Source organism: Desmodus rotundus, chromosome 4, assembly GCF_022682495.2.
Source record: "Desmodus rotundus isolate HL8 chromosome 4, HLdesRot8A.1, whole genome shotgun sequence".
Classification (NCBI taxonomy): domain Eukaryota; kingdom Metazoa; phylum Chordata; class Mammalia; order Chiroptera; family Phyllostomidae; genus Desmodus; species Desmodus rotundus.
The window spans coordinates 7,319,196-7,460,568 of NC_071390.1; the positions used below are offsets into that span (position 1 = coordinate 7,319,196).

General features: G+C 46.9%; 1 protein-coding gene and 1 long non-coding RNA gene across 5 annotated transcripts; one reads left to right on the forward strand and one right to left on the reverse strand.

Moving 5' to 3' along the window:
- Nucleotides 1–33,594: 33,594 nt before the first annotated feature.
- LOC139440839 (uncharacterized) lies at nt 33,595–35,559 on the forward strand. The gene is made up of 2 exons (XR_011651092.1): nt 33,595–34,296; nt 35,125–35,559. It is a non-coding gene; the product is annotated as an uncharacterized lncRNA (long non-coding RNA).
- Nucleotides 35,560–60,446: 24,887 nt separating this feature from the next.
- On the reverse strand, nt 60,447–115,006 carry WDR11 (WD repeat domain 11). 4 transcript variants are annotated; one of them, XM_053922532.2, is made up of 30 exons: nt 114,863–115,006; nt 113,764–113,875; nt 109,631–109,784; nt 108,323–108,496; nt 106,697–106,883; nt 104,349–104,514; nt 103,814–103,928; nt 102,782–102,977; nt 102,479–102,582; nt 99,357–99,533; nt 97,520–97,604; nt 91,545–91,651; nt 89,551–89,626; nt 84,205–84,313; nt 82,174–82,298; nt 81,109–81,256; nt 77,094–77,200; nt 76,638–76,752; nt 76,128–76,299; nt 69,591–69,699; nt 68,628–68,690; nt 67,403–67,468; nt 66,572–66,749; nt 65,270–65,365; nt 64,530–64,695; nt 63,949–64,046; nt 63,357–63,502; nt 62,565–62,645; nt 61,219–61,378; nt 60,447–60,794 (listed from the first exon to the last, which is right to left on the reverse strand). In XM_053922532.2, exons 1-29 carry the CDS (start codon nt 114,946–114,948, stop codon nt 61,222–61,224), a joined length of 3,675 nt encoding a protein of 1,224 aa, XP_053778507.1. In that variant the 5' UTR covers nt 114,949–115,006; the 3' UTR covers nt 60,447–60,794; nt 61,219–61,221. The 4 variants fall into 4 exon arrangements, with proteins under 4 accessions (XP_053778507.1, XP_071077243.1, XP_053778509.1 ...); XM_071221142.1 differs by having other exon boundaries at nt 60,447–61,378; XM_053922534.1 differs by having other exon boundaries at nt 60,447–61,378; nt 102,479–102,579; nt 114,863–114,998.
- Nucleotides 115,007–141,373: the final 26,367 nt, after the last annotated feature.

Sequence of the window (141,373 nt, forward strand, 5' to 3'; positions counted from 1 at the left end):
TACTTTCTAGGCAATGCACTAAGCACTTCAACTGTGTATGTCTTTTAATTTTCACAGAAGTCCTACTTCCCATTACAGATAAAAAAATCAAGCAACGAGAAGTTAAGTAACTTGACCAAGTGCACAGCTTGCACGTGGAGTCTAGCCGTTGATGTAGACATTCTGACTCCAGGGCTCAGACCGTTACGCCACCCCGAAGTCGCTGTCTAGTGGCTCAGGGCCTTGAGTTAGTGCCAGTGAGAGATCAGATGGCCCGGTGGGGAGTGTGGACCAGAGAAAGGGCAGATGTGTGGGGGCCAGAGCCAGAGCAGAGACAAGGAAGCCGGAGAATGGACCTGGCTTGGGGGAAAACAAACACCAAACCCTTTCTCTGCCATGAAACCCCGGGGAAACTGAGAATGTCTGGGGACTTCTATCAGGTGTGAGATGGATGTTGAGACAATTTTATTACACCTTAAAATAAATGATTACTTCAGCTGTCTGGGTTACTCAGATTTATCCAAGAGGCTTAAATACAGCTTATAATTATTAAAATGCCAATGCTCCCTAAATGAATCTGTAAAAATAAACCCAAGCACACCCAAACTTTAAAATTTTTTTTAAATTTAGTGATTATTAGAGAGAGACAGAGAGATTGATTTGTTGTTCCACTTATTTATGCATTCATCGGTTGAGTCTTATCTGTGCCCTGACCAGGGATCAAACCCACAACCTTGGCATATCAGGACTACGCTCTAACCAACTGAGCTACCTGACCAGGGCAAGCACCCCCAAATTCTAATGGGATTTTTAAATTTATTTAATAGAACAAATTTATGCAGATTGACAACAAAGCTAAAAAAGAGTTATGAAAGAGTAACCTGTAAGATAGTAACACATATTATGAAGCTACATGAGTTAACACAGTACATATTTCAAATCAGAAAACTAGCCAGTAACTAATGTTTGTACAAATGGATAAACATTTTTTTTAAAATCTAGATCTCTATACATCTAACATCAAATAAAATTTCAAATGAACCAAAAAATTTAAATATGGAAACAATAACAGAAAAACACTCAAAACATGGACTAATCATCTCGGTGCGGCAAGGCAGTTCTAAGTTGGACGTGGCCTCCAGCTCACCACCAGCCACCGAAAAGGGGAAAGACGGCCACCTGAACATCGGCGCCTCGGCGTTGGAGAAGATAGCGAATTCAGTTCCTGCAGCTATTTCCGGTCCACACAGAATTCCACGACATGTAGAAAAAATATATACTTCAATAAGAAGTCGTAGCTGGATTAAATAATACGAAAGAGGGACATTGGTAGACAAGAAATTCTGAAAAAAAAAAACACTTAAAAAGCCAAGTGGATGAAGTCAACCCAAGGAAGAAGACAGGCGGCAGAATCCTGGGCCCAGCGTGCAGGCCCGTGTCCCAGTAGCTTCTGGCCCCAGAGGAGAGGGAGCAACATTCCTGTAAAGGTGGTGGATCCAACTCCAGCCTCTTCTCATTCTTCCTTCCAAACCCTCCGAAATTATTGTCAAGACATTTTGCTGTTGTTGTTGTTTCTTAACACATAAACCCATGAGGACAAACAGACTATTAAAAAAAAAAACTGTAACAAAATTTGGGATGCTGGAAAGCAGATGGACTCGTGGCCACGGGCTGGAGAAAGCTGGCTTTGCTGCAAGGGGTGGGGGCGCCAGGAAACAGCCTGCGTCCCTGGCAAGACTCCTCCTACAAGGCCCGGCTGGGTGGCACTGGGTGTCTCTGGACTAGGAACGAAGGTAGTGCCAAATAAATTAACCAGTAACAACGGGAACTGAAGAAGGTGGTTCCCTGTCTGCCACCACTGTCACTGCCACCCAGACAGAAATGCAGAGCCCCAGCCCGAGCGATGGAGCGTAGGGACAGATGAGGACAGGGGGCGGGTGAACCTTCACTTTACTGCGGGATTGTGGTCAGTCCCCAGAACTGAGGCAGAAGGACTAGAACGTCCTCTAGGCGGGAGATGGAGGACCCTTCTTAGGGCATGTGATGGCCCCAGAGGAAAGAACCGGTTATCCTGCAGGAAGCCCATGGTTTTCACAGCTTACCCTTTGGCTTAGAGTTTCCAATCCACTGACTTGTTTTATTCCCAGGATAGAGGTTCTCAAGGCTGCCTCCCCCACTTGCCCCTCTACCACCCCTGCCTGCACCCAGCACAGCTCCCAGGCGCCATCAACACCCTGCTCTGGAGGCACAGCCACGTGCCTGGTGAGGCTGGCCTTCGGGCCCCGGGAGCCACCTCCTCACTGGCCAGGGGCCTCCCTGCTTCCTCCATGCTGTAGCACTCACACCTGCCTAGCCCCTCCTGGCAGGTGGGGTGCTCCCCCTTCTCCCTGGGGGGCATCTGGGACACCTCCCACTTTGCTGCTGAGCATCTCTGCAAACCGCACCCAGCTGAGGAGCTGCCAAGCCCTCCAGGAGAGGCTGCAGCAGGTGGCACCTGGGGAGCATGTGGTGTGGGGGCTGGGCACACGTGCCAGAGTCCATAGCCCAGCACCGCCCTTCCAAGTCCTGAGACCTCGGGCGAGCCACTCAGCCCCTCAGAGCCATAAGAATCACTGTAAATTGATTAAAAGTCAGTTGCCCCTTCTTGGCCAAGAGAAGGGAGGGAGGGGAATTAGGTACTGCTATTTTTATAACAAGCTTTCCAGTTTTGTTTAAGTCGTCATGCTACTGTAGATAACATTGCAATGGAAAAAATGAAATGAGAAAGGACAGAGAATTTCCAAACTGAGACGCAAAGCTGCAGGCCATGTGGGCCGACCAACAGAGGGGCCCGTGCGCCTGAGATAGGCCCCGGTTCCCAGGAGGGGCACCCAGACATGGGGCCCAGGGGATCACACACACGAAGCTTCATGTGCCACCAAGGGACCCGCAGCACTTGAAGAAAGCCCACGCCGTGTAAGCAGGACCACAAACACAACAGAAGAAGGTAAAACCGAGTAAATCAAGTTAATAGACGAAATGAGGCTTTTTGAAAATGTCTAATCTTCAGAGGCTTAAGAGAGGATTTCACATCGCATCGCTAAAGCAAGAGCACGCTGGTATAATGTAACAAGCAGGGATCTTGGAAGCTCAGCTACGGTACTCAGAATTAAAAGGTCCCACTGATGGGTGCACCCCAAGATTGAACCAGGGAGCCAGAGGATCAGACCAAAGGATTTCTTGGTTCCAGAACACAGTTCAAAAGGGCACACAGGAGGAAGGCTTGAGAAAGGAACCTTAGGGGACAGATTCTAAGGTCCCACCCTCTTTCTAATAAGAGTTCCACCAAGGAGAAGACAACGGAGAAAAATAATCAAAGATAAGATTTTAAATTTCCCAGAGCTTGAGAAACACATGAGTCTTCAGCTTGAAAGGACCCATGGACTCATATTTATCCTTTGACTTAAGTTGTAAGACTTAAAAGAAAGACCTTTAGACCCATCTAAGGAGCTGGCTCTCACTCACACTGTGTTTCCATACACATAAGATATGAATCCTGACATCTTTAACAAGTCCCCCTGCACGTGTTCCATCACCCGGCCATCCTATCACCCCTTGTCTCCACTCCTGAGTTCCGGTGTCAGATCTCTGAATCGCTACGATCTGCCCCTGCCACTTGGTCTTTCCAGTTACTGCTGCAAAGTGAAACAGTTTCACTCACTGGGACTTTAGTCTGTGTGAGTTTGAGGGGAGCTCTGTCACCCACAGCATGCTCCATCGAGCGGTGTGCCTTTGCGCTGGAATGTTCTGCTGGCGTCTTATAATAACCACCCCCGTGCATCCTTTCCACCAGATGGTGATGCGCCTCACAGGAAATTATCGCTGCCCGTCTTGGAGTTGATCTTGGCCCACGTCAGGCAAGGGCCGAGTGCGCACACACGGAGCTGGGGGTAGCAGCGTGGAGCGGCTGCATCCGTCCCCCCATCTCCAAACTCAGACCACATAGTCGACGTCTCATATGGAGGTCGGTCACATCTCGCAGGACGGATTGATCTCCTGACTAAATACAAGTCATAGAAATGGGTTGTTTGGCCCATGTGGTGTTTATTTTTAAAGATTTTAATTAGTTGTTGGAATAGCAGGCACCAGGGCCTGCGAGGCAACAGTTGTGACCGTCCCCATTACAGGGCAGGTGCTCACCCAACCCCCCCGTGCGCCAGCTTAAGTGGGGGCAGAGCACCTCCCCCTGTCATCTTTGTCAAGCGCAGTAGAGCATCCCTTCACACTTACCCACCCAAGATCTTTCTTAAGCACCTGTTGTACTTCAAGCACAGGGCTAGTCAAAGGGGAGGAAAGGTAGATAAGGCCACAGGATATTAGGGTAGGGTGGACCTTAGAGAAACACTTCACCTTCATCAATGGCCAGAGAGAGAAAGGAAAGCTCCCAAGCAATGTCAAGAGCCTTGCCCAAGGTCACACACCAGAACCAAAACCCAGGGCCCTTGACGCCCTCAAACGTTGGTGCATGTGGTGCATTTCACTGCACTTGTCCCAATCTTGTCTTCGGAAAGTGCAGCAGAATAAAAGGTAACCTGATATCAAGAAGGAAACAATTGAGTTAGTAAAGAGGTAGGGGGCAATTTTTTAATAAACAGTACTTTGTATGACCCCAGTTCCTTGTAAAATGTCTTGTGGAGATTATTGTCCTGCTGAAAAGGATATTCCGTGTACATAGCGACGTGCTTATTTACTTTCTCACACTCACCGACTTTAAGGGAAGGGGAACTTCACAACATTACGGAATTCAATCCGCGAGATCTGCTTAGGGCTCCTCTCACACCTGGAAACGGGGCGCTCCTTATGGTCGGAGGGTCCCCGGCGGGAGGTGCTGTCGCTCAGAATCCTGAGGAGAACTCCTGGTCATCACCTCCCTGTAAGTCCCCACCTAGTGTTGGTGAGGGGTGGGGGGCTTCCGGGCCCCCGTATTCACGGACCAAAGCCATTCTGCCCTGAATTGTTCGTGCGCCTCTCAGTCCAAATGGGACCCAGCAGCACCTTGGAAGGAACTGGACGTGTGTGTTGGGGTAGGCACACTTCCGCTTCTAACTGCACAACAGGAACAAAATACAAGAGGCTCCTGAGTTCAGATTCTAAGGGAGGAGCAGATGGGACAAATTGCGTGGATTTATTGATCCATCTGTCTCTATCACCCATGCGTCCACCTATCCAAAGAAGCTGGGTCTCTCAGGGGCTTCTCTCCTTAGTCTGCCCTGTTGCCACCTCTGTCCCTGCTCTGGTCTGAGCTGCACACGCAGCTACGTGCCTCTTCCACACTGTCGTCCCCAAAGCTTCCCAGTCTTTGATTAGAAGGTGTTGGTTTTGCTTTCCGAGAAACCCGAGGCCTCTGCTAATGGTCAAGTCCAGATAACCAAGGTCTCTCATGAAGGACCCATGAAGAAAGGCTTTTGGAGGTGGGAGCCAGCTGACAGATCTAGGAGGCCACGCTTCGGGGGGCTGTGGCTGAGCCCCATCTACTAACTGGGTGTCTCTGTTTCACAGGATCAAGTGTCAGTGTTAGTTTTCCTTGTTCACTTAATCTTAACCTTTTCTTCCAGCCAGGTCACTCTGCTCCTGTCCTTCAGGGACACCGGGTGGACCCTCACCTCCATCCACAGGCCCCACCAGAGTGCTCACGGTTTCCTCACCACACCGAGCACACTCATTCCCTCAGGCCCTGTGTGTGCACGCTGTTCCCTCAGTCTGGAACATCCTTCCCCGTCCTCTTTGCTTGGAGTGGCTTTCCCTGACCCTCATTACCCCCGGGAAGACTTGGCCCCCCTTGCTTTGTGCTTCCAGACCAGTAGCTTCCTAGACCACTTACAACACTGCATCTGGTCAGCATCCACCTGTCTTTGACCACGGCCCCTTCCAGAATAGGTGCTTCTTAAAGGCAGGGACCATTCCAGCAATGCTTTGGTATCTCCAATGATACCACGTATAAAGTCTCACTTCAATGTGTGTAAGAGTGTGATTGCCACAAAATAACAGTGTGGTCTGGGAACTCACCCCCAGGGGTTTGCTTTTTCAGTTGGGTTGTTTTCTGAAAACCTGTCTGATTTCTAGGGGTCTGTCTTTAACAAATTCAGGACATATTTCTTACTCCAATCATTGTAAATTTCCCACAATTTCACTGATTTCCCATCATCAGAGCAAAGGGAGGGACTCACAATTTTAGTATCTAGCACCTCCCTCTCTTTGGATTTTTAGAGTAATAACTTCCTCTACTTTACTTAACCTGAATTACAGTAGATTAGGCACGTGCAAAGGGAAGCATGCATGCGTCTCTCACTTATCCTGAGAAAGAACGGCCCCAATAACTCTGTTGTTGACACGGGGGTCAGATTTCCTTTGCCATGTGGACTACTGGACACTTGTAAAATAACAGAACTGAAAATTGCTCCACGGGGCCAGTTGGCTCAGGCACCCCGGTGCAATGCAGCAGGTCGGATAATCTGTCTGCACTTTGCACAAAATCAGACAGTAACGAGAATAGAATTGAGAGGACAGCAAACCTCAGACTCCAAGGTATTAAGATGAAGAGGGAATATTCATATTTTCCATGCCCACCACCTTTTCTCTGCCCACCCAAGGCAATCCCGTACATTCCATCCCAGTGCGGGGCTGGTGCGGAGAAAGGCTTAGAAGCCCGGTGCAGAGAGACACACCCAGACATCTGGTTGGGTGGACACAGGAGACTGGGGGGAGACACGCCAGCAGAAGAAATTGTTGCTGTAGGCTCTGAGTTTCGATCCCCTTGACAGTTTTAAGAAGCCCAGCTATGGTTTGGAATTCCCTTTTAATTACTTTTTTGGCCGCAAGACTGTGGTTCTTTGACCGCAGTGCTGCCCACGTGGGTCCCAGGACTCAGGCCACAGAAGCGGCGCGCTCCCGGCTGGGTTGGCGACAGTGCGTATCTGCCATGCCTCCGGTGGGCTGTGCGGACATCTTCTTACAGGAAGGTAATTACTGAGAGAGTGAGAAGGAAAGTAGGAAATGACACGCAATCTATAAAATAGTTTCTGAGAAGAAATAGATCCCCGCTTGGCACAAATAAAAGGATCTTTTCTCTTGCCAGAGGAAAGTGAAGGCTGGTTTTCAGGACTGCGAAAACCTCAAAGTTTTGCCTGGAGGAATTTCCTGCTACAAGAGAATTTTGAAAATCTTGACTTTGATCTGCCTTGTTTGATCCATGGGAAGTAATATCAGCACTATTTCGGGTGAGCAGAGAACCCCATCGACCTGCCATCTCTGTGAATGGTCACCGCCGCTGAAACGGAGGCACATTCAAAATGAGACAGAAGCCTTCCACCAGAGGCATCCCGTGCATCGTAAACAGACCATGGATGGGCACAGGGTCATTGCCAATCACCAGGTGACCCAGTGGGTCTTCAGAAGTCCCTGCTGACAACTGTGCAGGCCAGGGGTTTATGCCATGCTTGGCGTTGGGGGCAGGTTCTAGGCCACCTCCACTCCCTCCACCTCCCCTGCAACTGCTGATGGTAAACCCTGTTTTGTATCTTGAGGATGTTATTTGAATCAAGGTTTCTGTGGCTAAAACACAGTGTTTGAAAACCACGAGTAGCCCATCCATCTGCCGCCGTGGATGGCTGGTTTCAAACAACATGCGAGTCAGTTACTTGGAATTCAGAGTGCTTTTTTTCTCCCCCAGAAATAATAACATGAGAGACTGTAGGCAGGGCCCTAAACATGTCCACGGCAGCCTGGTTGTTGCCCGCTGTGTCCGGGGCAAAGCAGGGCAGATGGTGGATTCCCCCTGCAGATGGATGTTCTCGGAGCAGGAGGCACACTGTAGCTCTGATACAGGACGGAAAATGTGAGTGACAATGGTATCGCTTACTGAACACGCTGTCACGCTGGGCTGTCCTCTGGGTGGCGTGCACATGTCTGCGAGGGTTACTAATCAGAGTGGACCCTACCAAGCTCTGTGGGTCGGGCACTTCTCACAGGTTTTCTCATTTTGTCTTCTTAATAACCTGTTTTACAGACAAAGCTAAGAGAAGGTGGTTAGTTTGTTTTCATTTGTTCGTGTTTCGATCATGTTTTCTGTCACCTGGTAGGGTGGCTCCCTCCCAGCAGTGGGCCCCACCCGGGTCCACACCCGCCCATGCGCACTCTGGGCCATGATGCAGTGGGGTGGGGGGCGGGCAGGCCGGGTGGGCAGCCGATCAGCAGGACGGGGAGAACAAGCAGGTTTGCCTCCTGAGCCTCCCTGTGCCAGCTGTGGCAGCCAGGCAAGTTATGTGACATCTCTGGGCCCCACTGTCCCCACCCACTTACCGGGGTACAAGGAGGGGGCCTCTCATGAGGTTTCAGTGAGGATCAAGGGGGACGCATTAAATGGCTCAGCACAGTGAGGGGTGTGGGTGTGTTTGTGGCTCAGATCTGTCCCTGCTGCCCCAAGTCACTGAACTAAGAAATAAAAGCCTCGCCTCAGACACTGTGGACTCCTGACCCACATAAGACTGAGGGCAACTTCTAACGGTTTCTGTAGACCGAGTTATGTCATCTAGCATCACAGTGGGAAAAGCCTGTGGCAGCCAGGATAACAATGGTGGTGGGGAGAAAGCAGATTCAGCTCCACAATCGTACAACTGAGCCTGGACATGCTGAATCCTCTTGGTCCTTTCTAGAAGGTTCTAGAAACCCCTAAAAGAAGTGAGCTGGGCCTTGCTGCAAACACTGTAGAAGAATGGCCACCTAGCCCCTCTGGACTGAAGTCTGGAACTATGTGGCGAATGTGGAGGCCCAGGCACGCGGCCCTGCAGACTTCTGGGCCGGAGTCCCTCAGGGCAGGGACAAAGGGTGGCCATGCAAAGCTGTTGTCCAGGGTGCATCAGGTTTGGGCATGTACAGCAGCCCTTCCCCAAAGGCCTCATGGAATGTGCTTCTCCTGAAGGTGTTAGTTATGCTTCTTGTTTTTTCTTTTTAAATGTTTTGAGTGGGGGAAAGGGAAAGCTTACTTTAAAATGAAAACTTGTTTTGTGACTCCATGAAAGGAAAGATTGGAAAGGGACCGAGAACTGCCTGGCAGGGAAGTCGCTCCTTGAGTAAGATAACAAATGGGTGGAACTCCCCAAACACTGCAGGCTACGGCAGAGAAAAGTGGGGCTAAAGTCAGCCCAGCTCTCCAAAAAAGATACGCATGCACGGCACTGCATTATCAATTACTATCGGGGATTGCAGCCTACAATTTACAAACAATGAAATACTCAAATCGTCTTAATTGTAAATGCCATGCACCTTTAACTTCAGGGCGACTTTCTATTTCTTGCAAAATCCACTGTTTTCATACTTTGCAACTCAATAGTGTCAGAATATCAGACTCCAAATAAATGCTTGAATACAATTCAAATCAGCAGTGTGCCTCACCTCCCGGATCAAAGAGTGTACTTCCAGCAAACACGTGTGGGCGGGTATGTTTCTAAGATAAAAGAGGAACAAGGGAAATGGTTGTTGGAACTTCACTCATTTATCAATGATGTGAGCGACTTCTTTGCTAAATCAGATAATAGTTTTGTAATACTGTAAGAATATTGCCTTGACCCTTTGGTACTAGCCACAATGTAACTACTCATACAACACATTTTTTATGTTCAACTGTATTATTAACACTTCTCCATCACTTCCTTAAATCAGGACAAAAATACCCCAAAGCAATAACTCACACCAATTCCTCCTAGCAAATGCTCCTACCATGGCCACTGCCAGCCACCAGGGTGGTGTCACGGAGCACCAGTCTAGACGGAGATGCTAAGGGGTGTTTCCACCACAAAGATACGGCATGTAAATGTCCTCAAGAGCATGAATGCAAATGACATATGAATAGCTGGGAAGGAAGAGTTTTTAGTATTCATTACCTTGGACTATACTATGTTAAATTGTATCGATAACTTAATTTTCAATATGACTCTCTTTAGCCAACTCACAAAAATCTTTGAAAGCCTAGAACCAACTAGCAGGCTGGTACACGGAGGTTTTAACACACACTGTTGAACGCAGTGAGGGGAAGGCAGGCAGGAGGCCCGAACGAGAGGCAGGAGCTGGGCCACTGCTCCCGGAGGCAAAGCCGAGGTTGAGGTGGGAACAGGCGCAGAGAGGTAAGCTCCAGCGGTGAGCAATGGCTTGTGGAGAAGCCACTGTGACCAGGAACAGGAAAACCAGAGACAACAAGCCTCTCCTCACCCTGGGCTGTTTATGGCAGGAAGGGGTAGCATCCTTCCCATCCCAGCTCCTGGCTCCCTCTTCTCACCTCTGTGGTCTCAGCTTAAAGGCCACCACCCCAGGGAGGTTCGCCGTGAGGCCCTTTCCACATCGCTCATCCCAGCTGCAGTGACAGCTTTAGCCTCTAGATTCCCAGGGGACTACAAGCCCGCCAAGGGCAGGACTGTCTGGCTTCCTGCTTTGTCCTCGGGGGCCTAGCCTGGAGCTTGGCACTTAGGAGGAACTCACCAGTTATTGGAGACACCAAATCAAATGGCTAATTCCCCAGCATTGCCTTTGGGGGCCTTATCTCCACTCTGGCTTCCTGTTTGGATTCAGGTTGCAGATAAAAGGTACAGGTGTATCCCACGGTCTTTATCAACTGGGCAAACTTTGAGGGGTCACCTTTCAGATGAAAGAAACCATGGGAGGAGAGTTTCAGCATGAGGTCACCAGGGGAACCTCTGGGCTGGGTCCCCTGGTCTCAAAGAACTTTTGTTCATTCATTGATTCGTTCTTTTACTCATTCATGCTTCACTCACTGGACAGGTATGCCCTCGCAAATTCCACGCACCTGTAACTCCATCGTGACCTCGTACTTGTGCCCAGCGCTGCACAAAGGCCCTATACCTGCTCGGTCACTGGCAGAGCCAGAGTTGCAAAGAAGTCTTGCAGAATCAGCCAGACACGGCTTCCGATGCAGGGCCTTTCCCAGCAGCCTGTGAAGCCTTGGTGTGTTTCTTAACCTCCCGGAGCCTCAGTTTCCCTCCTAGTGAAAAGGGCTACTGAGGTTTATCTTTTGGACCTCTCGTGAGGTCCAAAAATGATGAAATATCTCAAGCCACCAGCGCCTAGTGGGAGCTCCGTGGGTGTCAGTTCCCGGCACCCCTGCCCGCCTCTACCACACCTCATGATGGTTTCTTCCGCCCCCTTTTCCAAAGCCTGTCCTCTCCTCCTGTGTGAAAGTGTTTGGAAAGTTTTCCTCGGTGTCATTCAGAGCTCCCCGAGTGCAGTGCCCAGACCACCAGCGCCCGTCACCTGGGGAGCCTGTTAAGATTCAAATTCCTGGGTTCTGATGTAGTTTTATAGAATCGGAGCCTCTGCAGGCTCCGCAGACAGCCTCGCAAACACACTCCGGAGGCGAGAACACCTGCACTCGACCCTCCCCATCTCTGCGAAGCCCCTTGGCAGCAGCAGCTGGTGCCAAAGATCGAGACTCAGCTTGTGGGGCAACCAGAATTGAAAGAGGGTCCAGAAACGCCTGTGTGCTTAGCGAGGAGCCCAGAGAGGAGGGAGCGGAGACGTGAAGTTGGCGTGACTGGGTGGGGGCGCGATAGGGCTGAAGGAGATGCCAGGTAGCAGTGTCCTGAGGGTGGCAATCCGCCCTGGCGGGGGAGGCGGCAGCTCGCCCCAGGAGTGGCATGGGAGGGCCAGGACCGGCACCAGCAAAACGCTCCGGGTTGGTCCGGCCTCCACGGGTTCTGTCTGCTGATTAGCTCGCACACCCTGAGGACATTAGTGACACTAACAGCTGCTACCACGGATGGAGAACGGGCCGGGGGCAGCCCCACTGCTCGGAAACGCGCTGGGCAAACTTGCATTCAAACCCTGGCTCTGGCCCTGCTTGGGGGTGGAGCCAAGAAAGTGGTATGCCTTGGTTTGCTCACCTGCACAGTGGGGGCAATGGAGTCCACCCCTCAGGGCTGCACTGAGGAGTCGACGTGATAGACGTGTTAACACCTGGTATGCACACAAGCGTGGAGTAGGTGCTCCACATGGTCCCTCGCTCCCCACCCAACATCCTGGAGCAGCGGCCCAGGCCGAGGCCGATCCCTGCCCAGCAGAAGTCCCCAGTCCGGGTCAACTCAGGCAGCCCTGGCAGCCGCACTCTCCTGAAGCCACCCACAGCGATGCTTTTTTTGTCTGCCTGTTAGACAGGGACTGACACAGAAGGTTTGCATTTTCCAGGGGATGGGAGGGAGAGCGGGAAGGGGCCGGGTGCTGGGGGCCTGCGACCTAGAGCTGGGGGCCAGCAGGCAAGCCTAATGTGTGCTCACTTGCAGAGGGAGAGGTGACAGAGGCCAGACAGGGGCAAGGGGGACTTGTTTAAGACCCAGCCTCCTGGCCTTTCGCGTGGACCAAGGCAAGGCTTTAGTCACTTAGAGCCATAAAAACAGCTGGGGGGGTGGGGTGTCCAGGACAGGGAGGCCTGGGGAGCGTGGGCTCTCCTCTCAGTGGATTCAGTGACTCCGTGGGCAACGCATGCCCCTGGCTGTTCCCCGTGTCCGTCCTCACTCCCCCTTTGGCTCCTTTCCCTGGACGTCACTCTTGGGACCTCGGGGCAGGGCTGGGCCGTTGTGTCGTCAGCAGCAGCAGGAAGTGGCCTGGGGAGTGGGGGGCACAGACATCCCCACCCTGACCGGCTCTCTGGGAGGTGCTGGGAGGAACTCAGAATGAACGACGTCAGCTTTATAAGGATCTGCTGCTGTGTCGTTATGGTAGCAGGATGACAGGCACCGTCAGCAGCAAACACAGCCACTGCGGGGAAATTAACTGCACCCCCCCCCCCAACAAAAGAGCAAGAAGGCATTTGGCAAGCGTTCCTCGCCTCTCACGCTTCTGCTTTGGGATTTCAGACAGGCCTGGGCGAAGCCCCACAGTTCAGAAGCCAGTTGCAACCCCAGAGGCTCAGGGTGAAGCTCAGCGGTGCAGATCTGCGCCTCTGGTTCTTTTCAGAACTGCAGTAGCTTAAGGCACATGCTGTTCCTTAGCCCGACTGCTCCCTCGAGTGCCAGTGCAGCCCCCTCCCCGCCCTCCGGGGCATGGCACAGCCTACCCCAGGAATGGGAGCCAGCAGCCCCCTCCCCACCCGATGACCCCTCACCCCTCCCACACACAGCAATACACAAGCTTCCATTTGGGGATCTGTGGTCTAGAAGATTCTCAGGTCCTGTCTCATTGTTTGGCCCTGCCCTGCTCTCTGAGAACGTCCTTGTTCAGAGGCACCGTGAACCTAGGCGCTGGTCTCGGTGCCTCCAGACCCTCCCTGCTCTGCTGCCCGGTTCATGTCCACAGAGCCTGCCTCCATCCATGCATCTGCCTGTCTGCTGATGTCGCGTTTGTTCCACCCGAAGACACGGACCCATCTTTGCCACTTGGTGTCCTGCGCTCTCCAGTGGTTTATTTGGGTCACACAGAGAGCGAGTACAGCAGGCCCTGCCTTCACGCAGCTTCCGTTCTAGAGAACGGATGAGCAAACAAAAGCATCAGGGCAGGTGGTGGCTAGTGCCTTGGAAGAAACACGCCGTGCTCAGTGATAGAGGAAACTGGCCACCGGGAAGGCTTTCCTGAGGAGGTGGCATTTCAGCAGTGACCCAGAGTATGAGGCGGCAAACATCCTGTCATCCTTAAAGCTTCCCAGCCTCTTATACCTCATCTCCACCTCCTCCGTCACCCACCCTTTATTCCACTCAAAACTGTGTGTGCTGTGGAACCAAACTGGCAAGGCTCTGGATGCGGGGCCCCTGAATCCCTGGCCCATTCCCATACCCCCAAGATCCTGGATCCAGAAGGGGTGGGGTAGGTGCCCCAAGGAGTTCAGCCTAAAACCCCACGTGGCCCCGACAACTGGGGTTTCCTCTCGTCCCCTCATGCTGAAGCTACCTTGCTCTCCCCTGGCTCTTCCAGTGAAGTTCACATGGCCAAGTTCCCACCCACCCCCAGAAATCCCGGGAGAGAGGAAAAGAGCAGCCCCCTCATGGGTTAGCAGCTCTGACCACACCTGTGACGACGCGGCCTCGCTCCCAGCACCAGACCCCAGGGTGGCCTCACCCTCTCAGCCTGGTCCTGGGCTGGGGTCAGGGGCTCCCACAGCCCCCGGAGCTCTGAGCCCATGGCCGACACTGTCCTCCGGCTCCCATCCTGTCCCAACATCGGAGCATTTGTACCCTTGTCTCCCTGCCCAGATGACAAACACAGCCCACCTTTGCCCCATCTCCCCCATGACACCAAATGCAGAAGGAACACCTTAGGTCCTTAGAAACGGTTGAGTTGAGTTGCTGCTCAAGCCCACAGGACTTCCAATATGAACAGGGCCCTGGCCAGCTGTTCCTAAGCTTTCCACAGGCCAGTTCCCCCAACCTTGTTGTCCAGGTAACACAGCTCCTGCCCTCCTCCAGCACACCTCTGCTCTGTCCTGCTGCTGACCGACAGGGATCCCCCCCACCCAAAGGAGACTCCAGCCAGGCCCATTCTCCATGCCAAGTGTGCAACCCTCCTCTCTGGGGCCGGCCCTGGAGTGGGCACTCCCTTCCCCTCCTGCCCCCTACACTGGCACCCCTCCTTCCTCCCGCAGCCTGGCTTGCATTCTCCTCCGCCTTGTTTCACTTCTCCCACCTTCCAGGGCCCCAGGCCACGCCGCAAGGATAGCTGTGCCTCCCGATTCGGGAGGGGGGCCACCTTGAGCACTCTGCTCCTGGCGCTGGAGTGGCAACTTAGGTCTAACCACGTGGTCCTTCTAAGAAAGGATTTACTTCTCTCTGACACAAGCCACACACGGGGCTGAGGGCAAACCATACAGTTCTCACAATCACAGCCCAGGGGGTGGGAAGCAAGTAATATTATTTTCCCAATTTTACACGTGGGAAATAGAGGCTCTGAGGGACTGAGTGACTTGCCTGAGGTCTCAGGACTTGGAAGGGCAATGCTGGGATGTGGCCCTGGGCACATGTGCCCAACCCCCACGCCACACCGCCTCCCAGGTGCCACCTGCTGCAGCTTCTCCTGGAGGGCTTGGCAGCTCCTCCGCTGGGCAGGGTTTGCAGAGATGCTCACCAGCAAAGTGGGAGGCGTCCCAGAATGCCCCATGGAGCAGGGCTGCCCCCACCTGTCAGGAGTGGGGGACACAGGTGTGAAGGCTGCAGCGTGGAGGAGGTAGGGAGGCTCCTGGCCAGTGAGGAGGTGGCTCCTGGGGCCCACAGGCCAGCCTCACTGGGCCCAGTGGCTGTGCTTCCAGAGCAGGGTACTGATGGGGTCAGTGTGGAGCAGGCAGCCATGAGACAGAGCCCTGTCCTGGGAGAGCTCCCAGAGCCTTGGGGCTGGGAGGCCACTTCACAGAAGATCCAGGCCTTCCTGGGCACCGGTGTGAGGCGGCACAGCTGAGCAGGACATGCCCAGCACCTGGCCCTCAAATGGGAGCTTTGCTCACTGTGTCCTGGGACCTACAGAATGCCAGCCAGCACCTTGGCAGGACGCTGCCGCTGTCGAAGCTCTAGAATTCCACCAAGAATAGTATTCGCTACCGTTTGTTTAGCACTCTCTGGGTGCCAGGCACTTGCTAAATGCTTTGCATGTATCCGCCATTTCACAGTCTCCTGAGAACCCCTGCCCCCCTGCCCCCCTGGCGGTGCATTTACAGTTAAAGAAGCGCAGCTGGTTGGGGGTGCAAAGTCTCAAGGGCTGAGCTGCAGGGCAGCCATGTGGGTTTTCACAGAAAGGCCCGGGGTGGGAGGGGATCCACAGGGTGGAAGGGACCTACAGACCTTCTCTGTCTACACACGCACGCGCACACACACAGAAGGGCAAATTGCTCTGCGGAGCAGTGGGTGGTAAGCGTGATTTGGGTTGGGCGGGAAGGTAAGGAGATCTAGGGAAGACTGATCTCCTCAGTGGAGAAGACCATCACCTCCATGCGTCCTATCCCCTCCACCCATGACGTCCTCAACTCCCTCTGCTTGGCCAACGTCCCATTCTGCTCAGAACTCTCCTCCTTCAGGAAGCCTCCCCTGATTGCCTCTCCCCCAAACTGGGTTGGGTGCAGCTCTCTCACAGGACCTGTGACCCAGCCACCTTGGCCCTTACACATGAGCTGTGTAAGGCTCTGCCTCCCCACCCCCCGGCTTGTGAGGAGTGCTGTCCCTGAGTCCTACCCAGCTCAGAGCCCTGTTGCCCAGCCTGGGGGAGGTCTGTTGAGTTGCCTGGAGGGAAGGGGTAAGCAGAGCTAGGGAGGAGGAAGAAGGCCAGGCTGGTGGGTGGCAACAGTGCCTGGTTGCTTGGAGCAGAGGGTCCCTTCAGGAGCAAGGGGGTAGGTGGCCCTGGAGAGGACCTCACAGCCATGGAGGCTGTGGTTGCAGGAACTTTGGGGAAGGCGTCACAGCTTCAATCACATTTCTCCTAATTAAGTCTGGGCCCACGTGTCCCAGGCAGCTCTTTTCTGCAGAGCACGGTGCGTGTTTACTTTGCCACCTCGGGCTGAGCTGACTGCAGGGGCCAGGAATGCAGCCCTGGCAGGCTCGGGGTGCAAGGTGAGGGCCCTTTGTGGGGAGTCGGTGGCCACACAGTCCAAGCGGGTGATCAGGGCTGAGCTCTTGGCTCTGACTCCCATTTATCGCTCCTGAGGCTTTGAGCAATAAAACACTCTCTGATTTGGCTTGCTTGGAGGACAGACAGAAGTTCTGGTCGCCTTCTAAGCAAACAGCCTCCTTAGATATAAAATCTTCAAGCACTGGTAAATTCTGGAGCTGACGCTGAGTCCTCCAGGCCCGGGGAAGTGGCTACCATGCAGGATGGAGGCAGGGCCTCCTCTCTGCAGGGGGAAGTTCCCGGGTACAGGGAGATAGGTCCCTTGTGGCTGTCCCTAGAGCTTGCCAAACATTCTGCATTCCACGCATCTGAAGGCTAATCGCTGGGGGGCAAGAGGTCGGGCGGGGGTTATAGCCAGCTGCCAATCTGGGACACGGAAATGTGGGCAGGGACAGAGAGGTCTGGAAGGAGCTAGAGAGATGGATGTGAAGGAGAGGACTTGGGCTGGAGCCTGGAGAAGAGGGGACCATTCGGCTAACTCTGCACCTGACAGCTTTCTAGTCCTGTACAAATCTACAAGCACCTTTGAGTCTCCAGTAGCCAGTTTTACCAAGAATCTTTAAATCCACCTGCTGACATTTATTAAGCACTTGGACCTTAACACAACCCCAGGAGGTAGGGAAAATGCCAAGAGTTTCCCTACAGCTCAGCTAAAGGCAATCAAAAATGAATCAGAAAAAAACAATAATGAAGGAAGTTGTAGTTCTCACGCATCTCGGCTCCTGGAACTCCTACAGGTGAACTGTCCTGTTAACTCTTCACCGTTGGGCTGAAGTTACAATTTCCAGTTACCGTTACAATCTGCACCTGGGACAGATGATGAAAGTGTGGCTTAGACAAGAGGCAACCTACTTGAGGCTGAGTGGCCAGGAAACAGGAGTCTAATTCTCTAGCCTATGCCTTTCTCCTGTTTCCAATGGAAGGATGCGTCCAGCATCATGTCCCAAGGTGACGGATCCCACCCTGAGCCATGGACTTGAGGAATTACCTCTACCTTCCGCACACCAAGGCCACTTGCTCACTGTGTTTTCATTCTGCGTGCTTGGGCTGAGGTGTGTCTACACCGCCTGCGATGGGCTGAACGATGTCCCTCTCAAATCTCTCTGTTGAAACCCTAGCCCTCAGGAGTTGAATGACCGTATTTTGAGATAAGGTCTAAAACAAGGAACTACATTAAAATTAGACATTTAAGGTGGGCCCCAGTCCAATGGCTGATGTCCTTAGAAGAAGAGGAAATTTGGACACCTAGAGAGACACCAGAAATGTTTACCAGCGGAGAAAAACTCATGTGAAGGTGGCCATCTACAAGCCAAGGAGCCAGGCCTCAGGAGAAACCAAACCTCTTGACACCTCTGTCTTGGACTTCCAGGCTCCAGAATTGTGAGAAAACAAATCTCTATTGTTCAAGCTCCTCTGTTATGGCTGCCCTAGCAATCTAATACTCCACCCTAACCACACCCACTTCAAGGCCATACACACCTATTAAAGCAGCTAAGAAGACAAATTATGGGCAATGCCAAGTGCTGGAAAGGCTGCAGAGCAACTGGAATTCTCAGGCATCGCAAGGTGGGGGCAGTTTCTTATGAAGTTAAATATTCCCGTGTGACCCGCCAATTCTATTCCTAGGTGTTTGCCAAGATTAAATGAAACTTCTCATCCCACAAAACCCAGGACATAAATTATAGCAGCTTCATTTGTCATCACCCCAAACTGGAAATCACCCAAATGTCCCTCTCTGGTGAAAATCCTGTGGTACGCCCATACGCTAAAGCACTACTGGACAGTGAAAAGGAATGGACTGTTGGTGACGTGGCAACTGGGATGGACGTCAAACACACATGGCTACGTGTAAAAAGCCAGTCTCAAAGGCTGCACCTGCCAGGTGAGTCCGTTTATATAACATCCTCATCTACTCCTGTTGTGTCGCATGATCCCTTCTGTCTGATCGCGTTTATGGAACAGGGAAGGAAAGGCAGAACTGCAGGGAAAAGACACAGCCCTGTGGTTGCCAGAGGATGGGGCTGGGAGAGCGGCCTGAGACAAAGGAGCCTGAGGAGATGTTTGGTGCACCTGTATCTTGATTGTGGTGATGGCTGCACAATTGTACGCCTAGAAGTATACACCAAAGAGTGTGCGCTGAACTGTGTGTAAAATTATGTAAGTCAGCAAAACTGAGGCTGAAGTTAAAAAAACAAAACAGACCCTGCAAGGCCAGTTGTGACCTCCTGGAGTGTTGGGGGGCAGCAGCCCCGTTTCCTCCATCTACTGCCCATCAGTTTGCCACGCCTTTCCTGTGCATTCTCTTCTTGATCTTCTGTAACCTTGCAGGGCATGGAGTAAAACTGCCTCATTTTATAGATACAGGGGCAAAACAGGGGTTCAGTGACGAGCCTCAGATTTGGCTGCTTGTCAATCCCAACTGCACACCTGGCCAGTCTCATTGGACCCCCCTCTTGTAGCCACTCCAGATGTGGCAGCCCCCCAGGGCCCTGGGAGACACCTGAAAAATGGGGAAGTGGGGGGCAGGGGGATGCTGCTGGGGTGCCCTAAATCAGAGCTCCCCTGAAGGAGGACCTGAGGCCAGAAGATTCTGTGACTCTGTATGGTGACAGACGTTAACTAACTGTGGTGCTCAGTTCTCGATACACACAAAGATAGAATCATTATGTTGCACACCTGACATTAGTATAATGTATGTCAATTATATTGCAATAAACAAGTAATCAAGCTTCAAAGTCAGACATTTTCCCCCTTTTCCTCTTTTCTTCCCAAGGGAAACCAACACCACTTACTGGGCTTCAATGCAAGATGCTTGGCTGGCCATGGCCCATGTAATTCTCACCACCTCCCAGAGAGGAGGACATTACTACTACCTCCCATTACAGACCAGGAAATTAAGGTTGAGAGGGGTTAAGGGATTCGCAACAGGTCAGGCGGCAGAAGGGACAGGGGAGCTGGACTCCAGTTCGGGTTTGTTGGAGAACAGAGGCCACTCTTCCCAGCCTCTGAAGTGTGAGCCACCCACTGCAGGGTGATCCAATCTCCAAGATTAATGAGTCAACAGGGGCCCCCAAGCACTATCTAAAGGTAAACAAGTCAGTATCACCTCCTGCTTAAGGTTCGTGAATGACTTTTCCTCCCCTGGGAGGGAAGAGTGGAAATCTACACCTAACTGAGCCCTGCAGGGGCTTCGGTTTCTCCAGGCAGCCTTCACTGCCAGCCCGTCCGGGATCCGGGCAGTCCGGTTTCCAGGAGCTCCTCCCCCTCGGCAGGGATAGCAGGAGCTTCAGGTAGAGACAGAGCCCTGGGGGGTACCAGGTTTAACCGGCTCTGCCCATTGCACTCAATCCCATTCAGAGGCATGAGGCCCCCTGCAAGGCTCTGACCCCACAAATCCTACCTCCTCCTGGGGAATTTTGCCACAGGGAGGTGGGTGGGTCAGCAGTGTGGCCTGGGTGGGCCTTTGGGCAGGTTCAGCCCCTTGTGCAGGGAGGGGCTCCAGCAAAGTTCCCAGAGCAGACCTGTGCTGCAGCGGCTCCTATGTCCTTCTACTAGGGAGCTCTGAGTGGGACGTGCCACCATGGGGCCTGGCCTGCAAGGTTGCTGAGAATTAAGTGTCTTTGGCTGGGTCTGTGAAGCTCCCGCGGGCCCACCCTGGGCATGGGTGCCGGGTCAGAAACTCCATCACCCTGAATGAGTGGATCTGAAATACCCACCTGTCAAAATCGCGCGCACCACCTTCCCTATTTCCGCCACATCCGCGTTCCACCACGGCTGTTATTTAATTTGTAAATGAAGTCTACTATTTTATTCTTTACTGATTCTCAAAAGTATCTACAGAGGTAAATGGAAAACCCGGTAGCCATGTGTTAAACATGGAGAGTCACCATGAAAATAAATACAATGAATGCTGGTCAGCGGTGAGAATGAACAGCCTGCAACTACCCTCAGTAACAGCGGAGCAATTTCGCGAACAATGCGGAGCGAGAGAAGCTGGCCCCGGCGGTTGTGGTTCCGCTCCTGTGGCTGCTGTGAAAACAGGCAAATCTGACCTATGGTCTTAGATGTCAGGAGAGGGGTCTCCCTTTGCAAGGGGGTTGGGGGGGACAGGGACTGGAAAGGGACAGGGGGTGGGGGCTTCTGGGAGCCCGGAAAGTTCTGTTTTCTGAATTCAGAATTAACAAATTCTGTTTCTTGATCTGAGTGTTGATTCCACAGGTGGTTCAGTTGGTGATAATTTACCCAGTTTAACACCATTCATGGTATTAAACTTCAATATTTTTTAAAAAGTTAAAAGTAAACAGAAACTCAACATACCATGGTGCTTCTTAAATTCTAGGGAGAAACCAGGGTGGGCTCAGGGCTCTGGTCTGCCCCCTGTTGTTAAAAAGAGGGTGTGACCGGTGCCCACGAGGGGCAAAGGCCTACTTCTCCTCATCAGGAGGTTTGGAGGAGCGTTGGAAAGGAAATGACTTTTCCGCGGTGTGATTTCAAGGCTTTGTCCAAGCACTTGGGAAACCACTGGAGGAGGCCCCCGTTCCCAGCTCCAGGTAAATGATTAAAAAGAGATAAAGGTAGAGGGCTTGGGAGACACTGAGTGTGTGCATAGGGGAGGCAGGTGGACCCGGGTGGGGGTGGGGATGACCAGCAGATGTCAGGGCTGAACCCTCATTCTGGGAGGAGCCTGAGGGTGGAGGCAAGCTCCTGGAGCTGCGCCCTTGGGGGCCTCACCCTGTGCGGGACTGGCCCAGCCTGCCAGCTGTGCAGCTTTGGGCTGCTTACTCACCTGGATCTCAGGTCTGGCCTAGAAAGTGCACTAAACCCTCCACCTTGCTAGGGCAGGGTGAGCCTGTGGGAAGAACTCAGTTCCCCAGTCTGGGGCCTCCTAGATGCTCTCACCCTTCCTAGATTCTCTGGGGCTTGGAGCAGAAAGGGCTCATCTGCCCACTCTCAGCTTCAGCAAAAAGCCTCACCCGCAAGGATGGGCCAAGGGCCCCAAGGCCACGGCTGCCCAAGGGAGCCCTGACACCGTTGGAACCACATCAGACTCACCATCCCCACAGGCATCAGAGACCCTCCCCCCACCGGCAGCCTCCGCCCCACTCTGGGGGCCTCCTCGGACAGCTTTAGTATTAAATGTTAATGATTAAATCGTGGGCTCTCTATTAACCCACCGTGGACAGCCTTTGCCTCCGGGCCGCCTGGAAGCCTTCTCCTTTGAGATGCCACATAAAAATGATAGATGCCCCTGTCCTCTCTCTTCCGGGATCCGCGGGTCCCATTTGCCTTTAAAGGTGGTGTCGGAACACAGAAGCAGCCTGAGGCCGGGGGTGGAGGGTGGAATCTGAGTGGGCGGTGGTGGGGGCTGCCTGCAGAGATAAGCGTGAGGGGGTGAAGGGGATGGGGGTGAGAACTGGGGAGGTGACGGGGAGGGCTGGGACCCGGGAACCCAGGCCACCACCTCAACCCACAGGATGGCGCTTCACACTCAGGCCTGGAGGGGAGTCGGAGCCCTGTGTCTTTGCTCCCTGTGTCTTTGATGGCTGTAACTATCAGCCACAAGAGGAACGCTCCATCTGTCTCTGGGCCAGGCGTTGGACTGAGCTCTGAATGAGAAAGGATGTAGGCATGGTTGGTAAATTCCGAATTCTGTCCCTAAGTTACTCAAAAGTGTGTGTTTGGCGGGGGGTGGGGAGGCCTGGCTGGGGGTGCTGTTTAGGGACCAGCAGCATCAGCATCACCCGAGACCTTGTTGGAAATGCAGACTCTCAGGCGCACTGGATCAGAATCTGAGCTTCAGTTAGACTTCCGGGTGACTGGTGGGCACGTGACAGTTTGAGAAGCCTGGGCCCCTGACCAGTGGGGCTGGTAACGTATACTGAGTACTCATCACGAGCCAGCCTTGTTCTAAGCACCTTCTGTAATTGTTCTGTCGCACCCTAACTCACAATGGATGCACCAGATGGACACATCATTTTGCAGATGACAAGGTTGAGGTCCAGGGGCATTTGGTTCCTTAGAAGAGGTCACACCTGGAGGGATTAGAAGTGCAGGCACAGACAGACTCACCTACAGACACCCACACAGAAACCCCTTCTAGGTTAGCTCCTGTGTGTGCCCATCACGTTGGGGACTGATCTTTGGAATAATCAGGAGCCAACTCCTGGCTGCTCCCTGTGCACCCAGCTGAGATGGCTTAGCAGCAAGCACGCTTGGCCACAGAAAGATGTGGTCCTCGCGTCACCCACCCCCTTCTGCTGGAGATAGACACGTGGCACGTCTCCTCTCCACGCTGCAGCTTTGAGGAAGAAACAGCAGTGCTGGTGTAAGCGGCCCCATTGCACACGTATCCCCACCCCCACCACGGTCCTCTGTGGCTCCATGAAAGGGTTAAGTTAGGGCTCAGCCGCTACATAAATCTGTGTTTACCCGCTGCAAAGCAAGCTATTTAGGTTTCTGATTTACAGTCCTCGGTTTTCATAAAAGTCAGTCATTCCCAGTAAAAGAATGTGAGTTAGATTTATGGGATCTGCGTTAGTCTTTAAAGCTCAGAGCTGGTCTATGACTCACCCTCCATAATGTTTTTGCTCTAGTCCGGAGATACTCATGTGCAAAGAGAAAGATTTAGATCTCTGCCCTAGAAAATAAGACTTTTGGGGGGAACTAATTATAATGGCGTCAATTGTGCTGTGCTTGTAAACTTGCCGTCAGCAGGCCCCCCTGGAGCCTGTTTTCCAGGGGTTTTATTCCGCAATAAAATGCGTTCTGGTTTGCAGCTTGGCATGTAAGACCTCCACTGGTATGAGCGAATGTTTTTTCCTACCAAATTATTAGGAATAAACAGCCCACCAGTGGAAAGGCAGAAAAATTATAAGCAAGGAAAATAAATCTTGGAATGTTTGCATTTGGTGACTTTTAATAAAATTGGTCACTTAGCCCAGCAGCCCCACTGGCGAGGTGGAGCCAGCCTGGTATTTTTATTTTAATTTGAGTTTGTGTGTTGCCAGTGTGAAATGGGGTCAAGGCAAGACACCATGGAAAAAGGCTTTGATGTCTCCTTGAAAAATATTTTGCACTGTGACTTTATGGCGTTTCGTGTCCTCCTCCTGCTCCCCACCCCCAGCCCCCAGCTGGACAAGTGGCATGTCTAACCCGAGACCGTCGCACCTAATAAAATGTAGCATCATCAACAACCCTCGTGCCGGCTCGCTCCTCCCCAAACAAAGACCGAAGTCAAGGCAGAATGTCTTAACAACGCAGAATGAAAATGCTGATCCAGATGACCAAATATGATTAAAGGGGATGGAGGAAACCAGCCTTTTCAAGTTCCTCCAAAGCCAAGCCAAGGTGAGGGGCCAAGTGTAAGGGGAGGGGTGGAAAGGAAGGTCGCGTGGACTGGGCTAATGGCCAGTTCAAATAGAAGTGGGTTAGGAGGGGAAGGTTGGCCAGCGGGTTGAGAAGCAGAGAGAGAGTGATGAGCCCAGAAGGAAAGCGAGTTCTCCTTCACCTAGTGTGTGAGGGAGAAAGATGTGAATATGTGTATTTGCAAGAGCTTTACTTCAGTTTCAGCCTGGGCACATTAGAAATTGTGTATCGTGAAGTAAGAGTTTGAATTATTTGCTCTCGGTCATGGTCAGGGAAGGTTTACTGTGGACCTCCAGGTGAGTACTAAGGCCCCACGGACACATGGGTGAATGTGACTTGCCCTTGACCTTTTCCCGGACTAGGGCTGGAGCAGCGGAGCAGACAGAGAGCTTCAGTACAAAGGGGCAGAGCACACAGAACCGCCCAGAGTGACCACTGGGGACCGTTTGTGTTTCCATTTCCCTGTAGCTGCGACAAGAAATCCCGTTGGCCCCCTTTCACTCACCTCCACCTTCCCCTCATTATGGTAGGTGGGGTCTCTGGGGCTCTCAAAGATGAACAAAATGGTGACTGCCTCCAGGTTCAATGGCACAAAGACATACATATGCAGACCACTCCAGTACAGTGTGTAGAATTAGATAAGGGCGGTGAATCAGAAACCAGGGAAGGTTTCAGGGAGAAGGTGGTATTTCTATGGCTCTCGAAGAGTCGGTATGAATTTGACATGTAGAGGTCAAGGATAGGAGCAAGGATAATCCAGGGAGAAAGAAGAATGAACGACAACAAAAAAAATAGAAGTAGAAGGGTGTGGCCTGTTTGGAAGACTCGGGAGCCCTTTGTGGGTGCGTCATGGGACGTGTGGGGGCTCTAGAGCCCCAGAAAGGGAATCCGGGCCAGGTAAGGAAAGCCTTTTGCCTTTGCTGGGGAATCTAGATGTGGGTCTGTGAGTATCGGGGGGGGCTTCCCTGACCCTCCAAGGCTGGAGCCTGTGTCCTTATTTGTGGCCCCAGGGTACCCTCTTCCTCCCTCCCTATTAGAGCACTCTTCACCCTGTACCACAATTTCATGGTGTCTCCCCTGTTAGATCCTGAGCCCAGGAGTCTCGGTCACTGTTACAATCCCAGTCCCCAACACAATGCCCAGCACATAACAGATAGTCAAGAACTATCAGGTGCAGAATGAATGAGATGGAATTTTCATGATAAAGAATTGAAGGCTTGTAGCAGGGACTGACAGGGTGGACCTGGGCTTCAGACAAGTTAGACTCTGGGTCAAGGGTAGACTGGAGCAGGGAGAACCAAGAAGCAGAGATTGCTTAGGGTTGGCAGGCAGCTGGGAGGTTGTGGTCCCCTGGGAGTGGGCATCGGAAGGGATGGGGAAGTCAGGATGCAGAGCAGTTTGGAGATGCTGGAAAAGCACAGGAGAAGCAGAGTGAATGAATGAATGAGTAAATGGATGAACGAGTGAATTAGAGATACATTTCATTTGAGGTGTGCTTACGACTCCAAACAGAGTGTTTGTAGCAGTCAGGTAAACATTTAGCACAGAGCTGTCTGCACAGTGAGTTCCCAAAGAGACAACACAGAGAGAAAGCCAAGATCAGAACCTGGGAGGGCGCCGGTTTTCAGGACATGAAACACCAGACACTAAATCTGAAATTCCATTTTCTATGATCTTCATGTTCTCTACCTATTTTAGCTGAAATCACTTTGTACTCACAATGGGTCAGCCAATTTTCCTTTTGACCTTGTTTTGATCTTAAAGCTCCATAAATTGGAGGCCTCCCTGGGCATGTGAAATGTACCCCCCTCCAGCACATTGGGAAATAGCCCTGCTGGCAGAAACCTTGAACTTTGAGTCACATTGTGATAAATGGTCCTGGACAATAAACAACCAATCCCTCCGTCGCCTCTTCTCATTGGCTCTTTTGCAGTAGACACGAATTATCTGCTGCGAGAACATCTAAGAGCAGGTGCTTGCTGCTCACATACGGGGAGCTGGTTGGGAGGATCGTGGGTGATGAACAGAGGGGCTGGCCCTCCGAGCCTGGGAGCAAAGAAATAGAAATGCAACTGACTAAGGGCAGAAAGACAGTGATGAGAAACATGGCAGCCAGGATGGAGTTAAGGGCAGGAGGTTATAAACTGAGGGAGACTGGCCTGAACTGGTGCTTGGGAGGAGAGAGAATTTCTGGACATTCTGAGGGTGCAAATCAGGAAGGCAGGGTGACTGAGAAGGTGTCACCTGGGAAGCCATGTCAGGCTGCAGCCAGGACCTCCACCCAGACAACCAGCCAGAAAGGGCCTGGTGTGCTTGAGCAGCAGAGAGAGTCCAGGGAGCCAGCCTACCTGGGAACACACTCGCACAACTTAGAAGACAAGACAGAGGTTTCCATTAAGCTGGACCCTGGGCCAGGGGCTGCCTCTCACCTTCTGTCCAGGCCACATCTCTGGCCCAATAGTCCTTCCCCTGGGCAAGTTGTCTAGGATAATGTGAGGTCACCAGCTTACTTGCCCCCAACCCTGAAGGAGAATACAAACAGCCTGCCCTCAGCTCCCCAGTGGCGGTGTCAGAAATTCCCTGGGTGGGATGGGCCGAGGTTCACGGGCCAGCTGCGGGGAGGTGGCTCCCTGGAGGACGGCGGAGTCTGGGGCTCTGTCCTGGCAGCCTTGAAATTACCCTTCAAGTAATTTTAAAAGGAATTTTTGTACACATAGCATAACGCTTACCATTTAAACCATTTTAAACTGTACCATTCATTGGCCTTCAGTATTGTGCAACTGTCGCCACTACCTAGTTCTAGAATGTTTTCGTCACCCCGAAAGGAAACCCTGTCTCCATTAAGCAGTCACACCCCATTCTCACCTCCCCCCAGCTTCTGCTTTCTGGACATTTGGTGTAAGTGGAATCATACGATACATGGCCATTTCTGTCTGATTTCTTTCACTTAACATAATTTTTCAAGGTTCATTCATGTTGTAGCATGTGCCAGAACTTCATTCCTTTTTATTGCCAAGTAATACTCCACTGTATGGATACACCACAATTGGTTTATCCATTTATCTGTTGATGTACTTTTGAGTTGTTTCCACCTTTTGGCTGTTGGGAATTATGCTGCTTATGAGCATTCGTGTACAAGTTTGTATCTGAACACCAGTGTTCAATTCTTTTAGTTCTATACCTAGGAGTAGAATTGCTGGGTCATATGGTACTTCTTTGTGCAACTTACTGAGGAATTACCGAAGTGTTTTATGTAATGGAATGGCTGCACCAGTTTACATTCCCACCAGCAGTGTCCGAGGGTTCTGCTGTCTGTACGTCCTCACCAACACTTGTCATTTTCCTTTGCTTTTGATTATAACCGTCCCAGTGGGTGTGAAGTGCTGGCTCACTGTGTTTTGATTTGCTTTCCCCTAGTGACTATGGATGTGCTTGATGCCATTTGTATGTCTTCTTTGGAGAAGGGCCTAGTTTAGTCCTTTGCCCGTTTATTAATTGGTTGTTTGTCTCTTTATTATTGAGCTGTAGGTGGTTTGTATGTACTCTGGATATTAGACTCTTAGCAGGTATACGACCTGCAAACATTGTCTCCCACTCTGTAGGTTGTATTTTGCTTTCTCGCTGGTGTTCTTTGATAGACAAAAGTTTGTAGTTTTGATGAAATTCAATGTATCTATTGTTTCTTTTGTTGACTGTGCTATTTTGGGTCATATCTAAGAATTCATTGATACATCCAAGATCATATGTTATGTTCTAAGAGTTTTGTAGTTTTAACAGCTACCTGCTATATGTTTCCATTGATATGAAATATCCAGAAGGGGTACATCCAGAGACAGAAAGCAGATTAGGGGTTGCGTAGGGCTGAGGGGTTATGGGTAAGTGGGAGTGACTGCTAATTGATACAGGGTTTCTCTTTTGAGGCAACAAAACTATTCTACAATTGATTGTAGTAATGATCGCACAGTTCTGTGAGTTTACTAGAACTATTGAATTATGTGTACAAAGTATATGGGCGATCTGCATGGTATATACTTATAGCTCAATGAAGCTGCTACTAGTGAAGAGCAAAGCAAGAGTGCAGCCAGGGTTTTTCTGAGTCCAAAGCCATCCTCCCCTCAATAATAGTGGATCCCCAACTTCACTGGGAGGATCGCTGGTGAGCTCATTAAACAAGCAGATTTTCCGGCGCACTCCCCAGAGTCCAATTCAGTAGACTCGGTGAGGTTCGGGGAGCCTCCATGCTCAACAAGACCAGGTGAGTTCGATGCAGGTGGTCTGAGGCCACACCTGGAAAACCACTGCCCCCTGATCTACATAGTAGGACTTCTGCATCTGAGAGCCAAAAATGGGCATCTGTCAGTGATATTAGAGAAAGTGGAGATTTCAGAGGCTAATTTTTATATGCAGAGTGATTTGGTTTTCTGAGGTTGGATAGAGAGGAAGGAAGGAAGGAGAAAGAGAGAGACAGGAAGCTCACGAACTGGGAGATGTGTTGCAGGGAGAGACGGTGAAGGTCTGGGTCAGAAACCCGTCCAAAGGAGGGTGAAGCAAGAACAGGAATATCAAAGGTTTGTGGAAATTGGAAATGACTCCAGAGGAGAGAGTGAGCAAATACTCAGGCACACCAGCTGAGTTTACCACCTGCTTGGGGCTTCCAGGATGCCTTGCTTCATGTTCAAGTGGAGAAAGAGAATTTCAGTGAACTGGAGGTAACGTCAGTTCTCTGGGGCTTCTTTGAAGAACTAATCTGAAGAAGCTTGGAAAGCGCCCAGCAGTGGAGGTTAAATTTCAACCTTCCTGTGCCGTAACATCTTTGTTCCCGTCACCTCCTCCTTCAGGTGGAAATGATTAATGCTTAAGTAACTTTGGGTATTGAATAATGTTTATTCAGAATGCAAGGGAACAAGATAGGGCTTAAAAATGAGGTAGACATTTTTCTGTGAGTGGCCCAGGCTGAGCCTTTGAAAGTCAAGTGTATTCCCAATTGCGCAGTATAATAGAGAGAGAGGGGCCAGTGGGTCAAAGGGCTCCCTCGGATGATAAATGGGCAGACCTTAAGTGGAGCTCAAACAGTCTCATGAAGCCACCTGAACTGAAGCCCTGGGTTATAAATATTGACTGGGGCCTGAATTGTTCTGAGCATGTCTTAGGTCTGTCGGCGAGCCTTTCAACTCGGAGACTGGAGGGCTTTGTAAATAAGCTTCTAAAGCTCTGCACAAAGAGACAAGTCATGTTCCCATGTTCCAAACTCTCTCTAGATGATGCCAGCACCCCGTCAGAGGTGAGTGGAGACTGGCGAAGGACAGAAACCCACACGCATATCAGGGCAACTGCCCCTGGAGGGGCCCACTCTCTTCCATGTGTGGGTGTCTTCCAGTTAATCGGCTCCAGTTGGCCGGTAGTGATGGCCAACAGGGCTCAGACCCATCCAAAACACACCCCAGCAAGCTATTATTTGATCTTAAAATCTAAAAATACAGGAGCAAAAGCAGGGAAGAGTTAATTACTTATGTGTCTTCATTTGCTAGGAGACACTAACAATCAGATTGGTCATCTCGGAGTCTGAAGATTAAAGCAAACTACAGCCTCCCGCAAAGCCATGGGAAGCTATCTTCTTCTGGGCCCTGGGCCGTAGGTCCACGGGCACGTGCTTGTGGGGCACGGTAGGGAACCGACCCTCTCCTCTGGGGTCGGGGGTGTGGAAGGAAGAGCGGAGGGTCTCTGCATGCTCTTGCCACCCACCAGTGCCTTCGGCTCTGGGTCTGGAGTGGCTTTCTACACTGAGAGGCCCAACTACCTAATTGCCAGTTATTCTCACCAGAGTGCAACCAGCTGGGGCTCAGGCCCAAGGTGGAGGGGAAGGAGGGATGCAGGGGGCTGTCCGAGCTTCTGAAGGGGACTCCAGGGCTGGGAAGCACCTGAGACCCATGACGTGGCCTGTACTCGTGGCTTTTTTAGAGCGAGGATTCTGAACCCCAGAACACTGCCGTCTTTACTTCCTTCACATTTTGAGCATTTACAGTCCCCACTCCACTCCTTTCAAAACTTCTGATAAAGTGATATTTGAAAAATCGCAACCATTTCCTTTGAGCTAAGCAGAATTTTCCCTTTGCGTGGGCATGTGGCATCAGCAGAAAAGAAGAGAAATTTAGGAGACTCAAGCAAAATAATATGGAGAAGGCTGAGGAAAGGGATGGATGTGGCAATGTCCTCTCCAGGGCCATCAAGCCCCGGCTACCCATCCATTCACATCCCTCTGCAGGTTCTTTCTTTTAAATATTGAAATATAATTCACATACCATACAATTCACATTTTAAAGTCTACAGTGCCCTTTAGTGTGTTTACGAAGTTGCTCAGCCATGACCACTATCTAACTTCAAAATATTTTCATCACTCGCCCAAACAACCCCACACCCATTAGCCATCACTGCCCAACCCCTGCATCTGCTCCATCCTCCCAGTAGATCAGATGACCAATAATCGACTTTCTGTCTCTATGGACTCGCCTCCTCGGGGTATTTAATATAAACAGAGGCATACAATAGTGTCTGCCGGCGACTGCCTTCTTTCATTTAGCGTGTTTTCAGGGCTCACCCGTGTTGTGGCATGGACCAGCATTTTGTTCCTTCTTATGGCTGAATGACACTGGTCTGCATGAACATGCCACATCTCGTTCACCTCGTCACCATCCAGGGACACCTGGTTGCTTCCACTTCCGCCCGTTGTGAATCATGTTATGAACATCTGTGTGCACCTCTGTGGGGTTTTACCGGGGGTTTTACTATCCACTCCCTGCAGAAGCATCCAGCTGCAGGGCATGCAATGTGCAAAGAAGCACCCACCTCACTGGGCTCAGTCTGATTGAGATGGTGGATGGAAGGGAGTGCCTTCTGTGAGCTGCAGGACATAGCCCACGGCTGTGTGATGCATTTTCCTTTGACAGAGAAGAACACTTTTACAAATAAGAAGTGAGATTTAAAAATACTAACTAAGGATATATAGCTCTTGGACACAAAATATGGGTGACTTCCCTGGTACCATGTGACCACGTGCAAAGATATCTTATGAAGGACAGAAGTCAAGTGTCAAATGATAGGGTTGTTCTTCAGAATGACTGATCAGAAAGCTTTATCTATTGGTGTAGAAATTTGAAGCCCAAAGATGTTGTCTGACTTTGTCAACATCACAGAGCTTGTAGGTGGCAGAACATGGTCTCCATTTGAGAGGAAGAGAGATGGAGGTGACCTGAGATGTCAGGAAGACTTCTGTGTCTGTCAGAGTTCAAGTTATGCCACAGTAACAAAAATCCCCAAATCTTACTGGCTTATAGCAACAACTGCTTCATTCTTGTTCGTGTGGATTGCTACAGGTGGCCACTGTGGCTCTGCCCCACACATCTTCTCATCCCAGGACATGTCCTGAAGGAGCAGCCTACAGCTGGGATGTTGTGTTCTCTCAGCAAAGCGAAAAGAACAAGAGGCAGAGACATGCCATCAACTGCTCTTGAAGCTTCTCAGACATGGCTTCTGTCACAGCCATTCATAGTCCACTGGCCAAAGCATGTCACACGGCCAAGCCTTCAAATGTCCCCTAGGGGTCACATGTCAAAGCATGGGGATGTGGAGTCCTCCTACAGGGGAGGCAGTAGTTGAGAACATTAATGCAATCCACCTCAGCTTCTAGAAGGCAAAGGCGTAGTTATACTCTGCGAGCCTTACACTGCTGGAAAACATTCTTTCATTGAACAGATTTTTATTAAATATCCCCTAACTGCCCTTTACTCTGCAAGGCCCTGGGGAGCTAAAATAAACATAGTCTCTGTCCTCCTGGAGTTTACAGCTGAAAGAGAAAGACCGAGATTAATTACAGAGGTATATAAACAACGATGGGATTCTGACGAATGCCACAGAGGAAAGGCACGTGGTGTCACCTGCATGTGCAGTGGCCTAGGCAAGGGGATCGGAGAGGCCCAGAGCCGTGGGCACCACCCCGGACAGAACTGGCCTCCTGGGCCCGGGGGGTGACACACGCCTGACCTGGCTACGGCCACGGGTTTCTCTGTAACACCAGTTTGTATCAGGAGCTGGGTGCCCATGAAGCTATCGGACATAAAGGTGTGGGAGTAACCAACCCCAAAGGTGGGCAGGGGGCACCTTGTGCTTTATGGAGGGAAGGGGGAGACCCATTGGTTGGGGGTTCAAGATGGGTGATGATCCCGTGAGGTGGCTGCTAGATTCTGTGTCAACAGGGGAGGGAGTGACAAGAATAGTTTCACCTTTCCTCTCCAGGTGTCAGTTTTCTCAACTGCCAAATCGGTGTAATGCACATCTGACTCACATGGCGGTGGTCAGGGTGTGGAGGACCACATAACCCACAGAACTTATGGCTTTGACTTTCCCTGGCAAAAAGGATCCTGCAGGTATGATTAAGTCAAGGATCTTCAGGTGGGAAGACGAGCCTGGCACGCCCAACTCTTCATAAGGAGGTCTGCGATGGGGGGGACCAGAGGGCCGGATCAGAGAAGGAGACGGGAGACGAGCAGACGTCAGAGTTATCTGAGGAAGGGACCAGGGGCCAGGAAATGCGGGTGGCCTCCAGAAGCCAGTAAAGTCGGGGAAACATTGTCCCTCTATCCTGCAGAGCGGATGCGGCCCTGTGACAGCTGATTTTAGCCCATAAGACTGTGTTCAACTTTTAAGCCACAGAACTGTATGGTAACAACTTGATGTTTCAAGCCACGCCATTTGTGATCATTAGTTACATCATGAACAGGTTAAAGTAGGACCGCAGGTGCCCAGGTTCTTTGCCACAGCTGTGTCGATGGAGATCGGAAGTGTTCAGTTGCTCAGGGGCAGGTTGGGGAGGTGGGGGGATGGCCGCTGGACTGACGGCCCATCCCTGACTCCCTATCTATTTTGGGCCCTCCACAGGTAGATAAAACTCCCCAAGTGCTGGATGCTCGATCACCCCTCAGGCACCCACTGAGTCAGGTCTACTGCCCCTCCCAGCAGAGGGGAAGACAGAGGGGCAGCAAGAGGAGCCCCTCCCCTATCCTGGAGCCCTGAAGTCTCTAGGGGGTTCTCGGCCCTGGTGTCACATTAAAATCACCTGGAGAGCTTCAAAAATAATTCAGTGAGTGGGCCCCTGCTTCGGAGATCCATATTGGCCGGATGGGCAACGTGGCCCAGGCATCTGCATGTTCAGCGCTCCCCAGGGGGTCCAGCATGCAGCTGGAGCAGGGAGCTCCCGCCTGCAGGGACCGTCGCACTGGCCACTGGAAGAGTCGTCCCACCCCACTTACAGGGACGCTGGTGTCCAATTTCTTCCAGCCCCTGCAGCCTGGCTGGCGTCAGTGGTGCCCACTAAGCCCGCTTCTCCCAGACAGGCCGGCTCAACCATAAATTTTAATTCAAAACTTTTCCTTTTTATTATTTTCAAAGGCTCAAGGCCCTGCCTGAGACGAGAAGCTTTTCTCACGCTGTGACTCTGCGGGAAAGCAGAGCGCTTCTCCGGGACGTGGGTTCCCCTTTAACGAGGTGCTCGGATGGCAGCGGCCCCACCCCCTACGCACACGCACACGCACACGCGCACGCACCGCACGGTACGTGGGTTATTCTTTGCGTCTCTGGATACAGTCCTGTCCTGGCGCGGGCGGGCGCCTGGGCCCCACCGCGCTGTGTGGCAGCTGCTCGGCCGGGGCCCAGCGGAAAGAAAATCCAGCTAATCGCGGATAATGTAGGTGCTGACAGGTACGGGCGCGGGGCCCCACCTGTGCAGCCGCCGCCTCAGTGCGGCGCACGGAGCGTGTCGCGGCGTGAATTATGGCCTCTCGGCGTCGGCATGAGCTCACCTGCATTCCTGGGTTGTTTTGATTCCTGACGCCGCCGTGTGCCCAGGAGTGACTGAGCCCCTTCTGCCTGGCCTCCCGCCCGGAACAGTGAAACCCGAAGCTGAAGCCTGGCCTTGCACCTGGAGAGAATTCCTGGTTTTGCTCCCGCCCCGAATTCCATGGCCTGAGCCTGAGGGTGGAAGGGTCCATCCTTGAGGTCACACTGCCCCAGGCAGCGGATGCTCGGGGTCCGGCAGCCTTCGGGAGGTGCAAGGCTCTGGTGAGCTAGGAAATCTGATCCAGTGGGTCTGGGGCAGGGCCTGAGATTCTGCATTTCTAACAAGCTCCTAGGGGATGCTCATGCTGCCGGTGCCTGGACCAGACCTCGGGTAGCAAGGGCCGGAGGCTTCCAGCCGGCTCAGCATCTCCGTCCAAACCCAGCCTGCGCTTCGATGGCAACATCTCTGGTTTATGGACAGAAAAACTACACAGGAGCCGTGGGGTACGCAGACAGACAGCCTAGGGGTGTGACCCATTCGTGGCTGTGACCCATTCGAGGCTGACAAGTAGTGATGATGTCGCTCACAGTGGAAGGAGGACACTTACAGCACCCCAGGGAAAGGCCCACAGCAGGGAATGCACGAAGTGCAGCACGATTTGGGGAACGTGCGAGTCATTCTCGCTAAAGGTTGAGAACCACACAAACGGGACGACTGCCGACTGCACCTCCGATGAGGACGGGGTGTCCCTGGGTCTGGCTGTGGGGGGCTGTGAATGAGAGGTCAGGGACTGGGCTGGGGAGAAGGGACCCAGCATGCAGCCCAGAGAAAGTGGGGAGGCTCCCTTTGTTCTTCCCTGTCTCCCAGCCTCCCCTCTGCCACACAGAAACCAAAAAACGTTCCCTCACTGCATTCTTTCTGGAGTCCCTGTAGACTAGGTGGGACCTCCCCACTTTCTCTGGGCTGCATGCTGGGTCCCTTCTCCCCAGCCCGAGTCCCCTGCCCCCATCCCAGCCCCTGACCTCTCAGTCACAGCCCCCCACAGCCAGACCCAGGGACACCCCGTCGTCATCGGAGGTGCAGTCGGCAGGCGTCCCATTTGTGTGGTTCCCAACCTTTAGCGAGAATGACTCGCACGTTCCCCAAATCGTGCTGCACTTCGTGCATTCCCTGCTGTGGGCCTTTCCCCAGGGTGCTGTAAGTGTCCTCCTGCCAGCTTCTGAGCTCCTCGAAAAAAGCACCTGCCAGACACGTGGTCGACGTCCAGTCAATGCTTGTTTGAAATATAAATACAGGGAGTGTCTAGTCACTCTGGATTCCCCCGTGCCCAGGGCCACCTTTCCCGCAGAGCGGAACCCGAGTGCAGCCCGGTTCAGAACTGGAGGCGGTGCAGAGGGAGAGCAAGCAGGGCAGAGGATGCTGCTCGAGATCAGAGGAGGCCGATGGAAAGCTGCCCCAGCTCCGGCACTCCCCTTCCACCTTGTCTTTGGAAGGAAAGAGCCCCAGGTCTGCAGCGCAAGCCTCCCCGGAACCTGGCAGGTGCAGGGAAACCTGCTGGTGTCAGGGGTGAGCGCAAAGGGCCCCCCTGACAAAGTTTTCCCCCGAGGCTGGGGTTAGGCCCTGGCCCAGGCATCCCTCGAAGGCCATGGGGCCTGTGGTGCCCCAGGCACTCGCTTTTGGGGAATATATTCCCTGTTCTATCAAACAGATTAAAATTCATCCCTGGCTAACATCGGCACACATTTTTAAATAAGTATTAAAGTAGAGTGAAGGTTGACTTTTAGGTGTGATATTATGCTTCATAGACGAATAATTGAACACCTATTCGTTTCAGTTTTGTTTTTCTACCTCGTCTTTGAGGGAGGGGGTCTGGGTCCTCAGTAAGCCCAGTGCCTCTAGACCTGGGGTTGCCGGGGGCAGGGAAAGGGGGTGACTGGCAGCGGGGAGATGTTGCTTTCCTCATCTTTCATTATCTTCTGGGACAGGCCCCCATGCTCAGCTACTGGCAGCCCCTGCCTGCCTCCCAGCTGCAGTCTTCCTCCAGCTCCAGCCTCTCCAGGGGAGGGGGGTGTGAGTTCCCTTGAGGGCAGAATGGGAACTCACAGACAGGCCAACCCTTAAGCTATCAGGAAGTCGTGCGGACCAAGCAATCAGCTCAGGGGTTTGCACTGTCCTTTGAGAGGGGCCCTCCAGGTGGGACTGCCTGCACACTTGCTCCTTTGTGACACTGTACAAGCCCCAAGCCCTGTCTGAGGTCCTGTCTTGTGCTAAGAGGGGAGCTCTGTTCCCCAGCACTGCAGCTCCTGCCCAGAGGCAGTCCCTGCCCTGATCTCTGTCTCCCTACCCCCCCCCCCCCCCCCCCCCGCCCCACCAGTGTAGGAGCCTCTCTAACCCCAGGTGTCTTCCATGCGGGGCCCCTGTCAGATGCCCCCGGAAACACACCTGCAGCCTGAAGCCTCCTGACCTGGGCTGGGCCAGGCAGGTGCACGCTCCTGCGGCCGCTGCTGCTCCACATTCCACGGTGCGCCTCACCTCCGGGCTGGCTCAGACAAGCCGGTCCCCCGCCAGCTCCGGATGCACACAGGCCTCTCCCTCTCCTCAGCTGGGCCTAATTGCAGCCTGGATGTGTCAGGAGGGACCGAGGAGAGCGTGTTAACAAGCCAGGAGGCTCCTGCTCTGAATTCTTTGGCACCCGGGACCCCTGCACCAAGTGTGAGGCCCAGAAGCAGAGACAGTGCAGGGACAGGAGCTAATTAAGCTGTAAGCCACCCCTTCCCCCCCACCAGAGCCCCAGTTCATTTGTAATTATGCTCTCTGATCTCAGCAGCGCCTCAGGCGCTCTGGGAGAGCTGGGAGGAAAAGGGGGAGCAAATGATGGAGTGGACTGGGACTTTTAGAATGGATTTCCATGAAACTGACATTTACACGGGTCCTGGAGACTCCGGCTCCCTGAAAAAAAAAAACCATAAGCTGTGTCTAATTCAACCTCCTTCTGCCACGTGACCTGAGGAGCTCCAATCAGCCGGCCCCAGGGGGTCCTGACTTGCTTTATGTAGGTCAGGGGACCACTGTGTGTATGACTTTGGAAAGTAACCCTTGCCCCTGCCCACAGAAACAGCCCAGTTGAGCTCATTGATGCTGAAAATCCAGTAGCCCTGTAATCCTAGTGTTTTGGCATCGAAGAAATCCACTCTCTGAGTTTGCCTTAGCAGACACTGCCCTCAGTGGGGTTGAGGCTGAGGATGAGCCAGTCTCCAGGACGAGACCTGTGTCTCCAACCGGGACTTCTCACCAACAGCCAACAAGTCAGAATATGACCTAAAACTTAAACTTAATTTTTCAAATGGGTAAACCGAGGACCAGATAGAGTTAATTCAAGGTCATGAAGGCAAAATGTGGCACAGCGGGGACTTGCATCCAAGTTCTCTGGCCTCAGATCCAGCAGACTCTGCTGTTTGTAAGAAGTGGAGTAGAAGGAAAGAGCTAGAAGCTGAGGATTTGTCAAGCCTCGTACCGCACGGGCTGGTACTGGGCAAGGGTGCCATGTACAGAGGGCTGGAGCCCCAGTTGGGTTCCCATGACCACCTTTGCTCATCTCTTGATGAGTTGACTGTAGAAAGGCCCAGGCTGGGGATCTAGCCATGCTCCCAAGGATGAGTCCCAAGGAGAGACTCACACCAATGAGCTTACATCTGTTAGGCTCATCCCTGGGCAGGAATGGGCTCTGCTGACAATCGACTGTGGTCTGGGCCCAGGACAGGCTCTCCCAGGAAGCTGGTCCCCAGACAGCCCCATGTCACTAAGGAGCAGCAGCTCATCTTTGCCCAGCCTTTGAAGAAAACCAGATAAAACTGGGCTCCACCCAGGTTAGGCAGTGGCTATTTCTTTTAAAAACAAAGAAGGAGACAGACAAAATTCCTGCCTGAATCTGTTCACCCTGTCCCCGTGGCCAAGCCCCAGGAATTCTGCCCTGGCTGGGAAGATCCAGGCCTCAGCACTTTTCTAGCGGTGGGGACGTGGGCCAGAGGCTCCAGCCACGGTTCCCGTTCCCTGAATGGCAGCAAGGCCTGTCGGAGGGAGCTGGCCTGCCAGGGCCGTCCAAATCTCTAGCGTGAAGCGAGGGGACTTGAGACTCTTTCTATTTTTATTACAAATTATAAAATATAAACAACTGTGGCCTCAAAGAACTTTAATAAGAAGTTAAGAGCTAAGGGACTTAGCCCTGGACAGGTGGCTCAGTTGGTTGGAGCACCATCCTGTACACCAGAAGTCTGTGGGTTCGATCCCCAGACAGGGTGTGTACGGGAGGCAACCGATCGATGTTTCTCTATCACATCAATGTTTCTCTCTCTCTCTTCCTCTCTCTCTCAAAATCAGTAAACATATCCTTGAGTGAGGATTTTTTTTAAAAAGTTAAAGAACTTAACTCAGTGTCTGGCGTGAAATAAGAATGTCCCCTCCCCCAACATGGTCATTATAAAAAGTATACATTTCTGGTTAAAAAGGTAGCTCTCGTAAAGAAATTTAGAAAACACTGGGAAGTACAAAGAATACAATTAAATTCATCTATAATCCAAATCCGAGATATGGTACCTTATACATATATTCTTCCAGTTGTTTTTCTACCCATAAACTCAATAACATATCTGTATCATAAACTGGAATGTCTTTATCACACATCACAAATAAAACATATCCAGTCACAAAAACGGGACCATGGTATATGTATTGTGTAGCTATAGTTTAGCTTTGCAGCATTTCATGAACCTACATTAACCAGCATTAGTTAATTAGTTTCCATTAGTTTCACTGCTGCATCCTATGCTATGACCCAGACACTCTCCAATGAGCGTCCTTGCACATAAATACTCGCTCCCTTGCCTGACGATTTTCTCTGGACAATTCTCATCAGTGGCCTCTCCGAGCTAGACTTCAGGGACGCCTGGCCCACCTCCCCTTCCGAAGGAGCGCACCAGGCCTCATCCTGAGAGCAATTCAGCGGCTAATAAGACATTGGCGTGAGTCCATCTCTGTTACCCATGGATCCTTGTTTGTGGGTTCACAGAAAGCGTTGCAACAGCGTCCCAGAAAGCCTCTATGGACATTCAACCTTTTACTTCTGATGCCCGGTGCACAGGGAGTGCTAAGTGAACCCAGCGCGCACAGATGAGCGGGGAAACGTCAGGGGCCGCTCCGCAGTGAGGACGCGCAAGCTCAGCATAACCAATTTCCCGGTTTTCTCAGTGTGTACCCAGTATCTTCCCCTGCCCTGCCTTTGGCGGATCCCTTGCAGGCGTTTCTCTGAGGCACAAGCCCCTGGCTGACCTGTCCCCTCACAGGAAAGGTGACACCCTTCATCCTTTCCCACCCGTGTCATCCGAAGGCCGTCAGTACATGAGAAAGGCGTGGTGCAGCACAATCGCGCCCCAAACTAAAAAGAAGGAAACAAGGTGTTGCCTAATTTGTAAGCCTACTAATGTGAAAGATCTTATTTGCAGAAGACTCCACATTTCCGTAAGTACTTTCTTTGGCGCGAAGACACACCCATTTGTGTCGGGCCCTCTACGGCTGATTTTGCAATGCTACCATCACGTGGTGTGGTTGCCAGAGACAGTGCGCCGTCTCCTGGGCATCCGGGAGTGGCCCCGGGGCTGGGACTCGGGCAATGAACTGAGCAGAATGAGCCTGTTGCCTGACTTTCTCTGCCCTTCCTTCCTTCCAGCGGCAGCGAGGATCTGCTGGCTGCAGCGCCCGGGACCGCCTTGGGCTGTGGGGTGGACGCCGCTTGTTGAGGACGGCAGACCGACAGGTCCGCAGAAGAGGCCCGCTCCCTGACTCGGCAGTACACCCACCTGGACCGCCCAGCTCTGGTCTTCTGAAGGAAATAACTCTCTTTTGCTTTAAGCCATTGTATTTGGTTACAAAGAGCTAAACTGAACCCTGATACACACCTTTAAGAGGTATTACTCTTACTCCTCTAACAATATGACGTGTTTTCCAGATGAGGAAGCCGAGGCGCTTAGAGGTTAGATGGCCAACCCAGGGCCACACACCTGAAGCGGGGAAACTGAGATCCCAGCCCAGGCGTCACACTCGAATCTCGTACTCTCGACGGCTGTGCTTTGTGGCCGAGTATTTCAGTAAATGACTGGCCTTCTTCCTTGTGGGACTGACTTTCCAGCTTTCCTCATTTACTGTTTAGAAAAATCAGTCACTATTTCCTGCTGGCTTCTGGGGTGGAGCCGCTGGGTGGCCAACGACAAAATGGGGCATAACACCCCTATTTATCATATTCTCAAGTCCTGTGACCTTACAGGTATGTAGACACACACACACATGTGCACACACCAATGGTCACATGTCCATCTCAGGGCGAAACTCCAGGCGTCCACCTAGCTCATCAGACGCTCTGCACACCAATCACGATCCTAAACCCACAAATACATCCCATAATAATCGTGTCAAATATCAAATATTTATTGTGCTTCCATTGTGTCCAACAGCAACATCCTTTGTTGGCCATTGTCAGGCCCATTTTAATTTCCCCTAAATCAAACTTCAGGTGGTGTGTCCTCCCACCGGTAGAATAACTCCTCTCACCTGGGCCCCCCACGTGGTGTCCTGATTGGATGGGAACACTCAGCCACCTGCCACCTTGTATAAGAACGTGCCTGTTCTTTCATTGCAGAACATTGCACCTCTCAGGTAAGGCTGGACTATACTGTAATAACTAATTAACCCTAAAACTTGAATGCCTTCACAGAACAGAGGATTATTCCATGCCCAATATGGGGTGACCAGAGGCTGAGGGATATTAAAGGGAGTTAGGGCTCCCCATAGTCACTTGTACACCCCATCCCCACTGTTTTATGCTTCACCCCAGAAGAAACATGTCACTTCCTCTCACCTCCATTGGCCAGAACCAGTCACATGGCCCCACCTATCAGCAAAGGGGCGGGAAGACATGAGGTGCTGGCCCCAGGATACACAGTGAGCAGGAAGCGTCTCTGCCATTCCGTGAGCATCCACACGTCCACAGTCGTGACTCCTACTAAAAAGTATGCTGAGTTCCTTCCTCAGTCTTTGGTGAGGACAGGTGGGCAGTAAGCTTTAACTGATGGGAGAGTACAAATGCATAAGGACTCCGTGGGCACCTGTGCCCCAGGGGCGGAGTGGGCTAGGGGCTCGATACCTAATTGAAGACTGAGGAGCACTGTCAGGCAGGGCCTGGGAACTGAAGGATGGTACGTGGTGGCCTGAGGAGAAATACGACGACTGGTTCTTCTGGGTCCGTCTGCCTTACAGGCCAGAAGAAGCCTGGAGCAGTACCTGTGGTTCCCACCTACTCATCCACCCGCTATGACCACCTCCAAGGATACAAGGAAGGAGGTGCACAGATTAGGGCTGTGGAAAGGGATTATACAAAAAAGGACATTCTTATGACATATATCTGAGTCCTCCCATCTCAACACATTGGAATTTACTGAAGAGGTTTTGAAGAGAAAGGTCAAGTTCTCTTTCATGGCTGGCCAATTCCAGCTCGTGCCTAAGGACCTAGTCGAACCAGGGGCTGGCTTGTTTTTGCTCTGGAAGACAAATCAATCACTCACTCCAAGATGTACTCTGCCTTTGTCTTCTGCCTGCCACAGTTCGGTGGTGCAGAGAAGAGCACCGCGTGCTACGAGGCCACGAGGCAGGCTTGTGAGAAAACCCGCCGCGTGCGTGATGCTGGGCCCAGAAGACCTGGCCCTTCAAAGTGGCCCCTTCGAAGGCTGTGCACCTATTCCTGAGATGTGGCTGGGAGGGTGGTGGCATCCTTCCTTTGGAAATGTCTCCAGGCCCTGGGTAAGGTCCACGTGACAGCTGGCTCCATTACCACTATAACGTCTCTTTTTCTGGTGCTGTTTCCTGCTGAGTTATCCACTTCGTTAACTGGAGTTGGCTCCCAATGCCCTCTGTGTGACCTCAGAAATCAAACGGATGCTCAACAAAGGAAGAGTATCCATGCCCAGTGACGTCTAGAAAATGTGCCGTGGCCGCTGAGGGCAAATTTGAGAGACTGCTGGTCTCACAGCGCCATCCGCTGATACAGAAAACGATGGCACAAGCCCCTCGCCTTGTAGGAGTAGACATGCAGATGGCGGGCGAGTGAGACCAGAGCCCTTCGGGATTGGGAAGACCTTGGATTCCTAAGGAGTGTGGGTAGCCCTGCGCTGAGGGATTTGACAAGTGCAGAGCAGACTTCCACCCAAGGCCCTGGGCTTGCCGGGCCTCCTTTGTGAGAACCGGTCCTGTTTCCGTGGGACAACAGGCCCTCCTCCCAGCCCCACCCAGCGCCCGGGAAAATCTCTGCCCCACCGGTGACCAGTGGGATGTCTGTGACGGGTCCAACAAAAATGACCATGTTTTTTCCAACCACTTGTTTTCTGTCATAAATTAGTGGATATTTTATTATGGAAAAAAATACATGAAGGAGAAAAATTATACCCAATGCCTACTGTTCCTACTGAAAACTTTTGGGTATTTTTTTTCAGTCTTTTAAAATACGTATACAATATGTACAAGTTTCCACTTAGCATTACCTCATGGTCATTTCCTCATCTCCTTCAATCTTAACATACTAGTATTCATAATGGCTGTGTAACAGTCTACCATGTGGATGACAGCAGCTGTCACTCCTGGATGTACAGACGGGCTAGCTCCCAAAACGCTGAAGCCACCCCCAAAATGGAAAACCTTCTCAGGAAGTCCCTACGGTTCTATCTGACTGGGGGGCACTTGTAGAAATAGGAAAACGCAGCAAAAGGACGTGGTTATTCTACAGACAGTTTCTGTCGGCAATCACTCCCACCAGCAACCTGCGTGTCTTACGGATCCTTCAAGGGCAAAATGAATGGTCATGGTTGGTTCGATTGACATTTTTAATTCATGAATGTGAATATTTTTACATGCTGGTCGAATATCGGTATTTTTCTCACTCACTCGTCGTCTTTGCCCATCCGTGCTGTCGGATGAGCACTCTTTGCATTATTTTGCACCAGCCTTTCATATGAGGTAAGACGGATGCTTTGTGGTATGTTTGTAGATTTTCTACAAACATCTCCTCAGTGTTACTGAGATCTAGGGTTTTTCATGTTTCTGTGGTCAGCCCCAGTAATCTTTTATTTATTAACCTATTTCTAAGCATTTATATCTACAAAGCCCTCCTCTTGAGGTCGGAAATTTATTTATGTCTTCTATTTTTATGTTCTTTTTTGCATATAACTGTTAAATGCACGTGGAATTTATTTTGGTATGTGGAGAGAGCTAGGGATCATCTTTAATTTTTTCCACATGGTTGGTCCTAACATCATTTGCTGACTAATCCCCCTTTCCTCGCGGACCCTTACCACATACTAACGTTTCACCTGTATTAACCCTACTAGGGTGTGTGTTTCAGGCATCCTGGTGCAGCGATCCACCTGTTGATGGTTTCATTTGACTACTGAAATTTTGTATCTTTTTTTCCTCAATGATATAATACTCTTAATATACCTTTTTCTTGTCTCAAAACATTCTGGGCTGGGCCGAAATTCCCCTGGAAGGAGCACTGCAGGCTCCTGCAGGTCTCACCGAACAGAACTTGTGTCGGTCCGAGCGGCCACCCTGCTGTCTCAGGGTCGTAGTCACACGTATGGCTGTTCCCCAGCAAGATGCTCTTGGGCTTTTGCTGTGCTCGTCCCGGCCTTTTGCTTTGGAATGGAGGAGCAAACAAGGGCAGGACGAAGACAGAGGTTGGGCCCTGCCCAATTTCCCATTGACAGGAAATTGATTTGTGGGCACCCTTTTCTTATTAAGGTGTCATTTGCTATCAGCTAGAGAGCAATGACTCGCACTGAGCCACGTCTTCGTTGCGCCCTGACGGAGAGAGCCCCACACGGACAAGGAGCTGCCCATCAGAGAGCCCTGAGCAGTCTGAGCTTTATCACCACGCTATCTTGGGTGCGCTGCTGCTACACCATCTGCAGACTGAGGCTTCCGGACTGGACACCTTTCCAGCTCTAACACAGTGCAACTGGCTGTGGACAGCCCATCCAAACTGTCAAAGGAAGCCTCACACTGCCTGAGTTTTTCCCTGAATCCAGGGTTGGGCAGAACTTTTCAACAGCTCTAGGTTCAGACATCTTGGCGTCTCCTGAGACTTCTTGCCTTGTGAGCAGCCCTTTCAAGATCCCAGGGAGAAAAGTGCTCCCAGAGTGTGAAGCAGATAAACAGCAATGGCCGTACAGAAGGCGGAAGTTGTGGGGGTTTTTTCCTCATTCTCTCATTAGTTTAAGTTCTGACTGATTTAAACATTTGTTGCACTTTTCCTGGAAACTTAAACGTTTAATTTGGAATACAGTCACAGAGCAAAAATTCTGCTGAGTGTATAGTGCAAAAATATGGTTGCTAATGAGTGGTGCTGATTTAACAGGAAATAAGGAAGAAAAATACAAGTTTTGGAAGAAAATAAGCAATTTCACAATGTTTCCATTTGCTCCAAATCCAATTTCATTTCTTCAAAGGGTAGCCAGAAAATTTTTCTCGTGAAAGTATACTCAGTATTCCTGTGGACTGTCTTGTGTTCTGGCCCGCCAGAAATGGGTAGAAATGACAAATTTCCTAGAGCAGCTTCTGAGAAATTTGTGTTGACGATACCTCTGATGTTAAGCTCTTCATTCTTTCCTCCAGCAAAAACACACCAAATCGTGCAACAATGCAGAACAGAGTAGTAAATTACTGCTTCTTTAATTTATTTAATAAGGTCTTTTAAGTGTTTGTGGTTGTGTTGTTTTTGTGTGAATGCCTTGGTGTTTTGGGTATGTTATGAGAAAATTTAAGGAGGCAGTACAAAACCCTTCCTCCCCATTAGAAATTTTGATTTAAAAAAAAAGAAATTCTGATTTTACACCATTAATTGGCATTTTCAAAATGCCCAGCGCCCAGTTTGAAGTCTACAAATAAAACACAAGCCCAGATGCAGCGTTTACACTGGCCTGCATTTAACACTTCGTAAGCAGTTCATTAAAGTGATAACACTTTAAACAGTAACACTGGCTCTTTCAGACTCACTCAGCCTCCAATTGTCCAGAGTAACCGCAGGAACCACAGGAATTTACATTCTTGACCTATGTCTCTTCATTATGGACACCCTGGGCCCTGTCTGACTCAGAGTGGGCCAGCTCGAACCTGCATGCCCCAGTGACCGCACACACAGGGACAGACCAGGAGGGGCTCTACACCCTGGCATTGCAGAGGGGAGGGAGCGGGGTAGGGATGGGGATGGAAGGAAGGACCCTGGCCCTAGGACCAATCCAGCACCCGCCACAGGGGCAGGAGCAAGCAAGACTGCGTCTCACCCTATCCCAAAACACCTCCCTGGGTTTCAGCGCAGTCTCTTGGACCTCCCAAGCTACTTTCTTCTGACCAGAAGCCAGTTTTCCAAGAGTAAACCTTCTAAAAGCAGTAATCTCCACTGCCTAAATTCTCTCCAGAAAACCGGAGACCCAGGCACAGTGGCGGCCCCATCTCCTGGCACGAACCCCTAGGCCCTGGGGTGACTGTGTCAGTATAGCGGCTGCAGGCTGCCTTGGTCTCCGCCTACATGCGCATGTGGCTCGCAAGAACAGTCTGAGGGCTCACTAACTGTCCTTGGCTTTTCCCATGTGCCAAGCTTGGTACGAGCTGTGCGTGCTTTTCATTCAGTTCTGGAACAACGCGGGGCGGATACTGTCTCTCCTTTGTAGACCCCGACAACAGGCTGCTCTGGCAGGAGTCAGCCCCGGGGATGACGGTGCTCAACCCCATAGTGCACTGGCGCGCAGGACACTGTGCTAACTGAGCCTTTTTCCAGTATCGTTGTGTTCAAGCCACCTAAGTGGCGGGACCATTCCTATCCTTACTTTGCAAAAGAGAAACATGGTGGCAGAAAGGCAGTGATGGAATTCGAACTTAAGTCCACTTGGTTCTTCGGACAGGGCGCTTGGCCTCTAGGCTATGGCCTCCTCGAACTAGAGGCTCTCAAAGACAGGCTCCTGGGGTTTCACCCCCAAGGCTGCAAGAACCCGGCCTCTCTTGCCTCTGCTGCTGGAGATAATTTCCAGGCCCGTGGAGTTGGGTAACTGATGGCCAACTGATGGGTAACTGACCCGCTGCAGATTAACCTCAGCCTGGGCTGCGGCGAGACGCGCGGAGCCGGCGCAGTCAGGGACACAGCGCCATCACGTGGCCAGATCGGGAAGTGCCTCCGAGGCCGTGGTCTCCGACCTCCGCTGCTAGAGTGAGCTGGGCAAAAGGCGGGATGTGAAAGCACTTGTAGACCCTTTTGAGAACATCCCTAGTCTTTAGCTTAGGGTGCGGGCGGCCATGTAGCTGCACAGAAAAGGGAATGGCTTGGTGGGGCCCTGCTTGGCGGGGTTCCTTGGTCAGCCCTGAACTCTCGGAGGAGGGAGCAAGACCCCCATCCTCTCCTGGTGGGCCAGTGGGTTTGTCGTGGAGAAAGGAGCACATCTGGCGAGGGGTCCCAGAACCTTCTACTCCTTTGGGGATACACGGGTTCCCGAACCCGGGCAAGGTCATGTTATTTTCTATTTAAAAATAAATTTTTCAATTATAGTTGACATACAACAGTTATATTCGTTTCAGGCATACAGCATAGGTCGTTTTGAGGCTCATGCCACCATTCATTCATTTTATGGTTCATTCTCGCAGTCAGTCAGTCAGCAAAAATGTAATAAGCGCCTGCTGTGTGCCGGGACCCGAGGCAGGTGCTGATGATACAGAAGCGGGTCAAAGGCAGTCAGGTGAGGCTCCTGGGCCCCTCGCTCGCAGTGTTTGAAAACACATGAGGTAAGATACACAGGTACTATAAAAGGATCAATTACAGTCATGAAAACATTTTTAAAACTGAAACAGTCATGGTCTTTGTTACTACATGATGTCACAGAGCTACGGACCAGTATATTATTAACTACATCCTCTCGAACAGCGAGGAGCACAGATGAGTAACGGCACCAATTGCTTCGTGATACAAAAAGAGCTGCGATTTCTGTTGGTGACAAAGTCGCAGGCATGCAATGTGTTGCCTGTGTATATAACTGAAACTTTTAATTTCTGTTGGAAGTTAGTGAAGATAATGTTACAAACACTTCCCCATCCAAATCACGGGCACCTAGATTTTGTCCACAGATCTTTTGGTTGAGAAGCTGATGGTGAGCAGAAAAAAAATAATAAATAAACAGGATGAGCATGGATGGTACTGAAGGTTTTGCAAAAAAAAATCAACAAGGTGGTCCTGGACGGGTAGCTCAGTGGATTAGAGTGTCGTCCTGATACGCCAGGTTGGGGGTTCAATCCCTGGTCAGGGAAAATACAAGAACCATATGAGAATCCACCAATGAATGCATGAATGGGCGGAACAATGGGTTGATGTTCTCGTCTCTCTCCCTTCCTCTCTCTCTATTAAAAATATCTTTAAAAAATTTTTTAAATAGGGCGATGTGTGCTGACAATAAAACCAGAGGAAAGTCCTGAGTTCAATGGGACAGTCTGGGATACGACTTTCCACGTTAAGAGGCCACACACAGAGGTAGGACAGGACTGCCAGGGGGCAGAATTTAGCCCACAAACCGCCACAGTCTGAATATTTGAGTCTCCTGCCCAGGGCCACAGTCCGAGCACCCTTTCCCCCAGTTCCTAAACCCAGTCAGACTCAGTTACGTGCCTGCCTGGGTCCTGGAGGAACTTGTTGTCACTTGGGGCACACCAGCCGTGACAACAGCAATCTGCTCTGTGGAATGGAACCTCCCGGAGTTTAACCTGCAGAAAACGCTCAGCATCTCTGAGTCCTGTTTGGGAACGAGACTCCTTCCAGGTCTCTCCTTCCACCTTCCATTCAAGCTGTGGTCCCCCTAGGCCCCACCCTAAGCTAGCAGGTACGGGGCACCTCTGTTCCCACCGCCGGTTCCCAGCCCAGCCACAGCCCCACAGGCGGCATTTTGGGGGGTGCGGCTGGGAGCTCAGGGCTGGGTCAGAGGTGGCCTTTGTAGTTGGGTACGAACCAGTGTGGCAAGCTTGCGGGGTGACGTCAGAGCTGGCACCAGCAAAGAACAACTCTGTTGACAAGAAGATTAATTAGACAAATATAGTGCCCATCAGTTATTGCTGCCGCCTCCTCAGGGGTCAGCTCTAGTCAAGCCTTTGCTAAAGACTTTTTTCATCTTTTAAAAAGAAAGCTTAATCTCCTAACAAGGCAGCCAAAATGCAGTCGTGGCGTGCCAGACGAGCAAGTACATACAAGCAGGTTCTGAGGGAGGCTTCCTGCAAACCGCAGGGCCTTGGGCAGGCACGGCCTGGGAGCGGAGAGGCCGCTTCCCCCCGCCTGTACAGACCCGGCCCCGGGAAGCGTGTTGAGCCCTGAATCCTTCCTCACGAGGCAGGAGGCCCGCTGGTGAGCTCTCTCGGTCTCTCGTCCTCTCTGCCTTTCATGGGCGAGGGTCTCTTGAGAGAGGCTGGCAGGCAGCCATGCTGGGTCTTCCCACCACCCATGCCTTCCCTCATCTCAAATGTCTTCTTTCTCCAGCAGACGCCTGCCCCATTGTCCATGAGAAGTGGCTTCACACATCATTCAACAAATATTCGTGGAGCCTACTAGGGAGATAAAGGAGCGATCTCCATACATCAGGCCCTTGCCTTCGGTGGGGGGGCTTATATTCTAGAGGGGGAGACACAGCAATGAGGAAAATAAATACACAAATGAGCTAGTGTGTGCCTGTGGTAAGGGCTGAGAAGAGTTAAGTGAGGGGATGTGGTGGAGAGGGCCTGGAGGTGGCAGCTGTTTTGGAAAAGGTGTCCTGAGAAGGTGAGATTTCAGGGAGAACACAAAAGGGCAAGAATCTGCCTGGGGAGAGAAGGCCTCCCCCCCACCCCCAGCCACAGGAGGTAGGAACCTGACAGTGCAAAGGGAGGGGATGCTCTGCAAATATCTGTTGACTGGATAAATAGAAAAAATGTTTCCAAGTGGTGCTTTTTATACTTTAGTGAGAATTAGATTCTTTGGAAGGGACTTGTTATTAAAAGGTAGATTCCCAGCTCCAATGACTCAGAAGGGGTGGCGTGGAGCCCAGAAAGCTGCATTTTGACAGCCTTCCCTCTCACACACCCTTCTCCCCCTGAAGAGGGTGCTGCAGCAGGCCCTCTGGCCCAGAGGCTCTGGGTCTGCCCCGGCAGCCGCCTGCACCTTCGCACTGAGCGGCGGGCCCTCCTACAGCCCCACCTCCAGGCAGCATGCTCGGCCCTGGATGGCTGCGCTCCCCATCCTGTCAGCCACCCTGAAGTTCAAGAAAGCCTTCGGTGGCCAAGTTCCCTGAGGGCACTGAGGCTCCCAGGACCAGCCATCCCCTTGGAAGTGGCAGTCAGATCAGGCTTCCCTCCGAGGAGCCTCTGAAAGCCTCCTACAGTGGGGGAAGGGGTGGATGGCACTCCATGGTCCTGCCCGCTGAAGCCTCTCCCAGAGACTCCTTACTGCCCCAGGGGCCCCCAACAGCCTCCTGGCCCCGCATCTGTGTTTTCTTGGAAGGAACTGAGGATTCTGCTTGGATCCACTATATTTTAGTGTCTGCTTCCACAGCAGGCAGACCTGGGCCTGGTGAGGGTGCACGGGCCCTGACAGGAGTCCTGGGGAGCACAGGGGAGAGGCCACATGACCAGGAAGAGCATGGCGGTCAGCACAGAGCACCGGGTCTTCCAAGGGCAGAGGAGTCGGCTTTGCTGCCCATGAGGCTGTCCTGGAAGAGACCCTGGAGGAGGGGTGAGACCTGCTCTGCCCTGGGGCCAGGCCCCGTCTGTAGGAGGGAGCATCCCTGGGGCTGGGATGTACCTCCTGGGTCCTGTGTCCAGTCCTTTCAGAGTTCATCTTGAGTACCAGGGGTCCTGAGCCATGCAGGTCTGGGTGGCCTCTCTCCCTGGGGCCTCTCTCCTGTGGGTGATGGCAGGATGAAGCTGTGGGTGATGGCAGGGTGGAGCTGTGGGTGGTAGGGATGAGGGCGTGGGCGGAGCTTGGACACGTGGGGCTGGGGGTACACACTCGTGTGCACTCACATGTGTGCACACGGGCCCAGTAAAGCCGGGGGTGCACCTCTAAAGTGGTGGGCCCCAACCCATCTCTCTGCCGGGCCGTATTCGGACAGCATCTTCTGAGGTTTCCCAATTCAGACCTGGCCTTCCAGGTGAGGGGGGAAGGTGTATTCCCTTTCCTACTAAGGTAGGAAAATAACCCGCGTTTTATCTAGCAGCTTGCTATTTTGATTAATAACATCGTAGTGAAAGACACACAGTATGGAGCGTCCACTTTTACTCTTGCTCTGGGCCTGCAGAACGGTAGGGAGCTAGGGAGCAGTTGGAGGGTTGCCAGGCACCGGAGTCCTCTTCCTGGGGGAGGTAGGGGGGGTTGATTCCTAGCACAGAGGCTGGGGGGAATTTCCAATGTTGGTCACTCCCTTTTTCTTGTCTTCACCCAGACCTGATGCCCCAGACCTGGTGAATGGGGTCCTGGGGGTGGGGTTTGGGGGAATGGGCGGGGCTTTGGAAACTCTTTTGCCTCTCCCCCCATCAGGTGACTCAAAGGCTCTTGGAAGTGTGGGAACCACCACTGTGGGGGGGGGTGGACCCTCCATGGCAACAGATCACACCTGGAGAAGGGGCAGGGGATTCTCTGTCTGAAGACAGGCTAGAGAGGCACAGACGGGATTACCCACTGGCTCTGAAGAGGAGTTTTGGGGACCCTGGGGTCAAATATTTGGAGGGAACTCCCTTTTCCAGCTACACATGAAGGGGACTCTAAACTCATGGGGACCAGCCGGGAAACACTCATGTCCTCATGTCCCTCCCTTACCCCTGGGCCTCCTCTGGAGCCGCCCCCCCCCAGAGACCCCCTGGCAGAAAGCTAGTCCTCAAGGCCCCTGGCCTGATTCTCTTCTAGGAAGAAAGGAAAGCCTACAATGGGGTGGAGGGAAAGGGCGGAGCCTGCCGCCAATGTGTGCCCCTGAGTCGCTGCTTCCCTCTGCGGGCCTCAGTTTCCCTGTTTGCGGAAGGGCTGTCAAGGCCGATGAGAAGTACGTGACTCTAACAAATCAACTTCTACATCAGGCATCATTTCTTCTCTCCTAGTCCAGAAGAGACCACCAGCAGGTTCGGATATTTCTTGTTCCTCTGGCGAATGGCTTTGGAGCACTGTTGCCAGAAAGCTGCTTGTTCAATCAAAAGGCTGAAAATCCACGAACCTAGTTTCCCTGCTGTGGCTGAGCTGCCGAAGGAAACTGCATTTCCCAGTCTCTGCTGCCCTCTGCTGTCCTGCACAGGCTGGGACACGCTGATGCGTGGCCTGGAGCCGCCACACACAGAACCTTGTTCTAAGGGGCTCTCTTTCCCGCAGGGAATCTGAGGCTCAGAATGGGCAGTGATTTCCTCTGGGCCACACAGCAAGTCTTGTGGCTCATGCACCCTACAAGGAGGGTGCAACATGGGCGTCACCGGGGACTAGCTAGGAAGGCAGCTTCTCTGGCCCCAGGGCACAGGCTCAGAGGCTCACTAAGGCCCCCCGCCCCCGCCCCCAACCTTAGGTCCTTCTGATGCACGATGCACGCTCTAGGCAAGACCCCGTTGCTATCTCACTGGAAACAGAAGTCCAGGAGAAGAACATGCTCCCTTATCATATCATGCAGCTTTTTAAATAATATATATTTATTGATTATGCTATTACAGTTGTCCCATTTCCCCCCCTTCACTCCACTCCATCCTGCCCACCCCCGCCCTCCCACATTCCCCCCCTATAGTTCATGTCTATGGGTCATACTTATAAGTTGTTTGGCTTCTACATTTCCTACACTATTCTTACCCTCCCCCTGTCTATTTTCCACCTATCATCTATGCTACTTATTCTCTGTACCTTTCCCCCCCTCTCCCCCTCTCATTCCCCTATTGACAACCCTCCATGTGATCTCCATTTCTGTGGTTCTGTTCCTGTTCTAACTTGTTTGCTTAGTTTGCTTTTGTTTTTGTTTTAGGTGTGGTTGTTAATAACTGTGAGTTTGCTGTCATTTTTACTATTCATATTTTTTATCTTCTTTTTCTTAGATAAATCCCTTTAACATTTCATATAATAATGGCTTGGTGATGATGAACTCCTTTAACTTGACGTTATTTGAGAAACACTTTATCTTCCCTTCCATTCTAAATGATAGCTTTGCTGGATACAATAATCTTGGATGTAGGTCCTTGCGTTTAATCTTGGGTAATGTAATGATGATGTGCCTTGGTGTGTTCCTCCTTGGGTCCAGCTTCTTTGGGACTCTCTGAGCTTCCTGGACTTCCTGGAAGTCTATTTCCTTTGCCAGATTGGGGAAGTTCTCCTTCATTACGTGTTCAAATAAGTTTTCAATTTTTTGTTCTTCCTCTCCTCCTTCTGGCACCCCTGTAATTCGGATGTTGGAACTCTTAAAAATGTCCTGCAGGTTCCTAAGCCTCTCCTCATTTTTCTGAATTCTTGTTTCTTCATTCTTTTCTGGTTGGATGTTTCTTTCTTCCTTCTGGTCCACACCGTTGATGTGAGTCCCAGTTTCCTTTGCATCACTGTTGGTTCCCTGTGCATTTTCCGTTGTTTCTCTTAGCATAGCCTTCATTTTTTTCATCTAATTTGTGACCAAATTCAACCAGGTCTGTGAGCATCCTGATTACCAGTGTTTTGAACTGTGCATCTGATAGGTTGGTTATCTCTTCACTGCTTAGTTGAATTATTTCTGGAGCTTTGATCTGTTCTTTCATTTGGGCAATTTTTTTTTTTTTTGTCTTGGTGCACCTGTTATGTAAAGGGGTGGAGTCTTAGGTGTTCACTGGGGTGGGGTAACGCTGGTCGCTACGCTGTGATGCTGTACGTGGGGGAGGGGCCGGGAGGGAGCAATGGCGCTTGCTCCACTCTGCCGGATTTCAGTCACTCCCTTAGCTACCCACAATCAAACTGGGCCCCTCTGGTGCTGATTCCCAAGTGGGTGGGCTTGTGCACACCCTAGGCCCCTGTGGGTCTCTCCAATGACCACTCCTGTGAGGCTGGGAGTTTCTCCTGCTGCCGCCTCAACCCCCACGGGTGTTTTCAATGAGAGGTTTGAGGCTTCATTTCCCCATGCTGGAGCCCTGGGTTGCTTGGTCTGCTTTGCTCCCCCGCTGTTCCTTTTGGTTTATGTATGCGCGAATGTGGGGCTGCTGCATCTGCTAGCGGTCGCACTGTCTGCCGGGTTCATTCCACAATCCGCCACCTCTCTGGGCCCGGCCGGGTTGCTGCGAGTCCTCTCTGCCCGGCTGCCTGTCTCCACCCCTCCGCCCGGTCTGGATGAATGTTTCTTCTTTATCTCCTTGGTTGTTGGACTTCCAGGCAGTTTGATTTTCTGTCAGTTCTGGTTGTTTTTTGTTTTTGAATTGTCATTGTCCTTCTTTTGGTTGTGCAAGGAGGCGCAGTGTGTCTACCTACGCCTCCATCTTGGCCAGAAGCCCCATATTGTGCAGCTTTAAAATTAAAGTAGGACATGAAAAAATAGGGGAATGGGACAACTTTGTTTCTGTTTTCTATTTGGGACGGTCCACACTGTGTGAGAACCCTGGCAGGAGAGAAGGGAGGAAGGAACATCTTCAACGCTAAAGATCAAACAGCACAGTCCACGAGGAGCCGACTGAACACGGAGAACCTGCGACCAAGTAGGTTTGGGAATCCCAAATACCGTGCCCTTTGCTTGGAGAAGCACACCTTATATCTGGCATAGTAAAGGCGCTGAGAAGGTCTGCATTTGACTCTATGTGTTTTGGTAGTTCCCACACATATCTGACTATAATGCATTAAAAAAATATTTATTGATATTTCACTGAACACAGCAGTCCCAAGGAAGACAGATTAGGATGTATTGGGAAAAGGGATTCCTGGCTTCAGAAACTTGAAAAGCTAAAGCCACCCAGAACCCCTGGCTCTGGCATCTTCCCCAGCCCACAGTGAGGGGTGCGGGTGGCTTTGACGGCCAAGCGGGACTTTCCTGGGCCGTGGGTGCAGGAAGAGTTGGTGCCCACGGTTTTCTCCCATCGGCAGAAGGAAACGCCAGCAAAGCGTTGTGCGGGCACTGAAACAGGGTGATGGAGACAGACAGCCGAGGGCCTGGGACGCAAATCTGGTTGAAACTGAAATTTCTGGGTCCAAAGGTGCCACTGAAAGCCGTCCCTTTCTTCTAGAAAAGTGGGTCCTTCCCGGAGAGAGCAGAGTGAGTGAAACAGAGGTGAGTAAGGGCGCTCCTGCCGGCTGCCCTGAGCCGGGAGCCGATGGGACAGTCGAGTCGGGTTTCTTGCTGTTCTGGGTGGAAAAGGGGGTGTCACCCTACCACCTGCAGGCCCTGACGAAATCTGGGTTCTCATTTCTGGTCCCTGGAGGTGTATTAGTCTCTTCGGTCTGCCATTAACAACTTACCACGAACTCGGTGGCTGAAAACAGTAGAAATTTATGCTCAGTTCTGGAGGCCAGATGTCCAAACTCAGAGTGTTGGCCAGGCCATCCCTTCTCTGAGGGCTTGAGGGTGGAAGGCTTCCTCTCCTCTTCCTAACTCCGGGTGGCTTCCATGGATCTGTGGTGTCCCCGGCTTGTCCCTGTGCCACACCAACCTCTGTCTCCACAGCCACCTGTTCTCTGTGTGTCTGTGCCCTGTCCTATGTTTATGCAGACACCAGTTACTGGGTCAACGGCTTCATCTCAAAGTCATTACTAATTACACTGCAAGGAGCCCATTTCCAAATAAGGTCCTGTCTGCGCTTTCAGATGGGACAGGAATTTTAAGGCGACACCATTCAACCCCTACAGGACAGTCAGCAGTGCCAGCAGGATCCAGTGCCCTCGTCCTTGGCACAGGGACATGAGTGTCCCTGACAGGCTGCAGGAGGGTGGCTGAGGGGCTTCTCTTCCCCGGGACAAGCTGGGTTCAACCACGGCCTGTCTGAAGGTCCAGGAGCTCAGAGGCCGGGCTACCCACACAGCCCTGAAACTCACCAAGTGTCCAGGTACTTGGTGACAAGCCCCTAGCCTCTCACCCCTAAACTCACAGACCCACTCCCACTAGCATAAGAAAATCAGGTTGCCTCAACCACTTACAGTTTCAGGCCTACACACTGCAGCTGACCAGGGGCCCGTCTGATGACCAAAGGGAGAAAGCAGCATTGGCTTGGGCCCAGCCCAGGCTCCCACAGAGAGGTTTTCCCTGATTCCCGGCGCGTTCTCCGAGAGTGGGAGCAAGCAGCTCCTTCGCTGTGTCTTCGCATCGGAGCTGGTCTTCTCTGATTCACAGGTCAGCCTTTGCCCCACCTTCCTGGGCACCGAGCAGTGAGCTCAGGTCATTCCCTGTTAGCTGCATCTTGCTTCTTCATTTCTTGTTCTACAGGCCTTGAGAGGCCAGAGGTTCCACAGGCCCATTTCACACCTGGGAGGCCAGCGGCCAAGTTGCTGCATGCAATTGACAGGAAGTGGGGTGAAGAGGAGGGGAAAGGCGGGCCTGGACGCCAATGCAAACCAAGGGAGCAGCCTCTCTGGGGCCCCCTCACCGTCTGCGGTGCCCCCCCAACCCCCTCCCAAAGTGCAGGCAGCATCACACCGCCAATGGAACCATAGGCCCTGCCTGGTTTGAATTTCTGTTCATCTTGGTTCCTAACGCTGGGGCCCACCGGGATGTTGGAGGTTTATTCATTGAATTTACTCCACTGGGACTTTCCCACAGACCAAGCCCTGAACAGAAGCATCACGGAGGCCAGGATTCGGACAGCTGGTGGCCACAGAGGCCCGGTCGGCGTGAGGCACGATCTGCTGTGCCATCGTCTGCTGGCTTGGGAATTGGAGACAGAGCCACCTCAGAGGTAGCCGGAAAGGACGGCGCCATGTTCCAAAGTCCTTGACCAAGGGATGGAGTGGACACTGTAGGCCAGTATTTGGGTTTTCAGCCGACGGGCCTGCTTCAGTTGCCCCGAGGCAGCTGCTATTTGTTTACGAGGAAAATAAGGACAGAAAGTGAGCAGCAGCACTTGTCAAGGGTTTTTGAACGGAAGGAGAGCCCCCACACCAAAGGGTGGACCCTGTTCCAGTTCGGCAGGGACACCTACGTGCAGAGCCTAAGCTCCCAAAACGCTTAAAGAAAGGTGTTGACACCCGCGCGCTCCAGCAGAGCCCAGCAAAGACGACAACCCTTTCACTCGAGCCTGCTGGCTTCCCGCTGCCTCCGTCTCGTCTCCTGCTGAACCCGGCCCCGCCCCGGCCCCTCAGGTGAAGAGGGAGCTGGGCCGGACCCCTGTAAATTCTCCCTCCTCCAGAGAGCTGGGTAGGGAGAGTCCCAGTAGCTGGGCTGAAGTGTCACACAGGCCTGTCTTGCATCCCAGCTTTGTCACTTACTAGTAAGGTGACCTGACCGACTGCTCCCATTCGCCCAGGACTGTCCTGGTTTTAACAGGGAAAGTCCAGTGTTCCAGGAAACTCCACATTCGGAGGCAATCTAGTTTCCCTCAACGTCTGAGCCTCAGTTTACTCTTCTGTGAAATGGGGTGATAACACCCACCATGAAGCCATGAGGATGGGACTGAGCAGGGCTTTGCGCCCAAAATGCTGAGAGGCGGGCCCCCAGTGGGGCCTCGCTCACCAGAGCGGATCCACCAGCACCCCCGGCTCTGTTTCTACCCCGTCCCACTTTTACGTGGCCCCAAATCCTTGCCATGTCCATCCCTCACCTTGCTGCTTCCAGCAGAGGCACTGGCCCCTGGCCACATCCCCAGGCGAGGGACAGCAGGGAGCTGCTGAGGCACCTCTGGGGGCTGGAAGTGCTCCCAACTTCTCAGGATGGTCTTGGCTCCCAGTTCCAAAGTAACACGTGATTCGCCAGCTACCAGCCTCAGGCTCAGGGCGAGCTGTTTGTCACCCTTCGCCAGCTGTCCCTCACCCTTCGGCTCACTCTGAGGGCAGGGACATGTCCCACACCACAAGCCCGCTCCACCGCGGCCCTGCTCCCACTCTGGTTCACAGCTTCCCAGACCGGGCCCTTGGCCCTGAGGGCAGACGCAACCAGTCATCAGAAACGAATGGACTTCCTCGTGTGCTCTTGCCCCCTGGTCCTGGGGGCCAGTCATGGGGCCTGAGGGCATCACACAGAGCCTGCCTGCCTCCCCAGTGTCCCCTGGTGGGGCCCAGCCTCCCCAAACTCAGACCAAATGCGGTCCCCCCGCTGCCCCGTCAGTCACGCTGGCCATTCTGCTGGAAGGTCTCTTCTTTATCTGCCGCTCTCCACTGATTGGTCCTCCTCTGACCGCCCCCTACTCCACCCCTGCAGGCTGCTCCCTGGCCACTCAGTCTGTCCCGCAACGGCCTCCTCACCAACGCATCACACCAGCCTGCTGTCTTCAGGCCCATTGCCCCATGCCTTCCACAGGCATGGAGTCCCTGGAAGAAGGTCCCTGCGAGGAGGGACATGGCGGGGGATGTGGAGGCGGCCAGGGCTGGGCTGCAGGAAGGTGATTTTGTCTCAGGCGGGTGGAGACGCTGCGTGTGAGGGAGATTTCCTGGGCGGAAGGCTGGAAGCAGACTGGGCATGCTTCTAGAGATGCCTTAAGGACAAGAAGGCAGGCCACCAGGCTCCCGATTGCGTCCTTGCACAAAAACCGGTTTTCTACAGGGACAGAGTGGCTGACTTCGGAGAGATGCAGGAGTTGGCTTTTTTGTGCCCCTCTCCCTCCCTGCTCTAATCCTGCCCATCTGTGCCACGTGACCCAGGCTGTGGCGAATGAAGCCGACACTCTCATCCATCGTCCAACGAGCAGCCAAGTCGACAGACCATGCACGTCCCTGAATAACTACTCAGGATCCGTGCATCCTCTAGAGTGAGGACAAGCCCTTGCATCCGACATGTCACCTTTTTCTCTCACCCACCCCAGGAAGTGGATCATGTCCTCATCATTTTGTAAATGAGGCTCAGGTGACGGGAGTGCAGTGCTGAGTGGGTTCGCAGCGGCAGAGAGCAAAGCCCAGGGCTTGGCTGACAGCTTAGTCGCGTGTGGCTGCAGCAGGCCCCCAGAACGTGGGACGGCCTTTCCAGAAGCACAAGCCTGGATCAGATTGCTGACAACAGCCTTGAATCGACTGCACCGGGGTTTTGTTGGGATACTGTCCTCTAGGCTGGGCTGCTGGCTCTTTAAGGGCCAGGGTGTGTTTTCCTTGGCCCACTTTTGGCCAAGATGAGTAATTTAAGACAAGCAAAGGCCTGTCATTCCATTAAATTCCCTGCTAACAGGCATTCCAGGAATGCCTGTCAAACCACGGGGAAGGGACCTGTAGAGCTAACTGTTGCCATTGGGCAGGCAGTTCCTCTGTGAACAACCAGAGTTGCTTCCCCCACATCTCGTTTCCTAGGCCTCGTCGCTTCCATGATGAGCCTGTGAAAACGCACGGTTTGCCCATTTCCTCCTGGAGCGTTTCCACTCGATCCCATCGCGGACTTGTCCACTCGTCCCTCCTGGCTGCTGTTCCACTCCCTGGTGCCCCCACATGGAACCACTCGTGGCCCGAGTCATCGGGCCCTGACACCCTCAAGTGGGATCTTCATGGATTCGCTTCAGCAACAGTGGTGCCTCCTTCTGGCTCAGGACACGGCTGCTTCTCCTCTTCTGTGCTGCCTGAGGCATCGTGGCTTCAAAGTGATGGCAGAATGTCAGAAGATTAGAATAAGGTAAGGGTCTTATTACAGCAGAGTGTTAGGAGATGTATGGATTACAATTGAGATTTGCTTAGAAATGTTCTGAAGATGAAGACAGCTCTTGGATTTAAGGTTTTCTAATCATCTGTAAGTGCCTTTGACCTCAGAACCGCAAGGCACAAGACAGGGTCAGCCTGGGTGGCACAAGGACACACATGTGTGGCTACCTAGGCCCATTACCATGGGAACAGGGGCCTGTGCTTGAGAGCCAAACACTAAAGAAAAACGCCCGCAATTGTCTCAGAGGACTCACCTGAGAGCCTGAGAGTCGCTGAAAATCTTCTACACGTGTGTGTGTGGGGGGCGGGGGTGGTGAGTGGGATTGTTTTGAGTAGGTCCTGCGGGCTGGCCGAGCACCCAGGGGAGGGACCTGTAAGGCAAGGCAGAGGAACAACCTCCCCTGAGGTCCCTCCAGGCTGGCCCGCGTCCTCAGAGACCAGAGTTCCAGGAGAGCCCCACCTTCCCGCCCGGCTGCCTCTCTCCTTCTTGTAGAAGCCCGCACAGGTGTGATCGATTGAACGTGAGTTTGCCTTTTAATTGAAGCAGCTCTTTCATCACGTGCCGTTTTGAGTCAGCCCCAGCAATCGCAAGGAGGCTCCCAGACCAGCTGCCCTGCTGGCTCACGGGACATTCTCGTCTCGGCCTTGCTGAGTTCTCCGACTGCGGTCTGTTACAAGTGTGCGCCCCGACGGCTTTATTTCAACCGCACGCTGCAGCTGAGAGTGAGATGCATGGGTGGCCCCGGGCTCAGGGTTCCCTGAAACGCAGCCCCGTCCTCCTGCAGGACGCGGCGTCCAGGCAGTAAGCACGAGAGAGGGTCTGTTTGCACGTGAGACTCTGCTCTGTCAAGAATTCCTGACCGGGTCCCCCGGGAGAGACTCGCAGCTGGTGTGGATGCCACCCCGACGCCCACTGTAAAAGAACCAAATGCCCTGCCGCCACCTTCCCAGCCACAGAAAGACGAACCCAACACAGACCCGGGCCCCACCCTGTTGGGAGGAGCGATGACTGTCCTTCTGACCTGGCCGGACTGTGACAAAAACCCAAGCTCTCGCCTCTCTGCTCAGCGGTCTGCTCCCTTGCTCCCACAGCCAGCCGATGCAAGGCTACCTACATCACTTGGCCTCCAATCCAAAGTATGTTTAAGTTTTAAAACACCCTACTGTGGGTTAAAATTTCGTTTTCCTCTCTGCTTACTAAGGTTGGCATTCTTGTGTCCTTTAACTAGTTGGTGGTTGAAGAAAGGAACTGTATCTGGACAATCATTTGAATAAGTAACGTCAGGAGAGCTATGTCTGCCCATGGCCTTGAGAAATTCTGCTGTAACCTGTGCAGGCAGAGAAAGGGTAAGTGAACCGAGCCAGTTACGGGACCCACGAAAGGATCCTGGATTTCTTTGACGTCGCTCAGCCACGGTGCCGGCCTGGGAACAGGCACTCCTGGGACAGGCCCGTCCTGTCCTTGGACCTCAGCCACTCACCGAGAAGGCAGGTAGAAGTGATGAGTCTGAGGTGAAAACCCCACCTCCTGCCGGGCAGGAGGGTGTGTGTCACCCCGGGCACCTGGGGGGTGGGGGGGAAACACAGAATGACACTTTCCTGTCTCACCTGTAAGAGCCACAGCTGAGCCCTGCCCTCGGGACGCACAGGTGGACCTGCTCGGGGTGTGGGGCCCCGGTCCTGCCCTGTGCACACCTTCCATACTCCCCCGGCCTGGTCTCTTGGGTTCAGGGAGTGGCCTGGCCTTTGGGGGACTGCCAGCGGCAGTGAGGGCCCCCCGCCCCCACCCGCACAGCACCCAGCCCTGTGTGCAGTGAGGCAGAGAACATGAGGCCTGGCTGGAATTTCCTTTTTATTCATCATTTCTGTAAGTTATAGACCTGTAAATTCTCAGCAATAATTTATAACAGTCACATCTCATATTAAGAACACAAAGACAGAAAATTAAAGCACAAAGATTTCAAAAAGGAGGTTAGTGTAATACATCACAGAAGGAATTAAAATTCAAAAGATCAAAGACCCCACATACCAGAACAAAACATAAAGCTTAACATTTCCCCGTGCGCCCGAAATTACAAAACGCAGCCAGTGCTCGGACTCGGGGTGAACAGCTGTGTGTCTCCCAGGCCAGGAAACAAGGGTGCTTTGGTCCGTCCCCGTCACTGATCCCATCTGAAATGACTGTAAATAAACACAGGCACAGCACATACTAGAGAACAGGTCTCATGAACCTTCTTACCATAGATTTTTCAAACACCTTTAATCAGTAAGAAAAGCAATTCAGTCACTTGAATTTTAAGTTTAAAAAAAATTAAAGTATTTTCAAAGACTTTTAAACTCTCTCCAAAAGTATAAAATGTTCTACACTTTGAAAATCTGGAGCGTTCACGTTTTCCTGTGAGATGAACCCAGGACACAGCGCGAGCTCCTGGTTGTGAAAGTGTCCCATACAGTCGTGCACAGTGAGCCTTCGAAGCGCGGGAACACAGCTCAAGGCCCCGGGGAAGGGACAGCATCCCCATCCGCCTGGACTGCAACCGTGACCACAGGCAGAGGGACGGCCGCCTCACCGGGCCGGAGGTCAGATTTCCTGGCACACATTTACCCATCACTCTTCAGCCAGTTCCTGTTTGGGAGACTGCAGCTCACTCAGTAAATCTCTGCCAGCTGCTCCAGCCTTTGAAGCAAAAAGAACCGCTCCCTGCTTAAAACCGAGGTTCTTCAGACTTCGGGCATAATCTGCATATATGGCAGAGGTGAGTCTCTGTGAACCACGGTTAAGGAGCAGAAGGGCAGCGAGGGCCTGATTCCATGCCACACAGGCTCCCACAGGTGAGAGGGAAGGGACTGCGGACTGTGCCTGGCTTGGGGGAGGCGACGCCCACATTGTGGTGTCACAGTATTAAGTACCCACTGAGCCCAGAGCCTCCCCTTCTCCTGGAGGACCCAGCTAACGCCTCCCTGGTTCTCGCACAACCTCCACGGACCACAGTCGCGAACAAGAACGACGGCAGGCGAGAAACGTGCACGCCCCGGTGCCGTCTCCATGTCTGAGAGGCTGGCAGCTTGGGGGCACGTCTGGCTTCAGAGACAGGTTCCACTTATAAAGCCTGACCCCCGCAGGAGCTCCAGACAGCTGAGCTCTGGATTTCTAGGTAGCCCTGCTCCACCTTGTTCTGATAGTCAAAACGGCTCCTCGGAGCGACAGCCAGCTTGACCAGTGCTGAGATACAGGACCTTGAGTAAGTTTAAGTTCGGTTTAAGTTTCTGTAATAAAAATGTACAGAAAACCAAGTATCTGACATGCAGAAATGAGACTACCATGTAATAAGTCAAGAAAAAGTGCAAGCGGAACAGGCAGGTCTGCAAATGAGAGGACGGGAAAGTTGTATTCTCAAGCCCATTCTTTTTAAAGAAAAGCATGTGACTCAGCTGACACATAGAAGAGATAAAATGTCCTGGTCACAGAGGCCCCGGGGACTTGCCTACACTTTCCAGGACCCGCCTCTCGGAAGTGCTGTGTCTTGTCCCAAGTCACTATAGGTAACGACGAGTCTTCTTTATTTATTCCTGTAAATATTTTCCAGACAAACGTCAATTTTTCCCCCCTGGAGTGCACTGTTTTGAAATAGAGCTGTGTTAAAGTAGCAGGCTCCTGTACCTTTCCTAAATGACTTACCTGCTTTTAAATTTCAACAAGACATTACCGAGTTTGGGATCCGTCCCTCTCACAGTCCCTCCTGCTTCTGTGTCGGTCTTGGAGCCGACGCCGCCTGTTCTCCCCAGCCCCCCCCCCCACCCCGACTCTCTCGGCTTCAGAGAACCGGGAGGGGGCTCTCTCCATGCCCTGCGGCCCCTGCCATGCAGCCCCTGCCCAGCAGCACGGCCAAGAGCGGTTCTAACGCCCACTCGGTCATCTGCTTCCCCGGGATGACACCCTGGCAAAGGATATCTGTGTCCTCGCTGACTTCAACTGCACCGTACTGGAGACAAGCTTCCATGAATAAGGCAGCTCGATCGAAGTATCTCATGCTGCTCCACAGACAGAACAGAAGAAGAGTTACGCACTGTGATGTGGGGCGTCTGGCGGCAGAACCGCCCGAGCACGCATTTCTATGTAAAGACTGAGACGCGTTTTCCCTGGAGACCCAAGTGCCACGTGAGTTAGGCCAGCGCCTCTCCGCGTCCTGGCCTACACAGGGAAGCAGGGGAGCGCACTCGGGGCCCGAAGCCCAAGCTCTCGTTTATTAATACCTAAAAAATGTGGGACAGCTAAAATACACAGAAATCTTCCAAGACAGGACAAGCATGCAAGTGCCCAGTGTCCGCATTTAGTAAGTAATCTTCGCCATATTTACCCCGATCTGTCTACCTCCCTTACTTTTAAATAGATCACACGTCCCATAACAGGTTATGGGCTTCACTCTTCGAGATTTCCGGGGAAGACCCTGCCACGTGCCCCACTCTGCCCCCTTCCCTCTGCTCTCCGGCCTGCAGCACAGCTGCCCTCTCAGCGGAACCGTCCCCACTTCTCTGAAGGCTCTCGCCATATTCTTTCTAAACAGGCACCTGTTCAGTCCGACCCGTGCGGAGGCAGGAATCTCTCACAGCCCCTTGAGCAAAGAAAGAAATACACATGGACTGTTCCTCCTGCTAGTTTTTTGTAAACCTAGAACGCACGCTTCTCCCTTCGCTCCAGGCACCACGCGAGCGAGCGTGAAGTGATCAATCACAGCCGTGTACCTGTGAAGCATCTCGGCCACGCTGGAAAAGCAGCCCAGGGAGAGGAGGACCAGAAGGGCCTTTGACTTCTGGTTGACTTGGGGAGAGCAAAGGTGGTCAACCCACCGCTTTAAAACGTCGGCACACTCTTCAGGGTTCAAGCGGACCTGAGAAAGACGCCCGTGTTAGAAACGAAGACACCTGCACTGTACACGTGTGAAAAATGCATTGAGATGGGACCTGCTCCTTGGAGGCGAACCGCCAGGCTTTGCTCTGCAGGCGCGCTGCCTGGACGCTGCTGCTGACGGTGGCCAGGATCAATAAGGACCCAGGCCTGTGGGATGCGGGGGCCCGGCGGCACCCCTGGGCTGTAGCTCACACCCCAGCAGGGAGAGGAGGCAGCAGCTCTCAGTAATCTAATCGCTACCAATGTAAATTGCACCTGTCAAAGAGAAGCTAGTGTCACTGACGCGCATAAAGAACAGGAGGATGAGCGTTAGGAGAAAGTATTTGCAAAGCGGCTCTGCAGCCCCCAAATGCTAACTCTGGGGTGAAGAGTTCAGGATTGAAACTTCCACCCCGAATGCTCGGGGCCCCGGCCGGGATCACCTACTTTGGCCAGCCAAGCCGCGCGGCTCCACTCGCCGTACGTCTGCAGGTAGCGGCAGGCGTCCGCAGCTTTGTCTATCAGGCAGAGCAGCTGCACACCCTCTGGAAGACAAGACGCAGTCCTCCAAAACACTGCAGACAGCAAAACCGCCCTCTGACCCCAGCTACTCGTGTGCTTTTACCTGCTGGACACGCTCCTGACTTAAACATTTAAAATAAAACATTAAGATAGAGTTCTACAATGTTGCCACTCAAGGAACCAAGTAGGAAGCACGATATAGTCCCCAAAATACACAGGTAAAGCATATCTCACTCCCTGGTTTTCATCATTTCAGTTTGCCTAGGTCTGTCCAATTTATGCCTATTTCTTGGCATTTATTAATTAATAGTGCCCCTTTCACTCTTAAAAAAGTGTTCTGGTTTAGAGGATTAAATTACATAGTTACCTTCTAAAGAGCTGGCGATAACCTTCCTGGCTCTCTCCAGCACACACAGAAAGGCAAGCAATCCCCCCACCATCAAACCCTCTGCTGGGAGCGGCCGGCCTCCCGGAGCGCCGGCACCCACCCGCAAAGTGAGCCTCACCTGCCAGCTTGCCGTTGGCGATCATGTTGGTTGCCACCAGCTTAATGGTGCTCTGGGAGGGGCCGGACGAGGTGACGGTGGTGACCAGACAGGCCTTCAGTGAGTCACAATAATAGTGCTGGTTATCTGCACTTGTCTCCAGCAGCAGCTGCACAGCTCTGTCTGTCTGAAAAAGAAACAGTTCTTCTAATTGTTTTCCTCCAACATAACCTTTTCACTTCGTAATTCGGGGCACTGGAAGTTGGAGCTGAAGGAAGACTTCCATTTTCAGAAACCGCTCATGAGTGCTCTGCTGACACACACAGAAACCGAAGGAAGGGACTTCGCTGCCCTTGGCACATACTGCCAGCCCCAGTGGGGCTCGCAGGCGCTCCAGGGACCGCTCGTTCCAGCGCTGCACCCGCCGGTTCAGAGATGCGGGAACAGAACCAGACTGGGCCTCACTCAGCTTTACGGAGGCCAGAATTACAAGACGGTTAACCATGCCATGTATTTTTGCTTTTCTAGAAGATTTGCTGGTTTTATTTTGAGAGAAAACCTAAATTCATACTTATACTTTTAGAGAAACATTATGTTGCATGCGTGCCTGTGTGTATGTGTGTATGTGTGTGTGTGTGTGTGTGTGAGAGAGAGAGAGAGAGAGAGAGAGAGAGAGAGAGAGAGGGAGAGGGAGAGAGAGAGATGTGATGCTCTGAAATACTATTCAACTAGCAACTCCGTAAATTATAAAACTGACATACTTGACCCAAGAGAAGTAGCTGGTCTGTACATTTCCGCGTGTGATCATAAGTTGTCCGTTTCACTTCCTGCAGATTAACCCTTTCAAGCTGAAATTTCTACAGTGGGAAAAAAAAAATTAAGCCTGGGTTAAAAGACTTTTGAATTACTTAAATTTTACTATACTTAATGTCATTTTAATAAACACTACTTTGACTTGCAAGGTTATTAACCAACTTTACAGTAATCCAACAGTTTAGTAAGAATCTGAAACAAAAAAAGGCTGACGTGAGTTATCATTTGGATATAGGTTACCCCCTTACAGAAGCTGGAACTTGCCTGGAGCTGGATGAAAACCCCTACATATCCTGAATTTATGAGGGGGCCACCCACCAAAAACTGTGGAATTATCTTCTAGAGGGCGGGCCCCTTGTGGTACAGGCTTTCCCCGATAGGTGCGTGTTCTAGGAACCCATCTGGATCAGGGTACCAGCTGGTGGTGTTGTGAGAGGCTGCGTTCGGCTTCAGTGCATTTTTTTTGAAGACTCAATGCATTTGCCCATTTCATGATGGGTGATTTACGTGTGCACCTGACCACACTGTTCTGAGTGTTTAGCAGTTTTTGACCGAAACAGCATGACCTATGCCCCACTCTCCCTATTCACTTGATCTTGCCCCAAGCAACTTTTTTTGCTTTCTTTTGTTTCCCCAGGTGAAAAAAGTCCTCAAAGGGAAAAACTTTGTTGACGTGGAAGAGGTAAAACAAAAAACGGCAGAAGCACTAAAAGGTATCAAAGTCGATGAGTTCAAAAACAGTTCTGAGCAGTGGGAAAAACGTCGTCACAGGTGCACTGCATCAGACGCTGAGTACTCTGAAGGGGACTGAAGTTTAAACACATAAAAATAAATACACAATTTTTGTAAGTAAATTCCGGTTTTGGGGGGGTCCCCCCTCATACTACAGATTAAAAAGTTTTGAAGCTACCTCTTTATATAAGAAATAGCAAATTCAAACCAAGTGAAAGAAATATTTGTTATTTGTAGAAAACAATGAAAGAATTAAACCTTCTAAGTTAAAAATTTTTAGGTAAAGAAGAAAACACAGACTGTTAATCATAAAATTTCAATGTGCATCAAAAAACTCAGTAAACGTTTATAAACTTTTCAAGTCCTGGATCGGGTCTTTTTTTATGCAAATGTGCGAAGGGACTCATTTCCGTTGTGTGGGCCTTAACTTAGTTCCAAAGCTCCCCAAGTTGAATACACTTACAAACACGAAAGTATCAGATGATAGCTCCACGGTTTTCCTTTGTGATGTACAATACCTGAAAATAGGCATTCTCACAGAGTATGTCGTAGCATGTGTCTAGCGGGTCGCTCAGGCTGTCCTGCAGGGCAGCTTCCTTCGCAGCCGGCGCGCTGGCGGCCCGCGCGGGGGACAAGCTGTGCAGGTAGTGCGCAGCGACGGTCCAGAAGTGCAGCTCCGACTCGTCGCCGTACAGCCTGGGGAGGGGAGACCGAGGCTGCAACTGCACTGGCTGCCACTGCGCTGGCTCACACAGCCCTGCTACTGGGGCTCCGACAGCACAAGGGCCTGGCTGCAGGGCCCCAGCAGCCCAGACCCCGGCAGCCCGGACCCCCTCTGTTCCGTGGTGCGGGCAATGCGCAGGCAGCCTGGGCCGCTAGCGCTGCCGCCGGCCGTCAGCGCACCTCCACTCTGAACCACCGCCCACATTATGGGAGAAGTTCTGGGTAACCGGCTACTGGAGGGACAACTCACGATTTATTCTCTGGGGAGTGGAAGGAAACGTGTCTTAGGAGTGACAGCTGTACTGTGCTGTGAAAGTATAGGTTATTGATTCTAAATATAACATTGGTATATTTAAGGACATGCCCTTTATAGCTGATATTTTGAAACACACATTTTAAACAGCTGTCTGTAAGAGGAAATCTTTTCAATCGAGAAGGCTTAGGTCTCATATTAATTATAATTTTTTCTATTTGTTATTACTTTCAAAATTGTCACATTGAAGGATGAACTAGAATATTTTTCTAAAATCTGAAAGAGTCTGATCTTAACTAACAATCTGTAACAAGAGAAATGAGTTAACCTGCAATTCTTTGACTCTTACACAGAATGCTTCAAAAAGTGTTACCTGGAAACAAGCAGGCATCTTTGCAGGAGAGTGAATTCTGGATCCAGCAAGAGGCTCTTTATGTCACTGCAGACAGGAACCCAGACAAGGCAAGAAAGGCACTTTCAATTAAACAATAATGCAGGGAAATAAATCGATATGCTCTAGACATGGAGAATTCCGCTCAAAGGGTGTGTTTAGAGCTTACAGAAGAAGTTCTTTGCCATGCCCCAACACTGCAGAAGCTTCTAGAGCGTGTGTGCTAGGTGGGGGCTGGAGAAGTGGTGCCTGTCGGCTACCCCAGGGCTGTGAGGCCCCAGCTGTGGCCGACGTCCTCGCCACACTCCAACTCAGGGTTTTGAAAACACAAACAGCTGCCTAACCACAGGGAAGAGAATGTCACTGCTGATAAAGCGACTTCGCTGATCATCTGGAACAGAATACACCTGAAAGAAGCTGCACTTACTCTTGAAGTTACCCCTGAAATAAAATGTCTAAGGAAGAAAGGCTAGTATTCTTATAAACTGATATTTCTAAAATAGCCAGATAGAGAATATTTATAATTTGGGGTGGGGGGAAGGAGAGATATTCTTTAAATCTATTCTTTTTCACTTAAATATAAATGTTAACCTTTGTATGGAGAAAACAATCATGTAATTATTTTGAATCTGACATCAACAAAGCATTCTATTATGGACAACTTATGAAATATTATAATCACATGCAATAGATCACATGTAGAACAAAACTGTGTTATGTTTTACTCAGAACTCCTTTGCAATACCTTTCCTAACACACACTAAATGCTCCTGGCTCGGGGGCACAGTGATTTCGTCACCGGAACCATGAGCAGCCCTGTCCAGAGCGCCCACTTGGGACACCGGAGGCCGGCACACGGGAATCGCCTGGGTGTCCCCTCGAGCAGGCCCGCAGGGAATTTGTGGCAGAGGCAGGCTGGGCTGGGGGGATGCTCACCCTCCAGAGCTACTCCTGCCCTGACAGGAGGCCAGAGCAATCGGACACTCGGGGACTTGCTGAGACAGGGGCTCTGTCAGTGGAACTATGAAGTAACTGCTTCTCCCACACACAGATTCTCCAGGGACACAAGCCTCTGCGATTGACAATGGTCTCTCCTTGGGTCACAGATGTTTTCTAAAACACAACTTATTTTCATCTTAAATAGCCTGAATTATTGTATTTTCCTCTCTCATATTATCTTCTAATAAAACATAATTGGAGTGCTTACTTAGACAACGAATTCAACTGCTCTTGCAGGAGATTCTTAATTTCTTCATTTTCTGGATAATCACTGTACAGGAAAGATTTTGCATGAGTTCATTATCTCTTCATTTATAACCACTTATTTTTTCAGCAGAAAAAAAGGTACGTTAATTGTCACCTCTTTGTCGTCCTTGGTTGGAAACCTGGTTGTACAGTGTACTCGGGAGCCCACCAACCATCTCTAACACCTGCTTCTTTCTTAACTGGTCATAGCAGGCAGTGAGTAAAGAAAGTCTATGACTTTCAGGAAAGCAGGAAATTTACCAGCGGGCTCCCAAAGCTGTCAGGTTCAGAGTCACGTTACTGAGGAATTCAGCGAAGACTGAAGGGATCTGCCCCTCCTGCTCCGCCACATGCACCTGCGCTCCCGGCGGAGGCGCTCCTTGGGGCACAGACACGGCCTGCGTTATCTTTTACCCTCCCGCCTCATGCCTACCTGTGCACTCCACGTGGCACAGGTTCACAACCACTTGTGGGTTACTTAGTAACTGCTAGTGACAGTTTCTGTGAATTTATTTTTGCAGTGAGGCAGGCTCTGAGGTTTATGAAACATAAAATACCTCTGAAGCAGGCCCATTCTTGGGGCTTTTAAAAAGATTTAAGCCTGGCCCCAAATTCCTCTCGGCCTCCGCTGGCTGTCTGCACACTCATCATCATCACACCACGCTCAGGCTGCAGGACGACTTGCGGCCGGCCGAGAGCAGCGCGTGTGCCCCCAGGTGCCCGGCTCACACCTCCACGAGGGCCCCAGAGGGCTGGGAACGGAGGCAGACTGGCCCTTCTCTCAGTGTGTCTGCAGTCTCTGCCTCAGCTTGGTTTTAAGGTTCTAATCCTTTTAAGTCCTGCAGTGCAGGCCCCTGCTGATTTTCATGGGTGTCCTTCACCCCCAAGAAAATTAAAAAAGGAAAACAGAAATGGAAAAACTTACACATGAGAAACATCCAAAGAATACTGCCCGTTCCACGGCTGGTGTAGCAAGAACGCTTTCAAGGCGAGGGAGGCCCTTGGAATGAGGAGATACGGGCACCACACCGGCTCTAGATGAAAGTGAAATTTTTATCTGCTCTGAAGCTTCCTTTACAGACAGTTTCCAGACAAGTCAGCAAAGAGCTAAGAAGAGATCTGGTGGTAAGTGAGAGCGTATGGCCAATATAATCACTACTAAGACACTGAGGAGGGGTGAGATTCTCTTCGTTCAAACGGACTAATATATTGTTCTCCCCCTTTTAAAGATCTAGGTGTCCTGTATGGTAAGTAACAATAACAACAATCCTGCTTGAGTAAAGATTCAATGCAACAATTCAACAGGCATCAGTGTAGCTGACCATTTAAAATACCGTGGAACGACAATCGTACTTACCAGTACCATCTTATACCATTCGACATCTTTGCTTTTCTGAGACTATTAAACTAACACGGCTCATCAGCCCTGAGCTTCTCGAAAGGGATCAGGCTGACTCCGATCGAGTGTAGTCTCAGGTCTCACTTAGAAGGGCCACCCTTGAACAAAAGCGCTATCTTCCTAGAACCCACCACACAGCAGTTGGCTCGCTGAGGACACAACACACAGGATTTGACTGCTTCCCAAGACATTCCAGGGCAAAGCAGCAGAAGACCAAAGGCTCCAACACCAGACCACCAGCTGACTCCCCACGACCACACTCCACCAGACTCAGGGTCTCAGACACAGTTCTCTGGGCTCTCCTGGCTTCCACGGACTCAACCTCAATGCCACTCCCGCATCCCGCAGTAGCTTCTTCCCAGGGACCCCTTGGATGTGTAATTTACACGAAATTACACAAATCCACAGTGCTGTTGCAGGTAAGTGACCACACAGAAGTGACGCTGGGCTGCCCAACACGAGGCCCTCTAGTCCTGCGTGGCTACTGGGCCCAGGAGATATGGCTAGTACAACAAAGACAATTAATTCTTATCTTACTTAATTTTAATTAAAAACTAATACTTGGATGACATTTAAGAATATTTGGGAGAACCTGATATGTGACTACTTTCCAAGTTATAAATTTTATAAAATCTAGATACAACTCCAGTATTTCTGCTGAAAATTTATCCTCCGAATTGAGATATCCTCTAAACGAAAATGCATGGTGGATTTTGAAGACTAAAAAATGTAAAATATCGCCTTAGTAATTTTTAATAATGATTTTATATTAAAATGGTACAATTTTGAATATACTGGCTTAAATAAAATTTTTATTAAAATCAATTTCATCTGTTTCTTTTTACCTTTTTAATGTGGTACTAGAAAATGTAAGCTTACCTTCGTGGCTCACGTTGTATTTCCATTGGACAGACCTGCTTTAGAACTGTTCATTCTATACAGCTAAGTATAAATCAAGTCACAGATGAAGTATTTTATGTGGACTTTTCAATTTCAAAGTTGGAAAGTGGTCAAGAACATTTCTAATATTACTTTTTTCACAACCCAGAGTTTTAATATTGATTCAATAAAATCACCTAAAGTGCAGTCCATATTCAAAAGTCCCCTGTCACCTGCTAGTATCCTGGTAGCTGCACTCTTTCCAAAAAGCTGAGGTCCAGGCCAGGCTCCAGCCCGCACTGGCGTGTCCTCTCTCTCTAGTCTCCGCTGCTCTAGGACAGGCCTCCTGCTTTGCTTCTGACCTTAAATGACGTTTTCATTTTCTAAGAGCCAGCTGTCTTAGGACATGGCCTATGTTCCAATTTGTGTATGTTGAGCATCAGACTCAAGTTCAACATCTTGGGCAGGAACACCATGCAGGGGACGGTGGGTGCCTCCCACTGCACCCCATCAGAAGGAGCGTGTTAGTTGGTCCCCTTCCGGTAACACTAAATCTAATCATCTACCTAGTTAAGGGGAATTCACCAGAGCTCTCTCTAGTCCCGCTACTTTTTCTCTTCAAAATTAGTAAGATGACGGGGAGATGCTGAGAGTGAATTTCCTATTCCAAAAATCTTTCCACCCAGTGACTGGACATCCACTAATGGTCCTTACTCGAATCAATTATTGTAATAAGAGTTGCAAACTGGTGATTCTCTAATTCTATCATTCTGTCTACATCTATCACCTGGCATTCCTCTGTAAGCATGAGCTTTCCCTTCTCGCCCACTTCCCATTTGTTGATGAACAGCACCATGAAGTGGTGACTTCACTCAACACCAACGCCAACGCCACCACTGTGCTATGCCAGCGGCAGCGCCTCCCCCTGCGGGCAGCGCCGGGCAGTGCTGCCCTCCTCACAGATGATGTTTCTAAACTGCTGAGTCTTTGGTAATCTGATAGGTGAAAGAAGATTTCTTAGTGCAGTTTTAATTTATATTTTTCTTATGAATAAAGTCGAGCATCATTTCATATGGTTAGGGGCTATTTGCATATCTTTTATTCCCCTCTGTGGACAACCTGTTAATGACCTGCACATACTTTCACCAGGTTATCATCAGTATTTTGCTTTGCTTATAGCTTCTTTGGCTATGGAAGTTTAAAAAATTTTTTCCACTTACTCAAATTTATCATTTCTTTTATACCTAGTTATAAGGGAAGGAACATACCAGTAAGAATGAGACTCACCTGTCTACTGAACCGTTAGAACCCGCACTGGAAGGCATGGGGGGTTAGTTCACCTAATGCTCTTCCTATCCATCCCTAAAGGATGGCAATCTTGTCATTCTCAAATTTTCGAGTCAGCCCCTTTGGCTTTCAAACAGTAGTAGCTGCTGCCTTCAAGTCACAAAATGTTTGGAAACAGGAAACATCAGGGAACAAAAAATTAACAACACAAATTAAACAGGGAATAGTTCAAGGACTGTCTCCATCCCTACGTGGAAGCTACGTGGAAGTTTCTCACTCTATGGGCAAATGAAAAGACACGGGGATCTTCTTAGAAAGCAGCGCTGCGGAGCGTTTACATAAGGTGAGCAAGACAACATTTAGGAAGTCTGAGTGAGCGGAAGGAAACGTCCTATTTTTAAAAACAAATGTGCGATTCTCCAAAGCAAAACAGAGTTGACAGCAGCCCATGAGCATGAACAAATTGAAAGTAAACTCGATCACCTCCCACATTCAAACGAATTAACCCCGTCTCCTCAAGGGTAGAGATCAGCCAGGAAACACCTGCGACCGCCTCACAGCTGGAGGAACTCCCCTGCAAGAGCTCGCTCCCTTCTGGAAACGACCCATGAGAATGAAAAGGCAGTGCGCATCTTTCTCCTTCTCGTAGACGCAGTGTGCCTGGTCTGCGCCGCAGCTATCAGACAGGCCGATCAGACACCCACACAGGCCGTTAGCTGCCTGTCGGACAGCAACGCAGGAAACCAAGAGCTAAAGAGCCGAGAAGAAAGCAGCGGAAAAACTACTCCACCACTTGGGGGCAGCAAATGTCCAGGTGAGCAGGCAGTCCAGGAGTGACAGGACCCTGCTTTGGTGATTCTGTTCACTGGGACTCATCCAGGGGGAAGAAGGGAGACAGGCGACATCACTGACACTCTGGGCAGGACAACTGCTCACCACCCAGATCGTTCCACACTCCGCAAGCCCCAGAGCACCCCCAGACCTCCTCACACTCCCCAACGCGACTTTCCAAATGCCCCAAGTGAGAACTGCTAGAGAGGACCTGGAACGCTGAGGCAGGTGAGGAGGAAAGGTTTGGGCCGAAACCTGGTTCTAGAAGGCTTCTTTCTGCATGTGCTCACATGGGAACAATGTGCTGGGCGGCGGCCCACAAGCTGGGGAGGAAGTTGGACTGAAGTCGCTGACACCATGTCAACATTATGGGAGTGGAAAGTCATCAAACTGGAATGTTACTAAAGAAGTCTCATACTCTTGGATTCCTTTCAGATGCTGCTAAAAATATTGAGAAGTTTTATGCTATTTTATGCTCCTGATAATAAGGCAGCAGGAAGGATTCTCCAACTCACAAACCGGATTCCAATCTTCTACCTGTGTGACCTCTCCCTTGACTTGGGGTGAGGGGCGTCAGACAAACGTAAATGAAGAGGGGGCAGAGGAACAGGACTACCTAAGCTGTTCTAAAAAAACAAAACGGATTTGAATCACCAATCATTTATGATATTCTCTACTTGTTATTAATGAGAACTGAAGAAATATATTAAATATGATCTATCAATGCCTCTGACCTAGAGTGATTTTATTTTTATCCCTGACACCAGTAAGTCCAAATTATATTTCTAATTCCCCTCAATGGAAATATATTATGTCAAACATGTTTTTCCAAGACAAAATAAGCACACACCTAGAGGTAAATACACAGCCATCTTTTTCCTAACTGCATGTTTACACCATCACCAGTTTTTATTCTCTACCATTTATCGAGTGTTGTTCTGAGTTTTAAGTTCAGTTTGTATATTGTACGCACGACTTTACTGACCTTTCCCCATTACTACTTAAATTTTTTTCCCTCTTTCTGGCTAAGGCTGTCCCAATAGCGGTTAATTAAAAATTATTATTTTAATATTTGCCCAACTTTAAAAGAAAAATGCAATCTAAAATCTGGCTGCAGGCTAGATGTCCCAGTGTGGTGTTAAACAGTTTAAAGGGGTTACTGATGGGCTCTAATTTTGTAGTTAGTTAATTTAGTATGAGCTACCTTGGCTTTGGAGATTTTTGGAATCAAATGTTAAAGTAAAGGTCAAAGATTATATTCTCGCACTTCTTTACCTAGAACTAGTAACTAAGTTAACAGACAAATCATCCTGGAAGTTACCTCGATTTCCTGATAACGTTAGGTTGAAAATTAATGGCAGGGCTCCCCCTTCCCTGGGGGGACACCCTGGGGTCTCTGCGGAGCTGGCAAGTGTCTTACGGACACACGGGGAACGCAATGCTCAACTTCCGGCTTCACCAGGCAGCATCATGGCCACACAGTAGGAAGTGCTGGTGCCCAGATACAGGGACAGTGGTGCGCGGTGACAGAAACAGAAGCACACCTGATATAAGGGAGCCCGGCCAACATGAAGCAGCAACCTGGAAGTGCCTCAGGCAGGAACACAACACTAAGGAGCAGGTTTTCAAACCGTTACTGTCTCTGAGTGTGCAAAGAGCGACTCTACAAAGGTGCAGACAACTCCCAGAGCTGAACTTCCAGGCTGAAAGTCAGTCCATGACTAAACAAGTCTCTGACGGATTTTTCACAGATCGGACAGCCTGGAGCATACACCAAAGGCACGCTCAGAGAATACGTGGTGTGGGACGTCTCTGGCTTCCCTCCAATGAGGACAGGGATGTGTGGGGAACCGTTCCAAGCGTGGGAAATGTGGCTCAGCCCCCACAGTGGGGAGCGAGGTTGGCGGGCAGGACCCACGTCCATAGATAAGTTCTCCAGTGGGAAATCAGGCCTGCACTGTACCCAGACTGCTATGAGACTTGCTCTTGCTAAAAAACTCCCTCACCCTGAATTGAGGAAGCAAATGTTTACTGAGTATCTTTATCTTCCCAGAATCTGGGCTAGACCCTCCAGGTATGGGACACAGCCCTTTCAACCATTTACATTGCAAATGTACTCCTTTGATGTATTCAGTGACTTCCTCTCCTGTGTCTGCAAAGATAACCACCCAAAACAAACCTTTGTATAGTAAAGAAGACCTTTGATGTTAAGGGCCTCAAAAACCTATAAAGGCTGGTCACCCCAAGGCTCTTGGCGCTCCCCCCTTGAGGGAGTGGCCGAGGCGCTGAGAGGTGCTCTCCTCTTGAGAGAGTGGCCGCGCCGTCCCTTTTCCCCCACAGGACGTCTGTAGTCCGTGTGTATGTGTATTAGAATACTGAAACCTCAACAGCAGATCTTGCGGGCCGAGATCCGCGTCAGGGATGTGCCTCTATCCAGAAGTATCCTGCAAGGACAGCCACTGAATTCCATCAGAAAAGAGCTGCCTTTCAACCGAGCGATGGCTACATTCAATCTTCTCGTTCTTTTCTTAAAGTCACATACGAGATTATTTTCACTAAAACATTTTACATTCTTGTAAAAAACTACCACACAATAAAGGCTAAGACAGAACGATCACCAAACTTTGTTCTGATTGGCCACCTAACAACGCATGAGACAGGCATCAAAACTCACAAGGCCCAGACCACTTTCTGAAGCGACTCTTCAGTGACAGACGGTTGCAAACATGTGAGGCTCATTACTGAAAAGCCAGCGGCAGGCACCCTGTCCCCAGATTCGTGTCCCCTGATGAGTTCTAAATTCCGAGTAAGCCATCTTTATGAATGTAAACTTCTTTGATCTTTTGAAAAAGCACTCAGAAAAGGGTCAGAGAAAGGGCACTTGCCAAAACGGAGTTGGGCCTGGCTGACATCTGCAATTTCAAGGGCTCGGCATCTCAGCAGTAAAGACACCCAGGCTTAATTTCTTAAATTCGGGTCTTAGAAAGCAAGGACTGGAGGAACAGAAGAAGAGAGCACCTTGTACAAGACAGAGACTTCAAAGCGCCGGTCATTAGATTCCCATACCGGTCAACTCCTGGTCGTCCATTCTAAAACACGTGGGCTTCATAGACATCTCGAGGACTCGGATACACCCATCGTCTGAGGCCAGGATCACTTTATCTGACGTGCACCAGTCCACGTCCAATATCCGAAAGGTCACGTTTCTCCCGCTTCTTACACTGCTCACCATCTGCACCTTCAAGAGCGAACATGGTGGTCACTTTCAGAAAGAAAAGGAAGATGTGCATCCTTCTGGGTTACAGTCAAAGAGGGACGTTGCCTGTGGCAAAGGCCTAAGGCAAGTTCAAAACTGGAGTCTATCTTTGGGGCCTTTAAATGCAGTGTGCACGTAAAAGATAGTAGTAACATTGTAAAAAATGTGTTGAGCTGTCACCCTTGGAACAGAAATACTATAAAAAACTTTTCAGAAGGACAAAGTCACTCTAAGTCTGACGGACCCATCACGCAGTTTTCCCGTGTAAAGTGGAAGGGAGCAGCCCCCCTTACAGCGAACACATGGGGAGCTGGGCCTACCTCCTTCGTGTCCCACACTTCAGCTCCATCATTGTACATTGCTATTAATTTTTGGTTTCCTTTACCGGGAGCGAAACGAATCTTCCTCACCCAGCTGCGGTGTGTAGGTATCCCTCTGAGGACAAGCAAACAAAACCGGGACACCAGCATGAAGAAGGGTAAGCTCTCATCACCAGAAACTACGTCCCATGTCTCTATTTCCATTTTTGACAAGCTCTGGTGAAGGGGGAACCGCTTCACCCTCTGGGACTGGGGGCACATCTGACACAGGGTCTGCCCTTTAACAGCAGCTGGGATCACGTCCCAGTGCTTCTGTATGGGGCACCTGCAGATATGAGTGACCCAGAGCTCGGATGGAGGCCCGGGCCCTTCCTCCCAAGTTCAGTGATAAGAGACCCATATTAGGAGGTTACTTTTTTAAAAACCAAATGACAAGACTGCTTTCTTAACTCATACCTGGATACTCTGCCTTTCAAATCCCAAAAATTTAGGTTTCCATCTATGTCTCCAAGAACTAACATATCACCTTTCCAAGCGATGCAGGTAATACTACCCATACTTCCCTGGAAAAGAACAGCAATGAATACACATAAATTTCACTTACAACCTATCATAATAGAGCAATATTTTCACTTAATAACTGTGATAAAATAATAGATATTTTAATAAAACTTAACTATAAATGGTTTTGCCTTATTATGAATGCAATCAAGCACTAACAGACTTTGGACACTAAAACAGCTACCTAGCATATTAGTTTCAACTATGAAGAGACAGGAGATTTCAACTCGATTTACGTTAAGTTCTCTGAACTAGATTTATAGAGAATGGATGTCTTTTCAGAAAGAAATGCCTTAAAGAAAAGTAAGCTATATATAAAGAGAGAGAGAGAAGGAAAGAAAACCCTTACCAGAGAACTCCTGTCTCCAACTTATCTCTCACTGCAAAAGGATGAATAAATCTATTCCAGGGGAAAGTCAAAGCTGTTTCGTAACAATGGTGCAGCACTTTCTACTGAAATTGAGGATCCAGAGCTTCAGCGATACCTTCTGGAATAACGAAGGTGAAGAGATACTGTACCTCTGCACAATTTGAATGAACAGAAAGCTCTGCAAAGAAGTTCCGTACGGAAACACAAAGGTAAGGCTGCAACACTGTGGTCTGACCTCCAGGGTGGGCGGAGAGGGGCCTGCAGCTGGAACGGACACGTGGAGGCTGCGTGACAGGAGCTGAGGAGCCTGGGCTGTGGGGTCAGCCGCCTGGGTTTGAGTCCGAACTTTATCACTTAATTTGTTGTGTGATTTGGGGCACATTTACTTAATCTTTCTGTGTCTTGGATTTTATCATCAATAAAACAGGGTAATAAGCTCATGAAGCTTGAGGGGTTCCCATTAGCAATAATAAAATTATACAGGTAAAGGCTTTAAAACAATGCCTATTACACAGTAAAGAGTCAATACACACTAGCTATTAATAGTATTATTGCTCAATTACTTCTCTACTTATTAAAAAATCTTATTTTTGCATTTCCAGAATGATACAAAACCCCATATTTCGTTCTCATGGCAGCCACAGGAAGGAGGCGGCAAGCTCCAGGGGTTGCCAGGTAGACTATTAACACACTGGCACAACCGAATACCACGTAAACCGTAACAGCAGTCACAGGGCAGAAGGAGAACCAGACCAAAACTGGGTATTTTAACAGATTCAGTAATAAAAACAATGTTGAATAAACAGAATTCTGTATACTATGAAGCAACACTCCAAGATCTTATTTCTGTTCTCCTGACCACATTAACATGTTTAATGAAAAATTTGGCTTTAAATATATTAGTCTTGCAAACTTCCACATTTTTTTTTAAGATTTTTATTTATTTTATTTTAGACAGGGGGAAGGGAGGGAGAAAGAGAGGGAGAGAAACATCAATGTGTGGTTGCCTCTCATGCGCCCCCTACTGGGGACCTGGCCTGCAACCCAGGTATGTGGCCCTGACTGAAAATCAAACCAGGGACTGGTTGTCCGGCTGGCACTCAATCTACTGAGCCACACTAGGCAGGGCCACATTTTATAATCTTACTCTCAAATTTCTAAAAAAATCAAAATATTAAAGTTTAAATTTACCTAGAAGTCAGTGCTATCGGCTTAGAATGACAAATGCTTTGTGGCTCCAAGGAACCACAGTCAATGTGAGATTAAAAGTCAACAGAACGTTATTAGCTGACATGGATACATTGCTTACGTGGAAAACAGGGTGTTCGAAATATCAGAACTAAGACTGGCAGCAGAGCAGAGACGGTCATGCTTGCCCACTGTTCCAGTTTTCTGAATAAAGGCTGTCAACTAGAGACTCTCCACGCGAACATAATGTAAAACACACCAAGCCTTCCCCTTCTTTCTACCGGTTTTATATACTGTGTAACTATAGTATAACTAACCGTACAGTTATGAGGCCAGAATCCAGAGGGAAAGTGTCGACTCCAAACAAATTTTCAACACTTTACATTTGAGAGGAGGGTAACATAAATAATGAATTAAAATAGGCAAACAAAACCGCTGCCTAAACTCTACACTATAATTCCCAGAAAATATTTCAATAACAAAATAAAAATAACAATCCAAAACTAATGTCCATTACATTATACAGTAGATGCTCAAGTCCCTTTTTCTCTAAAAATAACCTACTCTAAAATACGCACTAATTTCACTGGAGGCTACACCCGTACTCCTCATTAGGTCGGTCACTCTCTGTGGAAGTGGTATCAGCTGCGGAATAAAAGGGACGGGCAGGGAGAACAGAGGCCCGCCGACCCTGACTTCAGATCTCCACAAAGGAGAGAAATTTAAAAGCTCCATGGCACAATTATCATCCTGCAAGACCCCCTCATAAAAAGGAAAACTCGTGTCAATGTCCAAAAATGTTAAACTTTTTGGGAGGTGAGGGTGGGGAACTGGCACCTCACAAGTCACTGGATTGTGCCTCCACTCCAATCTCCAGTGTCAAGTGACGAGAAAAGGGACTGAGCTGTTTCGAGTGGCGCTGGCGGAGCCTGGAGGGGCCTGCTGGGTTCCAAGGGAGCGCGAGAAAGGCAACCAGCTCTGCAAAGGGCAGCTCCACCAAACTGCCACCCTGCCCACAGTCTCCAACTGCAGTGTTCCTCTCCACGCGCTTACAAGTCGGGTTCCTTTTCCAAGATTAATGATCATAACTAGTATCAATCTTTCACACTTGCATTATTCATTTTCAACCTTCCAAACCAGTGAAAATTTTGCAACACTAGAGATGGCTCAAAACAGACTATGTCTCAGGTAGGACTTGTTCTATACAGCAGTATAAACGAAACTGCAGTTTGCGGAGCACTTTTTCGGGCTAGTTTCTGTTTTTAGGAGTGAAGGCTGTGTGCATGCCTTCCATTCTCCTACACCTGTTAATAAGGAACGTGTGGAAGCCAGCCTCTGAGAGGCCCCCATGACGCTGCCCTTAACGTGTCCCTTGGTAGTCACCACCCACAGCGAACAGGCGACCTGCGAACCAGCAGCACACTGTGGAAATGGCGGAGTGTGACTTCTAAAACTAGGTCCTAAAAGACAGCGCAGCTTGCTCTGCTCTCTGTCTTGGCCCATGCACCCTGGGTGAAGCCAGCTGCCAGGTTGTGAGGACACTGGGACAGTCCTGTGGAGAGGTCTGCAGGAGGTGGGACCGAGGCCACTGTTAAAGTGCACTGGCCATGGACCCTCCCGGCCCAGCCATCATCCTGACTCAACCTCACGGGACCCCCGGCCACCTGTAAAACATGGGGGCCGGCACGTGACTGAAACATGCCATTTTTGACGGCAATTTACAATATATACGTGTTTTTTAAGAAATCATCTCATGCCTCCACTTAACCATTATGACATCAGTTAACAAAAACATCTTCTTGACCTCTCCGTTAAAAACAACCTGTGAGGGCCATGCTGACACAAATCACTCACTACCAAACCTCAGGCAGAGCGTTCCACAAGCCCATAAGGGCGAACGTAAATTAGTAAATGTTAATGGTACTCTTATACCTACAACCTGATTATCATCCATAAATGATTCTAGACTGTAAATCAAACCCTTCAGGGCAATGCCTGAAATGGAGAGGAGAGATCTGGAGTCACACCAGCATCCGAGTTTAAAACTGCCATGTCACTGAGCTAGGGGCCTCAGTTTCCCCACAGAAAAAAATGCAAAAAATTCCTCATGGATTATTATGGGGGTAAAAATGAGTAGCACATGGCAGTATTTAATCAAAGTAGTTATAATGCTGCCTGTGGCAGTATGGAACAAGTTTAATCAACGGTAGCATCTCGTCCAATACTGAAGTTTGTTTACATTAGATTTTTCTGAAACAGCCTTCCAACTTCGGCATGGCTTCACTGGAAGTGGAACCAAGAAAACCTGTGATGAGAACTCGTGGTGGAGATTGAACCCTGGGCTGCACTCACGTCGGGTGGGATCCGAGCACTGTCCTTCACCGAGTTCCCCTCCACCGTGAAGTGGTAAACCTGGCCGTCCGCGTCGGTGAACACGAAGTGCTCTCGCGCAGAGATGTTCTGACTGAGTTCCGACTTACTTTCCGCTTCCTGCAACAAGCTTTGGGACAGAAATAAGATAAAAATATTTCATGTCCTCAGAATGACACCCATAATTAAGTTACCCAAAATACAGACGCATTAACAAGAGGTCCGAAACCATAAAAAAAAAGGCTGAAGCGAGTACGAGGAAAACACCGGTCACTCCCAAACCCGCGCCAGGAGAGCACACCTGCCCCGCGCAGAGGAAGGTGGTGCCCCAGACTCCGCACGGCAGAAGGGAGGCCCGGCCTGCACCCGTCATTCTCTCGGGCGGCTTTTATTTGTAAAATTGGTGGGGGTGGGAACAACACATAAATTTAGAATTCTCTCTATATTTTCTTTGGTGTACATAAGTGGCAATATGCTCTCTCTGTACATTCAATGTCCCGTCTCTTTGAATTGCAGAAGCTCAAGTCTATGGAACAGAGCAATCATTTCACTAATGGCTGTTACTACTGTATAGGTCAGTGGTTTTCAACCTTTTTCACCTCATGGCACACAGAAACTAATTACTAAAATTCTGTAGCACATCAAAAAATGTATCACATTTTTTGCTCATGTGTCAAAAGGAATAGGCATAGCGTTGATTCATTCACCCCATGCGGCTACTGCGGTGCTGGCTGCGGTCACTTTTTGTCTGACAGTCTAAGGGAAAGCAGGTCAGTGCCCCTGACTACACAGTCAGGTGTCACGCGTGTTAGAGATGCTTGCAGCCCCACCGGCTGAAGGTCCGTGGCATGAGTTACTGGCTGCACTAAGCAATGTGACAGTTAAATGAATTCTTCAGTAATCTGGGCGTGCACGAAAATACCAAACAAAGTGTGTTCAAAACCAGAGTGCAGCCTGCTTCTGGAGATGCCTTTGGATGCCACCTGCCGAGCCCCCAGCCACGACATGGGCACGGCAAAGGAGGTGGCAGGAAAGGGCGCACCGTACCTGATCACAGACGACTCGGCGATGCTCAGCTCTGTGTCTGAGACCACAGTCTGGCGGGCCATGGCCTCGCGGGTGGCCAGCTGTTTCTTTCGCAGGCTCTTCAGGTTGTGAGACGGTGACCACTCCTGTGAAGCAAAGACAAACACACCTAGAAGTGCTCGGTCTCCTCCGGTCTGGAATCCTTCTAGAACGTCTGGGCATACTCGCCGTTGCTCGGCTTCTTACTATTATTACACCTGAATTTACCATTTCTTAGAATTTATCTGTTTATAGAAAGGCTGAATGAATACATTTTAGTTAGAGCTTAACATAGGAGACTTCAATGGCAAATTTCCAAAAAGTCTAACATTCTGGTACTTTATTTTTTTAATAAAATGAACATAATACATTCAATGATGGCATCTCCTATTCCCTCCCCCCACCCTTGCGCCCACCCCCACAGGGCCCAGGGTGAGGTGATCATGTTCTGCAATCACTGCCACTGCCACCCACAGGTCCACCTCAAGCCTCCCATTTTATCTGTTGACTCCTTTATAGGCCCACCTACTTTAACGAACTTGATCTAATACCCTCTCAGATGCACACACTCTTACCGTGCAGTTATTTTGCACACGTACTGGCAGCCTTCACAAACAGTACTGTGTGGTCGGTTGCATCTGTTTTGAAGTCTTCCTGCTCAGCACAGTGTATCTGAGTCCCATCCCTGTTGTTTCTGCGCGCTGTGTCACATTCCACCTGTGCGCCCACCAATTTCCAGCCTGCCCTCTCAGCAAAGGGCACCCAGATCACCTCCCAACTCCCCTCGCGACAAAGGAGACTACAGCCAGGACCCCGACGGAAGTTCCCCTCCCGGCCAGGAGCTGAAGGGCTGCGGCGCAGGAGCTGTCAGGACAGCCTCACTGGCCCACACTCCTGCCGGCAGGGCGCGAGGGTTCCTACCGCCCACGCGGCTCCCACATCTGAGCTCTCTGCCTGGCCCTCCAGCTCGTTAGTCTAAGAGATGTAGCATGGTTATTTCACACTGCACATCTCTGAAGTCGGATGAGTTGGGCATATCTTCATCTGCTTGTTGGCCTGTCAGGCTTCTCTGGCATTCACTAACTGATCACATCCATGGTCCGCCTTTCCGCTGGGTGCCTGCCTTTCCAGTGTTCACACGCAGAGGTTCCCACAATGCCAGTCCCCTGTCCGTCTCAGGTACAGGAAAATTTCCTTCTCCGACTTCTCTTGCATATGCAACTTTGACACTGGTGTTCATCGTTGAAAGAAAGCACCAATCTTGACCTAATTAAGCACGCTAATTTTCTTTTTTTTTTTCTTTCGCCTTTTGGGTTGATTTTCTGATGTCCTATCCTGCCCCTACAACACAAATATTCTTCTACATTTGATTATATAATTTTATACTTTACTTTTTTACATTTTAGGTCTTTAACCCTATGGCGCTCACCTCTGAATACATTACGTATAGAGATCCAGTATTTTTCTCCATAAGGCAAGAGTTTTCCCAATACTGTCTTACACAAGTCCTCCCCCAACCCCTCCCGGCCCCAAACATATGCGCTCCTGTACTGTGTATTAACTACCCAAATATTCAGGGGTCAGTTAATGAGCTCTTACGACACTGGTTCATTTTCTGTTCTTGGGCCAATACGACATTCCTTGTATTTCCCTGGTTTTGTCAGTTGTACGACCTCAGGCAGAAGGGGCCCAACCCCCACCTCCCACATTACTCTTCTGTTTTTCAAGGCTGACTTAGCCATTATGACCTTTAGTCTTAAATAAACATTTTAGAGTATGTTTATCACGTTCCTCAAAACATCTAAATAAAATCTGAACTGGAATTGCAGTCCTGTAACATTAGCTTAACACATCCAAGAATAAGAGTTATCTCCATTTACTTAGATCATCTTCTCCAAACATGCATTTTTAACAAGAAAATACACGGCAGTAATGATTTCGACTCAAGGTAAAGAAACATATTCACCACATATATATACAACTAAACTGTTTACTTTTTAAATTATAACTTACCAAAGCAGTTATTGCAGGGAAGTTTTTGGACATTTCTCTAAGAATGGTACAAGTCCTGACATCCCATAACTCCAGGGGTTTATCTTTGAATACGACTGCCAAATACTGCCTAAAATAAACAAAGTTACCAGGTAAGCTCCCTTGTGCAAAATTTCCACCGTATGTAGTACAAGTAAAAAGTTCGGTAAATCAAACACCTCAGCTGACACATTCTAAACAGGGACAATTTAAACTATCATGTAGCCCTCACGGTCAACAGCCATCAGAAGGCGAAGCTCTAAGACGACCCTCGAGAGCCAGCCAGCCACACTCAGGCAAGCAGCCCAGCTCAGAAGACTCAGAAAAGGTGTGAGCCTGTGTCCCGGTGCCACAGATTATAGTGAGTGCCTCCCGGGGCTGTTTTCTCCTCCAGGACGTGAGGATTACCACCATCTATCTCTATGGGCTGCACGCAGGGTCGGGTAAAAGTGAAGTGAAAAATTATGTAAAGTCTCCATCACGCTGATAATAAGAACACGTGATAGACCAGGAAGATCCTGGTACTCAGTGTATGAAAGGACCTTGGTTCTCGGGCTCAGGACCAAGTCTGCTGCCTGATAATTATGTGACCTCCGACAAACCATGTGACCTTTTGGAATTTTGTGCTATTTACCTTTAAAATGGTGTTAAAGCCTGTCTTACCTACCGCACTGGGCACTATGAGGATAAAATAAAGGGACAGCACACATGAAAGAATTTCCTAAGTCCTGACGGGTTACTCAGTGCAATGCTGCATTTTTATTACAGCTGATACAAAGGCAGCCACAGGCTGCGTGTAAATAACCAATGTAAGACAGAATCTGGGACATGCTATAAAGATTCATTACAGGAGATTTATTTTGAAAACAGGGAAATGGCATTCTAGGCAGAGTTATAAATATGACAAATGGCAAAAGACAGGAAAGGACACAGGGCGTTTAGGGGGGAAACACGCCACCTGAAATGCTGCGTGAGAGCAACCGGCATGAGAATGAAGATTAAAATGAGAATGCTGGATCACTTCATGAAACACCTAGAACACCCTAAGATGCCACGCCAGGGTACGCAGAAATTAATTCTGCAGAGAGCAGTGGATCTCCAAAGGTTTCACAGCAGGGGATAATGTGATCAGCTGCTTCAGATTTATTAATTCAGCAGGCAAGACTGCCTGGAATAGAAGAGACCAGAATCCAAAAAGTCTGAGCAATTCTCAAATTTTTAAGTCTCGGGGCTCCTTTGCATTTAAAAAAATCATTGTGGACCTCCTGCAAAGAACTTTGTTTATATGGACTATAACAATTGATATTTTGCATATTGGAAATTAAGCCTAATAAATGAAAACTACATTATTTCATTTAAAATGAAAAAAGAACTAGCAAGATGGTCGGTTTAAACATAAGCCACGCTGACAACTATATTAATACAAATAATTTACATACTGCAATTAGAAACAGAGATTGTCAGAGCAAATAGAAAAATAAGCCCCAAATATATGCTGCCTACAAGAAATTAACTTTAAATATAAACACGCAGGTAAGCTACAAGTAAAGGGCTGGAAAAGATACACCATGTAAACACTAACCTAAAGAAAGCTGGAGTGGCTGTACTTAACAGGCAAAGCAGACTGACTTCTCAACAAAGGGTTTTACCCAAAACAAAGAGGTAATGATCATTTCACAGTGGTCAATAAACCAATTAATCTAAAGGATATAACATGACTAAATATTATGTACCTAATAACAGAGCTTTAAAATATCCAAAGAACTTGAGATCTTCAAAAGAGAAGGAAATCCACAAAGTTCAAAATATCAACACTCACTTATCTTTTAGTAATAGCTAGAAAAACAGGCAGAAAATCAGTAAGGATAACTATAAACCACGGCGAACCGACATTTACAGAATATTCTAATCAGCAACAGAAGAATATGCAACCTTTTCAAGCGCAGATGGAACGTTCACTAAGATGTACCACATTCTGGGCCATGTAACAATTACATGAAATTTAGAAGGACTGAAATAATACAAAATATACTCTCTGATGCTCACAGAAACTAGAAAGTAAGAGAAAAATACCTGGAAATCCTCCTAATATTTTGAAATTAAACAATGTATCTGTTAACACTCAACGGAAATTTAAAAGTATTATATAGTAAATTAAAATTAAGACTCACCATATCAAAAAAAAATGGAGGGTACAGGAAAAACAGTGCTTACTACAGCATTAAATTCTTATATTAAATCTTCCTTTAAAGAAAGACCTTAATCCAGTCATCTAAGGTTCTACCTTAAGAAAAACAAGAATGTATTAAATCCAAAGTAAGCAGAAGTAAAACAAAAAGATAAGCATGGCAGTCAATGAAACAGAAAACAGAAAATCATAGAAAAAGAAGCCAAAGAGGTTTCTTTGAAAAGATCGATAAAGTCGATCAACACAATTTATTGATAACAGGAATGAAAATGACATCACTCAGATCACAGATATTAAAAGAATAAGAGAATATTATGAACAAGTTTATATCTATAAATTCAACAACTTCAAAGAAGAAAACAGATTACTTGAAAGACACCAACTACTAAGCTCACTGAAAAAAATTATATAGTTAAATTACATTCAATTGATTTCATAAATAAGAGAGCTCTTCAGGGTCTATATAACCCAAAGAGCTCTATATCCATGAAAGAAACTGCATTTATGCTTAAAAACTTTTCCACAAAGAAAATGCCAAGCCCAGATGGGTTCCCTAGTGAATTTCCTAATTAAGAAAAAAATGATTGTCAATTTTACACAAACTCGTGCAGGAAAAAGAAGATGAGCAAACACTTCACAATGCATTTACAAGGTAATAATCCCTCATTCTAAAACCAGACAAGAATATTACACAAAGCTAGACCAATATCTTTCATGAACAAAGAGGCAAAAATCTTTAATAAAATATTAGCAAATCAAATCCAGCAATATATCATGTCCAAGTGGAGTTTATCCCAGGAATACACAGGTGGTTTAACATTTGAAAAAAAAAAAAAAATGAATCAATGAATTCACCAGTTACCTGATTTAAAAAATAAAACAAAAACACCATAGAATGATGCCCATAAATGCATAAAAGAATCTGCCAAAATTCACTGGTCAGAATGGCCAACATAAACACATCAACAAACAACAAGTGCTGGCGAGGCTGTGGAGAAAGGGAACCCTAGTGCACTGTTGGTGGGAATGCAGACTGGTGCACCCACTGTGGAAAACAGCATGGAATTTCCTCAGAAAACCAAAAACTAAAAATTGCCTTTTGTGCCAGCAATTCCACTGTTGGGATTATACCCTAAGAATCCTGAAACACTAATTCAAAAGAACCTATGCACCCCAATGTTCATAGCAGCACAATTTACAATAGCCAGGTGTTGGAAGCAACCTGAGTGCCCATCAGGAAATGAGTGGATCAAAAACTATGGTACATTTACACAATGGAATTCTACGCAGCAGAAAGAAAGAACTCTTACCCTTCACAACAGCATGGATTGAATTGGAGAGCATTATGCTAAGTGAAACAAGCCAGATGGTGAAAAAGAAATACCTTATGAACTCACCTATAAGTGGAACCTAATCAACAAAACAAACAAGCAAGCAAAATATAACCAGAGACATTGCAATAAAGAACAAACTGACAGTAACTAGAGGGGAGGGGGATGGGATAATGGGGGAAAAGGGGAAAGGGTCATCAAGGAACATGTATAAAGGACCCATGGACAAAGCCAAAGAGGGGTAGGATCAAGGGTGGGAGGTGGGGGTGGGTGGGTCAGGGGAGAGGAGGGGGGACAATGGAGACAACTGTACTCGAACAACAATAAATAAATAAATAAATAAACACAACAATGACAAAAAAAATCTACCAAAATTCAATGCCTATTCAAGGACACAAAGTTTCAGCAAACTAGGAATAGAAAATTTCCTCACTTTATTAAAGGGCACCTACAAAAAACTACAGTTAACATTACGTTTAATGCTGAAAGACTGAAGGTTTTCTCCCTAAGATCCGGGAACCGAGCAAAGATAGCCGTTCTTGTCACTCCCGTGCAACACTGCATGGAGGTCCTAGTCGGTGTGGAAAAGCCAGGGAAAAGGCCTAACGGCACCCCCCAAAAGACACAGAAGTGTCTTTATTGGCAAGCAACACAATTGGAAATGTTTCTATATAGAAGATTCTAAGGAATCAATAAAAATGCCACTAGAATTAAGTTTAGCATGGTCAAAAGGTATCAAAAATTAATTATTTCAGTATACAAGTAATGAATAATTGAAAACTGAAATTAAAAAGGAAAAATACCATTTATAATAGCATCAGAGAAAAACAAAAACATTAACAAATGACTTTATAAAACCTATACACTGAAAACTACAAAGATTTTTGAAATAAAATAAAGAAGGCCTAAATACAGAGATACACCGTGTTCATGAATCACAACTTAGGACGTCAATTCTTCCCAACAGTGACCTACAGATCCAACATAATCCCGCAGGAAGCTTTTCTGGTTAAACTTAGTAAACTGTATGTTATATGGAAATGCAAAGATCGTAGATAAAGTAAAGTAATTTTGAAAACTATTCTAGAGAGCTTACTACTTCTTTCTTTGATCTTTTGACTGGTTTTCATTTAGTCTTTATTTTTTAATAATCCTGCCTTACATGTATATTCCCTTGGAACAAAAACTTCCTGCACTTAAAATCAGCATTAATTATAAATAAATAAAACAAATCTTTCACTTCATAAACCCATGCTAAGGTAGAAGTACGTGAGAATTTCATCACTTAACAAACAGCATTTTCTTAGTGGGTGGCAGGGTTCACGTCAATAAGCTATAGAACAGAACAGGCTTACTGGTTTCACCGATCTAATGAGACAAGGCCCATAAAAAAGTGGCCTCGTCTTTGTAGCGGTGGATAATTAAAAGAGATAGCAACTTAATTTTATGATCAAATTCTGTCCTTAAAAAAAAATATTTTACTTATTTTTAGAGAGAGGGGAAGGGAGGGAGGAAGAGAGGGAGAGAAACATCAACCAGCTGCCTCTCGCATGCACCCCAACTGGGGGGCCTGGCCCACAACCCAGGCACGAGCCCCGACTGTGAATCAAACTAGAGACCTTTCGCGTTTCAGGACAGCGCTCAGTCACGGCGAGGGCAAGTCCCGTCCTTTGATGTGGCTGCATGCCACCATTCGCCAACATTAAGAAATGCTATACGGATTTTAGCACATGCTTTCTTAAAGATGAAAAAAGAAACCTCGAGATTCCACTGTGATAACACCAGACTTTTTTTCAGGTTGACACTTACTTCAAATGAGATACTTTAATCATTTCGATCGCTGATTCGTCATTGCCTCGGTCACCTCGAAAAGCAATGCTCCTCCCTTTAATTGCAAACATTAAAGAAAATGTGAGAAAAACAGCACATAGACCACATAAGAAACAACAAGCTACACCAGTGTGATTTGATCAGTGCCACCTCTCTACTCTCCCATTCATTCTTGTTTGCTTCTGTTTTTAACAATCAAAATTCAAAAAGTATTCTCGAAAGTATTACAAGTTAAAGAACAATAATATATTACTTATATTCAAATATCTATTTCATAAGAGATATTTTCACTTGTTACAGTTTCTTGAACTTCTTCTGTGGTTTCTTTCTAATAATTTAATTTTGGAAATTTAGAAATACCAATTTCTAAAGTTTGAACACATTGATGGGAGAGCAATCATCACTGTAAAAACTACTGGTACATTTAAAGTAATATAAACATTCCCATGCTTTTAAATACTAGCTAGTAGGGAAAACGCTTTAACAGATATCTGAGACTTCTTGTCCCGTGTACAAAATACTCAACTGCCATATCTTGTCACGTTCCTATCAAAGTTCTCTACAAACTAAAAGTGGGAATGGTAAGAATTAGTTAGCTACCAAAGGGACTGAATTCTTTTCTCTAATTAAAAAAATACAAATTCTACCTTATGTCTGAGAAACGTATTTTCATGTGTTCCCTAGGTTTTTATTTACATGGAAGAGCGGGACGCCCACGCGCCTCCCTGCCCCCCAGTGCCGTGGCACGGAGCTCACTGCCCTCAGCTCACCAAACCCTCCACACCCCTCCCGCCTCGCTCCGCCAGGCCGCTGCCCTCCGCACAAGACGCAGCTATTGAAGTCTGCAATCCATGGACTCCCGTCATGCTTTAAAGTGTCAGTAACTACCCTTAGACGTCTGTTCCTCCAACACGGATTGTGAAAGACAGATTTATCTAAAAGTCCTGAGCTTCAGCTGATAACAAAAATAAACAGCGTTTTTTTGTTTGGATTTTTTTGTAAATGACTCTAGAGAACACCATTTCATTCCTGGGCAACCATGCGACCAGAGAGGCCAGTGCCAGTTTGTTGGCAAATCGGGAATCTGGGACAGAGGGCATGTCCCGCGAAACTAGAGCGACACCGGTCTGTAATGGTGGAGCCGATTCCTAGAGCTTTAGTAACATACCTCGCTAAGCATGTTAGTTGTTCTTAATTGTGCCTTGTAAATACATATTGACAATATAAAGAAGCAACAATATATTTGATTTATTATATGTACATACATATCTTATTGGTTAAAACCATCTACATATATTCACATTGCTACATTTTAAAGAATCATAATTTTGTAAAAAAAATTTTTATTTGAAGTCAATGCATGCACTATAAAATAATTTGAACTCCTCACCTTATTCCATTTTCAAGTTTTTCATTTCAAAACTCTTTCGGTTATAGGTTTTTAATAATTCTGAACAAGTTAATTTACTGGAAGTTTCCTATTGTAAAGTCTTTAAACTCCCAAGTTAACTTTCCCTATTTAGTCACCCAAAGACCATCAAAAGTTTTAAATTTGAGCATTTAAAAATAACCCTTACCTATAAGTTTTTAAGTGTTCCCTATAAAGTCCAATATTTTGAAACAAATCTCATAAACTTGAACTACAAATATTTATTTTAAACCTGTACTTTCGGTTATCCATAACAACATATCTAAAAGAAGAACTGAGATCATATTTATTTATGAATCTGTCTGTTTAGGCTAATGGTACTCCATTTTACCACACCCTTGTGTTAACACAATTTGCACACATACAATGGTGAGTCTTTTCTAGGACAACTATTACACAACAAGATATAAATATATAAACATAGAATACAAGAAAAAAACGTCCAAGGTGAAAGAAAGTATTTTAGGGCATGCTCACAAATGACGACGTCTTTGATCAATATAACAAACCATTCTGAGTCCTTCCATCGTCTTAATGCACGAACCTGTTGGAAGGTCAACCAGCTGAAGTTCATTTCTCACTAATCCCACGTTGTTTGGCGTTGAGGTAGCGAAAGAAAGAAAGCCAGTCAAGCTTGTCCATTCAATACCCCTATAATGAGAAATTAAACAAAGATTAATACCTTTTTAGTTTGAAAAATGTCTTTGAAAACTAAGTTTTCCCTAAGACCTAAATTACACAAGTTAATGAAGAGTGATATTAACATGACCTTTTAATTGAGACCACATTACCACATATTTCCAACACATATGAAGTTATTTCTAGTTTAAACTTTATCTCCAAGTAATGACAAGATAGTTTAGTTATCAGTACTTGTAGCGGCATTAAAATAACTTAAAATCTGGCGAAGGAAAGAGTCACATCATAGTAGTTTCTGAGAATTCCACTGCTTACAACCAAGTGGTATAGAAATATTCTAACTGACTTTCTACAGTTCAGTACACTTAAGAATTTCATCAAATTTTATCAGAATTCTTAGTTAGGAAGCAGAAATTCCTGGAGAAAACAGTACAAACTGAGCCGTGAGAGGCGAAGTGGTTGAGAGTTCAGAGGGTATCTTGGGAGAAAAGCATGAGAGAAAAGTCTCAAAGGAAAGACCAGTGACAATACAGTGACCTACCAACGCAAGGCCCCCGGGAGCCCCGTGTGGGAGCGGTGGGAGGGAGCCCACGTGTTTCCCGCTGACGTAACTGGAGAGTGTGGCCATCGTGAGAACGGGACAGGGAAGGCACAGGGGGCGAGCGGACCGTCAGAGCCATGAGAAGCAGTGAGGAGCTCTGCACTGCTACCTGCACTGCTTACAAGGCAACAGAGGCTGGCTGGGGGGGATCTAGCCCCCGTTCTACATGTAGCTGATCGGCAGCATTTACGGGACAGCCATTATTAAGTGTGGCTGCTTCCATGATACAATGGCAGAGTTGAACAGCTGGGACAGAAATGTTACGGCCTGCAAAGTGTGAAGAATTTACTCTCTAGTCCTTTACAGAAAATGTGTTCCAACCCCTGATCTAGTTCATCCATTTCTATTCCAGTATGAGTGCAACTGCTCAATTTAGCTTCAAATACTGTTCTGAACATCTCTCGTTTGCCAAGAAGGTACAATGACTTCCTGCAGCACATCCAAACTCCTCTATGTGACCTTCAAGGCCACAGGGCCGTCTGCCTCTTCCCACCTGACCAAACTTCCCTCTCAATCAACTGAACCCTGTCTGCTTTTTTACCTGTAGTAACTTTCCCCACTGACCCTTGTGTATCCACCTACTTGTCTTTTCTCAAAGTGGCAAAGGCAATCCCAAGCAAACTGAAAATGGTATTTGTAATAGCAGGAATTGCTGTAGTTATCAAGGGCTGTAATTCTTTAAATGTAAAACTGTCCAAACACTCAGATGAGGCTGCTTAAAACTGAGTGCCCTTGAGAACCCCCAAACCCGAAACGACCTCTCTCCGCCCCTCTCCAGTTACTACTGGAGGGCAAGGCCCGGCTCCCGCAGGTCCCCCTTCGTGTTTCCTCGTCTGCTGCGCAAGGACGAGGCTGAGTGAATGCGGATGGCCTGTCACAGAGCAGGCACTGCATGCGGTGGCAATCATCATCATTACCACAACCGCTCTCTGTCAACCTCCCCATTTGCTAAGCTCAAACCACACCTGTAGTGAACACGATACAATTTGGCTAATTACTCACTGGAAAAGTCCCTGAGTCTCTGGTTCTCCTTCCCCTAACATGTAACTAACTCATGAAGCTGTCTGCTCAGAGTGAACAAAAGGATAGGAGAATCACGTCAGATTTATTCTGTTCTTTCTATAAACCTGACAGCTCAATCAGACATTAAGAAACTTTAAGACTACAGCCCTGACTGGTGTGGCTCAGTTGGCTGGGCGTCATCCTGCAAAGCAGAAGGTCGCTGGTTCAATTCCCGGTCAGAGACATGCTTGCATTGCAGGTTCAGGCGCATATGAGAGGAAACCAATTGCAAGAAAACAATATAATTGTACTGTTTCTCTCCCTCTCTTACCCCTCCCTTCCCCTCTCTCTAAAAATAAATAAGTAAAATCTTTAAAAAAAATAAAAAAGAAATCTTAAGACCACAGAAACCTTAAGACACACCCTCCCAGACTTGTTGCTGGCAGTGTGAACTACTTAATGCTCCCATACGGTAATAATGCCACTGTCTCTCAACACTAACAATTCTAGCCCTCCATTCTCAACCCCTTGTTTTTAGAAATATACCTGTGAGGCACCCAGCGACGCCAGTGACTGTGCCAGGCACTGGGAACACAGCCGTGGGTGAGATGAATGCAATCGCTGTCCTTCTGGAGTTTACGATCTAGCGGAGAAGACTGTACAAGCGCATTCTCCACTCCCTGCTACAAAAGAGCGTGGCGCAGAGTTCAACAGGAGCTTCTGAGACCAGACTTCATGAGAAAGCTCTCATGAAATCTTATTTCAGGGGCCAGGTGAGGCTCCCAGGAGCAGCACTAAAGCTGACTCCAAAGGGCAAACAGGCTTTTGCCTCTCGAGAGCCTGAACAACTACGGAAACAGTGCGACGGGCTGGGAACCCAGGGCCCAGACAGACTGTACTCCCTGAGAAGGGAGGCACCCAGAGAAAGAGGCACCAAGTCGCGTCTCCTCAGGCACGTGACAGGCACCAGTAGGTTCTATCAGATTAGATAAATGACGTTTGAGAAAAGCCTAGCATTCTCTCTTAGGTTTATTAGTGCCACACACATTCAAGAGGTGTCTTTCCCATTGTTTATAAAATGTCCCAGTGTCCAGGAAGTAACAGAACGCTGGGGTGGCTGCTTATCTGTATTCTAGCTCTATGGGCTTGTCGTCTTTGAGCAGACTCCAGCAGTGGCTTGTAAACCATCTGATACCTACTGATTAACCCAAGAAAATAAAGATCAAGTTGGACTTTAAAGTAGATTCGATAAGGAGGGGATTATTTCTCAAAAGAAAGAAGGAAAACTCTTGTCAAACACAGCTAAGCACCACAGTGCTCTAGGGTTAGAAAGCTATTGTTCAGGTTTAAACTGTGCACTGGGCTCTACAAAAAACTCAGAAGAACAGAGGTTCATTTTCTGACTCAATCTAGGTTTGTTTTGTAGGATTTCTAACTATTGAACAACTGCCACCTTATCAATGGGGATTTGGGGTTCTGACTCCTACAGGTTCCCAAGCTGGGCCTATTGGCCTTTCCTGGGGATGCTACAGAACCTACTTCTCAGCGCTGGGTGGCTGGGGGAGTACACACTTTCTGAAAAGCCTTGAAGTTCTAGGGTTGCATAAAGCTAATTTCTGCAAATTTATGGACAGACAAAAATAGAGATCATTTTCTTTCCACAAATCACTCCATTTACTCAAAGCAATAATGAGCCATCAATGTTTTCATACCTATATAAACTACTTTTCTAATAATTTCCAATATGGAAAATAGTATTGGGTTACATACATTATTAAATCTAGTCTACTGGACACAGACACCCACTAATAATCTAAGAAAGCCTACATGAATCGCTCTACTTCATCTACTTCTAGGTATCTGCCAACAGATCACAAGACTTAAGGATGTGTGTGCGCCGGCACACAGAGCATGCTCAATACTTACTTGCAAAGCGTGACTGGTTGAAACATCACGGCTTTAAAACACCACAGCAGATGCACTGCTTGCAGCTAGGCGGTCCCTGACCACGCGCATGCATAAGATTCAAGTACTCAAATTAAGTGTTTTTAAACAACACATTTAGCACAAGGTAGAAAAACAACTTTCTGAAAATTGGCCTTTAATATGCATGTGAATATCTAAAATGTATTGGGTTTACTGCTAATAAGCTCGGCAGTGTTTATAACACATCTGTGAAATGTTCACAATGACTTTTAATTATAATATCGTAACTGCATTAATTGAAATATGAAGACAGCAGGATTTTAGCATCTTCCTAGGTACCATCTCTGAATACAAAAGGAATTATCTTCAAAATGGAAATTAAGAGGGCAAATTTATATAAAAAAAGGGAGCACATTTGTATGATCCTTCACCCCAGCCTGTCTGAGGAGTATCCCTCACAGTTATTTGGTTTCCTAGGTAACAGTTTACGAAGACTTCCAGTGTTACTCAATAACAAACACCATCACAGCGTGTGTGAGTCACGTGTTTAGTGACATCTGTGACCAAACTGAGCCAGGGTAAGAAATCTCACTTTAAGAAATCTAAGATTTTAATCAATAAATGTATTAAAAAAAAAAAAAAGAAATCCAAGATTTGACTGTGGGTGGTGGGAACACAATGCAACATTCAGATCACGTGTCACAGAAATGTACACTTTAAACCTACATGTTCCTAATAACCAGTGTCGCCCCAATTAAAAAAAAAAGAAATGAATGGCTCACTGATAAACTAGCTCCTAAGTCTTTATTAAAAGTTTCAGTGTTCAGAAAAAATTAAAATGTGCTTGATTTTCCAGAAGCATGTATAAATTCCTAACATGAATCTAGTTAGTCGAATTTTTATCTACTGTCAAAATGTTTCCTACCAATCCATGCGCATCTGCCATAAGTACAAGAACTCAATTCTGAAGCCTGAGGGTCTCAACTGAATCCCACCAACTTCTCAGATCACCCTACACCACTCGTCTCTTCTTCTCTAACTTGGCAATAACTATGGCGCCTCCTGCACAGAACTGTAGTGCAGAGTCAGTGAGATGACGCGTGCGAAGTGCAAATACTTAGCATGACCCGTAGAGCAAGGGCCGACTCAGTGGAGAGTTCTGACTGGTCGGTGTTAGCCAGAAGAGGAACCACCACCCACAACGGCAAGGGTGAGGGGAAACGGGGAAACGGTGTGAGAAGAACGCAGGCCGGAAAGAGAGACAGAGAGACAGCACCCGCAGCGGCAGCAGGGCTGCAGAAAGAACAGAGGAAAACGAGCAGGCTGTGCCGCTGCGCCTCAGAGGCCCACCACTTTGGAAAACACTCCCCCGCTCCCGGTGATTAGGGAGACACTGCAGGGGCACAGCACTGGAGCGGGGTGGACAGCGACCCAGCCTGCACTGCACAAGGACGCACCGCAAAGAGTAAGGCCGTGTGAACTCCCCAGACTTCACCCCAATCAGGGGCTGTGATACTTAAAGGGTTAACCCTTGCCCATTCAGACAATATATTTAACTCAAGGGTAAGGTGATTTTTGGGTTCACTAAGAATTCTAACATATACATGGGACCTATTCTTATATAATGTACAGGGGGCAGAAAACGGCCTTTCTTACACTTTTGTTAAAAGATCATCAAAAAATACCAGCTATTTAATAACTTTACATTACACGTGTGTAACTTCACAGTCCATCCTTGCTCAGGCATGAAAAGGAAAGAGCCATACAGTCAGCAATATCAGGCCCTGGGGAAGACACGCACGCACTTGACAGGGGGGAGGAAGAGGCGTTCCTCTGCCGCTTTACCCTCCCTCACGTGTGGCTGCGTATTCGTAACAAAGACCACATCTGAAAACGAAAAAATGAGTGCTAGACAGTTTTGGCTCTTTTCTGATGGGGCTTAAACAAAGGAATAAATGAGATTAATTATTAAAATGACTGTATCTGCTTTTGATAAGCAGTGCTACTGAGGGATCTTTATAGACATGAAAAACAAACTAAATAAACCTGAACAAGGAAACACAATGATTTCCAGTAAGAAAATAGCCTGAATCTTAGGAGAAATCAATTAAGACGCAGCAATAAAAGTGAAAAGAAAATTCTCCACTGCATAATGCCCTTTACAAAAAGCAGACAATCAGTACTCATCCTCGACCAGCATAGCCATTAGTTGGACATGAATGTTTATTATTCTGTTTTCAGTCGAATAATCACCACTGGAGAGTGTTCGGTGCAGGAAAGTCTATGCAAACGCCTTCCTGGCATCGCGTGGGTTTGCAATGCTGATGTCAGTGACTCGGTGACATACTCACTTGACTTCACACGAGTGGACGCTTAACTCCTTGTGCAGCAGCCCGCTGGCGAGGTGGTACACGAGGACAGAGCCGTTACTCGTCCCTGTAAAATAAAAACAACGTGAGGGTATGTATTGGGTGCGTTCCAGATCTTCCCCACACAAGTCTTTTCTCAAGATTTTAACCGTTTTACAACATCTGTCTCTTATAAAAGGGACCAAAGCTATGTGATAAAAAAAGACCAAAATTCTCTGTCTTCCCTTTTATCAAAAATGGGCCTGACCTCATGTGCTCTGAAATCGTATGTCAGTCAAAGGATAGATGTGTCACAGAAAAATTTCAAAACTAACAACACACAAAATTTTAAGAAGCACTTTTCTAAGCTTTTTCACACATGGTAGTTTATACTTTTTGAAATCTGGAATGTTGATTGTAATTAGTCTTCAAAAAAGACTCCTAGCAGAACTCATTGACCAGATTTTTCTGTTTTTCTTTATTTTCTTTACAAAGATTGTGGTTTGGTTTTATCTTTTATATTAAATAAATCACGAAGAGATGGTAAAGTATGATGATTAACTGTGGATTTTGCAGTCAAAGAAGCCTGAGTTCAAGCCCTGGTTCTGCCCTTAAACTCTAACTTGACCATGCTAAATCTGTGGGTTCTATCCTCTAAACGGGGTGTAAGAGAAAATCTACCTGCCGGAGATGAAACGAGAACACAGACTCATAGTACAGTACCTGACACAAAGTACACGATTATTACTATTTCAGTTACTACTGAAATTATGGCTTATAGTTATTATTTTGCCTAACACTCAGGATCTCAGGTAGTGTGTCTAAAATTTAATTAGAAGGGACATGGCCATACTTCAGAAAGTAATGTTTCAAACCTTAAACTGTTTTGTTACTTAAGCAAGAAAAGTGACCAGTATAATATGTCAAACGATCACTTTCTCACTTAACATGACTTCACATGATTAATGAATTCATACAGAGCAATAAATGTAGAAATAACAATAAAATATAATGATAATAATAATAGAAGTAAAAATGGTAGGCCAATTTCAATTTTAGCTTACTTGTTGAATAAAGCTTCAGAAATACTTTGTAAAACTGTTCTAGAGAAAACACAGTATTACACTTGTTTCTATTTATCATCTATGTGACAATAATACTTTCTAGTACTGAGAAAATATCTAAAGAATTACTAACACTCTTCAGCTAACGATCCTCATAATAATCAAACAATTTCTACATTCTGCATTTTTGCTGATGTTGAGCCGATGATCTAACATAGCTGGGTCATAGAGTTAGGGTGACCCCTCTATCTGTAACATAAAAGTATGCAATTTCAACCCAAGAGGCAAATTTTAGCTAATAGAGACCCCAGACACTTTAAACAATGTTTAACATACAATTTTAGCAAATGAACGTTGCTGTTACTCAACTATTAACTATGACTATATTATCCGTTAACAAAAACCCAAAGCAAAATAACGGGCACAGAAAGAGCCCGGGCGGTCCCAGGAAAGACAAGGAGCCCAGATTCAGCACCACACAAGAACTAGCCCCCTGACGCTTCAGGAAAGGACCCATGGTGTCAGGGTCTCCATGGTTCTGTGTCAGTGGGCGAATTATCATTGTGATTAAAAATAAACAAACAAAAAGATGGGTGGACTCAAAGGACAGAAGAAAAAGGAAAAATATTTTAAGATGGGTATTACCTGATTTAACATAGCCTCTTCCTCTTTATTCTTCAAGATAAAAAGAATCTTCTAGTAACTAGCACAGCTACAAGTCTCATAACGTGTAGGACATGCATGAAGAATTTCTCTAAAACCAGGCCATCACTCACCGACAGCAAGCAGTGGCTGGTACATCCTGATGTTCTTTGTGGTCAGCGGCGGGCACATGCGCACAGTGAACTGCGGTGCGGGCAGTCCCGACAGCAGCCCCGTGAGCAGGAACTTGAGGTGCACCTCCTGCAGGAGGGAGCCCTGGGGGTGCTCTTCCCCAGCAATGGCGCTCTGCCCTGATTGATAATCAAAAACACCAATATGTTCATTATAATGTATGCTGATCTTCGAAATCTAAAAAACCTTTTCAGTGGAAACCTTTTTCAGGCCTCGAAAAGTATATTCAGGTCAAGAAGGTATAATAAAGTAGCATTGTGGGGTTGTAGCTATACAATGGCTCTGTACTTGGCTATGGGACTTACACACATTGTCTGACATCTCAAGAGTTAGATTACTCCAGAATGTTGCTCTCCAGAATTGCTAACCTTTGTCTTCTGAGACACACTGTTTCAGCCAAAGTTCCCGGTATTAGGGCACCAAAGGCAAACCCAGAGTACTTGGGTTAGTGGGCAGTTTCCGTGGAGTAGGACGTTGCAGCACTTTCTAAAGAGCTACTTTCATTCATTCATTCATTTATTGAGAGGGAAGGGAGGGAGAAAGAGAGGGAGAGAAGCATCGATGTGTGGTTGCCTCTTCCACACCCCCTACTGGGGACCTGGCCCACAACCCAGGTATGTGCCCTGACTGGGAATCGAACCAGCAACCCTTTGGTTCACAGGCCGGCACTCAGTCCACTGGACCACACCAGCCAGGACACGAGGCCATACTTTCAATCGATGCACTTTGTCAAGTGCACACAGAACTGGTCATCACAAGCAACAGAGTCAAGAACTCATTTAGATTTCTAATAAGAAATCTTACAGTGTCCATACAATTATAAAATTTAAGCTTTATAATTAAATGTGTTATATGTAAATATGTAAAATTATACCTGTAACTGTTGAGAGTTAAATATTAAATGGCATAACTTTCAGATATAACATTCATACTTAGGTTATCAAGTCTCAAACTAAAAAGATGACCCCAGTAAAAACCAATGTAACAAAATGTAAACATGGAAAGTACAACAAAATCAACACCATTTACTCATAAGGGTATACAATTCTTCCTATAAATCACTACTGGTATTAAATGGTCAAAAATACATAATAAAGAATATATGAGTGTACACAATGTACACACGTACAAACATGCAAAGGGGAAATTGTAAATAGTTACTAGTGGGTGATGGGACTCTTGACTATAATCTTTTGAGGCTATAAAGTTATTTTAAAGTCCGTAAGATATACAGAAAAACAATGGTCATCTATTTAATGCAAATAAAATGATCCCTTAGGATTAATCCGACAATTAATATCAATCTTTGGTTACAGAAGATGGAGTCTAAAGGAAGGGGAAGTTCAACAGGTAGGTACATGTTACCAACCCTCAGTATCTCAAGAGTTGATTCCTGAGAACTGCCGTGTTTTTGTTCACGCATCTTCTGTAGAGGCCATTCACAAGGTAGGGCAGGTTAGGCCTTAATAGGCAGCAGCCTTTACCCAGTGAATACCGTTATAAATCAGGACTCCGTATTTAACTGAATTCCTTTCAATGATCACTAAGTACATAGCGAATTTCAAATTAAAAGTTTAATTGAAAGTGTTAATTAAAATGTTTTTGAGTAACAAAGCTTTATTTGTATAATACTTTTAAATCAACTACATTGTCAAGAACTATTTTACAGTGTAATTTAGCCCTAGTTGGGGTGGCTCAGTGGACTGAGCATTGGCCTGTGAACTGAAAGGTCATGGGTTCAATTCCCGGTCAGGGCACGTGCCTGGACTGCAGGCCAGGTCACTGGTTGCGGGTGTGCAGGAGGCAACCGATTGATGTTTCAATTGATGTTTCTCTCGCACATCGATATTAATCTCCCTTTCTCCCTCCCTGCCCCTCTCTCTAAAAATAAATTTTAAAAATCTTTTTAAAAACATAATTTATCTTATTTAGACACCTAAACAGCATAAAATTTCAACGTTTCATATTACTGATTATTTCTGTGCTTGTGTGTGTTTGTAATTCTTTTCCATTTAATATTTTTATCAAGTGCAGACAAGGTCAATTAACTCAGAAAATTGTGTTACTGATAAGATGCATTTTGCAGAACAAGTATGTGTCTAAACTTCCTTACACAGACTTATGTCTGGAAGGTAAAGAGAAAGAATTTTGAATATAAAAGTTAGTGTCAAGCAAAAGGATTTTACAACTTACAGGGATCAAGGCCTGAGAAGACCAAGGCCTGGCCAGGTCAGGTCTTGCCTAGGCTCCCAGGGGAGCAGCCAGGACTGGAGGCCATGGCCAAGGGCAGGCCCCAGACTTGGGTGAACAGGTTCATATTCTGGCTCTTCATTTACTGGTTGTGTGCTTTTGAGCAAGTATTTTTTAAGTCTCTCTGGTTCTCAGCTCCCACAAAGATAAAGTGGAAATAATATATCTTGCAGGATTGTTTGAGGTAATATACAGAGCATTTAGCTCAGAACTTAACATAGTAATAAGCACTCAATAAATGTCATCTCTGATTAAAAAGATTAATAGCTTTCTTATATATCACCTATCAACCATTTAAACAAAACAACTTACTAAATAATATCAATTTTAAATTACATTATGGAAGAACAAATAATGATTCAGAACAATCCTTTATAAACCATAGCCAGAATTTCAAAAGAATTAGATATAAAAATTGCTTGGCATATTTATAATTTTTAGTTGTATAATATGAGAAATCACAAATCTTCAGTCTTCCTTTAATATATACTGGCCCTATAATAGTTAAATAAGTTGAAAGCAATATTTTATCTGCAAATTAGTATCTGTTGAAAGGAAGAATCCCCAACATGTAAACAAGATAATGCATGTCACAAAGTTAAAACAATTCTTTCTAATACTGCTCAGTTACTGTATTATTCCTTCAATAAATAGTTAATACACCTCCGGAACGTGCAAGGCTCTGTGCTCTCTACGTGTCAGTGTTCTCAGGTATTAACTCTGACTTTTTAATAACTGCAAATCGGTGACTACCAGTTTTGCCCTTCAACAGGAACACCTAACACGGAAGTCAGAGAGGAAACCGAGCGCTGACCGATCATGTTGTCCAAGGACAGGTCCGGGACTCTCTTCTGCAGCACTCCTCCGGGGATCCCACAGAAAGACACGGGTGAGTACAACGGTGACACCCCCGAGCTACTGCGAAGACATGACCATTACATGGTTTTTACATATTTAAAATGTGCAGCGCACGACAGTAACTAACAAACTACGAATTTCAGATCATGGCATTCTATTTTCTTATCGATAGGTGAAGTATCTCCAGCAGGCTTACATAATTCTCTAAAAGCCTAAAGTGTTAATTATCACTCAGAAACAACCCTACTGACTGACCGACCTGCTCCGTGAGCTTTGAGGACACACGGCGGACTTCAGCTCCCAGATCATGACCCTTCCGTCGCTCACGACGAGGGCAGCTGCGTTCTCATTGACGGGACAGCACACCATACTGAAGGGGCGGACAGTTTTTGTCACCCTGATGGCATCACACTGGCTTCGTAAATCGTAGGTGAGCTCCTGGACAGGATCTGGATCTTAACACAGTATTGTCTTCCTCTCAGTTATTGGAAAGCAACCACATCAACACCACTAATATTTTTTACTTTTAATAAAACCTCAACTGAAAAGGTTATCATTCCTTCACTAACGGAAAATACGTCAAGAATGGCTTCCCTTTCTATAATTAATACTAATTTCTTCAGAATATAATTACCTTAGTGACTGTCTACGCCAAGTTTAATTTCCAAAATAACAACTACTGAATATAATCGAGATAGCTTGTTTTTAACACGTCTAAAATAAAGAAAACGCTTTACGCAGCGAGGCATGGTTAAGTAATGAGGGGCACAGTTTGCGGTGGTCTACAGTAGGCCTGAAAGCAGTGTGCTTTACAGAAGATGTCAAAGTCACTCCCACCTCTGCCAGTACATTTCATCCCGCGAAACACTGCTCCTAGTCTCCAGGACAAGACTGACACTGACGGCAGCACGACCCGAACACTCATTCGCCCAGGCCCCTTCACAGTGGAAACCCCTGATGCAGGGAAGAGCCCGGGAGGCATGTGATGAGGGCACCTACAGGGCTGGGCTCGCACTAAAGAAGAATTCACAAAAGGGGCCTGCTTGGCCCCTTGAGAAATCAAGAAGGAATTGTAACATATCACCTTCTTTGTTGTATATAAGAGGAGCACTATTATAACACCAAGAGATTATTCTCGGGCTTGTGTTTCGTTTTTTATGCTGCATATTATGACCATATTCTACTTTCTCAGGGCCAGGATTATCACTGACTCTATAATCTGGCTCACGTTTGCTTTATAAAATAATTCTGAAGAAGATGTAATTAACATTATTGTGAGATATAAACTCACCTAATTCCTCATTTGAAGTGGTGAAAACACTGTTATAAGATCTTCGAACACGTAAAGTTATACATCCATTTTCATGGAGGCAAAATAAACCATCACGCTGAAAGCAGGGTATTACCTTCGAATAGATGATTCATTTATTTTTAAAAACACAGTAGATTAAAGAGTATATACTATGAAACTCATAAGCTCATATTTAGAGAATATGGGCAAAAAAGACAAAACAAAAATATATCACGTAATACCAAGTTTTAAAACTAAATAAACATTTAAAAAATCCATTTATAAGAAAAAAAATTTGTCTTTATCCATGTAACTTAAATAGTTCGGTATATATCTCCGGGTCAGAAGAATTTCTAGGGTAAATCAAACCAAACAAGAGTATAAAATAATTTATATATATATATAAATAATAACATTGTTAATTTTTAAATAAATAGAAAAGATAAACTCAAACTAAGGACTTCTGCGTGGTTATAGTTTTCTCTCTATAACATTCATAATTAACTTCTGGGATGGAATTTACAAGTGTCGATACCTGTAGAAATGGAATTCCTGTTCGTTCTATTGCAATCACACCCACTGTCTGATTCACCTCAAGGTCAAGGATTAAAATCTCTCGAGGATAGAGTAACAACATGTGATTCCTTTTGGAAGGCAGATATGCCAACTGAAGGCAATCATTGAGAGTTACGAATTCAGCGCTGAAAAAAGCAAACATTTACTTTAGGCATTGAGAAATGAGTCAAAAATTTTATTCATATCAGAAAAAGCTAATAAAAACTTGAGTTTCGTATTTCCCACATAAAAACAGTCAGTGAGAATGTATAACTGTTTATGAAATGACCAACAAGGGCTTCTATTTAAAACTTAGATCTCTGCTACATGCCAAAACCTAAATTATGACAATAATATCGTATCAGTTGAGTGAGAGGTTGTTTCTAAATTTTTGAAAAATTTAAAGTAAAATAGTAAGACGATGACTACGATAAAAATGACAAGTCTATGATATGCTGGACATTTATAAGATAGTAATTTTACCTTCATCTTGCAATGAGAAATACTAAACAGGTTGCTGACATCAAGGCTCTGGGTTAAAACAAAACCTTCAGGGTACTTGGGGCCACCGGGTCAGGAACCAAAGGGCTATCTGTATGGCCTTGCGAAAGTCACTTCCTCTGCTCTGCCTGCATTTCCCTTTAAGCTGTCTGAAACCTCTTTTGAAACAAAGTAGGGTATTTTACTCACTTATTTTCTTCTGTGTAAATAAAACATATAAAACTATATGAAGACTGAAAAAGACTATTAGAGTCTCAATAATCATTTCAGTGATTTGTGATTATTGCATATATTTAATCACAACTTTCTTACAATAAATATATTTCACTAGGAATGGACATGTAATTGTGTTCTATTTCTTACATAATAATACTATTAAAAGGGGTTGACACTTAAAATAGTTAGACTAGAGGACTAGAGAGAGGGAGGTGGACTGCATTAAAACCCTGCCTCTGCCATCTCCTGTTTGGGTGAGCTGAGTAACACGCAGAACAATGCGAGGCACAATTTCCTCCTTTACAAAACGGGACCCAGACTGGTACCCGGGACTGCGGCAACATTCTGTGTAACGATGCACATGAAACCTCCCAGAGCAGTTCTATTTGGAGGGATTAATGATGCACTGCCCCCAAACTCAAGGTGAACACATGACTCAGATGAAAGGAAATGTAACCTGTGTAAATCATAACGTACACAACTCTTCAGACCACAAAATAATTATTTATTTATGAGAGAATCAATGAAAAATAAATAGAAAGTCCTCTTAAGATATTTAAGGACCATGATAATGGAAAAAATACAATAAAGATTAAATTAAAAAAGAAAATTTAAAAATAAAAAAAAGATATTTAAGGAAAAATCTTTATTTTGGCACGGGGTAAGGAATAAATTAGTGAACTTAACCAATCTATGATTAATATATAAAAATGATATTTACATAGAAATTCAAAATGTATTTGTAGAGCAATCTGTATTTTACCATATATTTTTCAGGTAATTACTCACAAAGTCTAAATAGAATAAACTCAGCATATTAAAAGCAATGGCTCTTTCAAAATAAATGCCAAAAACTGCCAAAGCAATAAAAATTTAAGAACAATCATGGCTCTAGGGAAAAAGACAGAAACCTATTTCTAATGCATAAAATTACTTACAATAAAATTTTAAGTTGCAATTTCTGATACGAACAATAATTGCATTTACAAAACGCATGCTTACTAAATATCAGCAACTATGTTAAGTACTTACGTTACAGTAACCCTATGAAATCCCTAAAAACACTAGTTTAGAGATTGGGAGAGTAACATTTGATCAAGATTAAAGAATTTTCTGAATCACCTAGCTACAATTTCCCCTGCAGCCCCGGCCCTTACCAATATGAGAAACATCTTTACATGCATAAGAAAAATACCCATATTTTACAGCTAAAGGGATTGTACAGCACTAAAGTCAGGAAAATGTGCATATTTAAAAATGAAAATCTAGATTTTGTCCTCAAATTTTGGCTACATTCAGTAGCTGCAATATTAGAATGTTCATCTCATATTTTCAAAACTAAAAATCCAAAATCCAAAATTTTAATCTGTAAAAAATCAGTGGCGGGGAGCTTGGCACGATGAGTGGAAACGAAGGAGCCGTGCTAAACGCTCCGTCTCCCTTTTCGGGAGGCGACAAAAGGGTAGTTTTCCTCTTAGAAATTCAAAAGTAGAAATGAGAAAGGGTGAGAAGAGGAAGAAAATCAATCTTAGCACACATTCAAAATTGATTTTTTTCCCAAGAACAGATGATAAACAGTAGAATGTTGTTAGTTTTACAGTTGTGACTTACCTAGGTTTCTCCTGAGTGATTAAGACTCTGACTTTATTAAGAGCCTTTTTAGCCCCTGTGGCTGCAGCCAGCTTGCTGTGAGCTGGGCTCGAGTGCGGGCTGGATATGTAGACTTTCTTCCCAGGGCCCGAGGGAGGCTTGGCCGGGGAGAAGTCTGAGATGAACACAATGCCCTCGCTGGTGAGTACTACACAGAGAGAAGCAAACTGCTAATTAAAGTTTAATCAAGTTTCGCAGTTTTTTCCAATACAATTTTGACAGCAAGGTAATGATAATTTTAATGATAATATAAAACTGGCAGTGTTATGCAGTAGTAATATAATGGGAATGTTCTCCAAATGGAAGTGAAACAGGTGGTCCATTGTAATTCATCAGAGGCCTTCAAGCTCAGCCTTCTAAACTAATGTTTAATATTAAAAAGATACCAGAAGGTTACTGGCAGAAAGAACAAACGTTTGTTCTTTCGAATAATTCAGTGTATGGACTTTCATGAAAAAACCTTCCCTCATTATATCCCATAACTTCAAAATCTAAACACTTCACCGAATACGAAATTCACAGAAGAAAAAAAGATCCCATATGTACAGAAGCTCTGCATATCACACTTGGTGAAGTTCAAATATTTGGTTTGATGATATGAATTTTTTATGATTATCAGGAGCTACTCAGTCTAGATATACTTCCTTTTTCTTCTTGAGCCCCAGCTTGAACCCTAGGAGGTCCCGTGTTTTCTCCATCCTCCATACAAGGGGAGTGCCCGCAGCGGCCTACTAACACAAGCACCTGCCCGCTCTCCTCTGCTCCTTACCCTGTTTTACCTTCCTAATGCCACTGACCACATCTTCCTATTCTACAACTTGTTACTCACTGTGCCCCAAGGAGGGTCTGACTCCCTGTCACAGGAATGCAAACAGGATGAAGGCGGGGACCCTTGTCCCGTTTCACTGGTTGAGTCTAGGTCCCTGAATATGCCCGACATATAGTAATAGTTCAAGAAGCATCTGTTGGATGACTGAATAACAACATTTTCTAAACAATGTAGTCATAAAAATATCTGTCTAAAAACAAAGCTCATTTTTAGATGAGTAGCCCAGTAAAGCATCAAAAAAGCACACGGGCAGAAATGACCTCTGCCAAAAAAAATTCCCCTGGGCTTGTTCTTTGTTCTGCTCCTCACACGCATCTGGTTGTGGCACACAAAACACAGGGCATGGATCAGAACATTTTCATTTAAAAAGGAAAAACTGAATTTGGCCAGATTAAATGAAACCCTTACCTTACGTTGTCTGAATGTTCCAGAAAGCCAAATTTAATTAAGTTTGCATTAGAATAGCACGGCAACTCTCTCCCTGGCTGATGCAATTCTACTCACAAATTCAACACAGTGAAGGTCCAGCTTGCCAATTCCAATTTCTAAGTATCAAAATACTTGCCAACGCTATGGGCTGTGGTTTAGTGTCTGTATTAGGAGCTGCAGGAGCCAAGTGAGGAGCTTAAAGATGTGCCTCTCCACTCTGCTCCGTCGCTTTAACATTATAGATATATGACGTATGTGTAACTTATGTATACAGCGTTAAGTATATTATAAATACCTCAACTCACATTCCACAAGAAACCATTACTCACAAGTTAGATGTGAGGGATCAAAAGGGTCGAAAGAGAAAGACAGGATGTTATCTGCGTAGCTCTTCTTCCACAGCTTGGTGCCAGTGTCTGCGTTCCAGAGCACGATGTAATTTGGCGGGTGGATGGCGAGCAGCAGGTCCCGGGAAGCATCCTGACTCCACAACCACTGGACGTCTGTCAAGACCAGAGAAAGACAAAATTCAGAGACCAGCCACTTCAGAGGGGCTTGGATAACTGTCCTTGGTATTTAGTTGTTTGGGGTTTTTCTTTTCTTCTTTTTACATAATCCTTAAAATCTGTTCCTCTCCCCTCAAAGTTGCACATATGTGTCACAATTGCAGAAGTTGTTAATTTTATATAAAAATGAGCTCTCTGGACATTAGAATTTGCAAGAAATCTAAAATATTACTTCAAAGAAAATATAAGACACCCAGGCTGGTGTGGCTCAGTGGATTGAGTGCCGGCCTGCAAACCAAAGGGTCACCGGTTCGATTCCTAGTCAGGGCACATGCCTGGCTTGTGGGCCAGGTCCTAGTAGGGGGCACTCAAGAGGCAACCACACATGGACATTTCTCTCCCTCTCTCCCGCCTCCCCTTCTCTCTAAAAATAAATAAATTAAATTTTTTTAAAAAAAGGAAATACAGGCTATTTGTAGTAATCAACACTTAAAACTTTATGTCAAAGACCGTCCCAGTGTTTTTGTGGAATTACCTAATGGGACTTTGTAAGTTCATGTTATTTTACAACAAACAGGATAAAGATCTAGTTCAGTGCCTAATACATAGTAAATACTCAATAAATATTTTTTAAACAGTCATTTTAAAACTTCACTCATTCAAAAGTCACTCAGTCAAAGCCTTGAGTCCAAAAATTACTGTATTCGTTTTAGGTCAATAAACATGTAAACAAATGACCAGTATAAAAATGAGGATAAAATTTTGATCATCTCCATTAATGGAAAGTAAGCACTGAGTGCTAATACAAAATAGCGGTTTGGCCAACTTATATTTTAGCTTAATTTACAAGATTGTTTATAGTAGCTTAATTTTTCTCATCAAGCTTTACCACAACTGATGTTGAAATTAATGCACTTTACCAAAACTCAAATCAACTGAGAAATAAGGAAATATGCCCATAAGTATATTAATAAGGATTTTTTAAAAAACCCAAAACTAGATTCAGATCAGTAGAACAGGCTAAACAGAATCAAGAGTTAACTGGGAAGTGATGAAATTAAATGAATGGGGAAAAAGCCCACTCGAAGAGTAAGTGTGTTCATATACACAGCAGAGCACAGACTTCCTCACCCTGAATAGGCTTTGCATGTTCTTGGATCTCACACTGAGCCACTCCAGCTGCCACGTCCCAAACAATGATTTTCCCATTGACATCAGCAGAAGCCAGGCGCAAGGAATACGGTGAGCCAAGGTTATGGTGATAATTTTCTCTGGCCCACTTAACCTAATAACAAGAAGAAATCAAATCAGGTAAATACTTGCACTGAATGAAAATGAACATAATTTTCATAAAACATCAACCCAAACCTATACTACATTCTATATTTACATTACAAAAATATTTTTTAAAAAAACAGGAAAATGGTTTCCATCTTGAAAGTTAAGACATTATTTATGATTTTAAAGTTGTAATGAAAATATTTTGAAAACATCACCATGTTCCTGCTTTTAAAATATGAAAAATGATGCACAGCCTTAACATTCTAGTAAATTCTGGTAAAAACCCCAGAGCACCATATCATGAAATGGTAATGATCACTGGTATAACACTTGACCATTCTAATGTTACAGTAATGAAATGTAATTAGGACAGAACATCTAAAATCCCAAACTGCTAAGTAGGGTGTTTCCTGTACTCCATTCTCTAAATTAAAAGGAGACAACTAAGAGCTGTAACAACGTTGCAGAGAGAAAAGTAGGGAAAAAAAATCAAACAAAAAACTCTGGCTGCCCCTCTTTCATAAAATTGGAAACAATGTTAAGTTTTTTCTCTAAAAAAAAAAGTACACTTTATACCTCCAGCAACATCATAAGAACAGAATCTTCAAAATAAAAACATAAAAATTCCAGTGCAAATCAGGTTAATCCTAAGCATCGAATAGAGTCGAGAGTCAAACGCCCTGAACCAAGGCCTTCCCTGGCCACAACCTCCATTCTCCCCTGGCTCAGCATCTGCTTGTTTGCTTCAAAGCATTTACCACACAACAGTTTGTAATTATTTAATTTCCTTTTTGTTGACCTAGCACCCACCCATGAACCATAAGCTCCGCAGGGCAGGATCACGCAGGGCTTGCTCACATTTCAATGCCCAATCTCTCACCTTTTTGGCGTTCTATGAAGCAGAGAAGTTTTAAATTTTGATGCAGTCCAATTTATCTATTTTTTCTTTTCTTTGCTGTATTTAAGAAACCACAGCCTTCTTCAACGTCAAGAAGATTTACACCTTTGTATATGTATACTTACATATGCATATAATCATATAGTGCTTGAATAGTGCTAAACTCCAAGCAGTGTATATATTTTTTAAAAAATCACCTAGACACATCATAATCAAACAGCTGAAAACCAAAAATCAGGAGAAAATCATAAAGGCAGCAGATGAGTACAGATATACTACATACAGAGACACAAAGAAAAAAATCATCACGAATTATGCAAACTAGAAGACAGCAGAGTAATATCTTTAAAGTACCACACAGGAAACAACTAGTGAAATACATTTGCAGGCACATAAAAGCTGAGAGAATCAACCAATTATTAGATATACACCTCAAGAACTTTAAGGATATTTTTCACAGAAAGGGAATATAATACCAGACTAAAACTTGGATCTCCAAGAATAAAAACTCCAGAAATGGCAAAAAGACATAAAGGGGGGAGGAAGGGAGCAAGAGAGAGAGTATATGATATTTTTCTAAAAAAAAAAAAAAAAAAAGAACAAAACACCTAACCCTAACATCAGACTTATTAGGAAAAGACTGAATGTCTTCCTCCTAGGCTCCGTAACAGGACAAGAATATCCTCTCACCACTCCTAGTCACTGCAGTAGAGGTCCTACACAATGCACTACGGCAAGAAAAAAAAAAATAGAAGACACAGATTAACAATAAAAAAAATGAAACTGTTACCTGATGATCACACGATTGCATACATAAAAATTCCTTCCCACATTACTAGATCTAATCAGTTTAGCAAGACTACAGGATACAGGTCAATATACAAAAATCAAGAGTATTTTTCCTTAGTTCATTAGTTCATTACTTATGTGTGTGTATATCCTCAAAATGGATCAGGTACCCAAATGTAGGTGCTAAAACTATAATATTCTTAGAAGAAAACAAAGGTATAAATCTTCCTGACACTGTAAAAAGCAATGGTTTCTTGAATATAGCAAAAAAAAAAAGATAAAACAAAATATATCAAAATTTAAAACTTTTATGTTTCATAGGACATCTTCAAAAAGGTGAAAGACAACTCACAGAATGAAAGAAAATATTTGCTAACCACATATCTGATAAGAAACTTGTATCTAGCAGACATGAAGAACTCTTACAACTCAATAATGAAAAAGACAATGCAATTCGGACATAGGCAAAGGACTGACAAGACATTTCTCAAAGAAGATATACAAATGGCCAATAAGCACATGAAAAGATGCTCAACATCATCAGCCACCGGGAAAGTGCAAACCAAAGCACAATGAGAACCACCTCATAGCCACTAGAATGGCTATAATTCACAGGACAGATCATGCAAGTGTTGGTGAGGGTATGGACAAATTGGAATCTTCATATGCAGCTAACAGGAATGTAAAATGGTGAGGCCTCTTTGGAAAACAGTCTAGCAGCTCCTCAAAAGTTAGACATAGTGACCACATGAGTCAGCAATTCTATTACTAGGCATATACCCAAGAGAAATGAAAGCACCGGTTCACACACAAAAAAGTACAGAAATGTTCACAACAGCACTATTCATAATACCTAAAAAGTCCACCAATAGAGAAACGTGGTTTACCCATAAAGTGGAATATTAGTCAATAAAAAGTAACAAAGTACTGACACATGATACAACACGGCTGACCCTTGAAAACATTATGCTGGGTGGAAGAGCTGGGCACACACTGTATGATTTCATTCACATGAAACCTGCAGGACAGGCAAGTCTATAGGACACAAAGTAGATTAGTGGTTGCCTAAGGACGAAGGGGATGGGAAAGGGGGGGGCGGCATGGCAGGGGGCAGGCGATGACTGTTAATGGGTACAGGTTTCCTCGTGGAGTTAGGAGATTGGGGTGATGGCTGCACAACTTTGTGACTACACTAAAAACCATGGAATTCTACCCTTTAAATGAGTTAATTTTACGATAGGAATATGTCAGAGCTGTCATCAACAATAAATAAAGACCCCACATCTCCATTTCCACTCTCCTAAAATTTTAGATCACAATTCAGTTGCCTGAAGCAGCTCAGATTTTGTGTTAAAAATTTAAATTCACTGATTTTACACACACTCAGCTTATCCCTGTAACTCAGAAACTTTGGAATCACTCTATTCTCTGACCTCCCCTTAAAAGTGATTATTATAAAGCTATCAAGTTTACCTCTTTAAGCAGCTCCTAAACAAGACTCCTTCATGCCTCAGCTTTATTTTGGGCCCTTAGAATTTCCTGCCAAAATTACCGCAAATGTCTGTTGAATGATCTCACTGCCTGGAAGTGCCTTTCTCCAACAGATCCTCCACTGCTGCTAGTTTTTCTAATATGCAAATAGGATATCAATCTCCTACTTAAACCCAATTTTTTTCATAATCTTGTAAGATTTTCAGGACAGGTAAATGTCTCTGGCTACCTCCTCCCTTATCAGCCCTGCAGGTGCATCCTGTCTTTTAGCTGCCTGATGCTCACTGCTTACCTTTGTGTGCATTCCTCCCTGTACCTGTGCTGCTCCCCCAACCCTTCATTTAGCAACCTACAGTTTACCGGTTCCCAAAACGAAAACTTCTGTGATCCTCCCCAGATCCCTACAACTAGGCAACAGGGAGCCCCTTTGTCTTCCCACAGCACGTTATGCAAGTGTCACTTCCCACACCGTACCTGTGTTTCCCTAGACAATGAATTGCTTGAGGGCTTTCAACTCTTTCTCCTCAGAACATGCTAAGTGCTCAAAACTAACAATGAATGAATGGTCCAGCAAATAGTATAGAATTGGTGTTCTTCCATCAGCTTTAAAATGACCTAAGAACTAACACTTAATAACTCATCCCGGATCTATGTTAAGTCACATGCATGGAAATACCAGGTCAACCCCAAAGAGATACTGTTATATTTATAAGCTATCCAACATTTATACACGCGACTTAATGAGATTCTAGTGCTACTTTAGAACAGACAGTATGTTATTGGGCCAAAATGGAATCTGACTTACCTTGACAACATCAGCTTTATGCTTCTCTAAAACTTGAAGAGTTTGGGCAGTACTGGAATCAATCACTACCACAAGCGAATGGCATCCGTAAGCAATTAAACCTTGCCAGCCCCTAACAAAACAGTCATGTTAAAATTTAAGTAAAACAAAGCAAGAGAGGCCTCTTGCCAAGAGGCATCCTAAATAAATGATAAATCTACCTAATATGTACTACCATTAGTAAAATTATTCTTGAGCCCAAACATCAGCACTTTACATTATCTCATTTAAATAAAAGGTGTAGTTAAGCTCAAAAATAGTTGCTGAAATTCATTTCTCATTTGGGTCAAAAAGGTTGTAAGAGATATGCATATAGAGCCGTGAGAAAGTATAAAGCATCCCCTGTCCTCTCTTCGTCTTTGAGGGCCTAATCCTTGAATCGCTGAACCTCGATTCCTGAGCACCCACCAAGTGCCTGGGACCATGATGCATAACGTCTAGGATCAGCCCTGGTCCTTCCAACCAGGTAACAAGACAAACACTGGACAGGAGGCTTCAGCCCTCTTGCCAAAATTCCCAGCAGCCACGGCTATAGATTTCTGCTCTCCATCAGTCTAATTATTAATTTCCAAAGCGGCAGTGTTACTTCACAGGAAAGAGATAAAAGTGAAACGAAGGTGAGAGAACAGGTGCCTAGCACAGGACGGCACCCTGATGAAGGAGTCACGGTAAGGGACAGAGACAGGAGTGAAGAGAAGGGCAGAAGGAGGAAGACAGAGCGGTCAGGGGCACTGACGGGGGAGGGAGAGAAGCCTGGAGACTGCAGGAGAGGCAGAGCTGGAAACAGGATGTTTGGGGAAGATGTGGGGAGAAGAGCAAAGAGAAACAAAGATGCGAGGAAGAGGGCAAATATACTGGCACCCGGCACGTTCCCACACGGGGTATTTACTACTTTTATAGCAACAACAAAAACCCAGCATTTAAAAGAACATCTCTACAATGTGAGGGCGGCGCCCAGGGTTGGCGAGGCCAAACTAATCAGGGGGTGAAACCTCTTGTTCCCCTTTCCGCTCACACACTCCGGGCCGAGCCTGGCGGCCTCGCAGCCCGGCGCCCTCACCAGTCCACCGCCGCCTTGTTGTGGGCGTTGAGGGCCCCGGTGAGGGTGCGGGCCGACACCTTGAAATTCACGGTGAAAGGTAACATCGCCGCGGCTAAACTCGCCCCTACAAACCGACGGGCAATCCGGAAGTGGCGGCCACTGCACTTCCGTTCCAAACACAGTCCGGGTGGCTCCGTGCGCACCGCCGTTTGGTTCCGCTGGATCCAAGGTTCCACCGCTCCTGGATTTACCTGACCTTGTTCCGCCACTGCGGGTCTCGCCTCCATCAGCGTTCCGCAGCCCCAGGGGCCCCGCTGTGGTGCTTATAGGCCCGTGCTCCCCTCCAGTCGTGTCTGTTTCCGTCAGACTGAGACTGCCCAGGCCTCCGTACCTTGCTGGAAATCCTGAAAATAAGCGCTAAAAAGTCTCCATTAGTCTTTCTCCCTTTAGTCAATTAACTTAGGGCAACTGCCAATGCCAGGCACTGTTGCTGGCGTGGGAGTGTCGTGATGAAGACGGCAGGAGTCTCTGCCCTCATTCACTTTATAGACTAAGTAAATAAATGGGGTGAATTGGATGAAATGGAGAAAGCGAATGAGATTAATGGCTCGACTATAAAGATTTACCAGTACGAGAACACTCCATATCCGGTTTTGGAAATGAAAAAAAAAAAAAAAAATAGTGTTATTCCCAAGGCCAAGGGCCCGTTTTCTTTTGCAGTTTCTCCTCTGCGGCTCTGCTCAGTCAGACTCAATCCCTCCCTCCCCGTGCCTTCCAACAATGATTTCTGCAGGTGTCTGTTTCTCCTCTAATACATTTAGTTCCTTGATCAACAAAAGGGACAAAATATTAGTAATTTTGTCACCCCAGGTCTTTTTGTCCGCCTTATCACTTATAAAAGAGCTTTCTCAAAGATCACCTGCAATTTCCACCTAGTGGTTAAAGGCAACGGACATGTTTTGGCTCTTACTTGCTCTCTGGCTGCCGCCCGCTGTTGCTGCTTCCCCACTCCTGCTGTGCCACCTTCCCTGCACCACATCCCTCCCAACTATTGCTTTTGGGGCCACCAGAGATGGCATAGCCACAGGTCTAAATTTGTCACTCACTTATTAAAAATCTTTGATGTCTCTTTTGACAAAGATTGCTAATTAGCTCCCAAAATTCATCCTCCCCTTCTTCATCAGAACATCACCACAATTTGTATCTGGGTACGTTGTCACATCATTAAGTGAATAGATATCCCAGTTTGCCTGGCAACTAGATCAGACCATGAGACTAAATGCTGACCAATGAGATGTAAGTGGAAGTGAGGGGTAGTAACCTCTGGGAAATCACTCCCCTGTGCTGTTCTGTGCTGTTTCAATATTTATACCCTACATTACTGTTATCTGAAGATACATCTGTCTAGAAGGGGAGACTAGCACATTTTTAGGCAGCTGTGATATAGGAGAATAAATACGGTAGGAGGCTTAGAACTTCTGTCAGGAAAAAAAGAAAAAGGCTGATCTTCCTTTCTCCCCAACATCTAGCACCCATTCTGGTCCTCAATAAATGAATGATGGTGTAGGAGTTTTAAATGGAAATTAAAAATAAGGTCAATCAGGCACAAGGTGACAATGAAGAGTCAGCACAGAAGCTCACAGAAGGGCAGAAGCTAACCCTCTTGGAGGAAGAGGATTAATTAGTGTAAATCTGCAAGCTACCTTGAGGACGGGGATGTTGAATATTCAAGGCAATGATGGATGACTAGCAGGGGTTGGGACCACAGCCTGGATGATTAAATGCATTACCTTAGACAATATATAGACAGAGCATAACACAGCACTTAGATTCCTATACAGCTGTGGGGTCAATGCACATGGCCACTGGCCAGAAGGAACGTGTATTGTTTTAGAAATGGATTGCAACTCCCTCCTTATCTCCTTTTGGGAGCAGCTTCTTCTCCTGTAACTGCTTCTTGCCGCACATACATGCTGAAGTAATGTAGTTTAGAGTCACACATAGGACGCTTGCCCCCTTTGTCTGGGACCCCCTTATCAGGGGCCTCAGGCTGGAGGAGGTGCGGTCTCTCTCTCTCTCTCTCTCTCTCTCACCAACCTGCCCTGCCCCCATGGGTGCACTCTCCTGTAATGTGAATAATAGTGAATAATAAATAGCATGTCTACATCGCCTAGTCCACCAGGTGGGGTGTTTTTTTGGAGTATCATGAATACTTAAGCAGCTTCCTGGTTTGGAGCTCCTGGGCTACAACACCTTGTTATTATTCACCAGCAGGGTTGAGGCATAAATCTAGACCTCCTGTTTTCATGGACAGCACTGGCCTCCCTAAGCTATCCTGTCTTGAATATGAAGAAAGATCTTCCCTCTTTAAGGGGTGGCCTACAAGAGAAGAAGTGGTGAGGACTTGGATAAAAGTGGAGTTGAATTTGCTGTGTCAGTCCCCAGGATACTAAACTGCAGCCCCAGCTTTAAAACAAAGGCTTAAGTTAAGAGCCACAACCAGGACCACCAGGCAGGGTTGGGGAATCACAGTTCTGGGCCCAGTGTGCTGAGCTTGTCCTGGAGAGGCTAACTCAGCTCTTTCTAAAAAGTCAGGTGACTTTTCCTTTTTTTTAATAACTGGAAGTTTGTACCTCTTGTTCCCCTTCACTTTATAGGGATGTGATGGACAGCCTAGGGAAAATAATCAACAGTATCATAACAACTTTGTATAGTGACAGATGTTATTACAATTATTGTGATGCTCACTCACATCGTAATATAAATCACCATGTTGCACACCTGAAGCTAACATAGTATCGTAGGTCAACTATGATTTAAAAAGAATAACCATGAAAGTTATTTCTCCAAAAATAAGAGGCTTGACTTAGAGAAACTACCTGCATTTTACTCCAACTTAGAGCTACCAATAGTGCCAGAAATAACCAATCTTACTGAAGCCAACCAGGAAATGGCTGTGGCATTCCCCATCTCTACTGTGCAGCAAAGTCCCTCCAGCCAGAAAGAGAGACAGTACGCTCATCTGCCTTTGTTGTGATTCTGACAGAAAATAGGAAACATGGGGGGACTTACGTGGCCGGAGGGATGTGCCCTTACTAGGCAGAAATCTTCCGGTGTGAACGAAAGATGAACTGTGATGAGACTGAACTTGCCTGCTTGGGTTGATGTGGCAGTAAAAGCCTGTCATCTGAATAGAAGTGATGTTACTATTTTATTCCCAAGACTTGCTATTTTTTAATGTAAAATAACTGTTACAATAATCCGTATGCTTAAATATCTATTTTAACTATGCAGTGAACAAGAAAATATGTTTTTTAAAAAGTTCGGCTGTCCTCACAGACAGCCAAAAGCATGGGCTGTCTGACTACCCACCAGGCAGGCCCCAACCTGTGCTCCCCCAGGAGCTGTGGGCGGGCTCCACAACCCTGCCCATCACATCCTGCTTATTTCAGCAGATGCTGCGTGGGGCTCAGGTCGGGGGCTGCAGGGTCAGCGTTTCAAGGACAGGGGCTGCTGCGTGTGCCCCTTTCAGGACAGTGAGGTCCCATATTGCTCCCAGGTTGGGTCACTGAGCCTTGCTTCTCAGGCTGTGTCTTCATCCAAAACCTGGTCCTGATGTTGATTGCTCAGCCTCCCACCCTCCAGCATCAATATGTACCAAGACATTTGCCTCATCTCTTAGTTTAGTTTCCTTATAACCTCAGTATTTTAAATTGGTCAGTCCTTGATGATGCAAACAGAAGCATTTGAAGTCAGAACCAACCCTCTTTTTGTCAGTGGAGGGTGCTGCCAAACCCATGTTCAAAGTGAAGGAATCCAACCTCAGAAGTGGTCGGTGACTTAGCCAAGATCGCACTTCTAGCCAGTGACGGAGAGGAACCTCCACCGGGCTTTCTTGTGCCAAAGCCAGGGCTCTGTCCAGGACACAAGGCTTCTCTCTCATGGGACTGAGGAGTGGTTGGAGAATTCCTGTAGGGGATGAAATGGGGACCAGGATGCATGCTTTGTGGAGTCAAAACATTTTAAAGGAAATACACCCAGATAAATGCAAGGCCAAGCTGGCAGCACAGGGGGTGACTGTTGAAGGAGTCCTGGGTGGACAGCCTACACTTGGCATCTACTTAACTTTCTGTGGGTTTTTCCTTAAACACCTTCTGCCCACACCTTACTCCTTGTAGATAATCATCAGCCGGAGTTATTATTGGCTACTCTGACTTCTCTCCTTATCACAGGTAATTATGATATTGCAATGGCTCAGTCACTGCACGTTGTGACATGCTCATTGAGGTTTATTAGGCTAAAGGGACATTCGTGAGAAAAGTAGCCATGATGAAATGGATTTCTCCGGAGCAGGGCAAGAGAAGGATGTGCCCCACTTATACCCTCCATGCACGGAGAGACAGCTGGGTGTTGCTAGAAATGGTGAGGGCTTTGCTGTTGGACAGGCAGGCAAGAGTCCTGCTCTGGCTCTGCCACCCCGAACTCTGTGGCTTTGGACAAACTTAGGGGTAAAAACATGGCATGTAAGACTCTCCAATGCAGTTGTTGTCCTGGGTAGTAAGGACGAGGAGTCAGGTCAGCCCCTTCGCCTCTCAGTCACCCATTCTGGCCCTTTCTCTCTTTCCAGATGGCCCCCGGAATTGACCTGCCAGCATATGTCATTCCTGGGGCCTCTTAGCTTCGGTCAGCACATGCTTTTCCAATTACTGTTTTCTCAAGGAAGCATAAACTAGAGGACTTTCTTACTTGGTTTCTTCTTCAGAATTGTATTAGTCCACGTAAACAGTGTCTTCACATTGTACTCATGGGTAGCACTTCATAAATTAGATGACCCTAACCAGGTCACATCTGGTGCGCGAACATGATGTCTTGGGGGAAAAAATGATTCTATTGACTTCTCTTTCTTAACAAGCTTGGACTTTGGTGGAAATAGATTGTGAGACATTCTAAGGGGTTTAAGGATTCCACTGTCTGGTTTCACAGGATCCTCCAATTGTGGTGATTAAAAATAAATGCCAATTCTCCACTGTTACTCTGAATCTCTGAGTGTCTAACTGGTAATTCAGACCTGCCCTATAACAAAGCTTGAGTGTGGACAGACTGAACCCAGAGGGCCAGACACCAGCATAAGACAAAGCAGGGAGCTCACCGTGCCCTTGACGTATGCTCCAAGTGCTTGCTCAGGACCATCTAATTTGACTTTTTTGAAGTATGAAGAGCCCAGCCTGGTGACTCAGTTGGTTGTAGCATCGTCCTATATACCAAAAGGTTGCTGGTTCAATTCCCAGTCAGGGCACATACCTAGGTTGTGGGTTCGATTCCTACTCAGGGTACATATGGGAGGCAACCAATCAATGTTTCTCTCTCACATTGATGTTTCTCTCTCTCTCTCTCTCTCCTCTTCCTCTCTCTCTAAAATCAATAAACATTTTTGGGTGGGGATTAAAAAATTTTAAAAACTTAAAAAAGAAATATGAAGAATAATATAAGAATTTTAAAACCCTTTCCATGCTCTTCATTTGCTAATGTAATTATTTTTATAGTTACACATTTCTCCCAGTTCTTGCCACGCAGATATATTTCACTTAGCTGCATAACACAACTATATCTTGTTCATCTTGTCTTTGAATGTTCTATCATAATCACATTTTTAATATTTATATTGTCCTCATGATTATCATTTGAATGACTTCATAATACTTAGTAGAGGGAATATACATAAGTTATTTAGCTATTCCACAATTGCCTGATATTTAAGTTAATTTCAATTTTTTCAAATAACAAAGATAAAGCTACAGTAAATATCTTTGGGCTTATAGTTGGTTTTAGTTCTATTAACTTATTTATTAAAAATAATTTGCAGGTGTATAACTATATTTTTATTAATTTTTTAATGACAAAAATAAATGAATGCCTATTGCAGAAAATATGGAAGTTTCAGGAAAGCATGAACATAAAAAAATTTAATTACATGATGACTGGTAAGATTGGCTTCTTTTAAATGACTGTCTTCCTTTTATTTTTTTAAATTTAATCTTTATTGTACTTTTCCCCATTAACATTTAGTCCCCCTATAACCCCCACCCCCCAGCAACCACCACACTGTTGTCCAGTGTGAGTCCTTTTTCCTTTTTGTTCAATCCCTCTATCCCCTTCCCTCCCCCCCACTGTCATTCTGCTCTCTATGTACGAGTCTGTCCTCATTTTTCTTGTTAGTTCAGTTTGTTCCTTAGATTCCACATATGACTGAAATTATATGGTACTTGTCTCTCTCTGACTGGCCTAGTTCACTTAGCATAATATTCTTCAGGTCCATCTCCAGGTTCACTTATTATAATGTTCTCCAGGTCACAAAGGGTAAAATTTTCTTATTTTTTATGGCCAAGTAGTATTCCACTGTGTAAATGCCCCATAGTTGTTTTATCCACTCATCTACTGATGAACATCTGGGCAGTTTCCATATCTTGGCGATTGTAAATAATGCTGCAATGAACATAGGGGTGCTTATGTTCTTTCAAATGGGTGTTTTGGGTTTCTTTGGATATACTACCAGATGTGGGATTGCTGGGTCAAAAGACAGTCCACTTTTAATTTTTTGAGGTGTCTCTGTACTGCTTTCCACAGTGGCTGCACCAGTCTGCATTCCCCCCAACAGTGCAAAAGGGTCCCCTTTCTCCACATCCTCACCAGCACTTGTTGTTTGTTGATTTATTGATGACGGCCATTCTGACAGGTGTGAGCTATCTCATTGTGGTTTTAATTTGCATTTCTCTGATAATTAGTGATGTTGAGCATCTTTTCATATGTCTATTGGCCATCTGTATGTCCTCTTTGGAGAAGTGTCTATTCAGGTCCTTTGCCCATTTTTTAATTGGGTGGTTTGGTGTTTCGGTGTTGAATTTTATAAGTTCCTTATAAATTTTGGATATGAACCCCTTATCAGATGTATCAGTGAATATGTCCTCCCAATCTGTGGGTTGTCTTTTTATTTTGTTGATGATTTGCTTGCTGTGCAAAACTTTTTTAGTTTGATGTAGTCCCATTTTTTTTTTCTTTTTGTTTCTCTGCCTGGGAGCTATGTCCAATAATAAATTGCTACGAGCAATGTCTGAGATTTTGCTGCCTATGTTATCTTCTGTGATTTTTGTGGTTTGGGGTCTAACATTTAAGTCTGTGATCCATTTTGAATTTATTCTTCTGTGGGGTGTAAGGAGGTGTAGTTTCATTTTTCTACACATATCTGTCCAATTTTCCCAACACTATTTATTGAATAAACTCTCTTTAGCCCATTGTATGTGCTTACTTCCTCTATCAAATATTAATTGACTACAAAAGTGTGGGTTTATTTATTTCCGGGCTCTCTGTTCTGTTTGATTGATCTATGTGTCTGCTTTTATGCCAGTGCCATGCTGTTTTGATTATTATGGTATAATTTGATATTAGCATGATTCCTCCAACTTTGTCTCTCAAGATCGCTGTCGCTATGTGGGGCCTTTTGTGGTTCCATGTAAATTTTTGAAATATTTGTTCTAGTTCTGTGAAATACACCATTGGAATCTTGATAGGAATTGCATTGAATCTATAGATTGCTTTGGGTAGTGTGGACATTTTAATGATGTTAATTCTTCCTATCCATGAACATGGTATGTGCTTCTACTCATTTGTATCTTCTTCTATTTCTTTCTTGTTGTTGACCCATCATTGTTAAATAACATTTAATTTAGCTCCCATGTCTTTGCATGTTTTTCAGTGTTCTTCTTGTGACCGATGTTCATAGCACTGTGGTCAGAGAAGATGCTTGCTATGATTTCAATCTTCTTGAATTTATTGAAACTTGTTTTGTGTCCTAACATACGGCCTCCCCTATAAAACATTCCAGGTGCACTTGAAAAGTACGTATATCCTGCTGTTTTGTGGTGAAATGCTCTGAAGACATCAATTAAATCCATTTGATCTAGTGTGTCGGTTAAGGCCACTGTCTCCTTGTTGATTTTCTCTCTGGAAGATCTATCCATTGAAGTCAATGGGGTGTTAAAATCCCCGACTATGACTGTATTTCTGTCGATCGCTCCCTTTTTGTCCATCAAGATTTGCTTCACATATTTAGGGGCTCCTATGTTGGGTGCATAATGTTTACCAGGGTTATATCATCTTGTTGGATTATTCCCTTTATCATTATGTAGTGTCCTTCTTTGTCTCTTACTGTAGCCTTGGTTTAAAGTCTTTTTTGTCAAATATAAATACTGCTACCGCAGCTTTTCTTTCCTTTCCATTTGCATGAAATACCTTTCCATACCTTCACTTTTAGTCTGTGTGTATATTTTGATCTGAGATGGGTCTCTTGGGGGAAGCATAAATATGGGTCTTGTTCTCTTATCCACTCAGCTGCCCTAAGTCTCTTGTTTGGAGCATTTAAGCCATTTACATTTAAGGTGATTATTGATAGATGGGTATTTAGTGCCCCTTTATTCTTAGACTATTTTCCTGGTTTTTTTCTTTCTTTCTTTCTTTTTCTTCTTCTTTTTCTCAAAGCAAGCCCTTTAACACTTGTCGCAGTACTGGTTTGGTGCTAACAAACTCCTTTAGGCTTTTCTTGTCTGGGAAGCTTCTTATTTCTCCTTTGGTTTTAAATGATAGCTTTGTTGGGTAAAGTAGCTTTGGCCGTAGGTCCTTGCTTTTCATCACCTTGAATATTTCATGCCACTACATTCTGGCCTGAAATGTTTCTAATGAGTAATCAGATGCCAGTCTAATTGGTGCTCCTTTGTAGGTAACTCCCTGCTTGTCTCTTGTGGCTTTTAGGATTCTCTCCCTGTCATTAAGTCTTGTCATTTTTTTAAAGGTTTTATTTATTTATTTTTAGAGAGAGGGAAAGGGTGGGAGAGAAACATCAATGTGTGGTTGCCTCTCATATGGCCTCCACTGGGGACCTGGCCCACAACTCAGGCATGTGCCCTTACTGGGAATCGAACTGGTGACTGCAGGCCGGTGCTCAGGTGACTGAGCCACACTAGCCAGGGCAAGTCTTGTCATTTTAATTATGATGTGTCTTAGTGTGGGCCTCTCTGGGTCCAACTTGTTTGGGACTCTCTGTGCTTCCTGGACTTGTGTTCCTTTTTGCTTCACCAGATCAGGGAAGTTTTCAGTCATTATTTTTTCAAATAGGTTCTCGATTCCTTGCTCACTCTTTTCTCGTTCTGGTATTCCCATGATTTAGATGTTGTTACAATTCATTTTGTCCAAAATGTTTCTTATGCTCTCCTCATTTTTTAAAATTCTTTTTTTCTTTATGTTGCTCTGCTGGGGTGTTTTTTTCTACCTTATCTTCCAAATCACGCATTCAAACCTCTGCTTCATCTAACCTACTGTGTTTTTTTTTCCAGTGTATTATTTATTTTAGATATTGCATTCTTTATTTCTGACTGGTCCTTTTTTGTGGTTTCTATGTCTTTTTTTCATGATGTTGAGTATCCTTATAGTCATTACTCTAAACCCTCTACCTGATGAGTTGCTTGCCTCCATTTCAACTATTTCTTCTTCTGAAGAATTCTCTAGAATAACAATAAAAAAAAAAAAAGAATTCTCTTGTTCTTTCATTTGAGGTCTGTTTCTTTGTCTTCCCAATGTGGCTGCTTCTTTGCATTTTCTGCCTTAGTTGTTAAACTAATCAGTAATGTAGCCTCAATCTGTAATCAGCAGCCCAGCTTAAGCATCACTCATTTGGCTATTCAGGATGACTTCCCTACAATTTAGTTGTAATTCCAGATTGGTCCAGGGAGGAGGTTAATGTAGCTTCCATTTACTCCTCCACCATCTTCCAAATGACTGCCTTCCTTTTAAAAATGTATCTGCTTTATTATTTTACAAACCGAGATCATGCTATAAGAACTATTTTTACTCTCCTCTTTCCCACTCAGTAATCAGATGTAAGCATTTGGAAATATTTTCCTAATTTAATCTCCCCTTTACTTTGTGAATTTTTTGGAAGTACAGAAAGTTAACATTTGTAATGGACTAAAATGCACTGCCCTCTGTATTCCCTTTTCATACAATGAAAGCATCTTTCATCACTTGCCCGCCAGACCCCCACTCAACAACATGATGTCCTGTATTAGTCAAATCACATAGGACTCTAGGCCAGGTGTCAGGCACAGAAGCTGAAGAAAAGGAGCCCTTTCTGAAATCCCCAGGTAATTCCAAACCTGAAGCTGAGCCAGGTGCCAGCCCTGGGAGGCATCATGCCCCATTTCCTCTGATCTTTCTCCCCCTCTCACTGGCCTACTCCCATTCCCATGGGGGTCTGGGCTGCAACAAGAGCTGTCTCACAAAATCCGTACTCACTGACTACATGGTCCCTGAGAGGAGCCTGGGCTTCCCAGCCTCTGCCTCATCTGGTGCATTGCAATTCATTTAGTCCTACACCTGGGAGGCTGTTCCGGGTGGCCAGGGACTGCAACCAGACTCACGCCTCTCTATTCAAGCCAGATCTAGTCTATAGTTGCCAAATAAGCTGATTACTGGGAATTTGGCTCCTACCTCTGAAGGATGCTCTTTTGAGGATGAAGTTAATGCCCAGGGGTTTCCAGCCAAATTAATTAAGAAAATCCTACCTGACTTTGCTCTGCGCCAAGTTCCTCACATCTGTCTGATTTGCACGAAGGATTGCAATAGAAAGTAGAGAAAGAAAACAGTCATTAATCTTCCTCATGTCAGAACATGGTGGTTATAAAAGTCAATTCCCTGAAGGAATCAGACTTAGATTTCACTTTTAAGTGAAATACTCACTTTTCAATATTTTAAAAGGGAAACTTGGATCCTTGCATAGTTGTAGAAAGGGGCATTCTGTAACACTTGGTGCGCTGAATAACAAAGCTGTTTATTGAGAAACAGTACAATAAATGGAAATGCATATTTCTGATCATATATCCAATGTATATGATTTATATGTGGATATAAATATGTAAAAATCACAAAAAAATTATATAAGAAGTATTTTAGTTCCTACCGTAACTTGCCACGCGGTAAAATGGCAGCGGTGTTACAATGTTCCTATTTTGTGTCTTGTGTGTCCTGGCCGAGCACTCGCCGGGGCTCGGGCTCAGGAAGTAGAAGCTGTGTCACTGCTGAAAGCCAGGACAGAGGGGGCCGATGGAGCTGCCATTGTCAAAGACCCTTGTGGTGTCTATGATTGCGGGGTCCATTGTTTCTCTGCTTTATTTAGTCCATAAGAACAGTCTCCACATGGTAATATGTTCGTGTCAGGGCTTCACTGGCATTGGAGAATTTGCATTAGGGCCATTAATCGACAACAGGAGATAATAGCAGGTACCTTACTAGGAATGTCAGTGATTTAAGAAAGTGATAATAACACAACATCAATTTTTAAACAGTAGGGAAATTGTCCGTCCCCGAACAGTACCTATTTTTCTAGAACAGAGCATGTCAGGTGCAGCAAAAATTTCCCTTGTGCTTTTAAAACCTTAGGGGCTGCCCGTGGTCACCCGGATCAAATCTGCCTTCCAGGCAATGGTGCTCTCCCCTGACTACTGCCCTTCTCCTCGACCCTTACTTCATCCTCATTCAATGTCACACATGCTCACAGAGCACCAGTTAGGCTAGTGCTGGGGGCTCCGCTGGAGTCCGCCTGCCTAGGGGATTTCTGAGGCTACAGCAATGAAGCAGGAAGGCTTCCTGGAGAGCAGTCAGCCAGGGCAATGTCTGTTTCCCCCCACTGCTGGGCCTTTGTTCACGCTGTCTCCTCTACCTGGATTTTTTTTTTCTTTTTTCTTTCTTTCTTTGGCTGGCTCTTCCTCTTCATTAAAACTCAGATCTGGTGTCTGCTCTGGGAGGTCTTCCTAGAAACTCCAGATTCAAGGCTAAATAAGCACTACTTCTATTATGTCAAATTTTTTCTTTTAAAAAAAACATTTATTTTCTGTGTTCTGATTATATAAATAACGTGTCCGTGGGTAAGATTTAATATATGTCATTGAAATATGTAGATACAAAAATGTATGAGACAAAAAGTCAGTATTAGTTTCATCTAAAGATAACTATGACAATCATATTGTTTAAAAGTATCTTTAACTGTGCCCATTTGCTTCTCCAGACTTTGTGGGGACACAGAACCACGTCTCACACACCTTGAGCCCTCTTCTGCCCGGCACCCTGCCTGTCGCCCAGCAGGCCCTCAACACATGTTCGTTGAACTGAACCACATTAATTCCCTTAAAAGCTTTTATTGATACAAAAAAAGAGGACCAAATCAAGCATTTTGCTTAGGATATTAGAAAAGAAACATAAATTCATCCCACTAAATAAGGGGATGTAATGAAGGCAGAAGGAAAATAGCAGAAAACAAGAGTGCAGTTAATAAATCAAAGGACTCTTGTTTTTCAAAACTACAATATGGATTACCCCCTGGTAAATCTTTTGTAAAAAAATATTTTTTTAAACCCACAATACTAGAAACATGGATTTATAACAATACAAATATTTTTTAAAAATTTAAAGTATCCTACATATTTGTATATTGTAAATTTGAAAGGCTAAATGAAATGGATTTTTCTGAAAAATATAAATTGATACCACAATACATTTAAAAATAAGCTAAAAATACAAATAACAAAGGAGGACTAAATCAAAGAAATACATATGCCTTTCTCTACCTTCCTGCTCACTGCTGACCTGGACTATTTTACAGGTGAAGTCTTTTACTGTCAAAAAAACAAACAAACAAACCTGACAAATACTATTTTCTAGAAACCATTGTAAGACCTTTGGCCAAAGAGAGTGTCCTTACTCACATTATGAGTTGCAAACAATAGAAAAGGGGTTTGTTCAAATAGTGTTTGGAAACTCACACTCAGTGGGAAGAATGGAAAGCCACATTTGAACAGGAACGACGAGAGGTGAAGTTTAACCAGGATGATGCCAGGAAGCTGCTCAGCACTGCCCTGCTCCCAGCTGGACCCTCCTTGCTTCTGGCCCCACCACCTCTGGACATCCCAGTCCCTGCTCTAGACTCACCCGTGGGCCCCCCAACAACCACCATGAAAAAAATTCTCTGAATGTCTAACTCTTTTGAGGTTCAAAGTCCCAGATGGAAACATCTGCTTGGCTGTGCTCGGTCGTGAGCTTGGTATTCCCAACATAAAGCGTGTTTGGATGCTAGACGGTAAAAAATGGTGACTATCTACTATGATCTGTTCTTTGGGTGCCCCTGCATGCTTCTCCCCTGCTCATACACAAAAAGAAGAGCTCCTGCCTAACACTTCTCGTCCCTCTCATGACTCAAAAGGCAGTAAGTACTGCATGCTTGCACCCAAATCCCACCAGTTGCTGGGTTGAACCATATGAAATTGCCATCTAGGTACGTCAAAAATGGCTGGATATCATAATTTCCATATCATTCAGCCTGATACCATACCCAGTTGCAATCCCTCTGAACTAGCAGAACCCTGGACTGTAATGGGATGACAGGCTCCTAAGAGCCATGCCTCCAAGGGATACTTGCCTCCCCAAGAAGGAAGTTCCTGGAACAGAAGAAATACTCTGGGGGCCACCCTGATGCATCTGGCCAGTCACAGAAGCTGATGCAGATAGAAGGACGATGGGCAGGGAGCACAAGTCCAAACCCAGAAAGAGGTCTATTCCAGGGAAGGAAAAATCTCTGCCTTTCCATGCTGGGAAGAGTATGGTGTAGTCAACCTACTCCCAAATTATTAGACCCTTATGGGAGTTTAGGTTTGGTTGCTGCTGCTATCAAGTTGTGCAGTCAGCAAGGGCAGTGCCAAGGTCATCTCTAGAGAGAAGAAGTCCTGGATTGTAGCCGTTTCACTGTATGCTCACGGGGCTGAAAGCAGAGAGCGGGCAATCTCTCTTGTGTCTCTTCTCATATGGGCACTAACCCCATTTGTGAGGGCTCCATCCTCATGACCCAATCATGTCCCAAAGGCCCCACCTCCTAATACCAACAAACTGGGGGTTAGGGTTTCATATTTGAATTTTGAGGGGATGTGAACATTCCATCTATAGTAGTTATACATGTGGAAGTTGAAGAATTGAATTAAAAAGAGTATTAGAGTTGAAAATGCAACCTAGAAAGAAAAGGGGGCTACTCAAACTTTCAGCTGGTTAACATTAGCTCAATACTTGTCTGCTTAGCCATGGATTTCCCTGTGTCTTGTCTAATAGCTCAGGCTTGACTCTGCCATCCACCTCTTCCCAAATAATTCTTAGACCTCAGCAGAAGTTGACTTCACCACCCTTGGCTCTAGGCATGACCTTAATTGGTCCAGGTGAGGTCCTTTCCTCTTCACCAGGGGTTGGTTCAGGAATTGACATGAGATACGCTTCTGCCTAATGAAACGTGAGAAGTGTTTTGCTGAAAATTTCTGGGAATGTCTTCCCTTAGCTCTGCAAGGCCTCCAGAAGTAACTCTCCCTTTCTCCTGCTGTATGGAAAAAAGGGGGAATATAATCCCTATTGCTGCTAGAAGCCACCCCATGGCCAGGAGGAAACCCAGCTTGGGAACGCAGTTGGCTCTGAACAGCAGAGCAGAGTCATGGAAAAAGCCAGGACCTCAGTTATATCACGAGCCTGAGGACATCAACCAACCGAAAGCCCACCCTAACATTGGACTCGCACTTTTGTGAGCAATGGGGTTCTAGTTTCATCCAATTTGAGTTGGTTTTCTATTACTGCAGCCTAAAGCATGCAAACTGACTTGCTTCGACACTGAACTTAATACACACTTCAAAAGCATAAAAAATAATGTTGCAAGCAGTGTCTGAAGGTATTCTTTGTTAAGAGCCAGTGAGTAGTCCAGGCTCCCTGTCAGGATCGCATCCGATGTGGGAGTCACACGCTGCCTCCCCGTCAGAAAGCATCAGGCTCCCGTGCAGGTGGTGTGTGTTTCTGCAGAGCCGGTTTGGCAGACTCCGGTTTGACCAGAATAACCGCCACTCAGACCCAGTCTGGACACTTGGTGTTGAGTCGTGCCATTGATTTTCTTGAGACCTCATCCTGTTTTTGATTTCTCCACTGTTGTCCCAACAGGCAGAACAGGACAGCCGTCACTTACCTTGAGAAGCACTTTCATTTATTTGTATTCATGGTTAATTTGTGAGGAGCCAGCTGGAAGACAGCAATTTAAATGCTGTTGCCTGGGAAACAAGACTCCTCTTGGGTTTTTTTTTTTTTTTTTTTTGATAAATGTTGAGTCTTCCATGCTTCACAAAACACTCAATTTTCATCTCAGGGCTGAGCCACCAAGGCGCCCGTGCCCAGCCATGCCAAAATGCAGAACTCCAGAGCCAAAGTCAGCACTGACCTTTTACTCTGCCCTCTAATAAACTGTACACTATGGACAATAACGGAAAGCAAGCAAGTCTGAGGGACTCCAGGCAGTCTGTCTTTCCCTCTGTTGTGCTGGTGACGACTTGCTCTCTAATGTGGTCTTCTCTTTCAGATCCTCATGGAAAGAATGTCTACTGGGCCTGAAATTTTCAGATTATATACTATGAAGGAACTCCTAGTTTTCCCCCGGGGTAACAGCATGTTGCCACAGAAGCTGAATTTCAAGGGTAGCAATAAAATATTAAATCTCTGCCATCCCAACAGTGTACAAGGGTTTCCAAAGATTCCAGTTTCTCCACATCCTCAGCAACATTGGCTGTCTTCTTCTTCTTTTTTTTTTTTTAGTAATAGTCATCCTAACATGTGTGAGATGGTATCTCACTGTGGTTTTGATTTCCAATGAGTAATAATGCTGACCATCTTTTCATACACATGTTGGCTATCTGTATGCCTTCTTTAGTGAAATGTCCAGTTGAGTCTATAGCCCATTTTTGAAATCAGGTTATTAATATTTTTGTTATTGAGTTATAGGAGATCCTCATATATTTTGGAATTTAACCCTTTATTAGATATATGGTTTTCAAATATCTTCTCCCATTCCATAGGTGTTTTTTTTCCACTCTGTTGTATTTCTTTTGCCATGCAGATTTTTAGTTTGATGTAGTTCCATTTGGCTATTGTAGCTTTTGTTACCTGTGCATTGGAATCATATCCATAAAATAATTGCCAAGACCAATGTTATGAAGCTTTCTCCCCATGTTTTTCTAAGATTTTTATAGTTTCAGACCTTCCATTTAAATCTCTCACCTATTTGGAATTAATATTTATGTACGGTATAAGATAAGAGTCCTGTTTCATTGTTTTGCGTGTGGATTCCAGTTTCCCCAACAGCACTTATTGAAGAGACTATCCATTGTATATTCTTGGCAAACCCGTCAAAGATCAGTTGACTGTATACATGTGGATTTACTTCTGGGCCTCTCTATTCTGTTCTGCTTGTCTAACTATGTCTTTATTCCTGTGCTACACTGTCATAATTACTGTAGCTTTGCAATACATTTTGAAATCAAGACATGTGAGGATCCATTTTTGTTCTTTCTCAGGATTGATTTGGTTATTCGGGATCCTTTATGGTTCCATATGAATTGTAGATTTTTTTCCATTTCTGTAAAAAATGCTATTAAGATTTTGATAGGAATTGCATTGAATTTGTCGATCACTTTAAGTTGTATGAACATTTTAGCTGTAGTAATTCTTCCAATCCATGAATATGGGATGTCTTCCTACTTGTTTATGTCTTCTTTCATTTTTTTTAGCAATATTTTGTAGTTTTCAGTATACCAAAACTTTCACTTCCTTAGTTAAATTTATTCCTCAGGATTTCCTTCTTTTTGGTGCTGTTATAAATGTGATTTCTTTTCTAATTTTCTTGTCAGATAGTTTGTTGTTAGTGTATAGAAACACAACTGATTTTCGTGAGTTAATTTTGTATCCTGTAACTTTACTGCAGTCACAGAAGGACAAATACTGCATGATTCCACTTATATGAGGAATCTAACATAGTCAGACTCATAGAATCAAAGAGTTGAATGTTGATTGTCAGGGACTGGGAGTTGAGGAAAATGGGGAGTTGCATGAAGTTTAAGTTATGCAAGATAAGTTCTAGAAATCTGTTGTACACATTCTGCCTAGAGTTAACTGCACTGTGTACTTAAAATTTGTTCAGAGGACAGCTAGCATGTTAAATGGTCTTATAATAATAATAATAATAATAATAATAATAATAATAAAAGACAACCATGTCATTCCAAATAAACGTGAGGGATGTTTGGATCAAATAAAAGTGGTACTCCAAGTCAGGATTTTTGGTTGCAAGTGACAGAAACACAGCTCAAACTAGCTCTGGCAAAAAGAGAATTCATGGATTCCATGGATTCATGGGATCCAAGGAATGAAACATCCAAGCCGCAGGGAGGAGGCGGGTGCAGGTGGGCCCCGGAGACAACTGAAATCAGAAAGTAAAGTGGAGACTAGACTCCAGACCCTCCCTGAATCTTTGTTCTCTGCTTCTCTCTCTGTGTTGGCTTTTTCTCTCTCTTTATAGCCTGTCTTCCACCAAATGGCTGGCAAGATACCTATCAGCAGCTTTTGAGAACTATTCTTCATTGTCCCCCAATTCTGAAACAACTCATGGAGAAGAATTCTTATTCACTCACTCAGGTCAAGCCCCTGGAAAAATTGCCTCTGGCCAGTGGTAGCCAGGCTATGTAATAACGAGGGTGGGGGAGATATTTCTGGGAAAAGAAGGGGCTCAGGCTAGCAATCCCTGAAAGGCCCACTCCCCATAGCCTTGGCTGTGTGGGAGGATCACTCAGCAAACCACAGAGCTGGAAGCCGCTATGAGGACCAGCTTGTCCAGATAACCAGGAATCAGACCAGCCAAGAGGCTTATCGAAGGTCACAGAGAAAATCAGAGGTAAGGAAAATTGAGTATGGTTCTCTTCAAAGGAATTGTTCTTCTCAGCATCTTATAAATCCTACAACAAATAGGAATTTGTAGCGTTCGATGGTTTGTTATTGCTGTTTAAAGGGGAATCTCTTCCTTCTATGTGAGAAGGGAGGAGTAGGGTAGGGGGCAATTCTCATGAGCCAGGTGCTGTACTCAGTGCCTCTTACAGGTAGGCATCCCAAGTTTACAGAACAGGCAACTGAGGCTCAGTTGTTATGTTAAAATAACATAAGTTGCCTAAGATCCCTTAGTAAGTAAGGGATGGAGCTTGCTGGCTGGCGGCAGGTTAGAGACCCTCTCCCTATGTGTGAGAGGTGATGGAAGTAGCAGACTAAGAACCCACTCGGCCCTGATGTGGTTCAAACATGCTCCTTTCCACCAATTCTGCATCGCTTCCTAACACATCTATGAGGGTATTTACAAAATGGGACTTACTTGCCTCCTGTCCTCCCTGCCCCACTGGGAGGGACAGCAGATCTGGGCAGAGGGTGGGCACTGGGGCTTCCTTTTTCATTGCCTAGGGAACCAGGAGCCACTTCTACCTTAGCCCCCAGAAGCTACCTGAGAAGATTCTAACCAAGCCCACCACACCGCCTGGGTCTTGAGGTTAGCAGCACCTGTACACACCAGACTTCGGGAAGTTGATACATAGATTTTTCTCTCTTAATAATAATTGGGGCTATTTTTTTTTTATTTTTTGATTTTCAGAGATTTGACTTTCAACCATAAGCACATCATAACGAGAGTAGTGGATTATTCAAGCTGGGTCTTATTGAAAGGTCTTCTATATTATATTACAATATTTATTTATTCCCTTAATAGTCCACAGGGGTGCTAATTCCAGTCATAACCTCACCTGTGCCAAAGCTGACAAAGCTAATAAAATCATCCTCCCCAGCGCCCCTTCCGCCAAAGCAATCACGATCATAGCTCAGAGACCACTCACACACAATCATTTGAATTCCTTTGGGGACGGTATTATAAAGATGGATGAGTGCTATGAATGTGAAATTCAATTTACATGTTTTCGGCTGGATGTCGAGGTATCAGAAGGCTTTCCCGGTGTTTAACGGAGCCATTTGTCTCTAGAGATGAGCACGAACACAATGTGACATGTATGGACCTGGAGTTCTGCCTTTTTTCTCTGGCAGAAGCACCACTGGGGAAAAGGGGCTTTGCTATCTGAGAGAATCGCCAATGACCCCTGTTCTCGGGGACAGTATAAATATCTGGGAGACGGCAGGGACAGCCAGACCACGCATTCTCATCATCCAGGCCCTTCGATGCCTGATCAGAAATAGTCCCTTCTGTGTGGTTCTGGATTCTGGCGGCAAGAACGCTTTGACAGCAAGAATGTCTGAAATTTAGACTTAGGAGAAAGGCTGGCCGGGAGTATCGCTCCATCCTAGTCATCTCATAGCAATTACCAGGGCTGCTATTATTATTGCTTCAATCATCTGTAGAAATTTACAAATTGCTTCACCGTCATGTTAGGCAGAAAAGCAAGAGCTGAGTGACTGCTGCTAAAGAGCATTAAAAAATCGCTGCCAATTAAAGAAGGACTCACTCTGGTGAGGAAGTGAAAGACCGAAGAAGCTAATTATAGAAATCTAAAAACAGATGCTGCCGCAAATAATAATAATGGTAGTCAACACTGTGCTGTGCTTGCTAAGTGGTTCATGTCATGTAACTCCTTTAATCCTGGCGACCCCCTGGGGAGGCAGGGGTGGTGCCCCTCGTTCACGGAGGTTATGTTCCAAGACCCCCAGTGGGCGCCTGAAATGGCGGATAGTACCAAACCCTACATATACTATGTCGTTTCCTAGACACATACCCATGTTCAGTGAAAGAAAGCACTTTATGGCTTCTCTTTGGTGGGTCCGAGTCGCCAGCATCAGCACTCCTGCTGTGGGGCATTAGTAAGCAACATTAGGGCTGTTTGAACCAAGCACTGTGAAATGGCTACTAAGTGACTAACAGCAGGGAGCGGACACAGCCCGGAGATGCTGGTCACTGGGAGGGTTCACGTCCCGGGCAGGACGGGGCTGGATGGTGCAAGATTCCATCACACTACTCAGAACAGCGTGCGATTTAAAATGTATGAATTGTTTCTTTCTGGAATATTCTATTGAATATTTTATGACCGCAGGTGATTGCAGGTAAATGAAACCACAGAAGACGCAAATGTGTATGAATATTATTCTCATTTGACAGATGAGGAAACTAAGGCACGGAGACTTACTCAAGCTAGTTAACCCAACTCTGTTTTTTTTTTGCTTGGTTGATACCCATTCCAGCTTCTTATTTCTCCTCGGGAACCCCCCACACCCCAATCTCATGGCTGTGGTTTGCTTGAGGTTGCCAGCTCCCTCTGCCCATAACCCCCCAGTGACTGGGGTGGGTGGGTATGTGACTCAGGCCAAGGCCAATCAGCATACTCCACCTCCTGGCCACAATGTCAGGTTCGGGTGCAGCCATGGATCCAGTCAAGCTGAAAACTTCTGTGCATTGTTAAGAAAAAAGATCTTCTCTTTCCAGAAAAATGCTATCGACCCCCTTCCCCTCAAAACTCATTAGTATCTCCCCAGTCTCCCTTCTCCCAGCAGCCCTTGGCAACAACACATCAGTCCTGTGGTTCCCACCGACCTGAGACAAATCACTGCCCACTCAGCTTCAGGGCGGCCTCTCCTGGGCTTCTACCCCCGCTCTGCTCCAGGAGACGGCTGGTCTTTGGGAAGATCATGGAGGGGATCCACTGAAGATAATTCACACCCTGGGGGGCCTTCTCTGTTACATGTAAACAGAGGAATTAGAGTCAACTTCGAAAGTGACAGTAAAGAGATGTAGGGTGACAGGGTGGCTGTGACATGTGACTCTGACGGTGGGTAGGACCTTGCTACCCTTTGTGGTTTAGATGAGATCGTCACTGCGTCCCCAGATTCAAAGTCTTTCCCATGATTACTGCAAATCACTGATGGGTTCGGGGTCCCGGGCTGCAGCGCTGCCCTGGGCTCCTGCTGCTGGCACACTGATCTTCCCACCTGTGTCCGTTTGGAACACAGGGGCTCCTGTTTTATTTTATTTTTTCCACTTGAACTCCACTTGCACAGCATTTACTAGAGCCAACTTGACTGATAAAGCGAGGGGGTGACAAGGAAGGTAACTCCAAAGTTGACATCAAGCTTCCCCCCAGTGGTCACCTACCACCAGGGGCTATCCTCAGGCTCTTCCTCGCTTCCTAGTCCCCAGCCCCATGCCCCCTCACTGACTCTCTCCCTGCCCTTGCCTCCGCTCCTCTCTCCGGCCCTCTCCTCCCTTTCCACATCTCAGCCCCCCGGCCTCTCTGCACACAGCCCCAGCAGAGTAATTCCAGCTCCTCTGGAAGAAAAGTTTAGCTCTCATTTGGTCCTTGTAAACTGAGTTTCAGGGAATAGCCCAGGACCATGAGCGGCTCATGTCGCCTTGGCATTTCACAGTCTGGAGGAGGCCTTGACACCAAAGGACCATCAGTTGGAGCTTGGGTCAGCATTGTGTGTGACAACATGTTGACACATTTTAGTCTTGGGCTCCTGAGCCAGGATGTGACTATCTACCTCCCTGGGCGGAGCTTAGGTTAGACACTGGGAGCAGTGGGGTTGTGCCGTAGAGGCTGGGCTATCTGGTATCTTAAAAACCGCCTGCACCACGGGTCTGAAGAGTCTGTAATACAGTGAACATGTGCCCACTCGTTTACCAAATCAGACACCAGGGAAGTAGGCTTCCAGGAGAACCATAGGACAAATATTTATAGGCAGTGCACCATGGTTTTTCATTAGGCCTGTTCGGGAGCAACTTGACTTGCCCACAGTAACTTTCAAAACACAGCAGCCCATTCAGCCCTCACGTGGTTCGGCCCAGAGTCTAACTAACAGCAACACCATCGACCACCATCATCACTGTTACACCATTACAGGGTACCTATTGCATGCTCCAACCATGTTAAAATGCTGTGTACGTCTTGTCTCTTTTAATACTCGTAACTGCCTTGGAGGTAGGAATAATTTTTTACCCATTTTACAGACGAGAAAGCTGAGGCTCAGAAAGGCTGAGTAAGTTGCACAAGGCTACACGGTAAGGAACAGAGCTGCATGCAAATCCACATCTTTCTGACTCTAAATTTTGAGTTCACAACCACCAGCATGTTCTTCCAAACCCTAAAGGTAAGTGTTTCCCATGCCCTGATTTCAGGTGCTATTTCAGGCACTAACACTGCCAGAGGCTGAAGCCATCCATATTTGTACACTAAATCCTTCTGCAAGAAGTACCATATTGGTGGCTCTCAAACAGAGGTGATTTTACCTCCCAAAGACATTTGACAATCTCCGGAAATATTTTTGGCTGTCGTAAATTGGGGAGGGGGCAGGGGGTTGCTACAGGCATCTAGGACATAGAGGCCAGGGATGCTGCTAAGCACCTTACCTGACAAAGAATTATCCAGCTCCAGGCGTCAACAGTGTTGAGTCTGAGATCCCCTGTACTACATAAACTGCCACTCAGATTCTAAGTCAGAATAGGGTAGTCACGCTATTTTGCTCCCTTCTGACGCAGGGTGGCATTAGCCAAGAATGCAAAGTACAGTCCTGGCACCAGCCATCAGATGCCGACTCTGAAATGGATGGCTTCTCCAGTCTGCCACTGAGTAGGGCGACCAGACAGTTTTTTCTACAACCCAAGACCCTGTGAAAGGAGACAGTTATTCCATGATAACAAACACAAACCTTGGGTGAACAGCACCCCTGCTACTGAGTTCACTGGCAAAAACGTGCTCACGCCAGCGGCCAAGGCAGCCGTGCAGACGACAGGCTGCTGCCTATATCTTGGCCATGGCTGTGAACTCTCCCCATGCAAAGGGGCATTTTCCTCCAAGAGCTCCAAACATTTAGGTTACCAAAGGGGGTACCCCCTGTCCTCCATGCCAGTGACACCTAGCGCCACCTGTTGGTGAGAAGCAGAGATGAAAACCTTCTGCTCTGCAGCTGGTTTTCAGGCTGGTTTTGAACATCCATCATTTGAACTTTGGCCAGTTGAGACTCTCCTGTAATTCATTTAATTTTGGCGAGCACCCTGTGAAGAAGGCCCTGTGTCCTATCATTTTGGGGGTGTAAACTGAGACACAGAGAGGCTGGTGCCTCTGGGGAGCAAAGCAGGCGGGGAGACCTGGGATCTGCATCTCTAGGGAATCAGAGCCCAACTCTTTCTGACCCTCAGACAGGAGACAGGCGGTGTCGCATTCTAAATACAGCCCTGTGGGTGTAACCAGATTACCAGAAGAACCTAAAGAACGCCTTTCCTACAACCATATCTGACTGTCATAATTAAGAACAGGGCACCGGTCCAGGTGTGCTCTGAGCAGAGCTGGGGTCGAGGTGGTTGACGGGTGCTGAGCACGCTGTCTGATTTTCACCCTCTTTTTCTTCCCCTCGAGAGATCATGTCGGAATGTAAGTGAGTGAAAGTAATTTCATTATAAGTGTGCCTTGGATACACCCTATTTTAATAGAAAAGAGATTTACTCACAGACCTTAATTAGTGGCAGTAATTGCCTGTGACCCATCTCACAATCTACCGTGACTCACCAGTGGACCGGGCAGCGTGCTCAAAGGGGGTCCCCGCACAGTGCTCCCTCTCTGGGGAAATAAACACAAATGGCCAGCAGTAAAATCAGACACTGTCATTGGCTCTGTTCTTATCTTGGGATTGTGTTTCTTGATTTCTCTTCTGACCTCAAAATCAAATCCCCTGCCTAGTGCTCGTGGGTTTTAGGATGATGATGGCCGGCATTTGGACTTCTGATGGGCAGAAGTCTGAAGTGCTGAAGTGTCTGGCCGTGTTTAGACTGATGTTGGAAAGATGGCCGGGGGACGGACATGACCGTGAGAGGTACAGAGGCTCCAACCAGGGGTGAGGCCTCGGGGAGGAATGTGCCCCCCCAGCCCCCAGCCGGGAGGGCCTGACGCTGATAAAGTGAAAAATCAGGTTGTGAGCGTGACGTAGCGCATCATCACCCACCCTCTTACTTCTGTGATTAAAAGAGGGAAGTGAGCGTCCTGTGTTTGTTTTCCTTTAAGAAGGTAGAAGCTGTAGGCCAGCGTCGCTCTTGCGTGGCCAGAAGAGGAAGATGGATGAGCCCAGCTCCTTAGGCAGTTCGTAATGGAGTTTTCTCCTCCACTGCCTTCCATTTCTGCTGCCACAGATGCTGAGTTCTCCCTCTCCCCCGCTAAAATATACTCCCTTCTGTTTGTGGGTGGCACGTGTGACAGTGCAGTGAGCTGTGGGCTATAAACCCTTTTGATGGGCACCCTGGTCTGTGGTGCAGCCAGAAACAGCTGGGGCAGAACTGAAAACCATGGAGTTGAGCTGGCTCCCCTGGGGTACTAGAGAGGCTCTGGAGGACTCTGGAGGGCTGGTGTGCAAAGCAGGTTTCTTCTTCTTGTTGCCCATTCTTGGGGCGTCTCTGTCTCCTTTTCATCTTTGTTCCCTGCCCCAGGTGACCCTGTCCCTCTGATTCAGAGCATACCTGAAACACTGCAGGCGTCCTCCAAAATGACTGTGTCTGGTTTAGGGACCTCCCCATAGAACCTGCTGGTCAGCTGAGACGAGGAAGCTGAGGGAAGGAAGGGGCCGGGACATCAGCCTGCTGGACCTCAGCTTGCAGGAGCTGAAAGCACATCCTGTTTGAGTCAAAGCGTGTGTCGTGGATATGAATGTTACCCTATCCGTGTGCCCGTAAGAGATGCCACAATGGTTTTGCTTTTCTAAATTGACTGTTGTCAGCTCTGAGCTCCCACCAGCTCAACTGGTAGGGAATTCAAGCCCAGTCCTTACTGAAAATCTCTCTGGTTTTAATGAAAACATCAGAATTGGTCTGGGGCAGCCAAGAAACCTACTGTACAGGTAGAAAAACTGAGGTCTGTAGTGCCTTGTAGAGGTGGGATTAGAGAACCAGAGGGACACAAAGTCATCTCTGAGCTCAGCTTCTGAGTTCTGGGGACTCTTGTCCACACTCTTCTGTTGGTATTTAAAGGGGTGTCCCATTGGACATTTTCGGTGGGTCCTTCCTGTTCACCCCATGGTGTGAGTCTTCAGAGATATCACCCTGTACCAGCTGTACATGTTGAGTGATTATTAACAAATACTTGGCTTTGCATTCTTCGGTTTTGAAACCACTACCGCATGCCTTTCTTTCTCATTAGTGACCAGCACCTGCTACTGGAAATCCATCCAGCGGAAACACCCCCACCATGCTGAGTTCTCCAGGTGACGCATCTCCCCCAGTCTCTCATGTTCACTTTCCTCTCCTCCGTGAAGGAGACAGTCACCGAGGGGTCTCTGAGAAGGGCCAGGAGCAGAGACGGCTAAGGCCACCATGTGAGAAGGAACACATTCGACTTGGAGGTATCGCGTTACTCTTTGGTTCTACTGCATCATATAAAGCCACTTGGGCAGTGGGCTTTTCATCTGCCTGTCCGTCTGTCTGTCTGTCTATCTATCTATCATCATCTATCTATATCATCATCATCTATCTACCTACCTACTACCTACCTATCTATCATCTGTATCTATTTATGTACCTACCTACTATCTATCTATCAATCATCTGTATCTATTTATCTACCTACCTACCATCTATCTATCTACCATCTATATCTATCCTCTATTTTTATTTTTATTAAAAAATAATTTTCATGCCATAACATTCAGCCCTTTAAAGTGTACAGTTCAGCGGGTTTTAGTGTATTTATAGAGATGTGCAAGCATCACCACTAATTTCGGGATATTTTCATCATCCCAAAAGAAACTGTATCCCCATTAGCAGTCACTCTGCACTGTCGCCTTCCCCCGGTCCCTGGAAACCGTTAATCAACATTCTGTCTCCATGGATTTGGGTATTTTGCTATTAAGTCTCTGCTGAGAGGGTCCACTGCCACTATCCATTAAGAGCCAAGAAAGAGGGAGAAATTAAAGTCCAGGGTAAGTGAGGGAAAACCAATTTCTTGATATTTCTTCCTGACATCTGAACAGTGGATGCCCTTAAGGAAGGGTAGGGAGGAAAGAAATGAGAGGTGCCTGTGGATTTAGCTGTCTTTGCAATGTTTCATTTCTGAGACGGTTTAGAGGCCAGACATGTAGCAAGATGTTATCTGTTTGGTTTTGGTGGAAGGCACTGGATGGCAGCATGTGGGTGGCCCAGGGCCCGGGCTCAGTGTGAGAGAATGAGTCCATTTCTGCGAGGGGACTCAGGTGTCCTGGGAACTGTTGTCTAGCCTGGGTTTACCCACTGGCCTCGGGTGGTGTTTCAGGGGGTGCTGGAAGCAACTGGCCTTCCTGGCCATTTAGACAGAAGAAACCTCAAGAGCATCTATCGAGAGAGGAAAGCACAGAACCACAGTGAGTGTGGCCACATTTCAGGGACGCAGTTTCATAGAAGAGCACCTACAGGCCAGAGGACAGGTGGGGAGGGGGCAGGCAGGGTGGGACAGGAGGGTGGACCTTTGCTTTGTGGGGAGTCTGTGCTGGCTTTTGAATTTGTTGTGATGCAGGAAGGGAGTAAATCAGATGTGTGCTTTAAGAAGATTAATTTGGTGTAATTTCCCCTTGAATTTTATTTTATTCAATGTGGAA

Coding starts and splice junctions, on each gene's coding strand:
- WDR11 (XM_053922532.2), bottom strand. CDS start 114,948: ATGTTACCTTTCACCGTGAATTTCAAGGTGTCGGCCCGCACCCTCACC. Junction 106,884..108,322: donor TGATCCCTCACATCTAACTT/GTGAGTAATGGT, acceptor CTCTCTGTGTAG/TACTCACCAGCGAGGGCATT. Junction 67,469..68,627: donor CAGTTGAATTCGTTGTCTAA/GTAAGCACTCCA, acceptor TCCTGTCTGCAG/TGACATAAAGAGCCTCTTGC.